This window comes from Macaca fascicularis, chromosome X (genome assembly GCF_037993035.2).
Source record: "Macaca fascicularis isolate 582-1 chromosome X, T2T-MFA8v1.1".
Classification (NCBI taxonomy): Eukaryota; Metazoa; Chordata; class Mammalia; order Primates; family Cercopithecidae; genus Macaca; species Macaca fascicularis.
Window position 1 is genome coordinate 75,378,241 of NC_088395.1, and position 144,179 is coordinate 75,522,419.

Below are 144,179 nucleotides of genomic sequence, written 5' to 3' on the forward strand. Positions count from 1 at the left end.
AATTTCTTCATAATGTTACTGTGAAAACTAAATGAGAGTGCTTAGAATTCAAAGAGTACACAAAAATGCCCAATAAATCTTAGCAATTGTTATAAATCATAATCATCATCATCATCATCATCATCATCATCATCATCTCTGTATCCTCAGCGCCAAGCACAGAGTGCTAATCAGTAAGGTCTACTGAATGAACACATGGGTGAAAGTAAAAGGCCTGGATATAAGATCCTGTGACCTATTAGCAGAAGGCGCTAGATGCTAATGTGTATAGCTCTGCATTGAAAATACACATGCCTTGGAAAATCATGTTCCCTCAGGAGGAAGTTTCTGCCCTTGAGGAGCTGCGTAAAATACCATATTTCTCTCTAGGAGAATAAGCTGTTGTTTGGAGATTGTTACACAAATGTTTGTCTCGTAGGAGCACTTCTATGCTTCTATTCTCTACAGTAATGATTGGAAATGGAAATCAAGACTTACGCCTTTCACAAGTCCCTGCCTTCCTGTGGAATGCTAAAAACTTTATTTTCTTTCCACCAAGCTTAGCTGTTTCCCTCTGTTATAGTGGAATGCATTAATTAAAAGATTGGCAAATGCTCAGAGACCAGGAAAAAAATGATGAAATACAAACACCAAGTTCTGTCCAAGTTTACTTTTCTGATTCTTCACTATTACTCCTGTGATGGTTAATTTTAGGTGTCAACTTGACTGGATTATGGAATACCTAGAAACCTAGTAAAGCACTATTTTTGGATGTTTCTGTAGGAGATCAGGGCATGCGTCTGATGGACTAGGTGGGGAAGATCCACTCTCAATGTGAGCGGGCACCAGCCAGTCTGCTGGGGGCCTGCAGAGAGCAAAAACAGAAAAGGCAGATATGATGAATTACCCGCTGGAGCTAGGATACAGTCTTCCTCTTTTGTCCTTGGACATCAGAATTCCAGGTTCTCCAGCCTTTGAACTCTAGACTTACACCAGCGCTTCCTCCACAACACTGGGGTTCTCAGGCCTTCAACCTCAGACTGAGAGTTACACCTCAGCTTCCCTTGTTCTAAGGCCTTCAGATTTGGACTGAACCATGAACGTTACCAGCATTCTAGGGTCTCCAGCTTGCAGACCTTGCAGACCCTGCAGGCAGCCTGTTGTGGGACTTCTGAGCCTCCGTAACTGCATGAGCCAATTCTCCTGATATATATATATATATCCTATATATATATGATATATATATATATCCTATTGGTTCTGTCTGTCTGGAGAACCCTGACTAATATACCCTTAAACACACTCAGTAATCAAGGGTTCATTGCGTTCATGGTACTCACTAAAATGAGCATAAAATAAACAGGTAGAGATTGAAATAAAAGGAGATGAGAAAGGTACTTTTCTAGCGCAATGAGATGTATTATTCTCATCTGAAATCACTTATGATTTTTATTGGAACAAGGCACCCAGCAAATTGCCTGGCATAGAGTAGATGTCAAATAAATATTTGTCAAATGGATGAATGGATATTATTGAATGAAAAGTAGAATGTAAATAGATACATAAATCATTTTTAACAAAATAAATGAGGAAGAATTCTTCTAATCTTTTCCTGCCTACCATGTCCCTGGCTCAATGTGGAAAAGTGACTGATTTGGCCCTGCATGGGAACCCTGCCTGAACTGTGGAGTAAGTACCATTTATAGTCACCTCTCTTAGACTCTTGAACCACCCAAGTGGTTAGCTGAGTCAACCTTTTCCTCATCTGCATCTAGTGACAGGAAACTCACTACCTTATTGGCATCCATGCTATGATTCTTGGATGCTCTAAAAATATATGACTGCTGCATCAATTACTAGCAAGTAATTGCTAGTAATTGTGCTAGGACACAAGCCTCTCTATTATCCAGACTCAGGTACTCTCCAGTGTATCACAACTGACACCCTTAGAATATATAGCTGTATTTTATTCAAAGGTGGTGGGAAAATAACTTTCCTAGGAAGCAGGAAACCTGGATCCAACTCTGAGCTCTGCCACTGACTTGCTGTGTGAATTTGAGTATTCTCCTTCCTTATTTGGGCCTCAGTTTCCTTTTTTTACTCAATGAGGGGGGTTTCAAACGGGATGCTCTGCAAGACCTCCAGTTCAGACATTCCAGGCCAGGACTCTCTAATGAGGTCTAATTAAGATCTTCTAATGCAGTGGTTCTCAAATTGTGGTCCAAGAATCCCTGGAAAGCCTGGGCGACATAATGAGACCCCCATCTCTAAATATATTTATATAAAAAAATACATTAAATATATGCGATATTAGTGCACCTGTAGTCCCAGTTACTTAACAGGCTGAGGTGAAAGAGTTCGAGGCTACAATAAGCTATGATCGTGCCGCTGCACTCCAGCTTGGGTGACAGAGACCCTGTCCAAAAAGAAAAAAAAAAAAAAAAAGAAAAGAATCCCTGAAGGTCCCTGAGAATCTTTCCAAAGGTCAAGGAGATCTTTTCAAACTAACATATCCGCAGGAGGCAGAATTTTCTTCATATACTTCAATACATAGCAGAAGCAGCTATGAGAATCCAGCTGCTTCTGAATCCAGCCAAATTATCAAAGAGAATAACAACAAATGTAAAACCTCCCCACTCTTCTCGGTAAATTTATTTTTGTTTTGTAAAATATTGTTATACTTCATAAAATATTAAAAATATATTCTAAAATATATTATTTATATTAACATGTTTAATTTTTAAGCATGACTTTGACAATGAACAAATCAATCAAGCAATATTCCTTAAATGTTTCCATCTTAATTTCTAATATAGTGAATATGGATAGATGTAACCCACATAAATAAAAACTCCATGAAATCCTTCATAACTTTTAATAGTGTACAGTGGTCCTGTTCTTGTAGGTCTGACTTCCTTTCTCATTCCATATAGTTTTCTGTCTGGTCCCCCAATGGTCACAGATGTGCTCTGCTCAATATCTGGCACAGGAATGGACACAGTAACTTTGGGAGAAAGGCCATTCTTCCTTCCTCATGGGCCTCAGCCATACCGGGCCTGGCCTGTCTTCTCCTTCACCTGGGTTCCTTGGCATAGACCGGTGACTTGGGCCTTAAACAAGGCACCCCCTTGTGGGCAGTGCCAGTTCCCGAGTGGAGAAATCAAGCAGCTGATCAGGCGAGGTTGATGTGCTAGCCTCCCCGCTTGCCTGCGCACAGTTGCCCAGCCCCTCCGGGTTCCAGCTTCCCTGAATGCTACACTCTCCATACCTGCCACCCAAAGAAAGCAGATTTCATGACTGCTATGCCAGTTGTCAGGCCTTGGGTGTGAGGCAAGGGAGAACCTGCCAGATTCAGAGTCCCCATGGGGGTATGTGGGGAGAAGGGAGATGAGGAGGGAGAACTTGTGTTAACTGAGAGAACCACTTCACATCAGGTCCTGCATGTTCCTTCTTTCTTTGTTTGAGACGGAGTTTTGCTCTTGCCGCCCAGGCTGGAGTGCAATGGTGCAATCTCAGCTCACTTCAACCTCCGCCTCCTGGGTTCAAACGATTCTCCCGCCTTAACCTCCTGAGTAGCTGGGATTACAGGCATCCACCACCACGCCCAGCTAATTTTTTGTATTTTTAGTAGAGACAGGGTTTCACCATATTAGGCTGGTCTCGAACTCCTGACCTCAGGTGATCTGCCCATCTCGGCATCCCAAAGTGCTAGGATTACAGGCATGAGCCACCGCACCTGGCCTGTTCCTTCTTTCTTAATGACAAACCTGGGAGGTGAGCATAGATCTTTATCCTTATTCTCCTGTTATAGCCATGAAAACCGAAGGTTCCAGAGGTAATGTGACTTGGCTAAGGTGGTTACACAACCAAAAAAGTAGCTGGGCTTGGATCTAAATTCACATCTAATAATGTCAAATCAATGCTCCTTCTGCTTTACCAGAAGCAGGGAGAGCCAGGAGCATTCAGGAGAAGACGAGAGAGGAAAGGAGCTAACATTTATTGAATACCTACTATGTGTCAAGCATATGTTATCTCATTAACTCCTAACAGCAGTCCCCTTATGTAAGCAGTGACTCTCAGTTTACAGATGAGGGAACAGGCTTAGGGAAGGGAAGTGGCTTTTGTAAGGGTACACTGCTAGGAGGTAGCAGAACCAGGATTCAAATCTAAGTCTGTCTGGCTCCAAAGCCTCTGCTTCTTTAATAATACCAAAGGAGATTTATTTTTATTTGTTAATTGTTTATGAAGACAAACCATTTCTTAGCCCACATATTCATATTTCATAGTTCAGGAACACAGGTCAGTGACAAACTTCTGTAATTCAACCCAAAGAAATTCTTTATATTCCAAATCACTTTGTACCAGCCTTCCTCATCTCCTCAAAATCTTTTATGGAATCATAATTTCTGCAAAAATTTGCGCATGCCTTCTTCCTTGGTTTGGTCAGAGCAAACACAGAGAGCTGCAACCCTCAGGGAAGCGATAAATGCTCCAATAATATGAAACCCATGCATCTGAGGTTTCATCAAAGCACTGGAAGCCACGGTAGTTATTATCCTTGATAGATATGTCAACCTTAACACCAACATCCTTCCTGGCCGATGGAGAATGAGCCACAAATAACATTTATTGAGAACTTACTTTATGCCAGACACTATACTACATGCTTTAATTCATTCTGTTTAAACCTCCCAAAGGAGGTAGGTACTATTATTATTGCCCATTTTACGCATGGGAACACTAAGGCAGTAACAGGCCCAAGGTCACCAGTTAAAGAGCAACAACTAGTATTTGAATCCAGGCAGTCAACTTCCGAGTTCATGGCTTAAAACCACCTCAAGACTAAACTGTTGTGAGAGACCCAGAACTGAAACTGAAGTCTCCTGGTTTCTTAGCTTAATGTGGTGTGCTGTGCACTAATGCCTCCTGAATGAATGCCCAAGGGCGTGGCTGACACATCTCCCAGGGGCCGGAATGGAAAGAAGGAGGTGAACTCCAGAGAGCGAAAGACTATGAGGCCATCCTAGGAGGGCAGGCAGCTTTTACTGTAATAGTTGCTTCCCAGTTCTCCATCCTCAGGCCTCTGGCTGCAGGGCAGGAGGGCATATGCTCAGAGAAAAGTCTCTGAGCTCTGACTCCTCCCGTTATTCCGCCCCCACATGCAGAGGGCTTCCCCCTTATAAGCCTGTGCTCAGCTGGAGGTGGGTGGGAAGCCACTTATCTTGGCTCTTGCTGACTATCTTCCCGACACAGCCCAACAAAACTCACATCTGAGACACCCTTGAGGTCGGTGCTAGAGAGAGGGTGAGGTCAGTGATTGTAGCCTCCTTGGTATAAACCAGGAAACTGAGGGCCACAGAGTAAGTTGTAAACAGAGCTGGGGGGACCCTCACAGAGCCTCTGGACAAACCTCCAGACAAAGCCACTGATGAAGAAAGGCCTCGAAGGCAGGCAGAGGCTTGCTTAAAGCAGCCTAGGACCTTCCAGGGACCCAGGACCTGGCTGTTTGCCTGACTAACTTGGGTCTCTGAAACAGAAGTGAGGCCAGGGAGAGTAAGTTATTCTGGGCCTCATGATGACATGTGCCTCCAGAGATCCAAGCCTGGCCTTTTGCCATGGGGTCCCTGGGAGCCTTCTGGCCACCAGCCATGGCACCCTGCCTTCTGATGCCTGGGGAGGGGCTGAGAGAGGGGGAGGGTCAGTGCTTCCTAATGGCTTCCTGCCCAGAAAGCCTCTAGAACTTCCTACTGCTAACTTTCTTTCCTCTAAAAGAACCGACTTGAGGGCATCCAGAGGGTTCAAGTTTAGATTCCAGGCTAAACTTCTAGGCTTAGAGGGTCCTGAGCATGGGACTGGATAAAGGAGGGAAGCCATCATCTCTTCAGAAGATGTTTAGAAAAGGGCATACACCCAGTCTATCTGAGCTGGGAGAGAGCTGTTATGTCCTGAGGCAAGGGGATGGATGAAATGGCATTTTAGGGCTCCGATTCTCTTTGGGGCAAGACCTGACTTCCTATGGACTCCCAGGAGCAGCAGGGGAGTTCTGACAAGAACTGTGGTTGTCCAGAGTGAAGTTTCTTTGAGACTTGCCCTGTACCTAACCCCGAACAGATTTGAGACTTAGAGACCTCTAACCAGGCATCTCATTGTACAGCTGGGAAAACTGAGACCCAGGAGGAAGGGGCCTCTCCGAGATGCCACAGTGAGTCAAGAGTCCTCACTTTAGAGGGCTGGAGAATGATCCACTGAGGCAGGGCCAGGGCTCCTGTCTGAGAGGGGCTCCTGAGGCTGCAAGCTTTTCCCCTTCCGTGGACTGCATTCACACCTTGTTCGGTCCTGCTGGGGTCGGGGCTCTCCTTCCTTGCCCCCTTTCCTTGGCATTCTTTCCACAGGCCCTGTGTGGTCTGGGCTCTACCGAGAGGTCCCCAAGGAGAGCTGGCGCGTTAGTCAGCCAAGAAGCAAGCAGGCAGGCAATGCCAGCATGCAGGTGGCGGGGCTGGCAGGGGAGCCGGCAGGAGGGCCGGACACCCGGAGCCGGGGAACTGTAATGTTCAGGGAATTTCAGTTGGCATTGCTGTCCCGTTCCAGCCAACTGGCTAACGGTGCCGAGTTTGAATCAGTGACCCGCCTCCTGGTCCCTCCTCCTTAGCCAGCCTCTCTCTCTCCCTCCCTTTTTCCCTCCCTCAGTGGCCCTCCAGGAGGCGGGAGGCGCCCGCTGTCAAGGCAGCTGAGCCCCGGCAACCGCTGCTCTCCGCTTCTCCCCTCGCGGGGCCGCCTCATGGAGCGCAGGGCCCGGGCTGGCTCTCGCTGAGTCCCGGGCCTCTTTTAGCCTCATCCCCAGAGTGGGAGGGGACCGTGCCCGGCACAGCCCTGCCGGCCCTAGCAGCTCCCCACACGCCACCATGCCTCTGCTGGACGTTTTCTGGTCTTGCTTCAGGAAGGTGAAGGTAAGTGACTGCCCAGCCCCAGCCCATCCCGCTGCTCAGGGGGGAAGGAGGCAGATGCGGACCATTGCGCGCCAGCTGGTAAAACGGACCAGATGGGCTTCTGAGACTACCTGAGGCTCTCAGAGTTAAAAGGGATTGGGTTCAAGTCTCACCTTTGTTACTTAACCAGTTCTGTGACCTTCTGTTGCATTCCCATAAAAACAAGTCGGCTAGTTGGTTCTTTTTCATAAAACTTGCCTCTGTTGCTTCCTGGATCTTGCCACAAAGGCAAGATGCTTAACCTCTCTGAACCTCAGTTTCCTCTCAGCTTTAGAATGAGGACCATAGTAACACCAACCTTATGGGGTAATGAGGTTGGTGTTATTGTTTACATAGTAAATGTATGCAAATCCAGGAGATAATGTGTGTAAGGTTCCTAGTAGGATGCCTGGTGAGGAGCATCCACACAAGCAATGGTATCTATTATTATTATTATTATTATTATTAATTTCTATCCACATATATCAAAGCACATACTCTGTGCTAGGCACCATTGGAGCTACACAAAGACAAAAAAGGGCTGGACACAGTGGCTTACGTCTATAATCCCAGCATTCTGGGAGGCCGAGGTGGGAGGATCACTTGAGGCCAGGGGTTCGAGAGCAGCTTAGGCAACATAGGGAGACTGCCATCTCCATTTTTTAAAAGAAAGCAAAGAAGGACATGGCTTTTGTCCTCAAAGAGAATATAAGAAAAGTGACAAATATTTACCAGGCACCTACTATATGCCAGACATTGTGCTAAATAGTCAGTTTGTCAGTAAATATTTGTTGAGTGTCTACTATATCCTGGCCATGGGGGATACATGAGCACAGCCGAACTCACAAGGGTGTGTAAAGCATGATTCCACTTTCAAGAACCAAGAAACTAATATTTATTTAGTATCCACTATGTACCAGACCTAGGCACTTTTCATTCATTCATGTGGTGGTGATCTTCAGCACAACCCATTGCTTTCCTGCTTTTATAGATAGGGAAAGAACACTGTGAATAGTTAAGAAATATTTACAAGGTTGCTCAGATATGACCGGCAGAGCTGGGATCTGAGCTCCTAAGTCCATGCCTTTCTTGACACTGTGTGGTTTCCCACAGTACAACCCAGGAGGAAGACTTTCAAACGACTAGCCTGACTGACTGTAAGACAGGATGAAAGAATGCTGGGACCTTTGGGAAGGAAAGATCCATTCCACCGGGAGGGACTTGGAGAGATTTCACAGGAGGTCACATTTGGGCTGAGTCTGAGGCTTAAAGGAAGAGAAGAGTTTGTCAGTCCAAAAGTGGGGGAAGGGCATTCCAGGCATGCCTGGCAGAGGGAAGTTCGTGAGCTAGAGTTTGGAGGCAGTCAAATGGTAGTGGGCTGGGGGAAGGGCTTCTTTCGTGATGTGGCTCAAATGTAGGGTTAGAGGGAATAGGAGCTTGAGAAGGGGAAGCAGGGACTACTTCCAAAAGGGTTTGGAATTGATCTGTGGATTCATGGTCCTCACCTAGTGGGGGTCCCGAATGAGATTTTTCAACCATCTGTGGTGGAATGAGAGAAAAGTAGGGATAATGTCGTGCAGTGTTCATAAAACTAAATTAATTCCACTCAAAGGACTATTCTTTATTTGGAGACTGTTGTGTCCTTCCTGTGGGGGTGGGGATTCAAATGATCTTTCTCCTACAAAATATGAGTGAGAAATTTTTTAAATGTCTGCCCTCAGCAAAATTACAAAGTTTGCAACATGCTGATTGTTTCCCTATTTATTTATTTAAGAACGTTTTCCTCATCCATGAAATCTGAAACTCTGGTGACTACTGTTTTGGGGAATAAGGGGCTGATTTCAGTACAATAGGGATATAATTAAGTGGACGGTTTTAGAAAAAGCACTCCAGCAGTAGTGGGCAGGGATGGTGCGGAAAGGCCCAAGCGGAGGTGCAGAGGCCAGGAAGGAGGCAGCTGCAGTGGAAATGAGGATGGGAGAGGAAGAAATGATGGAGAGCTGGATGGAACCAGAACGACGGGGGAAGGGAAAATTAAAGCGCCTTTGAGGTTTGATGCCTGAGAGGCACCTCTGTCCCCTACCCCGGTTGACTGTTCTAGATGCTTGGCATGGATTTAAATCTCTTTGCACTCATTCCCCCAGCTTCTCAGATACCCAGCAAACATGTCCTAACCCCTGTCAGCCTCTTAGAAACTGTTGGGCTAGGTTTAGGGCGGTGGCTCATGCCTATAATTCTAGAATTTTGGGAGGCCAATGAGAGAGGACTGATTGAGGCCAGGAGTTCCAGACCAGCCTGGACAATATAGTGAGACCCTTTATGAAAAATAAAAAAATTAGCTGGGCATGGTGATGCATGATGGACACCTGTAGTCCCAGTTACTTGGGAGACTGAATTGGGAGGATTGCTTGAGCCCAGGAGTTCAAGGCTGCAGTGTGCTATGATTGCACCACTACACTCCAGCTTGGACTACAGAGTGAGATCCTAACTCAGAAGGAGGAGGAGGAGGAATAGTAATTATAGGTATGGTGTCACACCTGTAATCCCAGCACTTTGGGATGCTGAGGCAGGTGGATCACTTCAGTTCGGGAGTTCAAGACCAGCCTGGGCAACATAGTAAGACTCTGTCTCTAGAAAAAAAATTTAAAATTAGTCAGGCATGGTGATGCATGCCTGTTTTCTCAGCTACTTGTGGGCTGAGGCAGGAGGATAACTGCAGTGAGCCATGATCGCACCACTGCATTCCAGCCTGGCCATTAGACTGAGACTATGTCTCAAACAAAACAAAATAAAACTGGTGGGCTAGGACAGCCCCAAGAGAAGGTTGAGGATCTCTATCCCGGGTCCCAGACATTTGCACACATTCACTCATGTGCCTGTCCACAGAGGACATACACGTGCATTTGTGCACATTCAGCCCCACACACATATGCACAGGCACACCATTCAAGTGTGCGTACACACATACACACATAGAGACGAACACACATATACCGTGGCACAAACAGGCAAATGCACATGTACACACAAACAGTGCACATTCCTAGCATGATGTAGACTCACACACATATGCATGCATGCATATACAGAGGTAGGCACACAGGCACATCAGATACATACCCTCCTACGCACAAGCTTGGGGGACACACAGAGACACAGCCAGGCACGTCTCCAAAAAGCCTGTAGACATACAAAAGCATGCACACGGCGTGAAGGCCCATGTGCATGCGCATGCATACACACAGGTCTGTGGTTGCGCATGTCCTTGGCAGATGTGAATCAACACACGGCTGGATCTCAGGGCTAAGAGGCAGCCTGCCAGATCCACACACACACTTGGACTGCGTGCTCCCTTTTCCAATGCTGCTGCTTCAAGGCCCCAGTCAGAAAGGCAGGCTCTCTGGGCTCGGGAGCTCAGTCAAGGGCACAGGCTGCTGTGAGCCACCTTCCCTCTCTGAGCCAGGCCCCCTGAATGTGGGAGACTGAGGGGTTTGAGGGGTGGGGAATGCCCAGGACAGATCCTGTCAGAGCTGAAAGGGCCCTCTCAGATCATCTTATTCAAACTTCTCATGGTCCTGATAGGGAAACCAAGCCCCTTGCCTCCCCCACCATATGGAGCCCCCCATCAGCTGAAGAGGTATGAGGAAGGGTGAAGCAGACAAACAGGTTTCAATTCCACCCCACACCCACAGGCACACATACTAGCTGTGTGCCTTTGAGCAAGTCTTCTCCGAGCCTCAATTTCCTTGTTTGCAGAATGACACTAATCAGTGCCTGCCTCATAGAAATGCCACGAACATTTGGTGGGTGGGTTGTGTCTTTTTTTTTTTTTTTTTTAACTGAGTCTCGCTCTGTTGCCCAGGCTGGAGTGCAGTAGTGTGATGACTGCTCATTGCAACCTCCACCTCCCGGGTTCAAGCAATTCTCCCACCTCAGCCTCCCGAGTAGCTGGAATTACAGGCGCCCGCCATCACCTCCAGCTAATTTTTTTTTTTTTTTTTTTTTTTTTTTTTTTTTTTTGTATTTTTAGTAGAGACGGGGTTTCACCATGTCGGCCAGGCTGGTGTCAAGCTCCTAACCCTAAGTGATCAGCCCGCCTCGGCTTCCCACAGTGCTGGGATTACGGGCCTAAGTCACCACGCCCAGCAAAGTTGTGTCTTTAAAGTGCCTGACATGGAGTAGGTGGTCAATACACATGATTTGTTGGAAGCTGCTTCCGAAACTGTGTAGTGGAGGCATCACAGCAAAGAACGAGGGTTATTCCATATTTGAAAATTCCAGGGTTAGGGTCTCAGGTCTCGTCTGCTCCTTTGCCACAACTCGTCCTCAGCCCTTTACTTTGACTCTGCCTAGGTCTAGGAACAGAAGTGATCCATTTGGGAGATGAGGACTGACACCTCAGAAGCCAGGGATGGTGGGAAGGTGGCAAGAGGCCAGGTCAAGGCTCAGGATTGCTTTGAGCTGCTCTTGTGTTAGGGGCAGCCAAGGGACAAGACATTTAAGTGTGAGATGAATCCAGTATAAATAGTCCAATATGTGTCTTCTGTGTCTTTCCCTTGAGGCCACTCAGGGCCCAGAAGGTATCCATGGCCGCTTGGTACAACCAAGCATGCATATGAGTCAGTTGCTCACCCGCTCCCCCCCAACACACACACACACCCCACACTCACACTCCACACACACACAGCACACACACCAAATACACACCATACACACACACCATACACATGCCGCTCCCCCCAACACACACACACACCCCACACTCACACTCCACACACACACAGCACACACACCAAATACACACCATACACACACACCATACACATGCCACACACCCCCCACACACCACATCCCACACACACACCCCACACACCACACATACACCACACACACACACCCCACACACCACACACACACCACACACAGCACACACACGCCACACACACACACCCCCCACACCCCACACACACAGCACACACACCAAACACACACCACACACACACCATACGCACCACACACACACACCCCACACACCACACACACACCACACACCACACACACACCACACACACACCATACACACACCCCACACACCACACACACCCCACACACACCCCACACACCACACACACCCCACACACCACACACACACCACACACACATCACACACACCCCACACTCCACACACACAGCACACACACCAAACACACACCACACACACACCATACTCACCACACCCCCCACACACACCCCACACACCACACACATACCCCACACACACACCCCCACACTCCACACACAGCACACACACCAAACACACACCATGCACACACACACCATACACACACCTCACACACCACACACACCCCACACACCACACACGCCCCACACACACATCACACACACACCACACACACACCACACAGACACACCACACACACACACCACACCACCCACACACACCCCATACATCACACACACACCACACACACACACGCCACACACCACACACACCCCACACACACATCACACACCCCACACACACACCCCACACACACACCACACACACACACCCCACACACCACACACACCCCACACACACCACACACACCACACACACACACCACACACACACACCACACCACCCACACACACCACACACACCCCACACACACACACCCCACACACCACACACACACCACACACACCACACACACACACCACACACACACACCCCACACACCACACACACCCCACACACACCACACACACCACACACACACACCACACACACACACCACACCACCCACACACACCACACACACACACCACACACACACACCCCACACACCACACACACCCCACACACACACACACCACACACACCACACACACACACCACACCACCCACACACACACCCCATACATCACACACACACCACACACACACACGCCACACACCACACACACCCCCCACACACATCACACACCACACACACACACCACACACACACCCCACACACCACACACACCCCACACACACATCACACACCACACACATCACACACACACACCACACACACACCACACACACACACACCACCCACACACACCCCATACATCACACACACACCACTCACACACACGCCACGCACCACACACACCACACAAACACCGCACACACACCACACCACACACACACACACCCCACATACCCCACACACACAGCACACACCACACACGCACCACACACACACCCCACACCACACACAAACACCCCACACCACACACACACACCACACACACACCACACACACCACAAACACACACCACACACACACACACCACACCACACACACACCACACACACACCACAAACACACACCACACACACCACAAACACACACCACACACACACACACACCACACCACACACACACCACACACACACCACAAACACACACCACACACACCACACCACACCACACACACACCACACACACACCACAAACACACACCACACACACACACCACAAACACACACACACACCACAAACACACACCACACACACACACACCACACACACACCACACACACACCACACACACACACCACACCACACACACACCACACACACACACACCACACCACACACACACCACACACACACCACACACACACACCACACCACACACACACCACACACACACACACACCACACCACACACACACCACAAACACACACCACACACACCACAAACACACACCACACACACACACACCACACCACACACACACCACACACACACCACAAACACACACCACACACACACACCACACCACACCACACACACACCACACACACACCACAAACACACACCACACACACACACCACAAACACACACACACACCACAAACACACACCACACACACACACCACACACACACCACACACACACCACACACACACACCACACCACACACACACCACACACACACACACCACACCACACACACACCACACACACACCACACACACACACCACACCACACACACACCACACACACCACAAACACACACCACACACACACACCACACACCACACACACACCACACACACACACACCACACCACACACACACCACACACACACCACACCCACACACCACACCACACACACACACCACACACACCACACACACACACCACACCACACACACACACCACACACACCACACACACACACCACACACACACACCATACACACCACACACACACACCACACCACACACACACACCACACACACCACACACACACACACACAGCACACACACACCACATACATACAGAACCATTTCTTTGATATGTCCTTTGCCCCCTTCCAGCACTTAGCATGGTGTTATGCACATAAGGGGTGCCAGGAACACAATTCCTCCCTCATGTTACTTGGCTTCAGGTGGGCATATCAGGTCCTAGAGGGCACTGACTTGGGAGGTGGGAAATCTACCTGGAGCACCATCTCAACCATGACCTCTGGATGACCTTGAGAGGGTCAATTCTCTCTCCTGTCCCTCAGTTCCCTCCTCTTATAACATAGGTAGATAATCACACAATATCAGAGATGAAAAGGCCCTTGGAGGTCATCTATTCCTCCTTCTGTGTTCCTCTCTCCAAACTACCAGTGAGGAAACTGAGGCCCAGAGAGGGAGAAATATGGCCAAGGTCTCAGAGGGCGTCAGGACACAGCAGGATTCCAATGTGGTCTGTGTAATATACCATAATCTCCCTACTCATTCTGTGACAAAATCCAAACACAACTTGTCTCTGGTAAAATCTAAAAGCAGTAGTAGGGGGGATGTCTCTACACATGCCACACACACGCATGCAAACACATATGTGTTAACAACCCTGCCGCACCTACCCATAAAGCTTCTATGGGAGTTAAAGCAAATCATGGACAGACAGTCGTGTGGACTGGGAAGGCTCATAGAGGTGAACCTCCCAGTCGTGGGCCAACGTGGGACCCCATGCTTTTCCCTAGGCACCATACTTACATACTTAGGTCTCACACATGAGTGTGTATGTGCACAAGGGCTTTCCTGAGCTCGCCCAGGCACACATTCTCAAGCACCATCTCCTGTGAATGCTTTCGTCCAAGTATGCATGAGACTTCCATGTGGCTGCTCTTATACCTGGCTTCCCAGGCACCTGTTCATATGAGTGTGAGCTTTCACGACCCCCTGTGCAGGCTCACATTCATGTACACACACACACACACTTGCAAGTGAGGTGAGCATGCATCCTCCTTATGTGTGCTTGCCCACATCCCAGCCCCTCTCTGCCCCTAGGCCAGCTCTCAGCTTCCCAATCTGCCTAGGAGCAGCCTGGCAGGATATGGGGTGAACGTGTGACGATGATAGGGTGATTCAGCAATTTCACTCCCAGCCTCCAGGATGTCTCTCCTTTTTCATTCCTTTGCCCTTGTCATCCCAAGCAAATCCAATTTGCCACATGCAGTGTATATTTGTTGTGGAAGGGGCAGGGGGAGTATAGAGAATTCAGGGGTGCACATGAATGTATACAAACTCCTGGGGCTGGAAAAGGGACCTCAGAGACTCCTCGATGCCATCACTACAGAGTTGCCTCTATCACATCTTACCAAAAGAATGGCCAGACACTTGCACACCTCCAGTGATGTGGAGCTCACCACTTCCTCAGGTAGTCTCTTTTATCTCAGGACACTGTTGCAGATCCCTTCATCAGTCTGATGTATGTGCGTGCGTGTGTGTGTGTGTGTGTCTGTGAATGGAAGTAGTAATGTACATGGGTACATATGAGACAGTATGTACAGCCAGCCATGTCTTAACTACTTGTTCCAAAGAAATAAATTATGACATAAGACTCTCAGGTCGTGGAAAAACCACTTAGAGGGGGAAAGGCAAGGGCCTATACTGCACAGAAGGAAGGTTCACTCGGAGGACCCTCTTGGCAGAGTTCCACAGCCCACTCAAATAACGTGTCAGTTGGGTGATAGGTATTGGCCCCGTATACGTGCGAAAAATTCAGACTGTGGATTGTCCCTGACATGGTTAACTGTAAGATGCCTAGATACTGGACATATGCTGTGTATCTTTGAGGCACAGGCCCATGGACTAGAGCAAAATAATAGGTTGTGGTAAGGTTATTGGCATAGATGGAGCTCAAGAGATTTGTGAGGTGGTTTCTGGGTGATCTAGGAAGCTTTCTGGGAGCAGTTTTTGGGACCAGAGTAGAAGGCAACTTAGTGTTGCCAAAGGAGTACTGGACACAGAGTGAGACTGACCTGGATATTACGTCCACCTCTGCCACATCTAGGCTGAGTGCTCCTGGGCATGTCACCTCTCCTCAGTGGATAAGACTTAATGGAGTTGCCAGCGAGATGATGTCTATAAAAGCCTGTTACAAGGTAGATGCTCCATTGAATCTGAATCTGAAGGAATGACCTTTGGAAGAAAAGGGCAAAGAGTGTTTTCAAGGCAGAATGAGGTTGGAGACATGTGAGGGAAGAGTCACAGATCCAAGGGACTTGTCCTCAGTGGAGGTGTTGGGAGTGAATGGAAATGGGAGGAGAGGGAAGAACAAGAGACTTTGAAATTTGTGTGTGGGACTTTGAACTTTGTGTTCTTGATGCAGTGAAAAGACCAAAACATCTACATGGAGTCAAGCCCTTCACCTATCTGAGCCATGACTTGCTAGCTGTGTTGACCATGAGAAAGTTACTTCACCTTTCTGAGCCTTAGTTTCTTGCTCCCTAAAATGTAGATAATAGTAGTACCAACCTTACAGGGTTATTCGGAGGCTTAAATCAGTTAATATGTATAAAGCTCTTAGAAAAGGGGCACATAGTAAGCATTGACCATTTTTATTATTTGTACACTGGGAAGAATGATAACTCCTACCTTATAGGGCTATAGTAAGGATCAAATGAGATAATGATCCCAAAGCCTGTTGAAATGTTTATTTGTTGTTATCTTGGACAAAATGTGAGGGGGTTTCTTAGGCTGAGAATAACCTTAAGTAATTCATTCCTTCACTAGTTCAACCAAGCAATATTTATTCAGGGCCTACTATGTGCCAGACACTGTGTTAGATCTTAAGGAGATAGGTAATGGTGAGCAAAACTGCTGTAGGTCTTCATCTCATGCAGCTTACTGTCTAGTGGATATGAGTTTTTCACACTCAACCCCAAAGTGCCCTGTTGGTGGGCATGATTGATTTAGTACAGAAAATTTCAGTATATGAAACTGTTCAATGCGTTAACAGTTCTAGTTAATCTAGTACCTGTGATTGGAGATGCCACCTAATCCTTAAGGCAAAGGGATAGCCATGCTGAAGTCTGAGTAACTCCTGTAACAGCAAAGTCTGGAACGATCTTAGGCTCAGCCTGGGAATGGGGATGGGGACCCGCTGCCAAATTTGCCTGATCCGAAGCTCCTAACCCTTGCCCCATCATCACAACTGGTGTGTTTTCCTCGAGTCATGTGAGATTGGATAATATTTGTTCTTGGGAGTGGGAGAAATAGGGGCGAGCATTGGGAAGGTGAGATGGGAGCAGGAGGCAAGGCTTCAACTCTGACTTAAGTCTCTTTGGATACAGATTCTTACCTTGCTTTTAGTTTCTTTGATGCCAAAAGGCGTACAAGTGGGAGATCCCGGCGGGGTGGAGGATATACCTCCTATGGCTATGGTGGAGGTTGGGGGAAGCAAAAAGGAGTGGAAGGGGCTGCAGATTGGCAATACCAGACTTCTCTTTCATCCCCAAAGACTAGAGGAAGTTAGAACTAATACTAGCTAATATTTGCACTTGATCGTAGCCAAGAGGTCGGGAAGCGATACTAGCTAATATTTGTAGAGCACATACTATGTGGTGTACACTGTTCCAAACCCTCCGCATATATTAACTCATTTCACCATCACAATAATCCTGCAAGGCAAGCTATCATTTTCATCATCCTCATTTTACTGAAACACAGAAAGGTTTAGAAATTTATCCAAGATTACACAGCTATTAAGTGGTGAATTGGGGATTTTTAACCCAGGTAATCTAGTTCCAAAGTCCACTATGTTCATGTAATCTGTGCTGCGTTCCTCCACTTGTAAAATGAGGAGGCTGGATTGGTTTATCTCTGAGAGTCTTTCCAGCTCTGACAGTCTCATTATATTTCACATATACTTCTATGAACTTCCAGGCCAAATGAAAAAAAAAAATTCTGCTCCCAAATGTCAGTGATTTCCACTAAAGTCCCTCAGGAGAAAAGCGGGGAGCCCAGGCTCAGGGAAAAGAGCCGACACTGGAGCTTGGTCTTCCCAGCAGCCTCCAGGGCCTGAGAACAGCTGGGGGCCTGGGAAGCTCTGGGAGCCAGGGCCTGGCCTGCATTTCCAAGTCACTGGTAACAATAACAAGGAGCAGCAGCTCAGGCAGCCTCTGCTGGGATTTGGGGTCAGAGGTTTCACAGTGGGTGGGGAACAGAGCTCCTCAACTCCATGCCTCTGGGCAACCCTTGAGCTGTTGCTGCTGCTGCTGCTGTCAGGGCCCTTAGAGTCCAGGTCAATCAGTAGTTCCAAGGCTGAGGCTGCCAAGGGGCAGAGGAAAGGAAGTCCTGCACTTGGGGAACGGGAGTTGAGGCCCTGGATATGGATGAGGCTGACTTTCCCTGGCCCTTTCTTCTACCTTGGGTTGGGTGCCTTCTGGGAGCTGGAGAGAAGAATGTAGTACGATGATATAACGTTGTAGATGGAAATAGGACACTGATCTAGCAGCCCAGGTTCTGCCTCTTCTTCTCTTCTCTAAGCCTCAGTTTCCTTACCTACAACATGGAGAGAATATTCCCCATTTCATAATTGATTGTGATGATGACCTATGTGAAAAGGCCTGCCACACAGTGGGTGCTCAGTAAATATGAGTTGAATGTAAAAATAGTTGATTGATTGCTCTAAGTGACGCTGGGCCCATAGGTTGGACCCTGTTTGTTCATCTATAAAATGAGGAAAAATTTTTACCTGCCATTCCCTTCATTCCCTGGCTGAGGAGAGCCTAGAATTGGGGACATCCTGTGGAAGTGAAAGGACAGTAGAAAACACAGATGCGACTACCCTGAGGTTGAGGAAGTGGGTTGTTTAGGCAATTTCCTCATTCCTCCTATTCCGGCCCCTGCTCCCATCCCTGGTCAGACTAGTTCAGACTCTGGAAAAGAAGCTCCATCCCACACTGGAATCCCCATGTCTCTCTCCTCCAGCCGCTTCCTACACCCACCCTATAGGGCGCCTCTCCCGGAAAGACTCCCAAGTTCTGGGCAGGAAGGAGGGTCCCTGTTGGCTGGTGGGAAAGTCAAGTCTTTGGGATATTACATTCCTGAGATTATCCAGAGAACCCCTGGGGGTTGCAGCTGCTGCTGACTCTCCTCCCTGGCCCTACTCTTGGCCTCTGTGGACGTGTGGACAGTAGGGCCCAAGGCAGGAGAAAGATTGGAGGAAAGGCTCAAAGGCAAAGAGTCAGGCCTGGAGCAGCCCTGCAGGCCAGGTGAGGAGTCAGGATGGGGCAGCAGGAAAGGATGTCCTGGCAGCACTGGCAGGAAGGAATTAAGGGGAAAAGCATCCAAGGCAGTAGGAATTTTTGCCAAGGGGTGACTTATAAAACCATCAGCATTCCTGAGGCTATAGGTTGGGGGCCCTTTTGGGGGGTGGATGAGTAGGTATTAAATCACAGTCATCCTGGGGGGTAGAGATGGAAAATCAGGCTTTCTGAGAGGCCTTCTGTGAGGCCCACATACTCCAAGCCAGTGTGGGACAGCTTGCACCCTCGGAGGGAGACAGACGGGAGACAGGCGCTCTGGGGGTTCCTCAGGAGGCTGTCCCAGACTCTGAGTTCTATAAAAGCCTTTTAGAATTTATTCCTTCCATTGCTCTTTCCCAACTGGGAATGTTCCTCATTCTCTTCTTTGTGATGGCAGACTAAGAATCGTCAGTCACCCCCCTCTCATTAGGTAACAAGTCTGAAGCCCAGCAAAGAATTGGTCAAATGTACAGGGTCAAGCCCAGAATACCTGTGTCAGTCAGTCCTTCTTGAAACCAGCTCTCCTCTGCCCTTTTCGGGGACAAGATTGGCATCCTTCAGGGCTGTAGCACTCCATCCCCAGCAGACCTCACATCCTGAACATGAGCACATGTCTCCAGGTCATTGACATGGGGTTTAAAAGTGGCACCATGACACCAGTACTCCCACTTAGGACCTGGAGGTAGGCTCAATTGAGCTCCAACCCACATACCATCCTCCATCTCTACTCAGCTGTCTCTGAACTGTGAGCTGCTCTAAGAAACCAGCCTGGGTCTAATCGACCCCTGTGTCTTGTCACAGTCTGGCTCAACACAGCCCCTATTCTAGGCCTAGCCTAGAGAAAGTTTGCCAAGTGCATAGAACACACATGAACTCTCATGCACGTACAAGTGGCCAAAGCCACTCTACCCACCTTCCAGCTGAGAGACCCCCGAGAGAGGAGTCAGCTCCAGAGTGCTCAGGAGAGCCTGCTTTCCACAGTGGCCATGGTCTGTGCTGGCAAAACTCAGGATAGGCCTGGGGGTGGTGAGAGCCCACTATGGAAGAAGGGAGGGCCAGGCTGTGAATAGGGCTCTGTGTAGCCAGGCTGAGAAGGCTGGGGGAGGCTGGAATGTGAAGAACGTGCTCTCATGACTGTGGCCCTAGGCCTGAGTCTATGGCACAGGGCTGGCTAGGAGTGACGGGTGGGGGTGTTGGAGGTGGTTAGGGAAGGAAGGGAGAGGTGGAGCAGAGAAACCAGGCAAGACAAGGACAAAAAGTCTCTCCAGACACACCTCAGATACCAGGGCAAGGGCTGGTCCTAGAGCCTGGAGGCTGAGCGAAAAGGATGCTGGGAAGAGTGAGCTCCATCCCAGCCACTTGTGGCTGAGGATGGCCCAGTTCTGGACAAAGCTTGTCCATAGCCTTTGCAGCTTGTCTCCAAACTACCCCTCTCAGACCTCCCTACTTCTCATCCAGCAACCATCTTTCTGTTTTTATTCTCCTTTTGGCTCTGGTTTTCTCCTTTGCACTCTTTCAATGTGTTTCCCTTTTCTCTGAAAAAACTCATGATCTGCCTTTTTTTTTTTTTTTTTTTTTTTTAGCTGGCAACTGTATCTCCCACTAGACTGAGAGCTCCTCCAGGGCAGGAATCACATCTGCTTTTGTTCATGTTTGCATCTGCAGGTCTACCCCAGTGCCTAGTGGACTGCTCAGAGCAGATGCTCCACAGACCTTTTTGAATCCAACAGATCTAAGGGAAAATTCATTACAACAGAAAGATTCCCCCCGTATACCCACCAAATCACTTTTTCCTCTGTTCCTGACCTCAGTTAATAGCATCACCATCCACCCAGTTGCCAGGCCAGAAACATTGGGGTCATCCTTGACTCCTCTCTTATCCTCCCACATCCTTTCATTTACTTTGGTTCTACCATGTAAATTGTCCATATATTGGTCCCCTTCTTCCTATCCTAAAGACCACTGCCCCACCCAGAACCTTACCATTAACTCTCGTCTCCCTTTCTTTTCCTTTCTTTCTTTCTTTTTTCTTTTTTTTTTTTCTTTTTTAGACGGAGTTTCACTCTTGTTGCCCAGGCTGGAGTGCCATGGCGCGATCTCAGCTCATTGTAACCTCTGCCTCCCAGGTTCAAGTGATTCTCCTGCCTCAGCCTCCTGAGTAGCTGGGATTACAGGCATGTGCCACCACACCTGGCTAATTTTTTGTATCTTTAGTAGAGACAGGGTTTTTCTATGTTGGTCAGGCTGGTCTCGAACTCCTGACCTCAGGTGATCTGCCTGTCTTGGCATAAGTGCTGGGATTACAGACGTGAGCCACCGTGCCAGGTGTCTGGTCTCCCTTTCTCTGGTTTTGCCTGAGCCCCACATTCCCAATCCATCTTTCACTCAACAGTTAGAGTAACATTCTGAAACATAAATCTGACTACATTACCTCTCTGTTTAGGCCCCCTCAATGGCTCCCCATTGGGCTCTAGATAAAGTCCCAAGTTCTTAAGATGACCTACAAGGCCCTTCACAATCTGGCCCCTAAACTGCTGCTTCAGATTCATTTCCCACTCTCTGTCTGGCACTCTGCTCTCCAGCTAGACCAAGGTCCTAAATGTGACAGTTCCGGGAAATTAGGAGATAAACTGATGGGTAGGACAAACCACAGGCTTTGATACCTCCTCATCCTTTTCTAGTCTCCCCCTTCTACCTGCCAGGCTCTTTGCCCCCTTGTCTTCTTGATGAACAACTGCTTAGCTTTCAAGACCTGTTCTAAACGCTACTTCCTTCATGAGGATCCTTATAACAATGTGCCCCCACTCCCAGCAACAACTTACTCCCTCTGCTCAGTTCCATAAAGCTTTATACTTTCCAATAGCACTCACATTGAATTGTGATGATTTGTGCATGTAATCGACTTCCCCTCTGAGCTGTGATTTCCTCAAGGGCAGGGAATATGTCTGATCTATATGAATCCCTGAGTACCTAGCACAGGGCTTAGCCCTGAGGAGGTACCTAGTGAATGAGTGAATAAATAAATGAATATATGAATGAATGACCCACTAGATGAGAAGATTGTCACCACTAATCCTGGTCTTCTTCTAGAGTGGCTGTCTTTGTAACTGTTGGATTTTTGGCTTCTGGGTTCAGAAACTCCAAATCAGAGGGATATGTTCTACAACAAGGAAACAAAAAGGGCCTTCACTTTGTAGCAGAACTCTTTGATGCAAAAGTTCATAAGCTATCTTCCCCTGTAAGTCTTTCAGCTACCAAAATAGCATCAAGATTAAGGTCAAAAGCAGAGTGGGACTCATGGGCCTGATCCAATCCAGGTTATTCTGGACCTCAGAGAGAAAAAAATAGAATGCCATAAATTTGGGAGCCCTATTGACCTCAAGCATAGACTGTTGGTTCTGACACTTACCTTGACCTTGAGCAAATCATTTCACTTCTAGGCCCCATTTGCCTTATGTGTCTCATGAGGATAATAAAATCTACCATGCAGGATGGTTGTAATGGCCAAAGTAGGTCACTAATTTGTAACCTATAAATCCCTAAATTTAAGGCCTAGTTATTTCCTGAACTATCTGTAATTCTGCTACAACTATGATGGGTTGGGCTGGTAGGGTGGAGAAGTAGGAGATTTAATATGACTAGAGCATAGAGTACAGTCTGTCCCACCCATCAGTTCATCTCTTAATTTCCAAGAACTGTCACATTTAAGACCTCACAGGGGCCTGCTTTGTCCTTCTCTTCTACCCTCTCATCCTTTCTCATTTTTCTTTCCTCCCCCTTTGTCCACCACTAAGAATTATATTGACTTGCTTAATCATAGTTCCACTTTGTAGCTTTGTAGCAAACTTTCATATCTGTCGCTACTGGTCTTTCTCCTCTAGTCACGCCGATCTCATTCTAGAACTTTTTGTCTCCTTCACACTGACATCCCTCGAGGGTCTTGCCAGTGAACACTTGGGAGGACATCCCCCATCCCTCCTCTCTCCTGTGGCCCATTGTGGGCTACAAGGGTGGATCAGACCTTTAGTCATTTTAGGGTAATCTAAGGCTGAGACAAATCTTTTAGGATTAGGAAGCATTGTGGTCAAGTGTCTGCAGCTGGTATGGCAGTCATTGTGCAGAGGGTAAGAGATAGACACATACTATGGCAACTATTTTCCTGGTAACCACTTGGTTGGTTTAGAGGCTGGCTGTGTAAAAGGAGAACAGGCAAGAAGACCCTTCTACCTCTAAGAGGTACCCTTCTTTCCTTCCTTCTTTCTTTTCTCTCCTCCTTAACTATTGAATGAATGTCTCTACAACTACCATTTTAGCCCAAGCCACTGACATTGTTTGCCTCAACTGCTGCAAAAGCCTCCTAACAGATTTCCCCACTTCCACCCAGGCTCTACAGTCCACTTCCTACCCAACAGTCAGAGTGACCTTTTGAAGGTAGAAATCAGATCTTGCCATTCTCCTGCTCTATATCCCCCAATGGCTGCCTATTATAATTTGAATCAAAGTCCAAATCCTTGCCCAGGCCTTCAAAGCCTCTCATAATTTGGCCTTCGTTTCTCTCTTCACCATCTTCCTGAAATGCTCTTCACCTAGCTCTTCACACTGCTGATAACTTCTTGCCATCTGGATCTCTGCTCAAAGTTGAGCTCCTTAGAGAGACCCGTCTGGTCACCTCTGTATTCCCCCTACTCAATCACTCTCTACCTCATCCTGTCTTTAAAAGTTTCTCCTTCTTGGTTCTTAGTGATGCCTGAAATTTCTTATTTCTTTGTTTACTTATTTATTGTTTGTCTCTTCCTACTAAGAGTTCAGCCGCATGAGGATCTCATCTGCCTAGATCACTGCTATATCCTTAGCATCTAGCATAGTGCGCCAAAGGGCATTGGTACTGTATAAATATTTGTTGAATGCATGAATTTAGAGTGCTTAATCTTTTTAAAAAGTGTCTTTATGTATGTTAATTTGTCACAAAGCCTGTGAAGGGGGGATTATTGCTCTCCTAGTCTTATAAATGCAGACACTGAGGCTAAAGAGGTTACGAGTGATGTTCAATGTCACATAATCAGTAAGCAGGGGAAGGTGGCCCTGAACTTGGGCTCTCCAATTCTAAATACTGCCCTTGCCACCAACACACCCTGCTTCTAGCTTTGTTGATGCTATACCAAGGATGGTATGTGCCAAGCAAAAGTTAACTCATTCTTTGATAATCTTTCTTATCAGGCCTTGGAACAGTACTGTGAGCTGTGGCAGAGTGTCTCCAATCCCCTGACCTGGGGGCCTTCTCCATTCAGGGAGAGTGAAGTGAACCGGCGGGATCAGCAGTGGGGTAGCAGAAAGTACAGTTGTATGGAGTAGGCATCCAGGAGTCTGTGTCTGGGCTCCACTTTGTTCCTTACTTCATTTTCCTTTTCTTTGGACCTCCATGTGTCTTTCCATAAAATGGGTGGATCGAGCTTGCTAACTTTAAGATCCCTTTCAGTTCGGATATTGCATCTCAGCAATGCCTTAACCTCTTCTCTGTTTCTTTTGCAGTGTTTCCCATTGCTGCAGGTGAAGAAGAATGCTGGTAAGTACACGAGGGGGGCATCACAAGTGGCATACAAAGAGACTGAGCTTCTCAGTAGTCCTCATGGGGCAGCCGATCAGGTCCCTGGGCAGCAGAGCCAACAGCTGAGATGCAAAAGCCGGAGACATCCTCTCTGTCTCCCTCCACTGGGCATTTGCTGTCTTCCTCGGGCCCTGCTTTTTGGCTCATGTGCAGAGCCTCTTTATTTCTCAGCTGGAGGTTTTGCTCTTGTCAGAGAGCCAGGGGAGGACTTCCCTCCAGAGCTTTCAGCAAGTGGCAGCCACCCATATACTTCTCTTGTTCTCAAATGCCTTATTTCCACTGGGAAATGTATTAGGGGTGGGAGATGCCTCAGAAGAGAAAACAGGTAAGTGGAGGGTAAAGGAAGGAGACTTGGCATTTGGGGTTCAGTGTCTGTTATACTCCCAGCACTTGCTTTATCTAGAAGGCTTCCAACAGGAGGTAGGCTTTGGAGTTCATTAGACTGAGGGGATATATGTAGCTTTTTCCTTTTGCTCTCTCACAAGTTTCTTTGCGCCCAACTTCCTATCTGCCTGGTGCCTCTGGTGTCCTACTTGGGTGTGGATAAGTGAACGGCATACTGGGAGCAACTACCTTCCATTGAGAAGGACACAGTTTTCTAGAGAGGGATAACAGCTTTGTGGAGGAAGAGAAAGAAGGCTACTGGCCAGGGAAGAGTTTGGTGCTGGAGCCTGAACTCCTGTATCAGCTGGGCTTTGCTGAGGTCATCAAGGCCATCCTCCTGGCTCTAGCCTGACTTCAGTCATTCCCATTGGCTCCAATTTTTCATCAGGATGAGCTCATGACTTGAATGAGCATAGCTGCTGGTGACAGGATTGGGGCTGCCAAAACAGAAAGGCATCAGTTAACAAGTGTCATGCTAAGGGTCTGTGCAAGCCATCATGGGAAGACGTTGGAAGAGAAAACCAGAACCCTTACTAATAAGGACCTTCCAAAGTATTTGGAGCTGGTTTGGGCAAATCACACCAGGATAGAGAGAGGGGATTCTAGTGACTTCCCAAGGACGTTTCCATCTTATGACTCTGAGTTTTTGGGTGGTGGCTGCTACAAAACAAGAACTGATAGGGTGGGGGGTTTATTTGCATTGCCATGACAGCAGATAAGAGAGGATTTATTTTGAAACAGGAACACTGCTTTGATCAGCATACAACATACATCTGCTTCTCCACTTCCCCACCCTGCCTTTCCCCCTCATCATCATTCCAAGGCTTCTTGCTGGGCAGTTTCTGCTTTGCAACAGAGACTTCTGGGGGCACAAGGTCTGTGCACTGCCCATACTAGGGGAAGGGCACACTTCTCCATTTCAGAGACACCAGCTGCAAAGGCTAAAAAGAAACCCCTCAGGCCCTGAAATAGTGACCCCCTCAGACGAATGCACTCACAGCTGCCAAGTTACCTCTTTAGAATGTCTGTGCCAGGCAGAGGTGCCAGCACTGAGCTCTGGGAGGGTGGGCACCAAGTGGCTGAGTGGTCTGTGGCTTCCAGAGGAGACAGGAGTATCTTTTAGGGGGTGGGGTCAGGCAGAGGAGGTTGCCATCTACGAAGTTGAGATGGGACTGGTCTTTCTGCTATTTCTTAGGTTAAAGTTTGAAAATGTCTATTTAAAGGCAAATGGGAACACGTTGTCTCAGGCTGATTCAAAAACAATCTGGCATAAATTATGAGTTTATGTGGATGTGGAAATGGTAGCAGCAAGGCACTGGGAATCAAGGCACCTGGATTTTAGCCCAAATTTCATTATAGATTCACTGTGTGAGCCCAGGAAAGTAGCTTCCTCTGTCTGGACTGGTGTCCACATCTACAAAATGGAGCTTATTGCATGGGACTCTCGTATGGATCACAATAGACAGCACATTAAAAATGTCAAAGTGCTGAACAAATGTGATTGATTGTTTCTGAAATTTAGGTCGTGGGGTGAGCAGAATGCTTCATTGTTTTGTTACGTATTATTTGAGACATAGGTAATATCTTCACAGGTTTCAAAATTCAAGAGGTACAAAAATACAAAGTCTCTTCTCACCCCAAGTCCCCAGCCACCGAGCAAGCCTCTTAGAGGTGATCAGTGTTAGCAGCTTCTTGGCCCTCGATGAGTTTAGAAGGTCTGAATCAAGTGAGCTGTGTTAGATGGGACTGCAATGGGAGCTGGCACTGCCTGACTGGCCTGGGGGTGGGGCTGAGGGGAGCTGCAGAAAAGGTCATGGAGCAGGAATCCTGGGGCAGGAAATATGGGCTGGTAGAATCAGCATTCTTTTGGGACCCAGTCTTGACTGTGCCACTCATGGTGGAATGATACCAAGTAAGGGCCTTCCCCTCTCTGAACCTCAATGTTCTCATCTATACATTGAGCCTGTCCCATTCTCCTATGCCATTTCTCCCAAGTGCCACCAGAGCAGAACAGAAGTGGTAGAGGAGAGGACTAGCCAGGGACTTCTTAGTGACAAAAAAGCCAAAATACTGACTCCAGGCTGAGAGTTGTATATAATTTCTTTCTTTCTTTCTTTCTTTCTTTCTTTCTTTCTTTCTTTCTTTCTTTCTTTCTTTCTTTCTTTCTTTCTTTCTTTTCTTTCTTTCTTTCTTTCTTTCTTCTTTCTCTTTCTTTTCTTTCTTTCTTCTCTCTTTCTTTCTTTATCTTTCTTTCTTTCTTCTTCTCTTTCTCCTTCCTTCCTACCTACCCTTCCTTCCTTCCTTCCTTCCTTCCTTCCTTCCTTCCTTCTTTCCTTCCTTCCTCCTCCATCTTTTCTTTCTTTCTTTCTTTCTTTCTTTCTTTCTTTCTTTCTTTCTTTCTTTCTTTCTTTCTTTCTTTCTTTCTTTCGCCTTCCTTCCTTCCTTCTTTTCTTTTTCTTTTTTTCTTTGAGACAGGGTCTCTGTCACTCAGGCTGAAGTGCAGTGGTGCAACATAGCTCACTGCAACCTTTATCTCCTGGGCTTAAGGAATCCTCTCACTTCAGCCTCCTCAATAGCTGGGACTACAGGGCTGCATCGCCATGCCCAGCTCATCTTCCTTCTATTAGGATGAATCAAGCAAAGATTTATCTGACACATCATTGCTTTTGTTCTAGTGATCCCACTGATAGAGGAAACCTTGTAAGGGCTGTCATAGGATCACTTGGTACCACCTTATAGGAGAGCATTAGGAATATCCAACTGGCTTCAACACATGTGGTGCTGCCCAGGCCCAAGAGAATGACTTTCAAAGGTGAATTACCTTTGAAGTCCCTGCTATGACAGTCCAAGAAGCCACTAGTACAGTGTTTCCCAAATGTCACTTATTTGTGAGCCAACTTCAGAATTTTTGCCATCACATCATCCATGCCATTAAGTACTTAATATTTTTCTTTAAATCAACCTGATTTTAAATAATAACCTCACCCTAAGCCATAAAATCTATAAAATTAGGTTTTGAGGCACTAGTTACATTTTTCCTGATATGTAGTAAATTAAATATATATCTATCACGATGCAGATGCCAATGTACCACCCCAAATCATCCTATGTCAACATATATATCAAACACTGAGAAACACAGAGCTAGCGGTAGTAAAACCAGCAGCTCAGGAGGAGGTTCAGGCCTTAGGGACTCACTCTAAGATGTGCTACATGCTCTCAGGCTCCCATCTTCACTTCATATTTCTTTTAGGCCTTCACACCCTGTTGCTTGAGCGCAAATTGCCCCTAAGATGGAAAGGTCCTGGAGCCTAAAAGGAACCCGTTTCCTCCAAATAAAACCCACAATTCAAAACTGCCTCTTAAGTGCTGAAGTGAGAATACTTGACTGGGGCCCGAAGCTCTAGGTTCCAGTTTTGGCTGTGACCTTTGCCAGCTGTGTGTCCTTGGGCCTGTCCCTTTCCCTCTCTGGGCCTTAGTGACTCTAACTATAAACTGAATAGCTTGCTTTAAATGACCTCTAAGGTATCTTGCTGCTCTGAAATTCAATGGCTCCTTGACTTACAAACCCCATACTCCGCGGAGTTCATTAGCTCGCTTCCCAGCAGCCCACAGAGGTGAGGAGGCTGCTGACCTTCCCTCCCACCGCCTTTGCGCCAAATCTTCCCCAAGGTCCCCTGCTCCCAGTGCACAAAGCTCCTTTTGTTGCCTGGAGCCATTTGAGGCTTCACTCCAGGCTCCTGCTGAAGTGGCTGAGGTGGCCTGGTGGGGTAATAGTTTGCCTGTAACAAGAGCCCCTGCTCGCAACCCAACTGGCTCCAGTCTGGCTGCAGGCTTGGCCTCAGCATCAGACTCATCCATCAGCTGCCCCAGACCCCTCCCCCAAGCTCTGAGGGAGCGGGGAGACAGATTTGAACAGTAGAAAATAGAAACAAATACATTTATTTAACATGCTATTGGGTGTCTGTCACCTCCAAGGCTCAGAAGGGCAGTAGAAAAAAATACTAAGCATATGAAAGTCATCAGAATAATAATAATTCAATCCACATCCTTTCTTTTGAAAATGACCAAATCATTTTGATAACTAAGTCTTGACAGATCTGGTCATTTAACATTTGTTATTTTACAAAGAACAGTTGCAGGGCATGGCTTATCTAACATTTGACAGATATTTTACCCAGCAACTTGGAATAGTATAAAGATCTACTTAGTTAGGGAGCATCTGGAATTTATTATCATTTGAGACAGGAAATCTTTTAACCATGATCTACAGTGAATTCAGCCAAGGTAAAAATGCTGGACTGTGACTTGAGAGACCTAGGATCTAGTCTCATGTCCATCATTAACTCCTTCTGTGACCTTGAGTTAGTCACCTCTGCTCCCTGGGCCTCAGTTTCCTCGTCTGCAAAATGAGAATGTTGAACTAGAAGGTCTCAAGATTTTGATTTTGCGCCCCGGCCCCCTCTCTTCCAGAAGTCAGGCTGAAAGGAAAGGGAGGTGGGGGTAGGGTCAGTGGAAAGGGCAATTTCAAGATGTTCTTTGGCATGGGGGAAGGGTTTCCAGGCCTGTGGAGGAGTGTAAGGGCTTCCTTTGTGGCCCAAGGGGCTGGGAAGCCCAGGTTCTCAGTTGCTTCAAGAGTGCAAGACAGAATTAGGTCTAGGGTTAGAGAGGCAGGTCAGGTATATCTCTCGAGGTATAGCCTAGATGACCATTTTCACAGTGTAGGCCACTCCAAATCAGGGGCTGGAGAGGGCGTGGGAACTTCAGGTGGAAAGACAGTTCTGAAAAGGACCTGGGAAGTGTTATTGGACTCTTCCACCAGAAGGTCCTGTGGATCCTTCAAACTCAACACTAAAGATCATAGTTCTTTATAATTTCTCTGGAAACCTCCTCTTTCTCCGGAATCTGCTTTCTTGGTTAAAGCAGCCCCATGCACCCAGCCACTCGAGCAAGAATCACGGGCGTTACCTGGACTCCATCTTTCTAATTTGCTGCCATTTAGTTGTGTGCATGGGACCTCTTCATAAGGCTTCCTAAATCTACCCCTTTTTTTTGTCACTCACACTAACATAGCCCTCCATCTGGGCCCTAGCAACTCTGGCCTTGATGGTTGCGACCACTACCTAACTGGTCTTCCTGCCACCATGCTCGCCCGTCCAGTTCACCCTCCATACTGCTGCCAAAGTTCTCTCTTTAAAAGAAAAACGTAGGTATCCTCAAAAATCTTTGGTTGTTTCCTACCTTTGGTCAAAGTCCAACTTCTTTGCTCTGACATTCAAGGTCTCTCAAGCTTAGGCAGCCTATCTTTCTGGCTTCCTCTCCCACCTCGTTCCTATATTTCTGAGCTCCATGGGACAACTCGCTATTTCCTAGACAGACAGTGAATTCTCGTATTGGACTCTCCCCTGAGTGTGTTGTTGCCAGCCCCCTTCTTGGCCTGTCTAACCATGCTCTGGCCTCCCTTCCCATCTTGTGCGTAGCTATTATATTATAAAACATCACACTGTTCTGCATTGGCCTCTTTTCTTTCCTGTCTCTCCCATAGACCATGAGCTCTTGGTGTACAATGGCTACATCTGACTGACCCCTGGATTCCCAGAACTAAGCATAAGGTCTCACATAAACAATGAGTCTGCCAAGAACTGGCTTTTATTTTTGATGGCATAGCAAAAGAACTTCTGGTAATCAGACTGGTGACTTCTTCCTTTCAGCAGACTTTCTTCCCTATCATTTCAGCTCTGAACTAGCTATTACAGATCAACATAGAGCCCCACTGGCTCCAGATGACAAAACCTCTTGAGACAGGGCCTTGAGGATCCAGTGGTTCCAGCCAATGGTGCAGATCCATGTAAAACACATTTTCACCAAACTCTCGAAATTTGGAGGTCGCCCACATCTCAAGGCAGGAAGGACACTTAAGGACTATATTAACCTGTGCTTTTGAAACTGAGTACTAAGGAACCCTAGTGTCCCCAGAGATTCCTTAGGGGACATGAGAGAAAGACAGAGTTATGGGATATCTCATTCCTGCTCCATTCAACTTAATCTATTTCACTTTTCGAAGGTTCCATGAACATTTCATTTGGAGACTGTAGTTGACTGCATTAAAGTTTCATTTGGAGACTGTAGTTGGCTGCATTAAATGTTGGCAATCATAGCTCAAATCTGGTGTTCAATTTTCCCTTTTTTACCTTTCCTGCTACATGCCCAACTTGGGCTTTGACCAAACTCTTCAGGTATGGTGAAGCATCCTTTTTCATTCTATACTGTTAAAAGTTCTTTATATTGAGCCAGAATCTGCCTTACAACAACTTCCACCCAGTAGCCCTATTTTCACCCCTTGAAGTCCCTTGGAAGTAGTGTGTTCCTTCTTCCTTAAGGCCAATCTGCTGGCATTTAGAATCTCCCAAAATCTAAGGTAGGAGGGATCTTATAGCTCATACAGTCCAATGTTCTCGTTGCAGTTGGGGAATGAAGCCCAGATAAGCTAAGTGATCTGCACAACAGCATAGAGCTAGTTGGCAGCAAAACTGAGACTAGAACCCAAGACTCTACTCATCTATAATGTGCTCCCCAGAATCTGTCCTTTCCTAGCTCCTAAAATCATTTCTCAGAGTCCTGGTCACTCTTCCCTACACGTACTCCTGACTGACAGTGACCAATGACTGAACATCAGCAGCTGAGTTTGTGAAAGCTCCATGGCTCCCAAGCCTTGGTCTGCCTGGGGAGAGGGCAGAGGCAAAGCAGAACAAACTGGTGTCAGAAGCAGAGCCATTCCCTCACCACAGCCTGAAAGTCATTCTCCTCATCCTCCTCTTCTTTCCATAAAACTAACTTCCATTCCAACAGCCCTCCCTCAATGGCAGGGCAGCCAAGGGGCAGCTTTCAGAGGCCCCTTCTGACCTGTTTGCTAAAGGGTTCCTGCTGTGTGACCTTCCACATCCCAAGCCCAGAAACAGGAAGAGTTAGTTTGGTTTGCGTTTTGAGAAGAAAAATGAAAACATAGGAAGTAGGGCTCCTGAGAACAGAGGCTTCCAACTCTGTGTCCATTTGTCCCTGGAGCAGGATATTTCAGGGAATACATTCCACAGGGGAAGGGAACAGCCTCCCTTACTAAAAACAAAACACAAAACCCTTCAAGGTTTGGAAAAAGAAAAAGGCCAAAAGGAGACTCTTAAGGAGGGGAGGGGGTAATTGTTTTATAATCCCCAGCCCTTCACCCCCTTGGCCACTTGGAGCTGTCATACTTTGATCTCACTACCGTTATCAGCACATCTGGCCCCCAGAGATGTCCTGCTCCCTTTAACTTATGGCCCAAGAAAGAGTCTCCTTTCTTGTTTCCCTGAGGATGGCCAAAGTAGGCCAGCACTCAGAGCCTTCAATTAAAACCAAGAAAAAACAGACAGAAATTAATTACACAATGCGCAAACAGCAGAACAACATTCAGGCCTTACCAAGTACGTGCTTTTTGTTTTAAGAAGCCCAGCAAAAGCAGAGAAGTGCTTTGTCAGTCCCCAAATATCTCCCAGGATAACCACTTCATTGCCCCAGATGCACTGCAGTAAGTTTGCCTGACCTTCTCCCGTCTCAGCTGTCAGTCACTGGGAGGCAGGTGCCATCTTGTTTCCCTACCACTGTTGCTAGAAGGACCAATACAACAGGTCTTTTACCAACAACAACAACAACAAAACAACCTTCCAGGACCCCTACGGTTCTTTTCAGTTCTAGTTTCTGGGCTGAGGAACATGGCTAGTTCACAGATAGTTGCCAGGGTAAAAGTGTGGATCATTTTGTGGTGCCAAAGAAACATATAGCCCTGCAAGGAAACCAGCTCTGCCTACAATCTGGAGCTTCTACAGGTACACATGTACATGTGTCACATGTGTAGTGTGCAAACACACACATAGTCTATTTGCCAAAATTTTAGTTTCATGAAATAACAAGGCCTTCACCATACGCAAACATACCATTGTCTCCCCTGAGGTTATGGGTAAGCAAAACCTCTTTCTAGAGGATGGTTCCAAGAGCATCTGCCTGGAATGGCTTGTTTTTTCTATAAGATCTGGGGGCGAAATTTTCATATTAAAACAAGCATATAATTGTTGTGGAATAGCATAAAAAGTTCACACGAATTAGCTGGGCACGATGGCTCACACCTGTAATCCCAGCACTTTGGGAGGCCAAGGCGAGTGGATCACCTGAGGTCAGGAGTTCAAGACCAGCCTGACCAACATGGTGAAACCCCGTCTCTACTAAAAAAACAAAAATTAGCTAGGTGTGGTGGCGGGCACCTGTAATCCCAGCTACTCGGGAAGCTGAGGCAGGAGAATCGCTTGAACACAGAGGCGGAGGGTGCAGTGAGCCAAGACTGCACCATTGCACTCCAGCCTGGGCAACAAGAGCAAAACTCCATCTCAAAAACAAAACAAAACAAAACAAAACATTCACATGAATTCATAAGATAAAGGTGGAGACTTGAAAAAAAAATCTCACTTGTGGTTGGCTGTGTGAGATTCTCCTCCAGCTCCTCGGGCCTGTGTGGGGAATAAATTCTTTGTGTTCATTGGAGGTACTTTGGGGATGCAAAAGTCTGAGAGTCGCAAAGTAAAACAGTAGGCTCCTTGAGGGTAGAAATGTCTCATTTTTCTCTGTATCCTGACGTCTGAAACAGAGCCAGCCACAAACAGAGTGCTTGGGAACTATTTGCTCCATCCATTCATCCATCTATCCATCCTTACCAAGAAACAAGCTAAAAAGGTAGCCTTAGAATGGTGGAAAGAACACAGTTTCTGGAAAATTCATAAACCTCTGGGTCTGAATTCTGACTTTGTCACTTATTAGCTGTGTCATCACATCTCTAAGCCTCAGTTGTCTCAGGGTTTTTTTTGTGTGTGTGTGTGGTTTTTTTTTTTGAGACGGAGTCTTGCTCTGTTGACCAGGCTGGAGTGCAGTGGTGCAATCTTGGCTCCCTGCAACCTCCACCTCCTGAGTGCAGTAGATTCTCCCACCTTAGCCTCCCAAATAGCTAGGATTACAGGCGTGCACCACCATGCCCGGCTATTTTTTTTTTTTTTTTTGAGATGGAGTTTCACTCTTGTTGCCCAGGCTGGAGTGCAATAATGCGATCTCGGCTCACTGTAATCTCCGCCTCCCAGGTTCAAGCGATTCTCCTGCCTCAGCCTCCCAAGTAGTTAGGATTACATGCATGCACCACCATGCCTGGCTAATTTTTGTATTTTTAGTTAAGACAGGGTTTCGCCATGTTGGTCAGGCTGATCTTGAACTCCTGACCTCAGGTGATCCACCTGCCTAGGCCTCCCAAAGTGCTGGGATTATAGGCATGAGCCACTGCTCCCAGCCTAATTTTTGTATTTTTAGTAGAGACAGGGTTTTGCCATGTTGGCCAGGCTGGTCTCGAACTCCTAACCTCAGGTGATCCACCTGCCTAGGCCTCCCAAAGTGCTGGGATTGCAGGCATGAGCCACTGTGCCTGGCCCTAGTTTTCTCAGTTTTAAAATAAGAATCCAAATACCCAACTCCTGGGTTGTTGTGGAACCTTAAGTGTGATAACGGGAGTCGGAGTGCTCTATAAGATCCCAGACAGTACAGAAATTACAGTTATTTCATGACTATCAAATTACCACCATGACTAGCCCAGGCAGTAGGGTGATGGGAGGGGAAGATGTTTTCTACAGCCAGAAGTCTGATTTGAGATTAAGAAAGCAGGAACTGAGACCTCAGGAATGAGCCCCCGGGCCTCTGGGATGGAGAGGGCAGATGTTGAATCCTGGCTTCAGCTCCACCCCCACTCCAGGAAGGCAGTATGCAGGCCAGAGGGGAACTTGGGGTGGAGTGATGGAAGGATCAGATGTGCCTCATACACTTCAGGTCTCCAAAGACCAGATGTGCTTTTCTTCTCGTGTCTGCCAATGAGCCCCTTTGAGGCCCAGTTTGCAGCAAGGGTCATTCATCACTGGGGCTGAAATACAACCAGGCATAATGTGTTGACTTGGCTGCTAACAGACTCTGCGTCCTTGGGTAAGCCCCTTTTCCTCTCTGGGCCCCAATTACCCTATCATTAAAATGAAGGGATTGGATTGGGTTGTCCCTCAGGTCCTTTGAGCTCCTACACATTATGTTTAAGACTTTTTCTGGCCTTGATTTTCTAAAAATGTGAACAATGTGATTTGCCAAAAATATAATTGGTCTGATCATCTGATAGGTGGACACTGAATCATGGATGGGTGAAAAAGTTCAAAGCAATTGTGGGGCAGGGGATAGGCCTGGCTGGGGCTCTCTTCTGTTTTTAAGTCTGCTGGTTCCTGTGGCTCCTTCTGTACGTGTCTGTGTCTGGCCAAACTGGCCCAGCTCGGCTGGACATCTCAGAGCAAGCCAAGGTTGTAGCCCAGGTAGACGGCTTATGGATACAGCAGGTGTTTCCTAAGCCCCGGGATCTGGCTCAGGTACCTCACAATATAAAATGAGGCAAGGAAAGAAAACAGGAAATCCTACCCACTATATGCAACTAATTGTTCAGGAAGAATTCCTTCTAGGCAAGCCTGTTGTCTCAGAAGTCAGCAACAGCTGCTGGGTTGGAATGGCTAACTTGTGCGGTCTCTGAGATCCTCAGGCTCCCTCCAAACCCCATCTCAATCTATTTAGACCTCTGCCATTCTCTGAAGCTCAGCTCAAATACTGTTCCCTCCCTCTTTCAAATCCCCATCATACTGTGTATGTCTTACAGCATGAATCATCCTTGTATTTTGAGCTATTTCCTTTCACATATGGATTAAAAGTAAAATACATGTTCTGAGTGAAAATTCCAACCCATAATCTTTCATTCTCACTTTCCAGAGTTAGCCACTCTGAAAAGGTTGTTGTTTTTTTGTTTGTTTGTTTGTTTTAGCTTTCCAGAAATCTTCTATTGCCAAAGGTATTGAAAATGTGAGGTTGGGCGTGGTGACTTATGCCTGTAATCCCAGCAATTTGGGAGGCCAAGGTGAGAGGATCATTTGTGTCCAGGAGTTTGAGACCAGCCTGTGTAACATAGGGAGACCCCGTTCCTACCAAAAAAAAAAAAAAAAATTAGCCAGGTGTGGTGGTACATGCCTGTAGTCCCAGGTACTCAGGAAGCTGCAGTGGGAGGATGGCTTGAGCCCGGGAGGTTGAGGCTGCAGTGGGCCGTGATTGTGGCACTGCACTCCAGCCTGGGTGACAGAGTGAGACTCTGTCTCAAAAAAAATAATAAAAAAAAAATGTTTTGAACAGAGCGTTGGTTCTGGAGTCTAAGCACTTAGATTTAAGTCTCAGCTTTCCGCTTGCTGGTCAGATCAGCTTCAGCAAATTCTATCACCCCTTTAACCCTCAGTTGTCTACTCTGTAAATGGGATAAACATGTCCTCTCCTCCTGTCTCACAGGGTTGGTATAAGGGCCAAATGAGAAAAGAGATTGAAGGCACCTTGGAAACTGTAAGGTGGGCCCTATTTATCTCTATGCTTGTCACTGCAACTTGACTGTAAGCACCTTTGAAACAGAAACTTGGCCCCTCGGGGGCAGTGTCCCCATTGCCTTTTGTTCCAGTTTGTCCAGAATGGGAAGGTGGTGATGCCAGGAGTATGGAACTGAATCCCCAGGGTCGTGCTACACCTGGAGGTGCTGATGCTCTGCTCCTGCCCTGGTTCTGGGCACACACCTCCTTGACCTTCCTTTGAAGCCAAACCCAGCTGAGAGGACCATTTTTCTAAAGTTACTTGGCTTGCAAAATACTGCTCCTCCACCAAGTGGGCATTGGCCCAGCCTCACTGCCCCAGTGTGCTTTAATTACTTTGAAAATTCTGCAACTCTTGTTTCACCCCCTCTACCTCCTTCAGCTCCTAGTTCCTCAGATTCTGGCTGCAAGTAACGATTTCAAAGTTCCCCGTGCCCCCTACCCACCCCGCAATGTATTATACATATATAGAGAGAGAGGAAGTAGAAAGATGTGGCCAAGAAAATTCAATATTCTCAATGGATCAGATGTAAAAGTGTTGGAAATTACAGCTGGAAAGCTCCACAGATAGCATTTAGTCCAACCTCCATCACTCCCCTTCAACCTTTGACAGACGGGAAACTGAGACCCAGAAAAGGGAAGGGACTTATGCAGGGCGTCTGTGGCTCTGACCTCCAACTAAAGGTAGGAAAGGCAAGACTCTGCAGTTTGCCAATGCACTGCTGAAAAGGTTAAAGTCAAGGAAACTAGCCTGGGGAAGGTGGGTGGGGTCCAAGAAGAGATGAGTGTGGCCAGAGAAGAGAGGATCAATCAGGAGAAACAGTCGGGACCAGCTGCAAAATTCCCCTGGAAAGTGGAAATAGAAGAAGTATGAGGGTTGTGGTTTAACAAGTTATTATGAATCTCACTGAGCAAAGAGAGGGAATAGAGAGGAAGAGAAAAGTAGAGGAGGCTGAAAGAGGAGTAAAAAGGGAAGGAGGAAAGCCAAACCAGACGAATGGAGATTGAGAGTGATAGGGTCAGTGAGTGCTTAAACGCAGCAAATCAGTAGAGTCCTGTCCCATGTGGGGCATCCAGCTACCTTATAAGTTACCACAAGCTCTGCTGCCTGGTTTCTTCTTCTAGGCTCCGAGCACATGAGCCAGTCCTTACTTTCTTAGCAAACTCAGCCCTTTTTCACTGTCCACTGTTTGGAGAGGCAGTTCCAGACGGTAGGCTTTTTACATCAGTAGAGTTGGCACATCAACACAAGGGCACCGTGCAGCCCGGCCTGGCCGCCAGAGCAGGCTCTAGATCGCCCACTCCACAGTCATAACCTGATTTTAGTCACACAGTCATACTGTGAGTTGAACTCAGCCCATTTTCAGATGAGAGGTACAATAATTTTCATATGAAAACAACAGCAATAAGAATAAACCTAGATATATATTGGCAAATAATACATGTACCGATTAAGAATGAGAGCGCTAGAGCCAAATAGCCTGTATTCAGATCCCCATTGTGCCCCTCATTAGTTGTGTGATCTTGGACAGGTTGCCAAATTTCTCTGTGCAGGTTTGAAAGGATCAAATGAGTTGATCCAAGTATATAGCCTTTGAACAATGCCTGGCACATAGTCAGTGCTCAATAAATGGTGGCTATTCTTGTCATTGTCATTAGTATGTGCCAGATGCTGTTCTAAGTGTTTTACCTGTATTATGTTATGCAGTCACCACTCAGAAGGTAACTGAGGCTCAGGTGCAAGAAGAATATATCTGGTTCATTGGCTTTTAAAACTTCATTAAATGCAGACTTCTACCTCCAAAATTAAATCCTATGTGACACCCCAATATATAAAACAAATAAAAACAGCATGGCTCTGATTGAAGCAAGGTGGGGTAGAAGTGGGGCCTGGAGACTCCTGGCTCAGTGTTCCCTGTTCTCCCCTCCCCCAGCCTCCCTATGATAGGCTTTGAGGCTCTTCCCCAGCCACTGATCTAGTCCATCTAACCTTTTTATGCTCAGATAAAGATATTGTAACTCTGAGAGGGCAAATAACATGCCCAAGGTTAAACAACAAGTCGAAGGCAGAGTAGGGTACCAGGCATGAAGGGACAATCACTTGGTCAAAGAGAACAGTCCCCTTGGTTAAATTAGAACACAGAACATCCTGAGCTTGGGCAAAGAAGAGCTAGGAAAGGAGAGTGAGCAGGAGGGAAGGGAGGTCCCCGATGTGAGCAGCCCCACTGACTATTCATATGCTGCTGAGGCCACCCCAGACATCAAGATAAGACAAAGCCCTATCCACATGGGGCCTCTCACTGCACAGGGTTTGGGGTTCTGTTGTGACAAGGCATGTAGCCTACTCTCCCTTAGGTGTCCGTTCTGTGGGATGCAGCTGACTGGGGCCAAATCCCACCGTCCAGGCCTTCTGATTGGGCTCCTGGCCTGAGCTGGCATTATCACAACTCTCCTTCTCCTCCAGGGTTCTGGGATGGCAGCCTGACTTCCAACCCATTGTTGTTGGCGTGGGGGAGGTAAAATGGGGAGACTTGACGCTCCACCCTTTTCACAGCTTCCATGTATGTGTGCCCCTATCTGTTCAAGGCACGCCACTGCCAACGCTGTTTATCTAAGAACCTGTGCGTCGCCAACTTTTGTTTCCAGGACTTTGGCACGGGTTACCTGGGGACACCGCCCTGAGGAGAAATTATAGGATAAATTTTTCCAGAGAACTTCTTCGGGAACTCAGGACTTCTCTGGAATCCCTTCTTCTGACTTGATCCTGTGAGCTACTCAGGTTCCGAGCAAGCCTTGGAAGACAATCTGCAGGGCCGAGAAGGGGAGGGGCAAATGCTGGAGGACAAAGCTCAAATGCAAGGCCCTGAGTTCCTTGCTTCTGTTTGGATGGGCTTCAGGATCTCCATCTGTCCCATGTGGGGCGGGCATGGATCAAGATGCTCTCTGAGGAGCCACCAGCTCCAGGCTGGGCTTGCGTGGAAGCCCTGACCACTCGGTGCTCTCTCAGGCACTGGCCTAGAATCCGAGAGGGACACACCAAGTGATGGAAACAAACAGGGCCCCCTGGCTAGTCACAAGAGGGCAAGGATGAGGACACAGGAGGCAGAGTACTGACCTCCAAGCTGCAAAATGCTCCTCTGACACCAAAGTAGCTTTTCTTTCTGGCAAGGCCAGTTTGCATGAATGGACAGAGCCCTGGAATCCTGAGCCAGACTGCAAGGCATGTGTTACCGTGTGTTGGTGCTATGCCCTGCCAGGTGACAGGAAGAGGAAAAGGGGCTTATGCAAGTTCTGACTGAGGGGAAGGTGTGTGTACTAAGGCCAGGAAGTGGGGGTGGGGACAGTTGTGGGTGGGTACTGTGACTACTTCCCAGATAAAGGCAAAAGGACTTAGTGAGCATCAAATCTGAGCGGCCTACGTGATACAAGGGCAAGAAGAAAGCAGCGAGGCAGGGTGAAGGGGTAAGTGGTGACTTTTCTGTTGACAAACACTTCTTTCCACCTAACAGTTCAGGGAGCTAGGTGTTACTGTCACCATTTAACAGGTGAGGAAACTGAGGCTCAGAGGAGTTCTATGACATGTCATCTAGAAAGTGTTGAAGCTGATGTTCACATTGAAGGCTGCTTTGAGAGTTGCAGTTCTTAGGGGCCCCTTCTGTGAAGCTGGTAAAATGTGCACACATGTACACTGTTTCTGCCATCCAGCAACCTAAGAGTTGGCCGCAAAGGGCTAGGAATTATTCTTCCCATTTTACTAACGCCCTGAAAAGGTGAATGATTGGGCCATAGTCATCCATAGCAAGGTAGAGACAGGCAAAAGGCTGAGACTGGGGGCCCTCTGTTGGAAAGCTGCTGTACACTGCTAGAAGTAGCACTCCCACTGTGGTTCCGCCTGTGTCTGGTCATTTTTCACTTACGAAGTGCTCTAAGATCCGTTATCTTGAAGTTTACAGGGCAGAAAAAATAATCTTCCATTTTCTAGGTGAAGAAACTGAGCATCAGTTACTTGCCAAAGGTTACACAGCTACTGAATGGCAGACTCAGGACTTGAGACCAGAGTTGTGTCCAAACTCCCCTTTACTTTTCTGCCAAGTGCATGTGGCCAGCAACGGAAGGACAGAGTAAGTTCACTGAAACATAATGTTTGAGACCAAAAGCAACAAACCCCAACTCCCTGGGGGAGATATCTAAGCCCTTCTCTCTTTTCCATATGAACCTCTGAATTGCAGAGGCAGGCTTGCGGCCTTTGAGGGGGAAACAGAGAAGCCAGTGAGCTCAGTTCTCCAGAGCAGACCCCAAGAGTTGCTGTTGCTGGCTTTCGTCGCTAACTAGATGCCTCATCGGCCCAATGGTTTTGTGGTCAGGGTGCCAGGGTTGGTCCAGCCACACCAATGGTGGGACTGGGGGAGGTCTTCTCTCTCTTCCCCTCTCATCACCTGTGGTTGCATTTCATGCTTGGTCATTGAATCATTTTTATGCTCCTTTCCTCAGTAACATGGGGGAAAGAAAACCTCAAATCTCTCAGCCACCATTTGGTCTGGTCAAGGTTGCTCCTGGGCTTTCCACTCACCCACCCACCTACTCACTCACCCTTCAATTTTTTTTTTTTTTTTTTCCAAACAGAGTCTTGCTCTGTCACCCAGGCTGGAGTGCAGTGGCATGATCTCGGCTCACTGCAACATTCGCCTCCCAGGTTCAAGCGATTCTCCTGCGTCAGACTCCCGAGTAGCTGGGATTACAGGCACATGCCACCACGCCCGGCTAATTTTTGTATTTTTAGTAGAGACGGGGTTTCACCATGTTGGCCAGTCTGGTCTCAAACTCCTGACCTCAAGTGATCCACCCATCTCAGCTTCCCAAAGTGCCGGGATTACAGGGGTGAGGCACTGCGCCCAGTGCATTCAATCTTTTAATGAATATCCTCTCAAGTACTAACGCTGTGCCAAATCCCTTCCTGAGCAATGGATATGCCATTAATAATAAAATACAGCCCCTGGCTGACAGAATTCAAACCCTTATTGGGCAGGAAGACATAGATAATTAAACTCAATATAGAATGATTGCTGATGTAACTGAGCTGTGGAGTCACCCAGAAAGGGAACAGCTTATGCTATTCATAGGAGATACTGTACTAAAAGGGTATGTTGGACTTTACCAAGTACAGGAGATACGGCAAATAATTTAATCTCTTCGTGTCTTCGTTTCCTCATCTGTAAAATGGGATAATAGTACCTACAGGGTTTCTGTAAGGACTTTATGAGTTAAAATGTGCAAAAAGCTTAGAATAGTGTCAGGCACATTGAAAGCACCATATAAATGTTTGTGAAATATGTAAAGGAAATAAGGATGAGCATTCTTGTGAGAGAGAAGCACACATGTAACACATTTGGTGGGTTAAGGAGGTGTGTTCTGGGAATGCCACCTGCGTTAACCAGGCAGGCTTGTGTGGTGCTTTGAATGCCAATCTCAGAAGTGTGGACTTGTCCCTGTAGATGATGGACAGCCATTTCTAAAGCTAGATCTTTGCCACAGAGGGTGGCAGAGGACTCCTGTGTGAAATGCTAGTGCTGTATCCACCAGCTCAACAGGTGCTAGGCCCAAGAGACTGCCACCAGCCAGGAAACAGTCAGTTGCCAAATCTGAATGCTGGACCAGCCCTGTGCATGGCCCAGTCCCAGGCTTAGCACTGATATGGGGAAAGGGGCAGTAGGGAGCCCCCTTGTCTCTGCCCTCAAGGAGCTGATCTTCTAATTGGAATCAGGCCTGCTTCTGCCAAGAATCAAATCAATCATCCTGGTGGGAAGTGGTGGAGGTAGGTAGGTAAGAGAAACTCTCATGTGACCTGAGAGGCAGTGTGTATAGTGGTTACTAGCTAAAGCTGACAGTTCAAACTGTATGACCTTGGGCAAATTATTTAACCTCTCTATGCTACAGTTTTCCCATTGAAAATGGTAGCAGTAATAATTCAGCCTATCATAGAGTTATATACAATGATTAAATCATATGTAGAAAGTGCTTAGAATGCTGGCTCACATGACAAACACTCCATAAACCTTAGCTATTCTCAGTGACTAAGGGCCTATCTTTTACTGAACCAGGTGCCTGCTACCCCTGGGGTGCAAGGCCATGGCCTGGAGGCATATGAAGGTACTAGACTGGTATGTGCCCTCTTCCTGGAGTGTACATTTTCCTCAAAGGCTTAAGGAAGAAAAAGATGAATTTTAATATGAAAATAAGGATGCATACGAGAGTTAACTGAAAATTCAAGTGGATGTTTAAGATAAGAGTTGGACTTCAAAGACGTTCCCACTTGGAGCCAACACTTCAGGTTTACATCATCAGCCCCCCAAGGTTTCACCACATTCTTCCCTCGCAGCCCTTAAGGGTACTTGAATACAAAAGTTACAGTAACACAAACACTTGTGAATTCAAGTAACTCTCAAGGGGGTCAATCATTCTCTGGGGGTAAGGATGATTATTACCATTATATATGGGTGAAGATGGAGGTTCAAGGTCCCAATCCTGCCACTGCCACTTATGAGCAATTTGGATTACCTTTGCTGCTCCTGAGTTTCTCCATCTGTAAACTGGGGTGATGATGATGATATATATACTTCAGAGCATTGTGGTAAGAATTATATAAGCACTTAGAACAATGTCTGGTATAGCTTGTGCTCAATCCACATCAGCTTTTATTCGATCCATTCCTGCATCCCCTCTCACAGCACCATTGTCAACTCTGTGTCATATTATGTCCATTATCTGGAGGAGAAACTTGAAGCTGTGAAGGTTTAGTAAGGTGCCCCCTCTCCTCCTCTTTGCTAACAGCAGGCACTCCTGCCTGGAGTGGGGAGGAGGCAGGAATAAATAACCTCGAAGTTCCTTCCCAGCTCCAGGGCTCTGTGATTCAAGTGAATCTTCGGAGCTCTGGCTGGAGCTGAAGCAGCAGAACTCAGGAAATAGGAGCAGAACTGGACAGGGCGGGAGATGCCTTAGCAGGGTGGGAAGTGACTGCTGCCGCCCTTCCTTCTAGGCTGCCGCCGCCGCTGCCTGGGGCTGTGTCCCACACTCCCGCCCAACCGGAGAGCAAAAGGGAAACTCCTCTGCCTGGAGGAAGCTGACTGAGGCCTCCTTTTTCGTGGGCAGAGCGGGGGGCGGGGAGGTGGGGCTGCCCCTGTGACAGGCGCAGTGCCACGAGTCAACAGAGTGGCAGCAGAAAGTTGGACCCAGAGAGGGGCATCCCGGTGACTGTTTGTCCTGCCTGGGCTAGTCCAGAATGGGGACTGCTGATAGGCCAGAGGGTGCTGGGAGAGAGAAATGGGCTTCCCATTGATTTATGGTCATTTGAAGGAAAAAGAAAAATAATTCCGTGAAGTAGAAATGACCTAGTGGAAGGAGGAGCAGAGTCAGATATGCCTTGGTTCTGAAACAACTCACTGTGCGACCTTGGACAAGTCTTCTTCCCACATGAAGAATGCATTCATTCAGACAGTAAATATTTTGTGAACACCTACTATATGCCACCATTGCCCTGGGGAAAAGGGATGCACGACATGAAGATCAACATGTTAACCGCTAATTTCCTTCCAGCTCTGACACTGAGTTCATGAAAAGTGGGTGCAAATATCATGCAAATAAGCACAAATCAACTGGAAACTGCACTTCCTTTTTCTAGCTTATCCCTCACAAATGGATTAGCTTAGCTCTAGATTCCAGGAACAAGGTATGGAGACAGTAGAGGGGAGGGGCTGTGACCTTCACCCATGTACCCCTTTATCGTTCACAATGCACATTCATTATTCCCATCGTGTCATAGGAATATTACCCTCATTTTACAGATGAGGAAACTGAGACTCAGAGAGGAGAAATCACCCAGGTTATGCCACAGTTAGTGCAGAGGCCCTATTAGAATCTTGGTCCCTTTACTGGCCACCAACAGAAGTAGAATGGAAATGACCTGGTCTGAGAGCTGTTGGTAACTTTTGGCCTTATCTCCATTGTAAACAAATTTAGACAGGACCCCCCACCATCCCCAAGTCAGGTAATGCAAGTTTGCTTGCTGTAGTGGGGATTACCTATTAGAGAAAAGGTTATGTACCTTAGAGTCCTGGTCCAGGCTTTTTTTGTGGTACATGCCCGGAGGCTAAACTCTTTGAGAACAAAAGCTAATCTTTCTTGACGGAGACTATACTCCATGCCAGACACCATGATCAATCCTTCAGATCCTTACAACAGTCCTGCAACACAGAGATAACTGCCCCAGCCTAGATGAAGGCCAAGTCATTTGCATTCTTGGGCCTTAGTTTTCCATCTGTAACATAAGGGAGTCTATAAGGACTGTTTCCACTTCAGGATATTCTTGGTACTAGAAAGATTTCAAAGTGTCGTTGGTGGAATCCAGCTGGTCAGTTGCTCAGGCCAGCCAGTCAGAAAACGGGGTTGCGGGGAGGAGTGAAAAGCAGGGGGCGGTAGGGGACGCCGAGGAGTGAGTCAGTCTGCCAAGATGGCCAGAGCCATTGTTTCCTTCTCCATCTGGCTGTTGCACAAGGCCTTCCTCCACGTCACATGGTTGGTGAGATTTGGGGGCAGACAGGAGGTGGAGGGGCTGACCCCATAACTAGGAAGACACCCGCACTATCTTGCACTGAGGTATGAGAACAGAAAGGGGAGTAATCAGTGGAGAGACAACTCTCAAATGGGGGCCAAGTTGGAAAAAGGCTGGAAAGAAGGTGACTCCAACCTGGAAGAAGGCGTCCAATGGTGATGGGGAGGCGGAACCGCTGAGTAGATGACTGGAGGCTAGAGAAGGGGGAGTTCCTGCTCAAGGTGGGGGCGTGGAACTTTCTAGTCGCGACTGAGGGGGCGGGGAAACACAGCCATCATCCGCTCAGCCCCTCCCTCCCCGGGCTCCCCGCGGGTTCGCTCAGTTCTGGCGCAAAACTACTCGAGGCGCCAGCGCTCCGGTTCGCCAGCTCGCTCTTGGGCTGCTGAGTCGCCTGTCGCCGCGCGGCGCCCGCGGACACATGGCCCAGGCGCGGGGTTGGGGTCCGGTGTTGCGGCTCCCGAAGCCATGGACGTGGACTCAGTGGGGTGTGAAGGGCACCCAGTGGGACGCGCCGCGCTGGAATCCAGGTGAACTGAGAGCCAGGCAGCCCCGGGCGGGGAGGTCAGGGCTGCGCTGCGCTTCGCGGAGAGCTTCCCGCACTGGCTCTTCGAAGCTCCATGCTCCCCTCTGCCTTCTTGTTTGGTTCCAGCCCGGTTTTCATCGTTGAGTCCTATGTCCGTTTGTCTAAAACCTCACTCCTGGCCGGTAGTGCCCCCTTTTGAGGCTTTCCACCCCGCACGCCTTCTTTCTTCTAACTCTTAGGCAGCTCTTGCCCCGCCCTATGGGTGCCCCATCCTCTTATCCCAGTAGTCTATCAGGTTTCGTCCCCACCCGCCTCTGTCTACATCCTCTGCTCAAAAAGAACACCACTTTGGTTACTAACACATGGTAGGCGTTTAGTAAACAGTATGTCCCTTTACATCCATTCCTCCCGCACCTTTGTCTCTGCCTTTGGTATCTGCCTGTTCCCCCTCCTGTCTTCCTGTCCCACTATATGTCTAACCCTCAGCCTATATTTTTTCCTTGTCATTGAGTTGTCCGTCTGTCCTTTCATCTCTTATTTATTTATTTATTTATTTATTTATTTATTTATTTATTTATTTATTTTTGATCTCCAGATCCTTAAGTGTTATCACCTACACAGTACCTCCCTACATCCCCCTATCACTCCAAAGGCCCCTTAGGTTCCTACTCTGTACCCCAGGTGCAGGACACAGCCCAGAAACCCTGGCAGCACCTTTATAACCAACTCGCATTGCCTGAGAGCTCCATCCCAAGGAATGGGACTCTGAGGGATCTCCCAAAGTCTCCGGCACTTTGTCTTTTTAAAATTGAAAAAAAAAAGTTTTGGGGTACTTATATTTCCAGGCTCTGCCCACTACTTCTGAGTAATTCTCATACTCACTGTCTCTCTCTTGAGATTCGAACGTCTGAACTCAAGCAACCCTCCTCAGTCTCCAAAGTAGCTGGGATTATCGCATACAGCTCTAATTTACTCTTGATTCCACTCAAAGGGCAGGGAGGAAATAGCGAACTGGGTTGGGTTTCTCATAGATTTAACATGGAATTGAGCACGCTGAAACACAGGACCCTTGGAGATTCTGAGAACAGACTCTCTGATTGTACTTATGTGGACACAGAGAGCCAGAGAGGGCAAGACTCTCAGCCAGGTCACACAGCTCCTCCATGGTAGAAACAAAGTAGAAGCCAGAGTGACAGCTGCCTGGCCCTGACCCAGGAGCCTTGGGTGTCGGGGGCTAGGACCGTTTCCTTGGGGGCCTGTTGGTATAGAGTCATCAGGTCCCATCCACCCTGGGAGCCTGGCTGCCCATCCCTCCCTGTCCTCTGGGAACTGACCTGGCTACCCACCTGCCTGGGATGGGTGTTCTGTGTCAGGGGCTGCCATTGCCTCCCCCACTGACATGGGAGCTCCAGGAAGGCAGGGACCCAGACTGTGGGCCTCCCCGCCCCACTCTCTGACCCTGTCCCTTGCCCAGTGCCTAGCACAGACAAGGTCTGGGTAACCATGTTACGGGAATGGCTGATGCATGTGTATGGGGAAGTTCCAGCCCTGGCTGAGGGCAAATCAGAACTCTTGCTTAGTAAGTGTGTGTGTGTATGGAGGGGAAGGGGGGGAGTTGCGCTTTGAGGAAAGGCCTTTTGAGAGGGTAGATGGGCTCCAAGGCCAAGCTGAGCCCAGAGCCCTTTGCTGAGTGGCCCTCAACCATCCAAACACATCCCATGCCCTCTCCGATGTCATCCTGCGGCCTCTGAGGGCTGCCCTTCACTGTCAGGAGACAGGGGTGTGGTTTGCCAGGGGCATGCTAAGCCAGCCTGAATTGACATTGTCAAGCCCTAGAGACCCCTCTTCACAGGGCTGGGCCAGGCCAGGCTGGGGGCAGGGTGTATAAAAGCCACACACCTCTCCACAAGCAGCCCTCCAGCTTCTAGGGCGCCAGGTCTGGTGGCAGTGTGGGGTCAGGCCTTGGCGGGGGCTGACGATGGAGCCTGTGAGTGGGAAGGAAGAGTCTCTCTTTCTGCTTCCCCGGATCCTCCTCCCCTTCCCAGGTATTTTCCTTGGGAGCTGCAGCCCTGGAGGGACACTTGAAAGGATCCCAGGCAAGGAGGCAGGGTCCTGAGGGCTGTTCAAGGACTCTGGTTACCCATAGCCCCAGAGTGAGCTGGGAGCAATGCTGGGGGCAGAGACCAGGGCTCCAGGAGTGGGATGGCTTAGCCTCAGCCCTCCCTTTTCCTGCCTTTCCCCTCAGGCTCCCCACCCTTCCTTTTTCTCACTTTCCTCCCCTGGCCCCAGGTACCCCCCATCCTCAGAGGACTCTCATGCCACCCCCACCCCTATGCTCTGCAGAAGCCCTGTGCATGCTGGACTTGCAGATGCCCCACCCCCATGGGAACACACAGAGGAGCTCATAGAGGCAGAGCATTCTGGAAGGGACCCTAGAACCAGGGCCCACCCCGTTTTTTTCCAGATGAGGAAAGTGGGCCTAGCCAGGGAGGAGCAAGCTCCAGGGCTGAGGACTGAGACTAAGCTGGGCGGAGAGGAGTGCTCCTGTCCTCGCCTGCTGTGTGTGGGGTGTGGGGTTGTGTCAGAGGCGGTCTTGTCTTTGCTCATCTCCCCTCTGCACGTTGTGACCTTCTTCTAGAGGGCAGGAATGCGGTGGGGCACTGGGGTGGGCATCCTGCTCTGAGCGTCTGTGCCACCACGGTCACCAAGTGCTCTGTCCAGGGTGACCCCACCTATTTGTTAGGGCTGGGCAGGCAGACTTCCCGGAGGCGTATGGGGGGTGCTCCATCTGCCTGTAGCAGAAAACCTCTGGTCCCTTGGAGACAGGCCAGTAAGGTCAGTCTGGAGGCCCATCCTGGGTGTGAAATGGGACCTGTGGCACTGTCATGGCCCAGGGGGTCTACCGAGTGGATGCTGGCGCCCAGCCTTCCATCAGACTGGCACACTGCCTGGTGTTGGTTGAGGGGAGATGACAGGCCCCTCATGTCTGGGAGAGAGCCAGGCCTGGGTTATCCAACTCCACCTGCCCGGTCTAAGTGCCTGGAGGCAGTCATGAGCCGCCCCGCACCTCTGTGTCTGAGCTTAGGGAGGGCGAGGGCAGAGAGGTTAAGTGACCCTTGAATCTCACCTGGTCTCGGCCTGGCTTGGCCTGTGCTCCAGAGTCCCTCACTGCCAGCCCAGGGCTCTGAGCTCAGCACAGAGCTCCTCCTTCCAGGGTGCTCCGGGGTGAGGGTGGAGGCAACCGTGAGAGTCCCCTAGGCTGTGGGCTGCGAAGGGGTGCTCCTTCCAGGATGTAGCTTTCTGTCTCCCATCCACACTCGGCAATGTATAGACAGTGAGGTGTCTGTGTGGCCCTCACCTTTTCAAACCCTTCCCCACCACTGTATGCCCTCTGTCCACATCTGCCCCTGCTTGGGCTATCTTCTTAGTGTAAATCTCCCTCCTATGGCTACAGCTCCTCAGGAAGGTTTTTTTGTTTTGTTTGTTTTGTTTTATTTGTTTGTTTGTTTTAATGAACCATGAGTATCCTATGTTGTGGGACCTGATCAATAGCCCCCTTTCATGAGGCTGGCCGGGGGCCCCGAGCCACCAGGGAGCAGGCTTCGGTGAGGCATGCAGGAATGCGCGTACAAGTGTCAGAGCCTGTGTGTGAGGCCACCCGTGCTGATGTGCTGGGTGGGGCTGGTCTGAGTGTAATTCATTTTCCCCTCACTGCTCCAACCCCTTTTCTAAAAACTTCCCAGCTGAATTCCCTGAAGTGATTGGCTGCCGTTTCTTTAGCTCCTATGGAAAAGAGTAGTAGAAGAGTCCATCTGGTTCCTTCTGGATATTAACCGAGCCATTCCAGAGTGGGGGCATGGGTCTGCTGGCAACAGCTTGAGCAACTCCCATTCCCAGGCAGGGAGGGGGTGGGGACTGCTGGGAGTCCTTAGGTAGGCCCTTATTGGGACCCAAGCGTCTCAGAGTGAGGCTCAGGGGAATGGTATATGGAACTGCTCTTTGCCATAGCCTAGGATAAAAGGGCTGATAGGTCCCCCAAAGGTTAGCTCTATAGCACCTTCAGTGCCATCCTGCCACCTGCCACAGTCCTTTACGGTATACTTTCACATTTATTGTCTCTACTCTACCCTGTGGGTATTATACTCTAGTCTTGTTATTTATAGGTGAAAAAAATGATGGCTGGAGTAGCACAATGACTCGTCTTGGGTGGCATAACAAGAAAGTGGTAGAACTGGGGCCAGCATTTAGCTCTACTACTTCCTAACCCAGGGTTCATTCTACTATTGCTCAGTGCTTCTCACCATATCTGACGCTTATAAGCACTTACTACGTGCCAGCCATCATTCTAAGTGTTTATTTAGCCTAGTGGATCTGCTCTGCAGCGATTTAAGGTCAGTGTTGTGATGATCATCTACACTTTCCAGATGAGGAAACTGAGGCAGAGTCACACAGCTAGTATGTAGCAGAGGCCATTTGTACCCAGGCCATCTGGCTCCAGAGTCCATTATACTCCCTCTTGTGGGACTTACGTAGTCTGTGGTGGTGGTAGAATGAGGAAAGCCCCATGCCTCAGGCATAGAAACACACACACAAAAACACACACACAGATACTTTTTTTTGCCAGTCCTTGACCTGCTTCAAGCACTCTACATTCCCCTGCCTGATGACTGAGCTGGCATCCAAGGTAGCAGCAGTAATGGTACTGTAGGACACACAGGCAAGAGTGAGGTCTTGAGGAAAAGGGGAAGTCAAGAACCTAAAGCTTCCAGTTACCTCCACAGTCACTCAGGTCGCAACCTAGAAATGGGCCGGTGAAAAGGTACTCTTTTTCTCATCCATTCCAGGCATGATTAATCCTTGCAAGACTCAGGGACAGGGAGCAGGGGTTGGCAGGGGTATTGAGGGGGATGAGCTATCTTTGCCCTGCTGAACAGGCTGAGCTCTCCTGGCCAGAATAAAAGAGGGAAATCAAAAAAGACCAAAAGAAATAGCCCTGATATCGCTTGGGCCATTTCAAAATGTCACAGTGTGTGTGGCAAATATTATGATTGTAGCTTTCCCTGACAGTTGTGTTCACTGTCATTCGACAAGCATTTTTATTGAGCATCTACTCTATGCCAGGCACTGCAAAATTCTCCTTCTAAGTATTTATAGCAGTGCCCCATTGTTTGGTAGTTTTTGTGCTATACTCCCCTCCTTTTTTGTTTCCTGGTTTGATGGCTTTAAAAAAAAACAGCTGGTGTCTCAGAACCCATGATATCTGATTCAGTTAAATGTATCTACTAAAAGATAAGTTGACTTTGCTTATTAGTCATATGATTGTCATTTATTTTTGGTTGTGCTTTGAATATCTTTCAACATTTGTTCATTCATTAGCAAACAATAGTGAGGAAAGTACTGTAAGCACTGTGCTTGGTGCCTTGGAGTGGATGGAATTGACTTTGACAGGGTTTCTTGCCCTTAGGAAAATGATAAAATCATTGCAGGACCCCACTTTTTGTCCTTTTTAGCACTGTGCACAGGCCAGATGCCTTTGGCTGCAACTCAGAGCCTTAAGGATGCTTATAATTGTTAAAGCCTAGCCTCAGGAAGGAGGTCATATCCCTTCCCACCCACCAGAAGGATTTCGTTTCTGGGACTAACTTCTGGTGTACAGGCCTCATCCACAGATCCACAGGGACTTGGCTCACCTTGAACAAATTGCTAGAGGATACGAGCGGCAGTCCTGCCATCAAGAGGAAAAGAGGGATACATGGGATACAGTGGTGGTAGTATCACTTTATCATTGCTCCTCTGACTCTCATCAGGGCCAGCAGGGAAGGAATGTGGGAGAATTTCAGTTTGGCCTAGTGAACTGAAGGCTAGACAGCAGAGGGGCACTTGGAGCTGGGTTAGGTCTGGCTCTGTCTTTGCCTGGGTGACCTTGATAAAGTTGCTGCCCTCAGAGACAGATATTTTTGCTCTCATCTGTATTGGATACTCTAACAAGCAAGTTAGATGGACGCAGTTCCTGCCTTCTAGGAATGGTATGGAGAAAATAACCAGTGTACACGTATTGACCCTGCCATGGATTTTCTGGGTAAATCATTTGAGACCAGGAGTGTGAGACCAGCCTGGGCAACATAGCAAGACCTCAGCTCTACAAAAAAAAATTTAAAAATTATCTGAGCATGGTGGCACGCACCTGTTATCCTAGCTACTCAGGAAGTTTAGGCAGGAGATTTTCTTGACCCCAGGAGTTCCAGGCTGGGTAGCTTTAAGTGAGTTATCTCTGCTCAGTTTCTGTCTTTGTAAATGTGAGGGATAGCAGTTGAACTGCATGAGGTCCTGGATACTCTCAGTCCTGACTAATAGGAATCCTCAATTCAACAGTGAAATCAAGGTTGTGAACTTGTGTTGGACCCTTGTGATGAAAGGCCAGAGAGAAATCAAAGCTGAAGGCTCTTGTTTCTTACTGAATTTGAATGGGCTTTCTGGTGGTGCTTACTATCAGAACTCCTGGAAGCCCTCCCCTGCCACGATTAATGTTCATGCCCCAAGTTTTCCATGCATTTCTCTGCGGAGTAGAGTTTGGACTTGGGGTAGGGGACAGAAGCCTGGGGTATTGGAGAAGTTGCAGAGCCACTGGGGCCTGAGCAAGGTAGGAATGGCAGCTTCCTGCTCAAATTCCTAATCATCGGGTTTTCCGCTACCAGCTGGAGATTTCACCGAAGTTAAGTCTTCTGGACATCCCATAAACTATCGAGCAAGTCACTGAATTCTCCCAGGCACATGGCATATGTGTTTAAATCCCCCAAACAGTGCCAGACTCATTCATAACTCAATAAATATTAGCCTATATGCCTGGCCAAGTCGCTCCTTGAGCCTCAGTCGTTGGGCTTGCACCTCCTCCCTGGCAGCGGTGTGACCCCAGGGAAAGGCAGCGGCGAGGGCATTGGAGGACCGGTAGGCAGTGACCCGCCCACCCAGATTTGGGCGACTTTCTGGCGAGTCCGGTGGGCCAGACTGCGCCCCCATTGGCCGAGGGGAGGTGGGCGGGGCGTCTCTACAGCCCTGCTCGCCCACGCTCCCTCCCCACCTGCGCTGAGTGGACTCGGGTTGACAACGGCTTAAGCAGCCGCGGCAGCTGCTCTTCTGGCTGGCACCGTTACCCCTGCCCGACCCCAGGCCCCGCGTGTGCCCCGGACGGAGCAGTCCCTCCTGGACTCGCCTCCTGCCGGTTTGCTCTGTGTCAGCTCCCGAACCCAAAGGGGTGGACGCGGCCTCCAGGTAGGAGTAGAGGCGACGGCAGAGGGAGATCCGGACAAACTAGGGCGCCTGGGCTCCCTCTCCCCGCCTTGCCTCTCTGGCGCGCTCCGGCTCGGCCCCTCTCCTAGCGGTTCCGCCGGGCGGCGTACGCAGGACACAGGGAGGAAGCGAGCTGAACCACCTCCGCCCCTGGGATTGGGGGGTCAGAATCGCCGAAATTGGGGGACCCCCGAGCGCGCCAGCCGAGCGTCTTCCAGCGAAGCCTCGCGAGTGGGGCGGTGGAAGGCAGCTGTCCGCCTGTTACCGCCGGGCCCGTGGGTCTCGCAGCAGTCGCTTTGGGGCTTTGGAGGAGGGTTGCAGCTGGGCGGGGGCGGCAGGACTTCAGGCCCTGTGGCCGGGTCGCGCCGGGTCGCCTGCCCTCTCCTTTCTCTGCTTTCCGGGGCATTTCCAGGAAGCCCCCGTCCGGCTGTATGGGTTTTCCCGTCGGCCACTGCCTCATTGCTTTCCCTTCTGAGAAACGCCCAGGACTTCTTGGTATTAAGGTAGCTGCGGGGACCAAGCGAAAACGTTTGGACACGTCTCATCTTCATAGGTCTCATTTTCCCATAAAGTCCAAACTGGGTTTGGATTAGAGGAAAGGCTTTTCAGTGGAATTTTTGGGATTTCCAAATTAGGTAGTGTGGGGTTCACGTTCCTCCTGACACTTGTAAAAGTTGCTTGCTGAATTACGACTCAGAAAACTGGGGTTCAGCCAGTCCATGTGACCTTAGGCGAGTCATACTACTGTGTGGGCCATAATCTTTTAAGCCACACCTCGGGTGGCAGCTTGATTTCAGTATCTAAAGGGCCCGGTCTCTTTCACCCTGACATTTGGTTACTTGGTACCTGGGGTCAGGCTCCTAATTGGCAGGTAAAAAGTTGTCTCTGAGACGCTCCGGGTGGCAGCAGCTATGCACACGGGGAGCTTTGTGGTGAGTATGCAGCTAAGCCAGCTGGAAAACTAGAGTGTGTGTGGAGGGGTGGGCGACAGCAGCCAGACCAAGGTAGGGAGAGGTGGGAGTTTTCTTCCAGAGCCTGGGGCCACAGAGGTTGGGGTCCTCAGAGATTGGGCTGGCTTGGAGCCTATGCTTACCCCCAAGTCCCAGGGCCCTGGCTTCTCTCCCAGTCAGAGCCTAAGCGGGGAGGAGGAGTTAATGAATCACACTCAGGGCTATTTTCAAACCCTGACTCCTCGGGTGCGACCTGCTCCCTCCCCACTCCTCGGTTTGCCGCCCCGTCTCCTCCCCCCACCCCCGCACACCTGTATTATTGCCCTCTGAGTTTTCCTCTCATTTTCATCCTCCTGGAATGAAAGGGGGACAAATCTTGTCTGCGGATGGGATGGGAAGGTGGGCAGCCCAAAGGCGTGGAGAAGGCGGCTGCAGGTGATTTCTGGGTGGCTTTCACAGCGGGAAGAGTGTGATGGGAAGGGTGGTGTTTCGCTATGAGAGTATAGGGGTCGGTAGTGAAACTCTTTCACTCTAAAGGTACAGCTGCCATCTAGCTGGACATTCTGGGCTGGTTTTCATTTTAGGGACGTGACTTTTTGTTAATGTGCTGGACTTTGGATTTTGGATTTCTGCTCCCTAGACCTCTATATTTAGTGCTAGGAAACACCACACTGGACACTGCCTCTCCTGTTTTTGAAGTATGCTAAACCTCTCTGTGCATCTACAGCTCCCCTCTCCCACCTGGAGAGGAGAGGCTGCCTAGAGATGATATCTGGAGGTGTTTAGAGCAAGAAGAGGGGCTGAACTGAAGGTGTGCAAAGCAAAGGGGCTGTGTGCCCTATGTGCTTGCTTGAGACAGGGTTTGCAGTGAGTCATGTGGGGAGGATGGCAGAGCCTTCCTTATTCAAACACAATACCTCCTGAGTTCCAGCAGAGAAGCAAAGAAGTGGCACCAAGAAGGCTTGAATGTTGTCCCTCTCTGTCCTCTTGAAGTTTTAAAATTCCATTATTGGGACTACAGATTGGAGAGGGAGCAGAGGACCCCTATGTCCAGGTTTAGAGGATAGCAACAGGGACACAAAGGCAAGAAGGTCCCAAAGGGAGGAGGGGATGGAGTCTCCAATTGGGAAGCTGTCACAGCTGCAGCTGCTTTGCTGCTAGGAGACTCCTGGAGTTCCTTATTTGAGCCATGGAAAGTTCAGGTTCAACAGATGGCAGGTTTATCACATGCAGGCTGTGCCCTCACCTCTTTTCTGGCTAGAAGAAAGAGTTGCCTCTGCCATGAAAAGAAGAGAACGACCTTTTCCCTCAGGCTCCCAGTTTGGGTAGGATCAGGTGTGATGGCCATGAGCTTTAGGAAAGCTGTTCAGCAGATAAAATAGGGACAGCAGATTTCAAAGATGCAAGGGCTTTAGGGTGGGAAGTATGAGCTCTCGGAGATCTAGGTGAGTTTTCCGTTGTTCCCCACCCCACAACAGGGTAGTTGAGCACTGGGCTGGGCACACAGTTGCTGGTGTCAACTGTTTATTAAGGGGTCTTGGTTTTGTGTGTGCACACTTGTGCATGGGCATGCATTCGGGAAGGGTCCTGGTAGATAGGAATCAGTGGACTGGAGGCCACAGCCTGGGCCCTTGTCACAAGTCTGAAGTGCTGTGTTTGTGGGTGGAGTTTCCTTTTCCCCAGTCCTGCAGGTTGGTAACTTGCATGCTAAACAGTTGCTGTTCCTGTTTACATCGACCACACACAGGAATTTTAGAACTGAATGTTAAGTTCCCTAGGAGTCCAGGGTGGCATGGAGCAAAGAACAGGGGATTGGGAGTTGGACATGGGGAGCTTTAACTCCAGGCTCTGCTGCCCCCTCAAATTCTCCGACTCTGGGTTTCTCCTCATTTTTTCCACTTCACTGGATTAAACTAGGGGATCCATGGCTAAGTGCTTTGTAAACTACCACGTGCTGTATAAATTATTAGTCATTAGGTTTCAGCTTGGTGCTAGGTCTTGTGGAGGACACGGAGTTAAAACCCCCAGCTCCAGGGAATCTACCATCTAGTTTGGGGGTTAGTGGCATAAATAATACATGCCACTAATTATTTATGTATTAAATAATAATACCTTGGTGATGGCTTTTAAAAAAGTATTAGGAATAATTTCAAACATATATAAAAATAGAGACAATTAGTGTCCTAAGACCCCGTGTACCCATCACCCAGTTTCAACAGCCATTAGCCCACGGCCAATCCTGCCCTGTCCGCACTCCTATCTACATCATGCCCTTGTCATTTTGAAACAAATCCCAGATACCTTATCAGTTCATGTATACATATTTCAATACGTATTTCTAAAAGATAAGGATTCATAAAAACAGCCATTATCACACCTAAAATAATTTCTTAATATTACCAAATAACCGGTAAGTGTTCATATTTCCAATTGTTGAGAAGGACTTATTTGCCCTGGGCGTCCATTCTGCCCTGGGAATCCATTCCAGGGAGTGATTGCTTTTGCCTGAGGGGAAGGTGACAGATCGAGGCAGTGACATTTGAGCTGAACCTTGGACGAGAGGCCCAGGAAAGGTCCCAGTCCAGATGTTAGCCGCCTCTAGGGCTCCAGATCTGGAGGCTGACCCATGGAGGCTTCTTGCGGAGACTTCCTGCCTTTGTTTCTCTAGCAGTAAATGACATTCTCACTCTCACACTTGCTTCCCCAGTCCAGGGCACCCAGGAGTTTGGGGTCCGCAGGTCTAGGAGAATTCTGGGAGGCTGCTCTCCACCTAGGCCCCTCCCCTGTGCCTGACCCCCGAGGCCAGTTCAGAGCAAAACAGGATGTATTCAGGATGAACGTCTTTCCCAGCTTGTCATCTAATCACCAAGGCCCAGCTTGGAGCTTCCTCTCTCATTCATGATAAAAACCCTCACTGTCTCTCTTTTCCCTTCCGCCCCAGTAAGGGTGTGCTGACTTCCTCCATATCCGGGCCAGCCCTCTACCCTCATGCGGGGCTGAGGGAGAGATTCCCTCAGTGCAGGCCTCTGCCCCCACCCACCTCACCGCAGCCTGTCGGAGAAAGAGAGAGAAAGACCCCAGGAATGTTCTCCCTGACTGCAGGTTCCTGCTCTTGGGCTGTCCTTGGGAAAAGAGCGGCCTCCTTCCAACAAGCCTGGGGTCCTGCCACTGCTTGGTTAATCATTGAGCCACATAATAACCACCTTGGAAAGTCATCTTTAGGGGATGGTCATTAACTAACTCCCTGTCCACCCCAGGCCTTAAAGAGACCGTGTCCTGAACCCTCACCTTCCCCCAAGGGAACATTGACAAACATTCAGTCACGGGACCTTCTGGGGCCAGTTAAAAGTCTGCCCCTTCGTCCTTTACTTGGGCAAACAGAAGCAATTATTCACAGCATTTGAAGGACATGGGTTCAGCTTGGATGGTATTGAGAAGGGAAGGGGAGTGAATTGATGGGGATTTGGATGGGCAGTGGGGTCCAGGATCAGAGTTAAAAAGGGGTAGGGGTGTTTCTAGGAGTAGTTGATGCCCTCATCTCAATTTGAAAGTCTAAAAGAGCAAGAAATGCCCACCCAAAGGGTCTGCCGATGCTGGGGATGGAGTTAGGCTGTCTGAATGTGTGTCTGTTTTCAGTACAGCTGTGGGTCCCTCCACACCAGGCTGCAGTGGGAATGGGGACAGCCAACCACATGGTTGCTGCTGAGAGGCCGAGGGGCTCTGTAAGTGGAGGAGGATGCCTTCCTCTGGGAGCCTGTATCTAGACAAGCAGTGGTACCTGGGAAGGGTTGGGCCAGGACCCAGACCCAGACCCAATTTAGAAAGCTCCAGACCACATGCAGTTTTCTGCAGTTTCAGTAGGAAGAGAAGGAACCACCCTGTGGGCCTGCTACAGAGTTAGGAAACGGCTTCTGGTTCTGCCCCCTTTATAGCTTTCTCTCAGTGAGTGATTTTTGCTTTCTCTGGGCCTCAGTTTCCACGACTATAAAGTGGGTAGGGCAGGTGGCAGGCAGACTCAGTGGTCTGTCAGCCTTCCTTTCAGCTATGCAAGTATGCCTCCCCACTCGAGACCCTTTTCTTGTCTTCTGGGCAATGGTGAGCTGGCTTCAAATTCATCCAGGCCCAGACACTGAATGTTCTCAGCCAGCTGGGTCAGTTTGAGCTGGCCAAGCCCTGAATTGCCACAGCTTGGGTTCTCCTTGTGCATGGGCTTTTCTGCAGTTTGCTCTCTGGCCCCTCCCCAAGCCTGTGTCTGTCCCAAGCGGCCAGCCACTCTCTGACCCATTCAGCACAAGTTAATGAGTGAACTGCTCCCCCTCGGTCATACCAGCCCACGGTGCTCCTGGGATCCCAGGTCCCTGTGGGAAGCAGCCAAGGGCCTAGCCAGCTCCAGTCACCTTTATGCTCTCTCCCACAACCCCTCTAGAGGTAGGTATGCAGGCAGAGCTCAGGGGAGAAGGACCTTTAGAGGGTACTAGGTCCAACTTTCCTTCTGAAACTTGGGGCTTCCCGACAGGTACTCGTGCAGTTCCTGCTCATTCATGTTCAATACGTGGGAATGTGGTATGTTTCAAGCAAGTTGCTTTCGTCTTTGGAATGTCTGAAAGCTTTTCTCATGTTGAACTTAACTGTGCCTCCCTGAGGCTTCTAACCCTGGGTCCCGACTGTGTCCCTTGGGACCACCTGGACCCTGTCTGCTTTCTCTGACCTTCAGGAGTCTGAGGACGGAACCCAAGTGCACCTGTGTCTTCTCTAGGCCAAACAGCCTTCAAGCATCTGTGCTGCTCCTCAGACCTGGAGCAGCACCCTTCCCAGCCTCATCATTGTCCTCTGTCCTCCCTGCCTGCTACTGTTTATGGCCCCCTTAACATGTGGAGACAGGAAATGGGGCACTGGAAACCCCTCACTCCCCTTAGTTTATTTATAGTCTGAACTTGTTCAGATGACTTCTCCATAATCCTTTTCTAGTTACCCCAGCGGGTAGACTCCTAACTCCTAGAATCTTGGGTGCAAATACCTTAGACAATGCTGATTTGTTTATTGTTCAGGTCCAGCCAGCTCTCATGATTGGAGAGCCCTTGGAAGGTAGGGCCTTCTAATTGGTGCCCCCGTAGTGGAGGACAAGCCTGGTGTTAGTAGGTGTTCCCCTTGATTAGTTGAATACTATGTAATATGTGGGGGGCTTCCAGCGTACCCTGCTTTCCTGCCACTCGGTTTTATCTTTGGAGTTGGTGAGGGGTGGAGGGAAGGGGATATTTTAGGGAGTACTGAAGCCGGAAATGAGTATGAGCCATGCCCACAGTGGGGCCTAGAAGAGTGAATCAGACAGGGAGAAATACCAACTTAGCCATTCCTTCCCCTAGCAATTGATGATGACGACTATGAGTCCTCCCATTTCTTCAGTTTTCAAGGCACTTTCACTTCCATGATCCCATTGTGTTCTTTGAGCAGCCCTGTAAAGTAGATGGTATGATTTCCCCAGAGTGATCTGTGGTGGTCTCCACCTGAGGCCCAGGGAAGGGAGAAACAGTCTCCAGTGAGGGAGGATTTGGAGCCCAGGTCTCCTGACCCTCAGCCCTCCCTGTTTTCCCCAAACCACACCCAGCAGCCATGGCAGCCGGGGCTGACTCGGCAGCTTCCCCACCACAGAGGAACTCCTGCCCTGGCTGCAACTCTGTTCCTGTGAGAGAGTGAGCTCCAGGGGAGGTGGCCTAGGATTTCCTGTCCTTTATCTGGGCTGGCCAAAGGCTGGCCTGTCTGAGGTGTGAGATAGGCACCTGCAGCCAGCCTTTCTGCTCCAGGCTGAGGTCAAGTCAGGCTGTGGCAGAGGCTGTTGAGCTTGTGGGAAGAGCTTGTCCCCAAACATCTGTCCTGAGCAGTGCCCACACCAGCAGGGCGTTCTAAATGGGAAAAACAAAGAGGAGAATGTGGAAAAGGGGTCAGAGTGGAGCAGAAGTAAAATACATCCTGAGCTGTACACAAGCTCTCATGTTCACAGTGCTGGGAGACTTTGGGCAAATTACTTAACTTCTCTGAGCCTTCATTTTGTCAGCTCTGAAATGGAGATATGTACCCACCTCATGGGGTTGTTGAATATTAAATCCAACAATATAAATAAAATTATTGCCATGATTGTTGCTTGGTAGTACCTTCTGCAGTCCTGTCATTTTGCTGTTTTTCACTGACCTGGGGTTGTGCAGTCCTCAAACCTGCCACCTCCTGGGCATTCGGTCTGGACTTTGCAGTCATTTCAGAGTCCACCTTACCCAGAAAAGCCCCTTTGACCATGCCCACCCACAGGGCTCCCTTCCTCTGGCCTTCTTTAGTGGCATTCACGACACTGCAACAGTTTTCAAGGCAGTGTCAATAATTTAGAAGAGTTCACTATTATTATTGGTGTCACCAATTTTATTATTATTGGTGACACCAATAATAATAGTGAACTCTTCTAAATTATTGACACATTTTAACTTCTTTAGCATTCATGGCAATTCTGTAAGGTAGGTACTGCTATCTTTGTCTCTATTTTACTTGTGAAGCAACTGAGGTAAGTAGAGGTTAGATAAACTTGCCCAAGGTCACATATCCAGGGAGTGATGAAGCTGGGATCAGGACCCAGCTGGTCTGACTCTACCTCCTGACATCTTTAATGACTGGGCCATGCCTCTCTCCAGATGCCTGGCCAGGAGGCAAGAGCTGAAGTTCGGGTCTCCTTCCCCTCCTGAGTGCTCATCACACCCACCAGTGATTAGTCACTTCTGGACAGGCAGTCCCCAGGTCCTTGCCTGTCTGCTCTGTGCACTTCCCCTCACCCTCCATCACCAAGGTGGACAGATGAATAGGAGGGAGGACATGGAGGAGTGGGTATTTATGCTCTAAAACAGAGCCGCATTGGGTTGGGGAGGGTGTATAGGAGGGAGTTGGGCGGTGGGGGTGGCAGTGTGGTTCTGACATCAGCACCAGGCCTGCCTGATTAGCACCTTCTAGTACTGGGGGTGGAGAGCAGGGTGCTGGGTGGCATCGGGGAAGAAGAGACATTTGAATATGCCCTCTTGACAACCAAGCTGCATTATTTAGAAGGCGTGGGTGGTTGGGGCAGGCAGGAGGCTGGCTGGATTAGCTCCTATGATCACTAGCTGGCGTGTCCCATGCTAGAATTGGGTGGGAGGAGGTTGTCCGGAAGCTCTAGCCCTCCCCGAAGTGCTTCCATCTCAGGGTCCTGGGGGCTGCAACCTTCCTTCCCTCAGGCTGTACTAGCTGTCAGCTCCATTGCTTCGGGGCTTATGGCCCTTTATCTTGCTTCCAAAGCAAGCTCCAGAGAGTGCTACGAAGGCCAGTCCATGTGAGCCTCTGTCTCCTGAGAAGGATGGGCCTGGCAGCAGCTCTGGCCAAGTGCTGCAGGAGAGTTCAACTTTTTTTCTCTTTTCAGACCTTAGTACCCAGCGTAGGGCTTGGCACCAAGTAGGTGCTTGGGTATTATTAGTTGAATAAATTCACAGTTCATGGGGAGTGGATTCTAAGGGGAGAGCCGAGGGAGGGAACAGGTCAGCAGGAGGGCTGTGGGTGTTTAGGTAGGCTTCTGGCCCAATCTGTAGTCCAACAGAAGCTACTTGACCTAGTGTAGCCTCAGTTCCCCATTTGTACCATAGGCATTACCTGCTTTGGATGAGTTCTTGCGGGGACCAAATGACATACAGGATGATCAAGTGCTTTCCCGGCTGATGGGAAGTTAAATTCAGGCTAACCACTCATACTGCAAAAACCCTGGTAAATGATTTTGTGTCTGCTGTGTGCCAGGCCCCAGCCTAGACAATTTCTTTTCTTTAATGAGGAAGATTCTAACTTGGTAGCTCTGACTCTAGAGCCAAACTGCTTGGATTTGCATCCTGGCTCACCACTTCTTAGTTGCTGACCTTGGGCAAGTTACTCCCTATCTCTGGGTCTCAGTTTCCTCCTCTGTAAAATAGAGATATTATTGGAGCACTTAGCTCACAGGTTTGTTGTGAAGATTCGGTAACATAATACACATTAAAAAAAAAAAACCTAAAGAAATGCCTGGGACATAATAATGGCTCAGTACAAAGTCCGTGGCCCAGGGCACGTAGTTAGTACTGTATAACTATTAGTGTCTGCTATATTTTATTAATAATTACATTCTGTATCACAAATATTGCTGTGAGTAAGAAGTATAGAGCCAGGACCAGGGGCGGTGGTGGCTCACACCTATAATCCAGCAATTTGGAAGGCTGAGGCAGAAGGATTGCCTGAGCCAAGGAGTTTGAGACCAGCCTGGGAAATATAGGGAGACACCTATCTCTACAAAAAATAAAAAAATACAAAAATTAGTTGGGCGTCATGGTGTGTGCCTGTAGTCCCAGCTACTCTGGAGGCTGAGGTGGGAGGATTGCTTGAGCCCAGGAGGTCGAGGCTGCAGTGAGCTGTGATCATGCTACTACACTACAGCCCTGGTGACAGAGTGAGACCTCATTTTAAAAAAAGAAAAGGAAGAGGTACAGAGCCGTGACTAATAGGCTACGTCTTCAGGTGACTAGCCTGTTAACTCCTCTCACTGTACCCTGTAACCTCTATGCCCATAGGCCTTACAGAGCTGTAAGACCACCGTTTGGGGTTCTCCTTCCCTTGGCCCTGCCATGACCTGAGCATGCACATCGTCACCCTTGCCCCCAGAGCCATAGGCTCCGCCCCTTGCTATGTGCTCAGCATCACAGCCCTCCCTCTGACTCTCCTTGGGGCTGGGGGAGGCGTTGTGTCTGCTCCCTTCCCAGGGAGGCCACTTGTCTCAGGCCCATTTCCTTTCTATCAGAGACAATTTTCTGTGGATCTCAGGGTGGGGCCAGGCTCCTTCAAGGCATTTCCTGTCCAGGAGTTTATATTTGGCCTGAGCAAAAGGAAAGGGAAGTAGGCAAGGGGGTGGGATGCAGACGTGATGGCACAGGGTCAAAACAGACAAGCGCCAAGACTTTCCAGGCCAAGAGAGGGAGGCAGGAGGTAGGCACGCCCCTTCTCTCAGGTGAACGTGGATTCCCTCCCCTGAGCTCGGCGGAGTGAAGTGCTCCTTCAGGTCATAATGCCTCCACCATCGAGCAGAGTTCATTTTCTGTTCTCACATCTCTGAGCCTTCATTCCTGGCTATGTGGTTTCTGTCCTAGGGCAAGGCTTTGAGGTAAAGAGGTGCTCAATTCCATTTCTAGTGCTGTGGTGATACCAGACAAGGGAGCAGAGTCAGAGGCCTGTATTCTGTGTAGTGGGAAGTAGGGCTTCCTGTCTGTGTGTTGCCAGAACATTCGGTAGCCCTTAACACACTTCAGTGGCAACACAAAGACCAAAAGTACCCAGTGCAGAGAAGTCCCCAGTTGAATGGGGGATAGACTCACATGCTGCTGAGATGATCATGGAAATGTGTTAGGGGACTGCTTAATTGAACTGAGCCACTGGGTGTTAGGGGGTTGGTGAGAGGTCAGGGGAGGCTTCGTGGGAGGGGGTGTTTGATGTCCAGCTTGATGAATAAATAGTAGTTTAAAGCTTCAAATCAGGCTGTGTCTAGATTGTGCAGAGTCTTGAGTGCCAGGGAGCAGTCAAGGCTATCTGCCCCAGGCTGTGGAAGCTCTTTAGGTTGTAGAGTAGGGGAGCGGCCAGGTTAGAACTGGGCTCTTAGAAGAAGCAGCTGGCAGGATGGCCCCTTGAAAGGAGAAGCTAGAGGCTGGGAACTTGGAGGGCTGAAATAATCCAGGCAGAAGAACCTAGAGCACAGTTGGGCAGGAAAAAAGCCCAACCATTTGATGGAAAAGTTGGTAGAACTTGGTGACTAAATACATGTGGCGAGAAGAGAGCAAGAATGACTTGAGGTTTAAGCCTAGGCAGTGGGCACACTGGGAGGCAGAAACATACGGAGAGCTGGTTTGTGGGGAAAGATGGGTTTGGTGTGTGTTACACTGAGGATCCTCGCTTGGGTCCTCAGAAAAGAATGTGAAGGAAGAAAGCTCCCCCCACTAAGACAGCCACTACCCATCACACACACCTCTGCTGCAGCTCTAGATTTTGGGAAATGGTCATTAGGAGATGGGGAAACTGAGGTTCAGACAGAGGTAATGGCTTGCCTGAGGTTATGCAAGATGCTAGTGGAGCTAAGGCCAGAAGGTAGTTCACCTGACCGTTAGTTCAATACTTTCCACTCAAAGCAAAGTGGAGAGCAGTCACCACTGACCTGATATCTGCCCCAGACCGGTTAGGCTGGCATCATTTACCTCTAGGCCAGGGACTGGAGATGACGGAGTAGCACATGGCTCATTAAAACAAGTCTCTCTTTCCTAGGCACCATGACCTTGTCAGAGCACCTGGGACTGGGTTGGGGGCAGGAGGCCCTTGGGGGCAAGAAAACTAATGGAGCAACTGCAGCAGAGCAGGTGGCAGCTTTGACCTTCCTTGTCATAGGGAAACCCAGTGCCGGGGAGGAATGTCAGCTGCCTACTTTGGTCCTGCCATACCAAGCTCAAGCCCAGGAGCCTACAGGCTGGGCTGCCTCTGGACCCAAAATCTCCAGCAGCCTCAGTGGGCCTGAGGTCTGGTTTAACCTCAGGGTGCTCATGATTCTCCCTCATTTATAACTGCACACAGGAGCTAAGGCCACTGCTTTGCGGAGAGGAGTGGGGAACCACAATTGGGGGTTTCTTGTGTAACTTCCATTTTTAAATAAAATGCCAAACCAGAATTGCCGCCTCTTCCTGGCCGATCCTGCAAGGTGTCCACAATGTGCAAAGGCTAGGGACCGCCACTGAATGTTGCACCCATTCTTCACTTCAGCCCCTAGGACATCCTGGCGGGAGGGTGGGCTGCCCAGAGGGGCCCGAGGCCCCAGATAAGGCAGAGGCCAACCCTCAGGGTCTCATGCTTCGGATCTGGGGTCAACCTTTCTTTGTCTGGGGCTGTCTGGTGCAGTGTATGATGTTTAGCAGCATCCCTGGCCTCTACTGAGTAGATGCTAGTAGCATTTCCCCCTTAACCCCCGCCAGTCGAGATGACCAAAAATGCCTCCAGACGTTGCCAAATGTCCCCTGGGGTAAAAATTGTCCCTGGTTGAGAATCCCTGTGGTAGAGACTATAAATTTTTTCTGGGGTGTGCAGTGTTGCGAGAGGGATGTTATATAGAAGGTAGAACCACACTCCTGAACTTACCACTGGCCAGCTAAAAGATTCAGTGACTTGTTTTTCCTGCCATCCTGTCCTAGGGGCCCCTCCTGGGCTGTTTGCTTTAGTGGTGCCTCATTTGTGACAGGGAGGCTCCAGAAGTGTTGCTTGTATGGGCCCAGAACTTGGCATCCAGCTGTAGCCCCAACCGAGACCGAGACTGGCATCTGAACAGGTGCAGCAGGGTGCTGAGTTCTGCCCGGTGACCTAACAAGCCAGAGGCCAGCCAGGGTCCAGCACTGCCAACCTAGGCTGGGTGAAATACAGAGGCCCTTCCTGTGGTGCCCCTCCTGTGAGGTTTGGAATGTGGGATGAGAGCTATTTTGGTCCTGTCTCCTTTCCTCCCTGTGCCGCCTCCTGTAAGAATCAAGTTAGAGTTGTGATTTCAGTGAAGAGCAGCAGGAGCAGAGAGAGGCGCCAGTGAACTGGACCACCCCATAGATAGGGCATTGCAAACCCCCTTGCATGTCTGCTTCAAGGTCAGGAGGGAAAGTCTTGGTGGCCCTGTAATCCCTGACAGCTCTTAGTACAGGTCCCTCTCCCACTGTCCCCCAGGGAGAGAGGTGGCAGAGCCAGTCAGCCACTCATTGCAGCACTTCTGCTAGGGGCACTGCCAACCTAGAGGGTAGCTTTGTGCAAATTCAAATGAAACAGCGCCCCTGAGGGATGCAGCCCTGTGCCAGGGCTCAAGGCTTGGTGGGCAAGCTTATTTTGGCCTGGGTCCCTTAGTGTTTCCTTAAGGGAGGGTATAAGGAGCTGCTCAGAGCAGTTGGGGCCACATGCTGAGGATGGTAGCTTCTGAGGTACAAGCCCTCTGCCAAAAGGCCAGCACCTTCTCCTTGAGAGAGGTCCCCCTCTAGGGTTGGAGAGCAGGCAAAGGAAATGCGCCTTGTAGCAACCAAAGGAAATGGGCCTTGTAGCAACCAAAAGAAATGATCTGAGAAGCGGTTTGCCGGGTCCTAGCGTTTCTGAGCAGCAGTAGCAGGGCCTGCAGTGGTAGGCGACCCCCTGCCTGCCTCCTAGCCCTGCCTTGAGGGACCAGCCTCACAGAGCCTGCCTTGGGAACTGGGGTTGTCACGTAGATAGTGGCATCCCAGGTCTTTCTCCACCACTCAGGACACTGGCTTTTCCTCCTGCACTCAGTGAAGGTGGGAAAGACCGACATGGAGACAGATCCTGTTTTGGAGGCCCCTGTCCTCTGGTGAGCGCCATGGAGGCGATGCTTTTCCAAACAGGAAGCTAAGTCAGGTAAAGGAGGCCACCGCATGTTTAAAGTCACCTTAGGGAGCAGGTCAGCTAACTGAATGACCTTCACAAACACCCACTGCCTGCCTTCCCTCAGTCATCATAGGCATTCACATTGATGCTGGTCACTCTCTCCTGCTCCTGCACTCAGGTCTAGAGAGAACGTGGGCCTGTGAGCAGAACAGGCCTGTGACTCGGCTCTGGGTAGAATTTTCCAGGGACCTATACCTGTGGCTTTCTAGCAGGCCTTTTCTGTTTAGGGTGGTGGTCTTTATCACAGGCTGTACTTTAGAAGCACCGGGAGAGCTCTCAAAAATAAGCAAACAAAAATGAACCCTATCCCCAGAGTGTTTAATTTAACTAGTCATGGGTGGGGCCTATTAGTAAAAGCTCCCCAGGAGATTTTAACGTGCAGCCAGATTTGAGAGGTGAGGGAGGAATGGGACGGGACACCCAACAGCTCCAGCAGTAATAAGGGATGCTTTCATCTGTGTCCCTGTGACATCCATCCATTACTTGTCTTGAGCCTGTGTCTTCCTGCCTGGTCCCCATGCCTGATATTGTCTTTATGGTTAGGCATGAGTAGGCTGAACCCAGGGCCGGGGCAGCTGTCTTATAACCCACTGAGTGACCAGAAGATACAAGGACTGGGGTTGCCTAGTAGTGGTGTGAAGAGGGGATACCCAGCCCGAGAGTGGGGTTGGTGACACTGGCTGGCTGAGGCCTTACTTCCTGTAGTCTAGATTAGATGCCTGTTGCCTTCTCTCTTCCTCCTGGCTCTTTTCTCTCACCTCTTTGCAACTGGTACACAATCTGAACTGTGTCTTAAAGACTAGATGGGTACAAAGTGCAGCTCATCTTAATAAAAATAGCCTTCGTTAATGAGAACTTTTATATAGCCACTTTCAAAACCAGCAAAAGCCTGATCAAATCTATAAGGTAACCACAGTGGTAGACAGGAAAGTCGTTAGTCCCCACTGTATAAATTTGGAAACCAAAGCTTAGAGAATGACATGAGTTGTTTCAGATGACTCAGTGGCCAGCATGGAAGCTGGCTTGATTGGAAAAAAGCTCGTTTTCCAACTTAGTGATCATCTGCGGGCATTATTGCATCTCCCAGTGAGAAATGTTGCTGCCTCTTTCCTGGGTGCATAAGCCCTATGCTTGAGTGTTTCTCAAGACCAGAAGGTCTGCTTTTTTCCTGGTTGCATCCTTCTCAGCATAGAAAACTGCTCTGTGCTGTCTCTGGGAACGTGGCCTGTGTAAATGTAGGTGCGGATACCATCATTGACCTCAGAAAGCATGTGCTGCTGCTCAGCCTTTCCTACTTTGACGCTCCCTCCAGGAGACCTGTGGGTTTGGCTCTGAGGCCTGATTGGACTCTGGAGCTTTCTAGTATGCCCTCTCCCCTGACTCTCCCAGCCTGGATCTGGGAGATCTGGGCCCCTCCCCCAGGGAGAGTCTGGGCATAAGTCTCAGTGGAATCCAGTTTGTGCCAGCTGACTGCTGTTACTGACCTACCCTGGCACATCACCTAAGCTTTGGCCAGAGCATACACCGCATGCAGAATATAGCCTTTAGAACTGCTGGTAGCCATGCCTTGGAATCTGCACATCTGGATATAGAGGTAAGGCAAGGGACCACAAACATTCCTACCTCACCTCAGCCTGCCCGTTGTCACTCTCCCCGCCAGATACATAAGCCAATCCTCAGTCTGGGCCACCTGGCTTCAGCCCCAGGTGAATTGACTCTACTAGGGGTGGAGGTGGGGTCGCTCCTGGCCTCAGCCTGGGCAGGCTGAGACGAGTGGGAGGGACAAGGCAGAGCAGCGCAGTTCAGCCCTTAATCACCAAGACATATGTCCCTGACTGATCCATCTGGGAGGGAGCCTCAGGGCCTCCCAGCCCTCCATGAGATGGTGTATTGTGGGGAGCCAATGTCCCTGACATCCTGTTTGGTAATAACCCATTACATTCTCTAGATTCCTGTTAAGGAGAGGTGGTGGGGAATTCAGTCTGGAGCCCTACTCCAAACTTCTTTGCTCCTTTGTCTTTGGAGCAATTGCAACCTCTTTGAAACTTCTGCCTCCTTACCTCACTTCCCCCAACCATTTGGCCTCAATTCTGACAGTGGTCTGGGCAAAGCCATTGTCCAGACCCACAAGGGAATGCAGTAGCTGGGCTTCTTTCTCTAATTTCCTCTTTTTCTTTGGGACCTTTCAGAGTCAGAGTTGGGGTGGAACACATTTGTTGAGTGCTTGGTATTATGTGCCAGGGGCTTTCGCTTTCTCCAGTCTTTTATTTAATGCTGTCAGTAGCTATAAGATGTGGATGCTGACTGGGTGTGGTGGCTCACACCTGTAATCCTAGCACTTTGGGAGGCTGAGACAGGGAGACAGGAGGATCACTGGAGGCCAGGAGATGGAGACCAGCCTGGGCAATGTAGTGAGACCCCATCTCTACAAAAAATAAAAAGAAAAGTAGCCGGGTGTGGTGTGGTGGCTGCTGTTGTAGTCCTAGCTAGTCAGGAGGCTGAGATGGGAGGATCACACAAACCCAGGAGTTTGAGCCTGCAGTGAGCTGTGATAGCACCACTGCAGTCCAGCTTGGGTGACAGAGTGAGACCCTGTCTCAAAAAGAAAAAAAAAAATCCAAAAACATGAAAAATAAATAAAATAAAAATTGAAAAAAGATGTGGATGCCGTGGCTCCTGTTTTACAGAGGAGGAAATGGAAACCTGGAGAGGTTATACAACTTGCCCAAAGTCGAAGAGCTAGTGACTGACAGCATCAGGATTTGAACCCTGGGTTGTGACTCCACTAGACCGGAAGGAGCAGGAAAACAGCCTGGGGGGCTGGGGTTGGTTCCTGAGTCTGAGCTCCTTGCTTGGCTGGCATGAGGGCAGGTGGCATAATGCAATGGCCAAGAGCGCTGAACATGGAGTGAAAAGATCAGGGTTATAGTCTCACCTGTGATACTTTACCCTGTATGACCTTGGAAAAGTCTCTTGGACCTCAGTAGGCTTTATACTGTAACTTTTTAAAAAATACCAATGTGGAGAGTCCTACCACAGATCAGTTAAGCCAGCCTTCTGGGCACTGGTATTTTTAAAAATAACACTTCCTAGCTGATTCTTATGTGCATCCAGGGGTGAGAATCACTGAGCAATGTGATTCAGACCAAGACTTTTCAAACTTTAATGTGTTTGCCTGAGGGTCTTCTTAAATAAAGTGGTTCTGGGTGTGGGGCTTGGGATTCTGCATTTCTAACAAGCTCCCCTGTGATGTTGATACTGCTAGTCTGGGACTACACTTTGAGTAGCGAGGGGCTACAGGGCTCTAGGTAGTCATGAAAGAACTTGGCATTGGCCTGAGTGAGATGGTCCTCTTCTGCCAACCCCCAGCTAGGGCCGATGCCTAGCATCAGGGGAGGGAGGTGCCTCTCCTATCCTCTCCATTAGCCATGAGTAACTGAGGGCTGCAGTGGGATTTTAAGGGTGTGTTCCTGGCATGCAGGCCTACCCTAGAGATTTGCTCCCTTTCCTGGGGTGGCCATACATGTGACCCTTTAGGGGCCGCTGTCTGCTCCTGTGCCCCCCTCTCTGGAAGTCCTAACCTGGTCCATCTTCTGGTACCTCCCTTTTGTCCTAATAACAGGAAAGCAGAGCTGGCTGCCAGGATAGGTGCTGAGATGGGGAAAGGGTCTCATCCCAGGGGCATGACAGGAACAGGGACAGGGAAGTGGCTGTGGCAGCCAGCTCAGCTGTCCTAGCAGCAGAACCATGTTCCTCAAAGGCTCCCTGGGCAGCTGTGCAGTCCCTTTGGACTGGTCTTACATCACCTAGACTACCACTGGCCTGGAGCACAGGATCCTTTTTCAGGCTTGCATTGCCCCCTGCCAGACAGGTGGAGGTACTGCTAGCAGGGCTCTGTCAGACACTTTTCAGGGACCCCTCAGAGGTCCTGGCGATTCCTAGATCTGTATCTTAGGTTAGGAAGTTGCAGTAACATAAAACATACATACACACACACACAAGGAGAGAAAGAGATGAGAGAGAGAGACAGAGAGAGAGGCGGGTGCATGCACAGACTGAGGTGCCTGTGGGTATATACAGGTGCACAGTCCCACAGTGATCCTCATGAGTTGTGGACATGAGCACATTTGGCTACAGCTACGTGTAGAGACAGATGCTGTGGTGGACACTGACCTGTTGCATGCACTCACAGAAATGCACAGATGTTCATCCTTGCCCTTACCCCCATTTGCCCCCAAAACCTGCAGGGGCTCCAGGGGCTGCAGAGCCCTCTCTTCTTTCCCTCGAATCCTCATCAGTATGTGACCCTTGAGGAACCCATTACTTTTTCTGACTGACTTCTAACTTCCCTCACTCTTCCCTCCACTGTCTACTCACCTAGCATCTCTGAAATACTGTTTTGTCCTTCATCTTATCTGTCCCAGCCACTAGGATTTCATCCTGGGTTTCCTTGTGAGTGAGCACTGGGAAGAGAGAGCTCTTCCTGTCTTGGAAAAACCTCACCAGCCTCCTTAGAGTCCTCTGGTCAGGGGGGCCAGGTGAGACTGTGGCCACAGGTGCTGAGGAAGTGGAGGACGTGTTGAGGGCAGGACTCCGTGGCCGGATCAGCTCTGCTAAAACCAGCTGACTTCCCCCACCATCCCTGCGATGCCAGGTCCCATGGCCCCAGCCCCACTCATCTTGGCATCACCTGGGTGGAAAGCAAATAACCGCCTGGGCAGGCGCAGGGCTTTACTGCTGGTATTTGGCCTACCCTGACTAGAAGTGCCTCCTCTGTGGCTTCAGTCCAGCTGCACATCTCCGCTGGCGCTGGCAGGGGTGCCCAGCTCTGTGCCAGAACTCCCAGAGCAGAGGTGACAGGCTGACCTAGCCATGTTCTTCCCCCAAGACCCCAACAGGCCAGTACTGTGTCTTCATGACACTCAGCACTGCACTATGACACAAATAGGCCAAGAGAGCTGGGGCAGTACTGGGAAGCTCCCTGAGGAGGGAGGACTGGAATGAGCATGGGGATGCTGCTGTCAGACTCAGCTGAGATTCCAACCCTGGCACTGCTGCTTTGTCCACTGTGAGACCGTAGGCTGAGCCTGTTTGTATGTCTGTAAAATGGGGATAGCAAAGCCATCACCGGTTATTGTGTGTGTGAAATGAGATTTGGCTGTCAAAGTGCTGAAGAATGCTACATGTGATGATGAGAAACAGAATGATAGGAATGGTTGAGCATTCCTATTTCCTGCCTGGACTAGGCTGGTCTACCCAGGGCCTTGGAAGGGGGTAGGTTCCTCAGAAAGGCTTGGGGGGTGGACACAGCTGTGACTTCTTATCCCAGCAGGCCTCCTTGACCCCAGATGATCCTGGTTCCTGGGCAGGGGGTGGGAGAGTGGGAGGGGTTTGGAAGAGGCAGGGAATGAGACTCAAGAAAGCCAGGGCCAGGATGCCCAGACAGTAGGGTTTGGGGAGCAGAGGGCCTCCTGGTTGGCTATGACTTGGAGCAAATGTGCTAGGACCTCTGGCCTTCTCTTCCCATTTCTGGATCACCAGAATGAGATATGCCTGCCTGCTGGGGTTGGGCAGCATACACCTAGGGCTCTGGCATCAGCACCCTCCTAACCCCATTTCTTTGCCTGTTTCTTTCCCTTGTTCTGTTTTAGAAGCCGAGGCCAAAAGAGCATGTGAGTGGCTTCGAGCAACAGGATTCCCTCAGTATGTGCAGCTTTTTGAAGGTAAGGCCACTCAATTGTTTACCCTCCCCCGTTACATACTTCCCCTAGCCCTCAGTTTTTTGTCTGTTAAATGGGGCAAGTCAGATTCTCTCTCCAACTACACACAAGCAGTGTCTCCTGGCCTTGCTCCGATTTTTTTCTGACTTTGCTCCTGCAGTTGTACCTTTCTCTCCCGCATCATCTCTACGAGATTGCTCTCACAACTGCCGCAAACTCTGCTGTTGCCCATGCCTTTAAGGTACCTTGTCTTGACCAGGGTCACCACGTGGTACCAATCCTGAGGATGCCATGTCGGTACACACGGTGTGAAGAATGCCGCCTGGAGTTGTACACCCTGGTGGCCCAGCCTTGGCCTCACTTGCCCCACAGTGATGGCCTCATTTCTCTGTTTTCCTTCATTTCTCTTTTGTGTTTTTCTAGAGTTCTTCATATTTTCTGTTTCCCTTCCCCTTTTCTGCCCACACCCCTACTGCACCCTGGCTTCACATCCACCTCGCCTGGTCAACTTGCCTGGTCAGTTCACCAGTGACGTCCATGTGGTCACACTCAGTGGTCACTTCCCAGTCCTCATCTTGCTCCATTTCTCAGCAGCATTCAGTGCCACTGGCCACTTCTTCCTTTGGCTTCTGGAACACCCCCCTCTCCTGGCTGCCTTTCTGACTGGGTTCTGTCTCCTTAGCTGACTCTGCTTCCTCTAAGTGATATCTAAAGGTTAGGATATCCCAGGGCTCGGTCCGGGGCCCTCTTCTCTCTCAACATTTCTTTCTCATGAGATCTTTCTCTAAATACCATCCATATCCTGATGACTTCCAAATGTCCAGACCTCATCCCCAAGCTCCAGATTCATATATTCACAGCTGCCAATTCAATCTCTCTACTCTGATGTCTGATGGGTGTCTCAGATTAAACAGGTCTAAAACCAACTCCTGATGGTACCACCATTTACCCACTTACTCAAGCGCCATACCCAGGAGTCATCCTTAATTTAATTCCTCCTTGTTCCCATCTCCTATGTTTAACCTTTCAGCAAGACCTTTTCCCTCCAGAACGTATCTTGAATCAATCCACTTCTTACTACCTCCACTGCCACAGCCTGGTGTGACCCAGTGTCACGGCTCACCTGGGCTAGTACAGCAGCTTCCTGTGCTCTTGCACTCTCATCTCTACACTGCAGCTGGAGGGCTCTTGTTGGCCATAGGCCTGACTGTCAGTCCTGCTCCAAGCCCTCCGATGGCCTTCCAGCACACTCAGAATGAAATACACACAGACGCTCTGTTCTGGCCTGTCACACTGCATTCTCCAACCTCCATTGATTACTCTTACCTTTGTTCACAGGGCTCCTCTCTACACTTGCTCACACCAAGCTTTTTCCCTCTTCAGAGCCTTGATGCTGATGTTCCTCCTGCCTGGAACTCTCTTTGCAGTTTCCTTGCACAGCTGGCTGCTTCTCATCTTTCAAGACTCAGCTCAGATGTCACTGCTTCAGAAAGCTCTCTGCTGACCACCTCTCTACAAGCAGCCGCCACCCCTACCGGCCTCCCTTTACACTATCATGCTGGCTGATGTCTTCCATGACATTTGTAACTGCACCATCTTGGTTTTAAGTATCGTTGCTTATCTGTTTCCTTTAAGAGCGTAAACTCCATGAAGGCAGGAACCATTTTTGTTGTGTTCACTGTTGTATGCTGTATGGTTTGCTCAAGTGCCTAGCACAAAGTAGATGCTCAATTGGATACTCATTAGTTGAATGAGTAAAGGAACAAATGGGCTTGCTTCACCAGTAAGGTAGAGAGCTGTGAGACTTCTTAGATTCTCTCTTCCATTCCCCCAACTCCTTTCTTTCCCCTCTCCCCTCCCTAAGTCCCAGGGAGTGGGCTCCTACTGCTCTGGGACACAGGGGGATGCAAGGTATTGTTTGGCTACTGTGCTGTCCTGTCCCTTCTGTCCTTGCTCCTGCCCTACTCCCCCAGGTTCACCTTGGGCCAAGGAGAAGTTTCCCTGCCTGAGCAGCCCAGGATTCAAAGGGGAATGGGGGAACCCATATTGGGCTCTTGGCAGTCACCTGGGGTCTTGGGCCTGCTATCTCCCATAGACCTGCCTCACTGACTGACAGAATTCTTGGGTCCAGCTCAGCCCTCTAGGCCTCTCCCAGACCTTTCCCCTGAACTCCCTGGGCACCCTCCTTTATTCCTGACGTTTTCCCCTTCTGCTTTGCCTCTTGTCTTCCTGCTCCCCCTCCTTCCTGGCCGTTCCCCTCCAGCTCAAGGGCTGCTGAGGCTGAGTTTGTGATATACTACTGGACTCATCTTTGCTTCTCTCTGCCATACAGAAGGTTTGTTTCCCCTGGATATTGGCTCTGTGAAGAAAAACCACGGTTTTCTGGACGAGGACTCTTTGGGGGCCCTGTGTAGGTAGGTGGGCTGAGGGTCAGGCCTGGGAAACCAAAGGCCCGGCTTGAAGCTTCCTGGTGGGAAAAAAACATCCCTTGTACCCTCTAACAGAGGAGGAGCCCAGCTTACTAACAAAGCTTATCTTCTGCGGTCACATTGCTCATTCTGTTCTTTGTGTTTGTGACACCCTCAACCACCCAGTCACTCTAGCTAGAAGGCCAAGATCTGGCCTTGTTTCTTTTCTCCTAAAGTTATAGCCTCCAAATATTCCTCTGCTTCAGTCCCTCTCTACTTACAAGAGCTTGGCCCTTGTTTGAGGCCAAACCATGGCTTCTCCTTGGATCGATCACAAGGCTTCAGCCTAACTGGCTTTAGTCTTGATAACCCATCTCTCCCCTCCCCTCTCCCCCTTCCCTCACCCCACTCCCAGATCCATCTAGATCCACCAGCCTCAGCATTGTAACAGCTCCAAATGGTGGTTCTTTCTGCTTAAAATTTGTCACTGCCTAAGGATAAAAATGCAGACTTTTTAGCATACAACCCAAAGCCCTTTGCAAGCTGGTTCATTAGCCTTAGCCCCACTGGTCTCATGCCCACTGATCTGTTTGCTGACTATATACCTACAATGTCCTGTGTAAGCTTGGGTAAGTGTCCCTGTTTCTCTCACTCTCAAAATCCCATTTGCGTCCTCCAGGACGCCTTCTCTGACTGCATCCCTCCTTCATGGAGGTTGCTTGTCTCTCCCTGTGTTTGTCTGCTGTGCCTTCTGTCTGCTCTGTCTTTGAACATGTCCCATTTCTGTAGGGTTTATTTCCACTCTCTGTAAGCTCCTGGAGGGCAGAGGCCATAATCTTGCCAGCATTGTCTCTGGTTCTTAAACCTTAGGAATATTGGAGTCTGCGAGAAGTTTTGATGGCTTGGGCATGTGAAGTGGTGGGTTCATCTTGGTAGGCTCTGCCAGGCTTTGGGGATGTCCACCTTGGGTGGACACTTCCACTTTATTACAGGAGGCTGATGACCTTGAACAATTGTGCCTCGATGAAACTGGAGGTTCATTTTCAAAGCAAGCAGGTGAGTCATGGCAAAGAACGGGTCTGTGGTCTTGTGGCGCCATAAGGAAACCCAGGGCGTATGTAAACCATTTGTAAAACTAGCTCTAGTATCCCAGGAGTCTGAGATGTCCAGAGCAGTACCTTTCCCCAGCTAGGGGTAGAGATGGAGGAGATCTATGACCCCATTCTTTCCTGGGAACTCACTTTCTTGCTTTTTTTTTTCTGGGGCTTTCTATACCAGAGACCTGTAGTCAGGTGGGGCAGCCAAGTTACCAAAGCCCTGGGCTGTGAGACAGGAGGCCCATGGGGCCTGGTCTCAGCTCTGCCACTGATTGCTGAGGGATCTCAGGGAAACCTCTTCCCTTCTGGGCCTCAGTTTCCCCATTTTGCAAAGAAGGAGATGAACTAGAAAATCTCAAATTCCGTCCACCTCTGTTGTGATTCTAATCTAAGACTGCAGCCCAGAGCTTGGGAAGGTCTGTCACTGACTTAATGTATGTCATTGACCTTGGGCAAGTGGCTTCTGGTTTGTGGGTTTGTTCCCTATCTGTAAAATTGGAAGGGGGGTTAGATTAGTTACTTGACCATTACCATTACCATACATCTGGGCTCTGTCTGTGACTCCTGGCTTCCTCTGGCACTCCCAGAGCTAGCTCTACCCACCTAGGCCATGTTCTCAGCCAGAAAGCAGGGCCCTTCATCTCAGAGTCCCCCAAGAGTTTGGAAGCAGAGAGTGGAGTACAAGCAAGGACTTGTGGCCTGGGCTTCTCTGACCTGACCCTGCAGTGCCTTTCCCAGAATGAAGACTCAGAAGAGGAAGAGCAGTGTACCATCAGTAGCCACTGGGCCTTCCAGCAGGAAAGTAAGTGCTGGTCTCCTATGGGGTCCTCTGATCTGTTGGCCCCACCGAGCCCTGGCCTGCCAGTGACCTCAAGCTGTGAGAGCGTTCTCACCGAGCTTAGTGCCACCTCTCTGCCAGTCATCACCGTGAGCCTACCACCCGAGCCAGCAGACTTGCCCTTGCCAGGCTGTGCCCCCAGCTTGAGTGACCGGCCCTTCCTCAGCCCCACCCAGGGCCAGGAGGGTCCCCAGGACAAAGCCAAGAAGCGCCATCGTAACCGTAGCTTCCTCAAGCACCTTGAGTCTCTGAGGCGGAAGGAAAAGAGTGGCAGCCAGCAAGCAGAGCCCGAACGTAGTCCAGCCGCCTCAGAGAAGGTCTCCAAAGCCTCATCTTTCCGCAGTTGTCGTGGCTTCCTCTCAGCCGGATTTTACAGGGCCAAGAACTGGGCCGCCACCTCAGCCGGTGGCAGTGGTGCCAACACTCGGAAGGCCTGGGAGGCTTGGCCAGTGGCCTTGTTCCGGCATCCTCAGCGGATACACCGGGGTGATTGCCTGGTGCATGTGCCTGGGGACCACAAACCGGGCACATTCCCTCGCTCCCTGTCCATTGAGAGCCTGTGTCCTGAGGACGGACACCGCCTGGCAGACTGGCAGTCAGGTAGGCGGTGGGGCTGTGAGGGGCGCCGGGGCTCCTGTGGCTCAACGGGCAGCCATGCCAGCACGTATGACAACTTACCTGAGCTGTACCCAGCTGAGCCTGTAATGGTTGGGGTCGAGGCTGAAGATGAAGATGATGAGGACAGTGGGGGCAGCTATGCTCACCTAGACGACATCCTCCAGCACGTGTGGGGGCTACAGCAACGAGTAGAGCTGTGGTCTCGGGCCATGTACTCAGACCTGGGGCCTGGAGATGAGGAAGAGGAGGAGGCCACTTCATCAGTACAAATAGCCACAGTTGAGGTCAAATGCCAAGCTGAGGCTCTCAGCCAGATGGAGGTTCTGGCCCACGGAGAGTCCCCAGCCTGGGCCCAGGCTGAAGTCCAGCCAGCAGTCCTGGCTCCGGCTCAGGCTTCAGCTGAGGCTGAGCCACTGGCACAGGAAGAGACTGAGGCCCTGGCCCCGGCCCCAGCCCAGGACAGTGAGCAGGAGGCACATTCAGGCGGGGAACCCACCTTTGCCTCTAGCCTGTCTGTGGAGGAAGGACACTCCATTTCTGATACTGTGGCCTCCTCCAGCGAACTTGACAGTAGTGGGAACTCCATGAATGAGGCTGAGGCTGCGGGGCCCCTGGCTGGACTCCAGGCATCAATGCCCCGTGAACGGCGCGATTCAGGTGTTGGGGCCTCACTTACCAGACCCTGCAGGTGAGAGTTTGGGTTGGGATGGGGCGGACGCAGGGACTCCTGTTCTCTGTCTCTGAAGCTGATTTCTCAGTCATGAGGCCCAGGGCTAAGTGCTTGGGGGCTGCGTTATCCCCTCACAGCCAGCTCAGGAGAATAGAGTACAGGAGTTGGGAATCCAGAAAGTTAGGTCCAGAATCTGCCTCTGCTGTGGCCTTGAGGAAATGATGCTCTCCTCATTGGACCTCAGTTTCCTCATCTGTAAAGTGAGGGAGGGTGCTAGAGGAGATGGTCTCTGGTCCCCAGGTTTGCCCATTCAGAGTTTCTTGGAGCAGCCCCTCCACGGTAGTTTTGGAATGGGCAGGGGGCTTCACTGCTTATTGGCACTAGATGGGCCTGAGCTCTGTGCCATCCTCCCCAAGAACTTCCTGGCCCCTAAGAAGCTGAGTCCAAGCTTTTTCCACCCTGGGGCCTCAGCAGCAGCCCTGAAAGTGGTCCCAACTCCCTGCATGTTTTCTTTGGAGAGAAAAAAGGGGACCAGAATAACACACACCTTTTCTAAGGTTTAGCCAAACCTGCTCCTCTGGGCCTCTCCACCCCTCTCACCGCCCCCCACCAGGAAGCTCCGTTGGCATAGCTTCCAGAACTCCCATCGGCCCAGCCTCAACTCAGAGTCGCTGGAGATCAACCGGCAGTTTGCAGGCCAGATCAACCTCCTGCACAAGGGCTCACTGCTGCGGCTTACTGCCTTCATGGAGAAGTACACTGTGCCCCACAAGCAGGGCTGGGTCTGGTGAGTGGCTTCTGGGCCACGGAGGGTGGGACACTGCCGACTCAGGTCCACGGCCCCAGGCAGGGTCAGCCCAGGAGGTGGGTGCAGGCAGGCAGGGCCCACAGGCCAGGGGAGCAGTGTGATATGCCAGGAGGCTGGAGGGGCTTGGTAAGGCTGGGTATGGGGCAGAGGACCTGAAGTCCTCCAGCTGTGTCTTCTCCATCCCAACCTCCGTACTGCAACTAGTGAGATTGTCCTAAAATGCAGGTGTGGTTGTCATTCTCCAGATAAACACTTTTCTCTGGCTTCCCATTGTCCAGATTCCCTCCCACCATGACTGCTTCCTGTTCTGGTCCCGCTCCATCCTTCTGGCTCTTTAGCCTACCCCTCCTAAGCAACCCCACCTTACAGACCAGTGGGACCAGTCATCCTTCCGTGAACGTGCTATGATCCTTTTCCTGCCTCTTTGCCTTTGTTTGTGCTGTGCTCTCTGCCTGTAATGCATTTTCCCCATTTCTCCTCTGGGACAATGCCTTCCTATCCCTCAAGAGCCTGCTGAGTTACCACATAGCCTTCCCTAACTCACTAGGTACAGTTCCCCTCCCTCAATGGGTCTTCCCCTAAGTTCTTGGCCTCCTACTGGCCACATGAGTTGTTACTGCCTATTGACACAGTTATCTCCTTGGCCAGACTGAGAGCTCTCTGTGTTCCTCTGTGACTCCCTGGGGCTGCGCCCAAAGCAGGTGCTCAATGAGTGTTGACTCTGGGACAGTGGTGTGTGCCTTACCCTCTTCACCCCACCTGATCCTCTAAGACTGCAGGCAGAGTCTCCAAACTGTGTTCTCCCTATCTGATCACTTGTCATTCTCCCAAACAGGTCAATGCCCAAGTTCATGAGGAGAAACAAGACCCCAGACTACCGGGGACAGCACGTATTTGGGGTGCCACCCCTCATCCATGTGCAGCGCACGGGCCAGCCACTGCCACAGAGCATTCAGCAAGCCATGCGCTACTTGCGCAGCCAGTGCCTGGACCAAGTGAGCCCTTGTGGGGCAGCCTGTGGGGAGATGGTGCAGGGGTGGGGTGCTGGTGGGCATTGGGCCGAAGGCTGAGGAGCTGGGGAGAGGAACTGCTCTGGCCTTCCCCCTCACTTGGGCTGGTCCACCAGAGGGCTTTGCTGTTCTCAGCAAGGACCAGCAAGGATGAAACTCCTTTCTACTCCTTAGGCCCAGCTCTGTGCTACCTTCTTTCCGGCCCGGGCTCCATAGTCCTTATCTTCTGGGAGCCTGAATTTGCCTAGATCCACCTTTTCCTACTCATCTCCACAAAAGCATCTTTTCTTTTTTGTCCTGAAGCTGTAAAATTCCTTCTCTTTGGTTTTCCCATTTGTCTCCTACCCTGCCCCTCAGGAGGCCTGATAGGCTTTGAAGTCTCTGGGGTGGCCTAAGCTCCTGACACCCAGTCCAGGACTGGCCTCACATTCTCCCTCCTACTCACGCATGTCTTCTTCCCTCCCTCCCTCCCTTGCATGGACCAGGTAGGCATCTTCCGCAAGTCTGGGGTCAAGTCCAGGATCCAGAACCTGCGCCAAATGAATGAGACCTCGCCTGACAACGTCTGCTATGAGGGCCAGTCAGCCTACGACGTGGCTGACCTGCTAAAGCAGTATTTCCGGGACCTGCCTGAGCCCATCTTCACCAGCAAGCTCACCACCACTTTCCTCCAGATCTACCAGCGTGAGTCACCCACTCCTATCCCCAACAACCTGCCCCATTCTCAGCCTCCCTGAATCCCAGGCCTTGTGGAAGATAAGCCTGGTGCAGGCAAATGTAGCTGGACCTGTGAGCTGATTGGAACAGTTACTGTCTGGAGTTGAAAAGGCCCTTGCAGAGAGACCATTCTGCTTCCCCAAACCCATTATATGGAAGGGTAGACTGAGGCCCTGAGGGGAGAAAGGGAAACTACCTAAGGTTACACTGTACGTTAGTAATAAAGCTAGATCAAGCACCCAGAGACCTCACAGAACTGAACTTTTCCCTTCCCTCTCGCCGCTCCCCTCGGGACTTCTGTGCCTTTTGCCCCCTTGGAAGCAGGAGGCTGGCTGCTAAGGCCTCTGGGGAAGTAAGGAAGGCTCTTCTTCCATTGCTTCCTCACAGTCCTCCCCAAGGATCAGTGGTTGGCAGCAGCACAAGCCGCCACCTTGCTGCTCCCCGATGAGAACCGAGAGGTGCTACAGACTCTGCTCTACTTCTTAAGTGACATTGCCTCTGCCGAGGAAAACCAGATGACAGCAGGCAACCTGGCAGTGTGCCTGGCGCCCTCCATCTTCCACCTCAATGTCTCTAAGAAGGAGAGCCCCTCTCCCAGGTGAAATGGGGCACGGCATGTCAGGGCCGGGCCAGGTCCAGACAATTTGGGCCCCATTGGACTTTTGGCTTTTGATGACTGGCACTGCTGTGTCTCGTCCTCACCGCAAGGAGTGAGCCTGACTCCTCAGGGACCCTGGGCTGGTGGGATCTGTGGAGCAGGGCCTTCCAAAAGGCAGCAGGTTGCTTTGTGGCCGAGTTTGGCAAAGTGGCTTCCTGGCAGCTACAAGGCAGCCTGTCTGTCATCTTGTCTTGTGCCCTTGTGCCATCTCTCCTCTCACCACCTCCTGCCCCATCTAGGATCAAGAGCAAACGCAGCCTCGTTGGTAGGCCAGGCCCTAGGGACCTGAGTGACAACATGGCAGCCACCCAGGGCCTGTCGCACATGATCAGTGACTGCAAGAAACTTTTCCAGGTGAGTAACCCCAGGCCATGGTGCCTACTTACCAGACCTGGGGGAAGCATCAGGCCTGACCTCAGTGCCCCAAGTCAGGGATAGGACCCAATTTGACACATACCCCTCAAGCTTATACCCCCAACTCTTCCTCCACAATGGTTCTCATCTACCTTGCTGTGGTAGCTGCACCTCTCTACTGCCCTTAACGTGAACCTGACAGACCCCATGGGGTCTCCTGCTCTCTGGAGCTGCAGCCCAGTGTGTGTGTGCCCTCTCAGGTGCCCCAGGACATGGTGCTGCAGCTGTGCAGTTCCTACAGTGCAGCTGAGCTCAGCCCTCCCGGCCCAGCCCTGGCTGAGCTGCGTCAGGCCCAAGCTGCAGGGGTAAGCCTGAGCCTCTACATGGAGGAGAGCATCCAGGACCTGCTGCGTGATGCTGCTGAGCGCTTCAAGGGCTGGATGAGCGTGCCAGGGCCCCAGCACACGGAACTGGCTTGCAGGAAGGTGAGTACCACACCATGGGTGGCTGCTGTGGGGCTGGGAGAGCATGGTGCAGGCAAGGGGAGTCAGGGAACCCAAAGGAAGGAGCCGGGGAGGAGCTGTCCCCCAAGTCTCACTGTGCCTCGGCCTTGTCCTTGGAGAATGTCAGAGAGTCAAGAAAGTACCTTAAGGAATCAAGAACCAAATGAGACCGAGGGAACTCTCTCAGGAACCACCTGCCAGAATGACCTTCCAAAAGCCCCATTCCAGATACGATGCTGCTTTGATAGCCTCAACTCCCATCTCTCCCTGCCCCGCAGTCCAGCTGAATCCTTGCATTTTGCACCTTCGTGCCGTCCTGCTGCCTGGACTGCCCTGACCCTGAGCATTACATTTTCCGAGGCACCTTTAGCGACAATGCAATGTGTTCCTCCTCCATTCAGAACCTTCTGTCATGCCCCAGGATGGAGGGGATTTCTCTCTGTTCCCCTCTGGGCACTGGTCATGCTCTTTCTTGGACGTGGATTCTGAGTAAGATTGCAAGCCTGAAGTGTCCTGTGTAAAAAACGGTCATAACAAAACCTCCTATGTAGGATCAGGGTGAGTGCCTGGTACATACAAAAGGCTCTGTAAGTGGCAGCTTTTGTTGTGCATGTGTTTTACTGCCTGTGCTAGATGGCGAGCTCCTTGACAATCACCATCTTCCTGCACCTCCACGCACTGTGCCCATCATGGTAGGGCCTGAGAGGCCTCTGGGAATGTGTGCCCCATCATCTCTTTATGCTGTCTAACAGACTGAAAAGCAGACATCCAGAAAAGAGAGAGAGAGGGCAGGAAGCATGGGAGCACTGTCTCAGTCTGGCCAGGGTTAGCAGAGGAGCTCTGCAGCCTACCCTATTAAACCTCAGGCGCTGCGGTTTGAGGCCCGGACTTGGGGCTGGAGTCAGAGTTCTCCAGCCCTGACAGCTACCCCCATCCCCACTCCTGTGGCTCACAGGCACCGGACGGGCACCCCCTGCGGCTGTGGAAGGCGTCCACAGAGGTGGCAGCCCCCCCAGCTGTGGTGCTGCATCGTGTTCTCCGGGAGCGGGCCCTCTGGGATGAGGATCTGCTGCGGGCCCAGGTGCTGGAAGCCCTGATGCCGGGTGTGGAGCTGTACCACTATGTCACCGACAGCATGGCACCCCATCCCTGCCGCGACTTTGTGGTGCTTCGGTGAGGGGCCGCAGCTGCTACCCTGCTGTGCTTGGGGGGCCCGAGAAGTGGGGTGGAAACCAGCAGTAGGAATCTGAGCCTATGTGTCCTTTCTCCAATAGGATGTGGCGCTCTGACCTGCCTCGTGGGGGTTGCCTGCTTGTCTCCCAGTCCCTGGATCCTGAGCAACCTGTGCCAGAGTCGGGTGTGCGGGCCCTCATGCTCACGTCCCAGTACCTCATGGAGCCTTGTGGCTTGGGCCGCTCTCGGCTCACACACATCTGCCGGGCTGACCTCAGGTACCAGGCCTGGGACAGCCTGCTCGACCCCCTTGGCCTTGACCCGTTCCCCTGCCTCTGCCCCTCCTTTTTGCCCCATGCTGTTGATCCCTGGGGCTGGGACAAGTCCTTTCTTCCTTCTCCCTGGTGAGGGTTCCAGGGAAAAACACATTGCTCATGCCTGGTTTCTTCTACTTCCCTAGGGGCCGTTCTCCTGATTGGTACAACAAAGTCTTTGGGCACCTGTGTGCCATGGAAGTGGCAAAGATCCGGGACTCCTTCCCCACCCTGCAGGCAGTGGGCCCTGAGACAAAACTGTGAGCCTTGGGCTGGTCCCAGGGTGGCACCACTCAGGCCCCCTGGGCACCAAAGGAGTGAGGGGGAATAAGAGCAGAGCAGCCCCCTGGGTGCTGCTGTCAGGAGCAGAGCCAGGCCCAGGTGGCTCCAGCTGCCTGTCCTGTCCCCTTTCCTAAAGCTCCTCTGCACGTAGAGGGGAGAAAAAGAGAATTTAGGCAACTCTACTCCCCCTTCACCCCCAACCCTGTATTCTACTCTCCCGAAAAGAGAAGAGAATCACATGAGTAGCAAGACTACTGCCGCCAGCCACCTGCCTGTGAGGCCGCCACTTGGTCTGAAGCCTCCACAGCTCCCCACCTGCAGGGGCAAAGAGGTCGACAACAGTGTGTGATCCCAGCTCTCTGCCAGACTGAGAGGGCAAGCCGTCTTGTTTCCTGCAAGGGTGCTTTTGAGATTGGACAGGAGGTTCTGGTCCTGCCTTTGGGGCCAACACTGGCCCTGAAGTGTCTTTTTCAGAGGAATTGGACTGGAGTGAATGGGCACAGGGGTGGAGCGCAGGGCAGCCCCAATCACCATGAGCTGTTTCATTTGTGTAAATATGATGCTGAATTTTAAGAGGCTGAGTTAAGAGTGGGCACTGACAGGCCCCTAATAAGCGACATGACGATTTGGCATAGATTGGGATGTGAGGGTGGAGAAGCTTCCTTTCTCAAGTCTCAAGATGCCAATGAAACCAGTTTTCCCTGACTTGGGTTTCACACTTTATCTGCCACCCCATGGGGTCCTGTGTAGCCTTTGTCCACACACTGCCACTGCCCAGGCCAAGCAAAAGCAGAGTGTGGTTAAGAGACAAGGGTCTGTGTCATCGTCTCTTTTGCTTATGGTAGTGGGCTAACATAACAGCCCCTTTCTCAAGCAGAGACCTGGCCCGTGGGCCAGACAGATGGAAGGGCCTATCTTAGCCAGCTGGAGCTTAAGCCAAACCTGTTCTGTCCCACTGGCCAGCCATCTTTGCTCACATGGAAATTCAAATGCCATTCAAAGGCCACTGGTGCTTTATTTTTCAATCTGCTGAGTAAACTGAAATGAGATGGGTCCCAACCACCACTGTAATTTTCAAGCCTATTTTATTTGTACCTGTAAATACTGTACAGTTTATATATATATATATATATATATATATATATATATATGTGTGTGTGTGTGTGTGTGTATATGTGTTTATATAGATACACACACACGTGTGTATATATACACATATATATACACACACACACACACACGCATTTGCACAGACACACATATATATCAATTCTCATGAGTGTATTATAATCTCTGGTGGGGGCAAGGGTCTGGAAGGCCTGAGGGGCATTTCAGATGAGAATGGAGAGGTAGCGAGCCAGGTGCAGCAGGATCCCTCAGATCAATAAAGCATTACCAGAGATGCACTTTGACTGTGGCTGTCTTTGCTGACAATGGGCTAGGGACTGGGGACTGGGGTTGTGACTGAGGCTTCAGTGTTAGGGCTCAGAGCATTGAGCATTCACCCCACCCTCTGCTGAGTCCCAGCTTACTGGCAACAGGTCTTGGGTGAGTCCACAGGAAGAACGGGGAGGGCCTCAGCTCTTCTCTTTGGAGAGGGATTTGTGGCCAGGCATGGTGGGGTGGGGTGGCGGGTGCGCGGAGAAGGGGTGGAAAGTTAGCCAGAACTTGAGCAGAAGCTGCAAACCCCATCTCATGACCTGGCCACAAGCATGAATGACCTCAGGCATCCTAGGGAGAGATGAGCCTGGCTAAGCGGCCATTCCTTCCCCTTCTAAACAGCTTGAATGAAGAGTGAAGTCCCAGCCCCAGGAGGCTTAGGGGGCCCTGTGCCACCCGTAAGCCAACCTAAGAGGTCTGAGTGCCTCAAGGCAGCCTCTGGTATGGCTCCAGTGACCAGCAAAGCCCAGGGGCCTAGAGAAACTCTTTCGTCTTGACTTTCCCAAAGGAAGGGGCTTTCCTCTGCCATATTACATGGCCATAAAATCCCAGGCTCCGAAGAGCAGGTAGAGAGAAAGTCCAGGCTTTGGACTTTTGCATCCCTGAAGTGCTCTCAGTAGCCTGGGCAAGCAAGCCCTGCTCTCTGGGTACCTCAACCTCCTCATGGGTCAAACGAGGCCAGTCATACCTTGCCACAAGCCTGTCTCGGTAAGTGTTCAGGTTGCACCACCCAAGTCTGCACTCCGACCCGGCCTGAACAGTGAGGTGCCTGTCCAGTCCCACTGCTCTGTCACCTTCTTCATTCTGTCTTGGGCTCAGTTGTCCCTACATGCCTTGGCCTTTCTTCACTGCTGCCACCTAGGGGTCTTGGCTAGCCCTGGAAGTGAGTGAGGTAGAGCAGAGGACCCAGTCAGCCCCCTGCCTTTGGGAAAACTAAATGGAGGCCCCTTGTGTCTGAGTATGGGCTGGGAGATCACTCCGGCAGTGCTGGGCTTAAGGGATACCAGCGTGATGCTCTGGCCAGTAGTTCTTGAGGAAGGCATCGGGGCCTTCTGGCCCAGGCACTGCCCACCTTCTCTTGGAAGGAGGTTGGTGGTAGGGTACAGAGGATGAGACTCAGCACTCAGATGATGGTTGCTAGGAGACGGATAAAGAGGAGGGATCCTCTTGGAAGGGCCAGAGAGTTCCCCCAACCTTGCACCTCTGGACTCTGCTACCCTGACCCAGTCGCCCAGTGTCTGGCAGTGTGGAAGGGGTAGCTCCAAGTAGGAGAGCTTCTGTTGGGCCTTAGCATCCTCATGTGTAAAGCAGGGCTCCCATCCCTCATCTCTGCCTACTCCACCGTGCCTCTAGATGTAGGAATGAGTTTCATGATGAGGCTGCCCAGGCCTCTCGTTCCCACCCACAAAGCAAGCACCACCCCTGGCCATTTCTAGCCCTGAGTCGTGTACCTCTGCCAACCCTGAGTAGGCTTCATTTCCCTGGTGCCAGAGAATGTGCCTTCAAATTCCCAGTCCCACTGCCCGTAGTCTCTACTCTTGTGCTTTCCCTGACCCACTGTCTCAAAGAAACCAGGTCTCAGGGGAATCCTGCATAGAAATCGAACAATCTGCCTATGAGCTTTGATTATTGTTTCCTAGTCTCCAGCGCCCTGTTGCCAGAGTGACTGAGGGTAGTGGTCAGACCCAGGCTCAAATCTAGCTATATCATTTCCTGGCTGTGTGACCTTAAGTGGCACATTTAACATTTCTGATTTCTTTTCCCTCTCTGAAAATAAGGGTAAGAATCATTTATATTTTGTAAGGTTGTTGTCAAGGTTAAATGAGCCAAGAGTCGTGAAAGTGGTTGCACAGTACCTTGGACATAGCAGACATCAAAATATGGTAACCCCCTGCCTGCCCTGTGTCTTTCCTGCCAGTCAGACTCCATAGGGAGAACTTGGTCCCCTCATCTGGGATCTCCAGCTCCAAGATGGGGAGGAGTGGGTGGGCTTTTCTCCCATCAGGAGAAAGATGAGCAGCCAGCATCTGCCTGTTGTCAGTGAAGACAATGAAGAAACATGTTGCAATGGAGACTTCATGAGGGGATGGCACCATGCAAGTGGGCCCCAGTAGTGTGGATGGAGCAGAACATACTGGTAAAGACAAAGATGATGGCAAGGACTGCCAGGAGCTTTACACCTGTATGTAACAAAGCTTCTGAGCTCCTTGCTCAAGGCCTGGGGGTGTGGAGATGGGTGGAAGAAAGCCCAAGGCAGTCTGACATAGAGCTACACAGGGGATAGGGTTGGGGCTATGGAGATCTAGGGAACTTCAATAGCTTATGGCCTTCACCCAGTGATGGAGAGGAGTCAGCAGTCAGGGCTATCAACAACGAAGGCAAACAGTAGAACTCAGAGACGGGCATGGGGGCTCCATTGCATGAAGCTGCAGCCAATAGGGAAAAAAGTCTCAGAAAGTGGCTTGGGGCTGGCAACCAATGCAATGCTTTCTGGGGAGAGAGTCACTTGTGAGCCAATCAGTAGCATGGTCTGAATATTAGCTACCCACCAGGTGCCAAGGAGGGAACCAAATCAACACTTTTCCCTTCATCTAGGGCCAGATGAACTGGTCAGGAAGCTGGCAGCTTGGCCCCTGCCCATTATGTCCCCATCCTCACTCAAGAAACAGAATGGAATAGCTCGGGGCAGCTGAACTTGCATGTGCATCAAGGTGGAGAGGAAAGCAGATGCCATTGTTGCCATGGCAGTTGACCAAGGGGTCACAGCACCAATGGAACAGAATAGAGAATGCAGAAACAAATCCACACATCTACAATGAACTCATTTTTGACAAAGGTGCCAAGGACATACACTTGGGAAAAGACAGTCTCTTCAATAAATGCTACTGTGAAAACTGGATCTCCACATGCGGAATGAAATGAGACCCCTATCTCTCTCCATATACAAAAGTCAAATCAAAATGGATTAAAGATGAAAATCTAAGGTCTCAAACTGTGAAACTACTACAAGAAAACATTGGGGAAATTCTCCAGGACATTGGTCTGGGCAAAGATTTCTTCAGTAATAACCCACAAGCCCAGGTAACCAAAGCAAAAATGGACAAATGGGATAACATCAAGTTAAAAAGCTTCTGCACAGCAAACGAAACAATCAACAAAGTGAAAACACAACCGACAGAATGGGAGAAAATATTTGCAAACTACCCATCTGATAAGGGAGTAATAAATAGAGTCTACAAGGAGCCGAAACAAATCTATAGGAAAAAAATCTAATCAAAATGGGCAAAAGATTTGAATATACATTTCTCAAAAGAAGACATAAAAACGGCAAACAGGCGTATGAAAAAGTGCTCAACATCACTGATCATCAGAGAAACGCAAATCAAAACTAGAATGAGATACCATCTCACCCCGATTAAAATGGCTTATATATAAAAGACAGGCAATAACAAATGCTGGTGATGATGTGGAGAAAAGGGAACCCTCGTACACTGTTGGTGGGAACGTAATTAAGTACAACCACTATGGAGGGCAGTTTGGAGGTTCCTCAAAAAACTAAAAATAGAGCTACCATATGATTCCGCAATCCCCCTGCTAGGTATATACCCAAAAGAAAGGAAATCAGTATATTGAAGAGATATATGGACTCCCGTAATTGCTGCAACACTATTAACAACAGCTAAGATTTGGAAGTAACCTAAGTGTCCGTCAACAGATGAATAGATAAAGAAAATGTGGTACCTATACACAATGGAGTACTACTCAGCCATAAAAAAGAATGAGATCCAGTCACTTACAACAACGTGGATGGGACTGGAGATCATTACGTTAACTGAAATAAGCAAGGCACAAAAAGACAAACATCACATGTTCTCACTTATTTGTGGGATCTAAAAATCAAAACAATTGAACTCATGGATATAGGGAGTAGAAAGATGGTTACTGTTACCAGAGGCTGGAAAGGGTAGTAAGGGGGTGGGTGGGTGGAGGTAGAGATGGCTAATGGGTACCAAAAAAAAAAAAAAAAAATAGAAAGAGTGAATAAGACCTCTGTTTGGTAGCACAACATGGTGACTATAGTCAATAACAACTAAATTGTACATTTAAAAATAACTAAAAGAGTATAACTGGATTGTTTGTAACACAAAGGATCAAAACTTGAGGTGATGGATACCCCATTTATCCTCATGCAATTACTATGCCATGCATGCCTGTATCGAAACATCTCAATTACTCCATAAATATATATACCTACTATGTACCTACAAAAGTTTTTTAAAAAATTTAAAGAATGTTTTTGTTTGTTTTATTGATGGGATCACTTAAAACCTGGGGTCGGTGGGGAGAGAGCAAAATTCAAAGGCGCCCTTGGGAATTCATTACATGAAACAATCAGAATTTGTTATCTGGGGCAGTTGCAGGCACCGGACATAAAAACCTGCTTTCCTTTAGGCATTTGAAAATTAAAAAAAAAAAAAAAAAAAAAAAAATTGGCTTGCAGACCACTACCTTTGCCACATCTCAGGAATCAGGAAGCCCAGGTTAGGAATCATCACATCAGGAGAGTATAGGATGGGCTCTGGAGCCAGACTGCCTGGATTCAAACTCAGCACCATTACTTACTATCTCTGTGACTCTGTCATCTTCTCAAGGAGTCATGTAGCTAGTAATCCAAGTGACCATATAGCTAGTTACCCAGTCTGCCTCGTACCAGAGTGTGTGCTCATAACTCCTCCAGTGGGCTTCAAACTTCAGTGAGCATCAGCATCACCCTGGTGGACTGTCAAAACATGGGCTGCTAGGCCCCACACCCAGAGTTTCTGATTCAACCGGTCTGGGGAGAAACCTGAGAATTTGCATTTCTAACAAGATGTCAGGTGATGGTGATGCTGCTGGTTCAGGCACCACACTTTGAAAACCAGTGATCTATAAAGTGAGGAGGTTAATTATGATGACATAAGTTTCATTCAACTGAATTCAAATCAGAAGATGTTTGAACTCCCCCTCAGTCCCTGCAGACCAAGGACTCAGGGCTCAAAGGCATTACCACTTTCTATTATAGCTGCAGGGCTTACTTATACTCACTGAACTTCAGTTTTCTTATCTTTAAAATGGGAATGATACTACCTTATGAGGAGGTTATGAGTAGTCAACTTGATTGTTTCTAGCATTTGGTGGGTACTTTCAAAGTGGCAAATCACCTGCTATTTGTCTTGTTAGTAATACTGCACATCTTCTTTTGTTACGCAGTACAGCGCCCACTGCTACGTTTAGGCAGAGATGATCTCGGGAAGAAGGGTCTGTGGAAGAGGACAGAAAGGTTGCCTGTTCTGCCATACCTTCCTCTGGCTCCAAGCTATATCACTACTTGGTCTCTGACTTTAAGGCTCTTCCCCTCTGAGACTCTCCTTTCAAGATCTTCCACTGCTCAGACCCTGATGGCTTGTGTTTCATTTTAACAATGTTGTCCATTCTCTTCGTGAAAACTATGGGAATCTCAAACTGAAATTCCTACAGGAACCAGGCAGTTAGCACAGATAAGCAAAGCATACTGGGTAAAGACCATAATGATTGCAGAGTTCATACCCCATCCAAAGAGGGCAGCAGCTATTCCCTTCTCATCTGTTATGGATAGGTGGGAATGTGGGTCCAGATGTGGATAGCTACATCTTCTGATTTTTCCAGGGAATCTAGAAATCCAGATTTGGTTTTGGGAATTTTTTTTTTTTTTTTTTTGAGGTAGGGTCTGGCTCTGTCACCCAGGCCAGAGTGCAGTGGTATGATCTCGATTCACTGCAACCTTTGCCTCCTGGGCTCAGGTGATCCTCCCACCTCAGCCTCCTGTAGCTAGGACTACAGGCTCACACCACCACACCCAGCTAATTTTTGTATTTTTTGTAGAAATGGGATTTCACCATGTTTCCCAGGCTAGCTTCGAATTCCTGAGCTCAAGCAATCTTCTCACCTTGGCCTCTCAAAGTGCTGGGACTATAGGCATGAACGACCACGTTTGCCCAAATCCAGATTTTTATGTGAAATCTACCCTTTTAAAATATTGGTGGCCAGGTGTGATGGCTCACGCCTGTAATCTCAACACTTTGGGAGGCTGAAGTGGGAAGATTGCTCGAGACCAGGAGTTCGAGACCAGACTGGGCAACACAGTGAGACTCCGTCTCCACAAAAAATAAAAAAATTAGCCGGGTATGGTGGCATGTGCCTGTAGTCCCAGCTACTCAGGAGGCTGAGGCAAGAAGATCGCTTGAGCCTGGGAGTAGGATCACACTACTACACTCCAGCCTGGACAAGAGAGAGAGATTCTGTCTCTGAAAAAAAAAAAAAAAAAAAGATAAAAAGTAAAATGTTGGTGAAAAAATTTTAACATAACATGCAGCAGGCTCAACAGGCACACATGAATAGCCCACTGGTTTGCACCCTCTACTCTAGAACGTTTTCAAAATGTGACTTTCCCTCCAGGGTTATGGCCAGGGATCCCGTCCCTTTTGGGCTCAGTCCCTACATAGGCCAGCCCCTCCCACCCCACCCAGTGCTGCCCCTGCCATCACAGCATAGGCACTGAAGACCATGGCATGGGAGCTGTGCTCAGACGCAAAGCAGGTGTGCATGCACACCTGAGAAAGGTTCCCAGGTAGGTGGCTGTATTAGTCTGCTTTCACACTGCTATAATGATGTACCTGAGACTGGGTAATTTATAAAGAAAAGAGGTTTAATTGACTCACAGTTCCGCATGGCTAGAGAGGCCTCAGGAAACTTACAATCATGGCAGAAGAGGAAAATGCATCTACAATCACGGCAGAAGGGGAAGACGCATGTCTTACATGGCAGGTGAGAGAGAATGAGCAAGAGCAGGGAAACCTGCCTTATAAAACCATCATATCTCGTGAGAATTCACTCACTATCATGAGAACAGCATGGGGGAAACTGCCTCCATGATCCAATCACCTCCCACCAGGTCTCTCCCCAAACACCTGGGGATTACAATTCAGGATGAGATTTGGGTGGGGACACAAAGTCTAACTATATCAGTGGCACAGGCAATAACCCAGACACAGATGTGAAGCAGCAGGTTCTCAAAGGAGGAGATGCTGTCTATGTTGGGCTTGCTGTTGTGCACAGTTTTGGAAGCACTAGAAGAAATTGTTGGAATAAAGAAAGCCCTTGTGAAAGCTGGCGCTAGAGCGTGGAGGGGAAGCGTCAACCCCAAAACAGCCAGGTCCTGGCAGGGCCCACAAGGGGGCACTGCTGTTCTGTGTGGGAAGGTGGGCCACAGGCAACAGGAAGCTGCTGGGACTCAACCCCAGCATCTGCTCCCGCCTCCAAGTCTTCTCAGTGTTCTCCGGTTTCTGCCCCTTTTCCTTCACACGGTTTTCCAGATCTTGTTCCTTCCCCCGTTCCCTCAGTTTCCCCATCCCTCAGATCTTGCCATTCTCCACTACAGAGCCCTAAAAATTCTGTCTCCTTTCCTCCTCCCACTGGTCCCTTAGGGTTGGAGAATTTCTCTCCAAGTTGAGATTCACTATCTAGTTCATCTCCTGATTGAACAAATGAAGACGGGGATGTGACCAGGCACAGTGGCTCACTCCTGTAATCCCAGAGCTTTGGGAGACAAGAGGCTCGCTTGAGCCTAGGAGTTTGAGACCAACCTGGGCAACAAAACGAGACCCCATCTCTACAAAACATAAAATAAATTAACAGGCATGGTGGCGGGCACCTGTAGTCCTAGCTACTAAGGTTAAGGCTGCAGTGAGCCATGATTGCACCACTGTACTCTGGCCTGTGTGACAGAATGAGACCCTGTCTCAAAGAAAAAAAAAAAAAAAAGGAAAAGAAAGAAGGAAAGAAGGAAAGAAAGAAGGAAAGAAGGAAAGAAAGAAGAAAAGAAAAGAAAATAGACATAGACCATCAGTGAGAACTGCCCAAGGTCACTAGGAGGGAAGAGGCAGTTCTAAGATGGAATCCAGGTCTGTTGAGATCCAAGGGTGTCCTTTCTAATGGGCCAGTTATTGGTTCAACAAATATTTACTGAGTGTTTATTATGTGCTAGGCACTATTATAGATACCAGGGATAGAGCAGTGAACAAAATAAATAAGAATCCCTACCCTCATTGAGCTGGCATTCTAGAGGGATGAGCAAACGTAATTCAATGACATAGTGTGTTTCAAGGTGACAAGTGCTTTAGAAAAAAATTAAGCAGGGAAGGGGGATTGGGAGTGCTCTCCGTCATTTTAATAGGGTGATTATAGAGAAAGTGATATTTGACACAGGTGAAGTAGGTGAAGACATGAGCTGTGTGAAGACAGAATATGTCAGGCCTTGGAAGGCCAGATGTAAAGAAAATCATCCTAGTGAACAGAAACCGAGAGGCAGTGCTCAACTGCCAGGAAGAAGTCAGCCTCAATAAAACTAGCATAGGCCAAGGGTAGTGGCTCATGCCTGTAATCACAACGATTTGGGAGACTGGGGCAGCAAGATCACCAGAGTCCAGGAGTTTGAGACCAGCCTGGGCAACACAGTGAGACCCTGTCTCTACAAAAAAAAAAAAAAAAATTAATTAGCTACATGTGGTGCACACACCCATAGTCCTAGCTGGGTGGCTGAGGTGAGAAGATTGTTTGAGTCCAGGAGTTCGAGGATGCAGTGAGCTATAACTGTCCCATTGCACTCCAGTCTGTTGCTATTTTATTTTATTTTTATTTTTATTTTTATTTTTGAGACAGAGTGTTGCTCTGTCACCCAGGCTTGAGTGCAGTGGCACGATCTCAGCTCGCTAAGACCTCAGCTCCCCGGCTTCAAATGATTCTCCTGCCTCAGCCTCCTGAGTAACTGGGATTACAGGCATGTGCCACTGTGCCCGGCTAATTTTTGTATTTTTAGTAGAGACGGGGTTTTGCCATGTTGGCCAGGCTGGTCTAGAACTCCTGACCTTAGGTGATTCCCCTGCCTTAGCCTCCCAAAGTGCTAGGATTACAGGCATGAGCCACCACGCCTGGCTAGCCTGTTTCTATTTTTAATAAAAAAGCTGGAGCAGTTTACACAGGTGCATGACATGGATGAAACCTTCATGTCCTTCCAACACACTCAGTGCGAGTTATGCGAATACAGCTGCAAATGGATTGGCTTATCTGACTCCAAAGTTTGCTATAATATGTAATCCAGCTCCTGGTCTTCTGGGAAGTGTGATGAGGTCCCATGGATGGGATGGAAATAGGGAAGGCAGGTTAGGGGACAGAAGACTGGATGTAGAAGTCATAGCCAGAGCAATCAGGCAAGAGAAAGAAATAAAGAGCATCCAAATTGGAAAAGAGGAAGTCAAACTATCTTTGTTTGCTGATAATATGATTTTATACCTAGAACACCCTAAAGACTCTTCCAAAAGACTCCTAGAGTTGATAAATGAATTCAGTAAACTCTCAGGTTACAAAATCAATGTATACAAACCAGTAGCACTGCTATACACCAACAATGACCAAGCTGAGAGTCAAATTAAGAACTAAAACTACAGAAAATACCTAGAAATATATGAACCAATGAAGTGAAAGATATCTATAAGGAGAACTACAAAACACGGCTGAAAGAAATCATAGATGACAAAAACAAATGGAGATACAGTCTATGCTCCTGGATTGGAAGAATCAATATAGTGAAAATGACTATGCTGTCCAAAGCAATCTACAGATTGTAATTCCTATCAAAATAAAATACTAACATTATTTTTCACAGAATAGAAAAAACTATCCTAAAATTTATATGGGATCAGAAAAGAGTCCAAATAGCCAACGCAATGCTAAACAAACAGAATAAATCTGGAGGTATCAGAATACTACACTTCAAATTATGCTACAAGGCTATAGTAACAAAAACAGCATGGTACTGGCATAAAAGCAGTTACATAGATCAATGGAATAGAACAAGAAAAAAGAAATAAAGCCAAATACTTACAACCAACTAATCTTTGACTAAGCATACAAAAACATAAATTGGGGAAAGGACATCATATTCAATAAATGTAGCTGGGAAAACTGGCAAGCCACATGTAGAAGAATGAAGGCGGATCCTTATCTCCCATCTTATAAAAATAATCAACTCAAGATGGATCAAGGATTTAAATCTGACCTGAAACCATAAATATTCTAGAAGAAAACCTAGGAAAAACTCTTCTTGACATTAACTTAGGCAAATAATTTGTGATGAAGACCCCAAATGCAAATGTAACAATAACAAAAATAAATAAATGAGACCTATTAAACTACAAAGTTTCTGCACAGCAAAAGAAATAATCATTAGAGTAAACAGACAACCCACAGAATGGGAGAGAAAATATTTGCAAACTGTGTATCTGACAAAGGACTAGTATCCCAAATCTACAAGAAACTCAACCAAATAAGCAAGAAAAAAAATCCAGACTAATAAAGAAGAAAAGAGAGAAGAATCAAATCGACGCAATTAAAAATGATAAAGGGGATATCACCACCGACCCCACAGAAATACAAACTACCATCAGAGAATACTATAAACACCTCTACGCAAATAAACTGGAAAATCTAGAAGAAATGGATAATTTCCTGGACACTTACACTCTTCCAAGACTAAACCAGGAAGAAGTTGAATCCCTGAATAGACCAATAGCAGGCTCTGAAATTGAGGCAACAATTAATAGCCTACCAACCAAAAAAAGTCCAGGACCAGATGGATTCACAGCTGAATTCTACCAGAGGTACAAGGAGGAGTTGGTACCATTCCTTCTGAAACTATTCCAATCAATAGAAAAAGAGGGAATCCTCCCTAACTCATTTTATGAGGCCAACATCATCCTGATACCAAAGCCTGGCAGAGACACAACAAAAAAAGAGAATTTTAGACCAATATCCCTGATGAACATCGATGCAAAAATCCTCAATAAAATACTGGCAAACCGGATTCAGCAACACATCAAAAAGCTTATCCACCATGATCAAGTGGGCTTCATCCCTGGGATGCAAGGCTGGTTCAACATTCGCAAATCAATAAACGTAATCCAGCATATAAACAGAACCAAAGACAAGAACCACATGATTATCTCAATAGATGCAGAAAAGGCTTTTGACAAAATTCAACAGCCCTTCATGCTAAAAACGCTCAATAAATTTGGTATTGATGGAACGTACCTCAAAATAATAAGAGCTATTTATGACAAACCCACAGCCAATATCATACTGAATGGGCAAAAACTGGAAAAATTCCCTTTGAAAACTGGCACAAGACAGGGATGCCCTCTCTCACCACTCCTATTCAACATAGTGTTGGAAGTTCTGGCTAGGGCAATCAGGCAAGAGAAAGAAATCAAGGGTATTCAGTTAGGAAAAGAAGAAGTCAAATTGTCCCTGTTTGCAGATGACATGATTGTATATTTAGAAAACCCCATTGTCTCAGCCCAAAATCTCCTTAAGCTGATAAGCAACTTCAGCAAAGTCTCAGGATAAAAAATTAATGTGCAAAAATCAGAAGCATTCTTATACACCAGTAGCAGACAAACAGAGAGCCAAATCAGGAATGAACTTCCATTCACAATTGCTTCAAAGAGAATCAAATACCTAGGAATCCAACTTACAAGGGATGTAAAGGACCTCTTCAAGGAGAACTACAAACCACTGCTCAGTGAAATAAAAGAGGACACAAACAAATGGAAGAACATACCATGCTCATGGATAGGAAGAATCAATATCGTGAAAATGGCCATACTGCCCAAGGTAATTTATAGATTCAATGCCATCCCCATCAAGCTACCAATGAGTTTCTTCACAGAATTGGAAAAAACTGCTTTAAAGTTCATATGGAACCAAAAAAGAGCCTGCATCTCCAAGACAATCCTAAGTCAAAAGAACAAAGCTGGAGGCATCACGCTACCTGACTTCAAACTATACTACAAGGCTACAGTAACCAAAACAGCATGGTACTGGTATCAAAACAGAGATATAGACCAATGGAACAGAATAGAGTCCTCAGAAATAATACCACACATCTACAGCCATCTGATCTTTGACAACCTGAGAGAAACAAGAAATGGGGAAAGGATTCCCTATTTAATAAATGGTGCTGGGAAAATTGGCTAGCCGTAAGTAGAAAGCTGAAACTGGATCCTTTCCTTACTCCTTATACGAAAATTAATTCAAGATGGATTAGAGACTTAAATGTTAGACCTAATACCATAAAAATCCTAGAGGAAAACCTAGGTAGTACCATTCAGGACATAGGCATGGGCAAAGACTTCATGTCTAAAACACCAAAAGCAACGGCAGCAAAAGCCAAAATTGACAAATGGGATCTCATTAAACTAAAGAGCTTCTGCACAGCAAAAGACACTACCATCAGAGTGAACAGGCAACCCACAGAATGGGAGAAAATTTTTGCAATCTACTCATCTGACAAAGGGCTAATATCCAGAACCTACAAAGAACTCAAACAAATTTACAAGAAAAAAACAAACAACCCCATCAAAAAGTGGGCAAAGGATATGAACAGACATTTCTCAAAAGAAGACATTCATACAGCCAACAGACACATGAAAAAATGCTCATCATCACTGGCCATCAGAGAAATGCAAATCAAAACCACAATGAGATACCATCTCACACCAGTTAGAATGGCAATCATTAAAAAGTCAGGAGACAACAGGTGCTGGAGAGGATGTGGAGAAAGAGGAACACTTTTACACTGTTGGTGGGATTGTAAACTAGTTCAACCATTATGGAAAACAGTATGGCGATTCCTCAAGGATCTAGAACTAGATGTACCATATGACCCAGCCATCCCATTACTGGGTATATACCCAAAGGATTATAAATTATGCTGCTATAAAGACACATGCACATGTATGTTTATTGCAGCACTATTCACAATAGCAAAGACTTGGAATCAACCCAAATGTCCATCAGTGACAGATTGGATTAAGAAAATGTGGCACATATACACCATGGAATACTATGCAGCCATCAAAAAGGATGAGTTTGAGTCTTTTGTAGGGACTTGGATGCAGCTGGAATCCATCATTCTTAGCAAACTATCACAAGAACAGAAAATCAAACACCGCATGTTCTCACTCATAGGTGGGAACTGAACAACGAGATCACTTGGACTCAGGAAGGGGAACATCACACACCGGGGCCTATCATGGGGAGGGGGGCGGGGGGAGGGATTGCATTGGGAGTTATACCTGATGTAAATGACGAGTTGATGGGTGCAGCACAGCAACATGGCACAAGTATACATATGTAACAAATCTGCACATTATGCACATGTACCCTACAACTTAAAGTATAATAATAATAAATAAATTAAAAAAAAATGTGGGCAAAGGACATAAATAAAGATTTCTCAAAAAAAAACAAAAAAGATATACAAATGGCCAACAAACATATTTAAAAAGTCTATGTTACTAATAATCAGGGAAATGCAAATTCAAACCACAGTGAGATACCACCTTACTCCTTACTCCTGCAAGAACGGCCATTACTGAAAAGACAAAAAAACAATAGATGTTGGAGTGGCTGTGGTGAAAAAGAAACATTTATACACTGCTGGTGGGAAGGTACATTAGTACAACCTCTGTAGAAAACAGTATGGAGATTTCTCAAAGAACTAATAGTAGATCTACCATTCCATCCAGCAATTCCACTACTGGGTATCTACCCAAAGGAAAAGAAGTCATTATAACAAAAAGACATCTGCACATGTATGTATATCACAGCACAATTCACAATTGCAAAGATATGGAACCAACGTAAATGCCCACCAACCAATGAATAGATAAAGAAAAATAAAAGAAAAAAATATATATATATATAATGGAATACTATGCAGCCATAAAAAGGAATGAAATAAATTCTTTTGTGGCAACTTGGATAGAACTGGAGGCCATTATTCTAAGTGAAGTAACTCAGGAATGGAAAACCAAATGCCACATGTTCTCACTTATAAGTGGGAGCTAAGCTATGATATGCAAAGGCATACAGATTGGTAAAATAGACATTGAAGACTCAGAGATAGGGAGAGTGGGATGAGTGAGCAATGAAAAACCACCTATTGGGTACAATGTACACCACTTGGGTGATCAGTGCACTAAAACCCTAGATTTCACCACTATAAAATTCATCCATGTAACAAAAAAAAATGTGTATTCCTAAAGCTATTGAAATAAAAAATATTTTTTTAAAAAGAGTGGGTGTTCAAAGAAAAGCATGGCTTAGGGTGTGCACTCCCACTTTGGGTGTGTAACTATGTATATCATTTTATGCTTGGCATCCAAGGTTCCATCTACCCTCTTGTCCCCCAGACCCCCACAGCCTCAGCCTCCACCATACTGGACATACCTACCTCTTCCCCAGCCCTGAGACATCCCAGTGGCCTCTTTGCACCCTAACTAATGAATTGTTTTTCACTTTACTTCCTCCTTGAGAATTTAGCCCCATGGCCATATCTTCTTTCTTGAACCCTTCCTTCCTCCACGCTCCAAGACCTTGTCTCAATTCTTTGATCACAACCCCATTGGTCTTCTTTCCTTGCCTCCTGTCACTTCTCTTCTCCTTCAGCCTTGCCCCAACCTCAGGAATTCCTCAAAGTTCTTCTTTATTGTTCTCCTCCCTGCTTCACCTTGGTCATTAAGGACTTTGTTGATAGTCATTGTTTCAGTTTTACGCCTCTGTGCTGATGCCTCCCACATCATTACCCAGAGTCTCCATCTCTTTGAGCTCAGGCCAGTATTTCCCACTACATGAGTGGGCAGTTCCATCTGGAGGCCCCACATGCATACCAAGCTCAACAGACCCAAGCCAAGCTCATCCCACACACAATTTGCTCCCCTGCTCTGTCTCTGTTGGTGGTGCCCTTATCTCTCCAGCTGCTCAGCTGAGATCCCCAAATCAACCATAACTCCTCACTCCCTCTTGCCTTCCCCTACAACCTATGCATGCATGCTTCCATCCATTTTTCCATTCCACAAGTAATTATTGCATGTTTTCTATATGTCGGACTCTGTGTTGAGATGCTGAGAATACAGGGGTGAACAAGACAGACAAGGCTCCTACCTTTTTTTCAAGTCCCCTCTAGTAGATGGATGAGTTGGGGAGGTATGTGATAAATAAACACACATACAAGCTACCTTCCACTATTCCCAGAGCTCCGAAGGCAACAAAGCAGGATGAAGTAGTGGTGACTGAGTGGTTATTCAATCAGGTGGTCAGGGAGGCCTTCTCTGAGTAACATTTGAGCTAAGGCCTGAATGAGAAGAAGACATCAGCTATGCAAAGATCTAAATAGTGAGCATGTGCAATGGCACTGGAGTGGGAACATGATTAGTATTTTCAAGGGTGAGCAGTCAGTGTGCTTGAAGTGCAGGGAACAAGTGAAGAGCAGTAGGAGACGGGGTGGAAGAGGTAGGTAGGACCAGACCATGTAGGCCCTGATGAGGAACTGGTCAAGTCCTGTCTACTCCATCTCTGCAGCATCTCCTCTACCCAGCCTCTGCCCCAGTGTCTCCAGCACCCTAGTTCCCATTTCATTCCTTTCCACTCGGATGTCAGGGAGAGGCCCTCACCTCCTTTCTCTCTTTTCCTGCTCATTTCCAGCTATACTGGTACCAGGTGAATCTCTCTAATGATAAGTATCATTGTATGTCTTTCTGCTTAAAGCCCATCAATGTCCCCACCTCCCCCAACTGGCTACTAAATTGTGGCGTTCAGGACCCCATTATGTGGCCTTGGCCTATCCACCAAGTTTCTCTTCTTCATATTCCTTCTCCAGCCATGTCCTGAATATGCTCCTTTAGGTCCCTCTGCCAGGAGTGGAGGTAGGACGGCTCTTGGGCTCAGAGAACCCTGGTTCCATGTCCCAGCTCTGCCAGTTCTTGTCTATGGGGCTGTGGGCAAATTATTTAATCTTTAGGGGCCTCAGTTTCCCCATACATAAAATGAGGCTCAGAGAGATGTGTGGATTACTTAGCAATGTAGGTTATTTATTGCAAAGTGCTATCACCCTACCCAGGGCTTACTATATTTTAAACCCCCACTGGTCTGGCAACACTCAACTCAAATATGCCCCCACCATGAAATCATTCATCCTGAAAGCTTCCAGCAAGATATCATTTGTCTCTCTGAGTTATCATTGTGCTTGGCATCTCTTTCAAGGCCTCCATTTTGTTTATGCCTCATCTTAGGTTCCTTTGGGTAGCAATCACATTACCAGCATTTCCATTACTCTGTGAGCATCTGGGGTCACGACCCTCACAGGGTTCATCTCTGAGCCCTTCTTAGTGCTCAGCTCAGGGAGGTAGGGAGGCCTAATGAAAAGCAACTGGAGTCACACAGAGGTGGGTTCAAATCCTGGCTCTGCCACTTCTTAGCAGTATGATCTTGAGCAAACCACTTCAATCTTGGAGTCCCAGTGTTTTCATCTGTAAAATGGGTGCAGGGTTGGTGACATGGTTTGGCTCTGTCCCCACAGAAATGTCATCTTGAATTGTAGTTTCCATAATCCCCATGTATGATGAGAGGAACCTGGTGGGAGGTAATTAAATCATGGGGGTAGTTTCCCCCATGCTATTCTCATGATAGTCAATAAGTTCTCACGAGATCTGATGGTTTTCTAATGGGTTTCCCCCTTCGCTCAGTCCTCATTCTTCTCCCTGCTGCCATGTGAAGAAGGACGTGTTTGCTTCCCCTTCTGTCATAATTGTAAGTTTCCTGAGGCCTCCCTAGCTATGCTGAACTGTGAGTCAATTAAACCTTTTTCTTTTATAAATTACCCAGTCTCAGGTATGTCTTTGTTAGCAGCATGAAAACAGACTAATACAGGTGCCTACCTTGCTAGAGTGTTGAGAAGATCCTGTAAAATGTGTGTTATGCATTTATCACAGTGCCCAGTAGAGTCATAGGCATAATGTGAGTGTTTAATCACTGTTCATCATGTTGGATCATTTTCTCCAGGGCCCCACTTGGCATGCTCTCCTTTCCCTTCTTCGGGTTAATTCACATCTTTCAAGCCTCAACCACCCTTCCCTAACTAACCACCCCCCTGCCCAGAGCTCCTGAAGCATTTTTTTTTAAGAGACAAAGCTTCCCCCTGTTGCCCAGGCTGGAGTGCAGTGGCACGATCATAGCTCACGCAGCCTCAAGCTCCTGGGCTCAAGAGTTCCTCCTGAGTGGCTAGGACTATAGGTGTGCACCACCCATGCTCGGCTAGTTAAAAAAAACAAAAAAAACAAAAAAAAACAAAAAAAAAAACTGTGTGTAGAAACAGGGTCTTGCTATGTTGCCCAGATTTGTCTTGAACTCTTGGGCTCAAGCTATCCTCCCACCTTGGGCTCCCAAAGCAATGAAATTACATGTTTGAGCCACTGTGCCTGACCTTGTGAAGCACTTTTTCAAGTGGATTTTTGTCACATCAAACTAACCTCAAATATATAAGCCAGTCTCTAGGCCTAAGCTATGACATTAAGGACAGAGCCAGGTGAGAGTCATCGCTTTGGCCCCAGTGTACATCACAGGGTCTGGTCTACAAGAGCCACTTCTTAGGGAGGTCAAGGAGTGCACACTGTATGCAATTAAATATTTGTGTGTAGGAGCAGGGAGACATGAGAGGACATGAGGCAGAGGTTGTAGAGATGGAAAGGGGCACTGGAACTCCAAGGAAACTGGGGAAGGGTGGGTGAGGACGACATCAAAAACCCTTCCGTTCCCTGGGGACGAGGGATTGAGCATAGATACTGAGTGTACACTGTAAACCAGGCACCATGCCATGTACTTTCCCAGACAAGATGTCATTTGAACCTCAAAAATCCCCCATAAAGTGTTAGCACCACTTTTTCCTCGATGGAGATCTGAGAGCCCAAGAGGCAAAGGACTGGGACTTCAACCCAGACTCCCAAGCCTGTCTTCTTTCCACAGCAGCCCAATGCAAAGGGAGAGGCGACTCTTACCTCCTGCTGGTGGTAGGAGTAGAGGAGAGAGTCTGGAGGGAAGCAGGAGTGGTAGGTGTGAGAGCTGTTGAACAAACGAGGAAATGCTTTTGAATAAGGGCTCTGGAGGAAAGCTGGCTGAAGAGAAGTGAGAGCTGGAGGCAGGAAGTGGGGCAGGGCTGCTAGGATCCACAACAGTCCATAGAGGCTGCTTTCATCCACCTCACCCCACCCTGATGGCCTGCTGGGAGTCAGTCTTCTCTGCCCTGCCTCTGGGGTTCTGGCCATGGTCAGGAATTGCCCTAGGGTAGCCCTGGGTTGCTGCAGCACCTGTAAAACAGGCCGATGGTGATAAGCCTGGGACTGAGCAGAAATCAGGGCTGCATATGAATTTTCTTAAGCCCTAAGTACTTTTGCTTTAGTGGGCCCCTTCCTGCATAAACGGTATTAAAATTGTATTATATGACTGCATTGATATAATGACAAAAGTTGTCTAGACTGTACCAATCATCGTATATTTTTATTATATTCATTTTTTCTTCTTCCAATATTAAAATAAATTAAAATTAAAACACTTCTGTGAGCCCTAGGTGTTGGGCCTACTATGCCTAATGATGATAAATCAGCCCTGGCAGAGGCCAGCACAGAGACTGCAAAAGAGTGAAAACTTTCCTGCCCAGGGGAGAGAGGCACTAAGGCCTGGGCAGCTGGAAGTCTGTCTCTCCACTCAGCACAGCTCACACTTGTGACCACAGCAATACTTGCTGCCTCCCTTGATGGAGTGAGTATAGAGACTCCTCATTTCTCAACTCCACCGCAGCCAAACCTTCTAGTCCAGAGAGGCAAGTGGGTTCCTGCTAGACCCTCTAACTGGCTCTTATGACCTTGGACAAGCTTATCACTGTCAAATGAGAGCCATTTATGGCACAGGGCTACTGACTGGGAAAGCATGGAGCAAGGCCTCAGGTGGCTCTAGGGAGAGAGAGCCCCAAGGCTCCCAGACTCCTTTCTTCTCAGGGGAAGAAGAAGAGTTGAGCCCAGCCTGAGGCTGGCCTCTTTCAATCAGCACCCCCCGGGTGGGGGTGGAGAGATAGGCAGCTGAATCTGTGGCTCCACTTTGTCCATAGAGTGGAACACATTGTCCAGGCCACAGAAAAACACCAGAATAAATAACCGCTGCTTGTGTAGGCGCAGGAAATTGCCATGTCCTGGCTTGTGACAACTTTATGACGAGGGGAAGCAGAGGAGGTAGAGATGGGGAATGAGATAGGGGGTAAGAGGGCAAGGTGCTAAGGAGGGAGGCAGGGCGCTGGGCCCAGGAAAAGGAGGAGGAATCACAAACAAAAACTCTCCAAAGTGGTTGATACAGTTCTCCCACCTGTTTTCTCATTAGATACTCACAAAACCTTGCAGGTGGGTAGACTTTTGAATTCCCCATTTAGAGGTGCAGAAACAGGCTCCAAGAGGTGAAGGAAGGATCTTGCTTAATGTTATACTCAGCTAGTTAGCGATGAAGCTAGATTTAAGCAAATTAGGTCTGTGTGACTTGAAAGTATTGGGTGGGTGGGAAAAGACCAGTCAGTGAGGTGATGGTGGCGAGGTCAGAGGTGAGTGAGATGAGAGTGCCTTTTCTCACGGTTTCACCCATCTTGGGAGCCAGGTCAGTCTCTGCACTGCCTCCAAAAAAGTGCACTTGATTTATTTCCAAAAGACCCTGGGGTGGGTATCAGCATAATAGCTAACATTTATTTAGTGCCTACAATATACCAATCACTGCTTACCAACATTACATGCCTTTCCTCCTCTAATGCAGGGGTCCCCTACCCCCAGGCCACAGACCAGTAGGGGTCCATGCCCTGTTAGGAACTGGGCCACACAGCAGGAGGTGAGCAGCGAGTGAGCATTACCGACCTAGCTCTGCCTCCTGTCAGATCAGTGGCGGCATTAGATTCCCATAGGAGCACGAACCCTATTGTGAACTATGCATGCGAGGGATCTAGGTTGCATGTTCGTTATGTGAATCTAATGCTGATGATCTTCTGAAGTGGATCAGTTTCATCTCGAAACCACCCCTCTTTCTCCCACCTCCAGGCCTCATCTGTGGAAAAATGATCTTCCAAGAAACTTGTCCCTAGTGCCAAAAGGGTTTGGGGACCACTGCTCTAACACTTACTGTGCACTTATTATACCGGGCATAGATTGAGTGCCTTATATTCGTCAGCTTGTTTCCTTTTGCAACAACCCTGTTATTTATTTATTTATTTTTTTTTGAGACGGAGTCTCGCTGTGTCACCCAGGCTGGAGTGCAGTGGCCGGATCTCGGCTCACTGCAAGCTCCGCCTCCCGGGTTTACGCCATTCTCCTGCCTCAGCCTCCGAGTAGCTGGGACTACAGGCGCCCGCCACCACGCCCGGCTAGTTTTTTGTATTTTTAGTAGAGACGGGGTTTCACCATGTTAGCCAGGATGGTCTCGATCTCCTGACTTCGTGATCCACCCGCCTCGGCCTCCCAAAGTACTGGGATTACAGGCTTGAGCCACCGCGCCCGGCCACAACCCTGTTATTAACACAGTCATGTACCACATATCAACATTTCAGTCAATGATGGACCTCATATGTGACGGTGGTCCCATAAGATTACAATACCATATTTATACTGTACCTTTTCTATGTTTAGATACACAAATACTTACCACTGTGTTACAGTTGCCTGTAGTATTCAGTACACATGCTGTGTAGGTTTGTAGCCTAGGAGCAACAGGCTATACCACAGGGCCTAGATATATAGTAAGCTATCTAGGTTTGTGTATGTATACTCCCTGTTGTTCACATGATGACAAAATCGCCTAATGACACGTTTCTCAGAACGTATCCCTGTGGTTAAGTGACACGTGATTGTATTTCCATTTTATGGATGAGAAAAACTGAAACCCATAGAGATGAGGGGACCTACCTTCACAGAGCTAGCAAATGAGGGAGGCTGCATTTGAAGCTTGGTCTGGCAGACTCCAAAGACCAAAGAAAGATTGGGATTGGGCAGGATGCTGGGCATTGGAACCAGCGGGATAAACTCAACAGAGTTAGAGGAACTGAAAATGGAGCATAGTCAGAGACACAGCAACAAAAGACTGAACTTAGTCTTCATCCAGAGGTTGTTGAGAAGTGGTTTTCCATGTCCATGGAGGAAAGAGAAAAGGTAGGTTTAGGGAGCCGCTGGAGAAATTGATGTAAACATTAGGAAGAACTTCCTTATTCTATGGATCACTAAAGCACTAACTTATCTGGCAGCATCTTGCTTGAACGCAAGGGGCTGTCTAAAATAACTCCCATAAGGCCAGGAGGTAGCACCAAAATTTGGAGAGAACATGCAAAGACTCAAATTCCCTGGCAAACAGCAGTGCTGAGCTCCTCTTCTAGGGAACAGTCCATGGGTACAGGTGCCCAGGTTTAAAAACCCTGGTCTAACTCAAATCCTGCCAGTTGCAGTTGAAATTAACTGGCCAAGACCAATAGGACCAAGGTCCCTCAAGCCAGGGATCGAAGGTGAGAAGGCAAAGGAAGAAGAAACAAGGAATATAAGGAACTATGTACACTACAGCCATATCCACAGAGCTCTGAAGGAGAGGCCCTCACTGCCAGTTCAGCTTGGGCATCTGGATGCAGACAGACAAGGCAGGCATGTGGCTGAGAGCATTGTTCAGCAGGCACTCAGAGGGTGGCAAGCAAGCAGGTAGGACTGAGCTCCCTCCAGGGGTTCAACATTATGCCAGCCATGCCAATGAGGCAAAATATCGAAGAATCATTTCTCACTGCCACATGGCCCTTTACACCCAACCAAGCATCGCTCTGTTTATTGGCTTACATGGGCTTCCCGAATGCTCCATGAGAGGCAGGATGAAGGTTCTTCTCTCTTCTCTAAGGCACTAGGAAAAATACTTATCTGAGAATCAGGAGCCATGGGATCTTGTCTCAACTCTATTGCTTGTGAACTCTAAGAGCAAAATCCCCCACCCTGCTCTTCCCCAAAGTCCATCAGTGGAAGTGGAGACATGGTTTAGGGAGTGGAACTAGTGCCGTTGTCCACATCCCACATCAGTCCCAGGGGGTGGACTTGGGGACTTCTTGGCCCCTGTTGTCTGGGAGGAAAGCCCTGTCCCTGTCCTGTGTGCAAGTAGGCCTATGCATACACACACCTACCCATAGACATGTGCACCATATATGCATGCCCATGTGTGCACAGAGGAGCACATACGGAGACAGGCATAGAGCTCAGATCCTTTGCTCCCTGGCTGGAGCAAATGTGAGGAGAAGAGAAGAGAGGACAGAGTCAAGAAATCACAGAAAGTACAAGGAATTCAGACCCCGGTAAGGGGTCCAGCAGATGAGATTATTGTTGTCCAGCACCCTGTGAGAAGACTACTCAGCAAAGAGGGAACAGCAGGTGGGAACTACCCAGGCAAGAGCCGTAGCTCTGTGATGGGGAGTGACCAGAGGTATGGTCTCCAATCTGCTTTTTCCCAGACTCTTGCCCTCATCCTGGACAGCCTTCAGGAAGGTGTCACAGAGTTGCCCCAACAATGGGGCCAAAAAGTTTGTGAACATCCAAGGTAAAGTCTCTTTTCAAGGATGGGCCTTGCCAGCCCTTCAATCTTACATTATTCTCATTTATTCAAATACAAAGGTTGACTCCCAGCAACTGCTGTGTGAATTGGTCTCATTGTTTTACCATTCACTGAGTAATCAGGCTGCATGACCAAGGTTAAAAGTCATATAAGTACCCCCGACAGAAGAGACCAGTGCATGAGTCAAGGTGGTGAGAACAGACAACATGTTCATCAAGCTCTAGTGGCACAGTGTTTACCTACAGCAAGACAGAGAGTGTGTGCACAAGATCCAGGCTCTGGATTAGCACCTCATACAAGGGCTTCAGGTTGAAAAGAGTGCCCCCTTGCCCTTCCACCCTTTCCACCATATGAAGATGTGGGCTGGTTCCTCCCCTTGGGAGGATGCAGCAACGAGGCACCATCTTGGAAGCAGAGAGCAGCCCTCGCCAGACACCAGTCTTGCTGGCACTTGATCTTGTATTGCTCAGCCTCCAAAACTGTGAGAAATAAATTTTTATTATTTATACATTCCCCAGTCTGTAGTATTTTGTTATGGCAACACAATTGGACTAAGATGCTCAGAGTCCCTTTCTTGACTCCCCTTCATCTCCACTGCACCCCCAGAGGGAAAGAAGTCACTCACAGCCACTCAATGCAGGAAAGGTCTTGAAAGAGCTGTGGAGTCAGTGAGCAGATGGAGTTGTGGAAGCTGCGGGAGCAGAAAGGCCCAAAAGGAAAGAGCAGAGTTAAGGGCATGGACAGGGCTGGGCCTGGAGTTTACCCGGGCAGTGGGTGCTCTGGAGATTCCAGGAGGGCTGGCTTGAGTGGAAAAGCAACCTCTGAAGAGTGAATTTAACTTAGGAGAGAAACACACGGTAAATTCCCAGTTAGTCATGAAAGGCACAGACCTCTTTCTCTGGTGAGTCCTTCTGTGAAACATTTGTTTTTGTAAAAGTTCCCTTTGCCTTAAAGTGTCTGCTCCTTGGTGAGCAGGTCTATGCAAACCTAAGCCCAAAGGCCAAGGAAGCTAAGAGGCTGATAAATTCAGTTTTTCAGAAATAAATATTTAATAGAGACTGAAGAACAGAAGCTATGTCTCAGACAGCTGTGAGTTGAGATGCTAGATGCCCCGCCCATACACATTCCTTGTTGTTACTGTTGCCCCCTCAGCCTCAGGGCTCATAAACCATAGGAAAATGGTAAGCGTGCTTCAAATGGATATGTAGGACAATTGCTTCAGGGCAGGATTTATGGCAAGTACAATAACATCAGGGTTGTTTTGACTTAAGCGAAGATTTGGTAAGTACATGCTCTTACATCAGGAACAGAAGATAAAATAGAAATGTCAGAGGCATTCCTGGAACTGGGGTTAGTGAGAAGTCAACATGGTGGATTAGACTCCTAGATGAAGTTGCTTTAGCCTCTACAGTGTCCTACTGCCTTCTCACAAGAACAACTCCCCCAAAGGGGCCAGCCAACTCACTGGTGCCCAGGATCGCCAGGCCAGCAGGTGAGAGGGTGGAGATAGTTCTGGCAACATATTCTCTTGCTGGAGACACAACTCACAGTCATGGTCCTTAGAGCAACAGTGGGGACTAACGCCTTCGCCATCTTTGTTAAGGAAGGACTTGGTAAGATCTGGGGTAGAGAGAGATGATAGATGTCACTCCAGGCCTGACCAGTGATCTCTGGGACTGGACACAAGTGTAACTCTTGGATACAGGGTCATTTACAACTGGGAGCTGAACAACCCCCAACCAGACCTGATACCCAGTGGCCAACAGGCATGGGTTCCAAAGAAAATACCAAGGTCACCTCAAACTCTAGTTCTTTCTGGGCTGGGTGCTCATTCTATCAATGGCTATTGGTTCTTTGGTAAATGGGCCCCATCTGTCCTACTCCCCAGCCAAAAAGCTGAGCACTTCCAAGTTTATCTATCCTCCAAACCCTCAGCCTCATCTCTACGCCCCAACCACCAGCCCCAGGCTCCTTCCAGAAAACCTAGCCCTCACGGCTTTCTCAGTTCCCACAAGCCCTCTAAAGCCTTGGAAGTGATGGAATGGATTGAATTGTCTAAAGGAAGCTATGAGCACAGAAGGGTGCTGAGGCACCTCATAGTGTCCCATACTCTCTGGCCTCAGAGAAGCCCAGGACCCAAGAAAAGAACCAGGTCTCCCAAAGCTGTCCTAGGCCCCACTGACTCTCCCAAGTTCCAGACTTTCTACCTGGGCCCGCCAGAGACCTCATTTCCTGCTTTCCAGCAAAACACATTGGGCTTCTCCAAGTCAAGTGGGACCTGCACTGGGGGTCTGCAAAGAGGAGGGGGCAGTTAATTAACTTTGGAGGAACTTGGTCAGTTTTTTCCTTGCTGTGAAGCTTGGGTCTGATCATCTGTGGTGTCTAACAGTAAGTGGCAACTGCATCCTTCCAGTTGCACAAGCCAAAGGCCTTGGAGCCATCCTTGACTTCTATTTTTCCTTCATACCACACATCCTACCTGGATTCTGTTGGTTCACCCTTCAAAATACACCCAGAACCTTACCAATCCTTCCACTTCCATTGCTCCTATCTTAGTCCTTGCTAATATCATCTCTCACCTGGATGATTGCAGTGGCCTCTTGACTGACCTCCCTGCTTCCATGCTGGCCTCTCGCAATCCGTGCTGAAAATAGGGGTCAGAAAAATCCTCAGCTCAAAACTTTTCAATGGCTTCTGGTTTCACTTAAGTTCTTATGACTGTCTCCAAGGCCCTACCCAACTTCGCCCCTTGCCACCTCTTTGACTACATCTCCTACCACTCTCCTCCCTCATACTGTCAACTTTGGCCACACTAGCTGTTCTTGGGACATGCCAGGCATATTCCTGCCTCAGGGTCTTTGCACTGCCTATCTCCTCATGTAGTTGCACAGCTTGCTCCCTAATCTCTTTAAGGTTCTTAATCAAAAGTCAGTGAGGCTTTTTCCCTGACCATCTATTTAGAATGGCAGCATATACTCCCATCCCTGGCCCTGCATTCCCTATGCCATCTTCCTACTTTATCACCCTCTGGCCTACTATGTAATGTATGTATTTTTTTTTAAAATTATACTTTAAGTTCTAGGGTACATGTGCATAACGTGCAGGTTTATTACATATGTATACTTGTGCCATGTTGGTGTGCTGCACCCATCAACTCGTCAGCACCCATCAACTCGTCATTTACATCAGGTATAACTCCCAGTGCAATCCCTCCCCCCTCCCCCCTCCCCGTGATAGGCCCCAGTGTGTGATGTTCCCCTTCCCGAGTCCAAGTGATCTCATTGTTCAGTTCCCACCTATGAGTGAGAACATGCGGTGTTTGGTTTTCTGTTCTTGTGATAGTTTGCTGAGAACGATGGTTTCCAGCTGCATCCATGTCCCTACAAAGGACACAAACTCATCCTTTTTTATGGCTGCATAGTATTCCATGGTGTATATGTGCCACATTTTCTTAATCCAATCTGTCACTGATGGACATTTGGGTTGATTCCAAGTCTTTGCTATTGTGAATAGTGCCACAATAAACATACATGTGCATGTGTCTTTATAGCAGCATGATTTATAATCCTTTGGGTATATACCCAGTAATGGGATGGCTGGGTCATATGGTACTTCTAGTTCTAGATCCTTGAGGAATCGCCATACTGTTTTCCATAATGGTTGAACTAGTTTACAATCCCACCAACAGTGTAAAAGTGTTCCTATTTCTCCACATCCTTTCCAGCATCTGTTGTTTCCTGACTTTTTAATGATTGCCATTCTAACTGGTGTGAGATGGTATCTCATTGTGGTTTTGATTTGCATTTCTCTGATGACCAGTGATCATGAGCATGTTTTCATGTGTCTGTTGGCTGTATGAATGTCCTCTTTTGAGAAATGTCTGTTCATATCCTTTGCCCACTTTTTGATGGGGTTGTTTGTTTTTTTCTTGTAAATTTGTTTGAGTTCTTTGTAGGTTCTGGATATTAGCCCTTTGTCAGATGAGTAGATTGCAAAAATTTTCTCCCATTCTGTAGGTTGCCTGTTCACTGTGATGGTAGTTTCTTTTGCTGTGCAGAAGCTCTTTAGTTTAATTAGATCCCATTTGTCAATTTTGGCTTTTGTTGCTGTTGCTTTTGGTGTTTTAGACATGAAGTCCTTGCCCATGCCTATGTCCTGAATGGTGTTACCTAGGTTTTCTTCTAGGGTTTTTATGGTATTAGGTCTAACATTTAAGTCTCTAATCCATCTTGAATTAATTTTCGTATAAGGAGTAAGGAAAGGATCCAGTTTCAGCTTTCTACTTATGGCTAGCCAATTTTCCCAGCACCATTTATTAAATAGGGAATCCTTTCCCCATTTCTTGTTTCTCTCAGGTTTATCAAAGATCAGATGGCTGTAGATGTGTGGTATTATTTCTGAGGACTCTATTCTATTCCATTAGTCTATATCTCTGTTTTGGTACCAGTACCATGCTGTTTTGGTTACTGTAGCCTTGTAGTATAGTTTGAAGTCAGGTAGTGTGATGCCTCCAGCTTTGTTCTTTTGACTTAGGATTGTCTTGGCAATGCGGGCTCTTTTTTGGTTCCATATGAACTTTAAATCAGTTTTTTCCAATTCTGTGAAGAAACTCATTGGTAGCTTGATGGGGATGGCATTGAATCTATAAATTACCTTGGGCAGTATGGTCATTTTCTCGATATTGATTCTTCCTATCCATGAGCATGGTATGTTCTTCCATTTGTTTATGTCCTCTTTTATTTCACTGAGCAGTGGTTTGTAGTTCTCCTTGAAGAGGTCCTTTACATCCCTTGTAAGTTGGATTCCTAAGTATTTTCTTCTCTTTGAAGCAATTGTGAATGGAAGTTCATTCATGATTTGGCTCTCTGTTTGTCTGTTACTGGTGTATAAGAATGCTTGTGATTTTTGCACATTAATTTTTTATCCTGAGACTTTGCTGAAGTTGCTTATCAGCTTAAGGAGATTTTGGGCTGAGACAATGGGGTTTTCTAAATATACAATCATGTCATCTGCAAACAGGGACAATTTGACTTCTTCTTTTCCTAACTGAATACCCTTGATTTCTTTCTCTTGCCTGATTGCCCTAGCCAGAACTTCCAACACTATGTTGAATAGGAGTGGTGAGAGAGGGCATCCCTGTCTTGTGCCAGTTTTCAAAGGGAATTTTTCCAGTTTTTGCCCATTCAGTATGATATTGGCTGTGGGTTTGTCACAAATAGCTCTTATTATTTTGAGATATGTTCCATCAATACCGAATTTATTGAGAGTTTTTAGCATGAAGGGCTGTTGAATTTTGTCAAAGGCCTTTTCTGCATCTATTGAGATAATCATGTGGTTTTTGTCTTTGGTTCTGTTTATATGCTGGATTATGTTTATTGATTTGCATATGTTGAACCAGCCTTCCATCCCAGGGATGAAGCCCACTTGATCATGGTGGATAAGCTTTTTGATGTGCTGCTGGATCCGGTTTACCAGTATTTTATTGAGGATTTTTGCATCAATGTTCATCAGGGATATTGGTCTAAAATTCTCTTTTTTTGTTGTGTCTCTGCCAGGCTTCGGTATCAGGATGATGTTGGCCTCATAAAATGAGTTAGGGAGGATTCCCTCTTTTTCTATTGATTGGAATAGTTTCAGAAGGAATGGTACCAGCTCCTCCTTGTACCTCTGGTAGAATTCAACTGTGAATCCATCTGGTCCTGGGCTTTTTTTGGTTGGTAGGCTATTAATTATTGCCTCAATTTCAGAGCCTGCTATTGGTCTATTCAGGGATTCAACTACTTCCTGGTTTAGTCTTGGGAGAGTGTAAGTGTCCAGGAAATTATCCATTACTTCTAGATTTTCTAGTTTATTTGCATAGAGGTGTTTATAGTATTCTCTGGTGGTAGTTTGCATTTCTGTGGGGTCGGTGATGATATCCCCTTTACCATTTTTTATTGCGTCTATTTGATTCTTCTCTCTTTTCTTCTTTATTAGTCTTGCTAGTGGTCTATCAATTTTGTTGATCTTTTCAAAAATCCAACTCCTGGATTCATTGATTTTTTGGAGGGTTTTTTGTTTCTCTATCTCCTTCAGTTCTGCTCTGATCTTAGTTATTTCTTGCCTTCTGCTAGCTTTTGAATGTGTTTGCTCTTGCTTCTCTAGTTCTTTTAATTGTGATGTTAGAGTGTCAATTTTAGATCTTTCCTGCTTTCTCTTGTGGACATTTAGTGCTATAAATTTCCCTCTACACACTGCTTTAAATGTGTCCCAGAGATTCTGGTATGTTGTATCTTTGTTCTCATTGGTTTCAAAGAACATCTTTATTTCTGCCTTCATTTCATTATGTACCCAGTAGTCATTCAGGAGCAGGTTGTTCAGTTTCCATGTAGTTGAGCGGTTTTGAATGAGTTTCTTAGTCCTGAGTTCTAGTTTGATTGCACTGTGGTCTGAGAGACAGTTTGTTATAATTTCTGTTCTTGTACATTTGCTGAGGAGTGCTTTACTTCCAATTATGTGGTCAATTTTGGAATAAGTGTGATGTGGTTCTGAGAAGAATGTATATTCTGTTGATTTGGGGTGGAGAGTTCTGTAGATGTCTATTAGGTCTGCTTGCTGCAGAGATGAGTTCAATTCCTGGATATCCTTGTTAACTTTCTGTCTCATTGATCTGTCTAATGTTGACAGTGGTGTGTTGAAGTCTCCCATTATTATTGTATGGGAGTCTAAGTCTCTTTGTAAGTCTCTAAGGACTTGCTTTATGAATCTGGGTGCTCCTGTATTGGGTGCATATATATATATATATTTAGGATAGTTAGCTCTTCCTGTTGAATTGATCCCTTTACCATTATGTAATGGCCTTCTTTGTCTCTTTTGATCTTTGATGGTTTAAAGTCTGTTTTATCAGAGACTAGTATTGCAACCCTTGCTTTTTTTTTTTTTTGTTCTCCATTTGCTTGGTAGATCTTCCTCCATCCCTTTATTTTGAGCCTATGTATGTCTCTGCATGTGTGATGAGTCTCCTGAATACAGCAGACTGATGGGTCTTGACTCTTTATCCAGTTTGCCAGTCTGTGTCTTTTATTGGAGCATTTAACCCATTTACATTTAAGGTTAATATTGTTATGTGTGAACTTGATCCTGCCATTATGATATTAACTGGTTATTTTGCTCATTAGTTGATGCAGTTTCTTCCTAGCCTCGATGGTCTTTACATTTTGGCATGTTTTTGCAATGGCTGGTACCAGTTGTTCCTTTCCATATTTAGTGCTTCCTTCAGGGTCTCTTGTAAGGCAGGCCTGGTGGTGACAAAATCTCTAAGCATTTGCTTATCTGTAAAGGATTTTATTTCTCCTTCACTTATGAAACTTAGTTTGGCTGGATATGAAATTCTGGGTTTAAAATTCTTTTCTTTAAGAATGTTGAATATTGGCCCCCACTCTCTTCTGGCTTGGAGAGTTTCTGCCGAGAGATCTGCTGTTAGTCTGATGAGCTTCCCTTTGTGGGTAACCCGACCTTTCTCTCTGGCTGCCCTTAAGATTTTTTCCTTCATTTCAACTTTGGTGAATCTGGCAATTATGTGTCTTGGAGTTGCTCTTCTCGAGGAGTATCTTTGTGGCGTTCTCTGTATTTCCTGAATTTGAATGTTGGCCTGCCCTACTAGGTTGGGGAAGTTCTCCTGGATGATATCCTGAAGAGTGTTTTCCAACTTGGTTCCATTTTCCCCCTCACTTTCAGGCACCCCAATCAGACATAGATTTGGTCTTTTTATGTAATCCCATACTTCTTGCAGGCTTTGTTTATTTCTTTTTCTTCTTTTTTCTTTAGATTTCTCTTCTCGCTTCATTTCATTCATTTGATCCTCAATCGCTGATACTCTTTCTTCCAGTTGATCGAGCCAGTTACTGAAGCTTGTGCATTTGTCACGTATTTCTCGTGTCATGGTTTTCATCTCTGTCCATTCGTTTATAGCCTTCTCTGCATTAATTATTCTGGTTATCAATTCTTCCACTCTTTCTTCAAGATTTTTAGTTTCTTTGCACAGGGTACGTAATTCCTCCTTTAGCTCTGAGAAGTTTGATGGACTGAAGCCTTCTTCTCTCATCTCGTCAAAGTCATTCTCCGTCCAGCTTTGATCCGTTGCTGGCAACGAGCTGCATTCCTTTGGAGGGGGAGATGTGCTCTTATTTTTTGAATTTCCAGCTTTTCTGCCCTGCTTTTTCCCCATCTTTGTGGTTTTATCTGCCTCTGGTCTTTGATGATGGTGACGTACTGATGGGGTTTTGGTGTGGGTGTCCTTCCTGCTTGTTTGTTTTCCTTCTAATAGTCAGGACCCTCAGCTGTAGGTCTGTGGGAGATTGCTTGAGGTCCACTCCAGACCCTGTTTGCCTGGGTGTCAGCAGCAGAGGCTGCAGAAGATAGAATACTGCTGAACAGCGAGTGTACCTGTCTGATTCTTGCTTTGGAAGCTTCCTCTCAGGGGTGTACTCCACCCTGTGAGGTGTGGGGTGTGGGTCTGCCCCTAGTGGAGGATGTCTCCCAGTTAGGCTACTCAGGGTCAGGGACCCACTTGAGCAGGCAGTCTGTCCGTTCTCAGATCTCAACGTCCGTGTTGGGAGATCCACTGCTCTCTTGAAAGCTGTCAGACAGAGTCGCTTGTGTCTGCAGAGGTTTCTGCTGCTTTTTGTTGTTGTTGTTGTTGTTTAGCTGTGCCCTGTCCCCAGAGGTGGAGTCTACAGAGACTGGCAGGCCTCCTTGAGCTGATGTGAGCTCCACCCAGTTTGATCTTCCCAGGGCTTTGTTTACCTACTTAAGCCTCAGCAATGGCGGGCGCCCCTCCCCCAGCCTCGCTGCTGCCTTGCGGTTAGATCGCAGACTGCTGTGCTAGCAATGAGGAAGGCTCCGTGGGCGTGGGACCTTCCTGGCCAGGTGTGGGATATAATTTCCTGGTGTGCCCGTTTGCTTAAAGCGCAGTATTGGGGTGGGAGTTACCCGATTTTCCAGGTGTTGTGTGTCTCAGTTCCCCTGGCTAGGAAAAGGGATTCCCTTCCCCCTTGGGCTTCCCAGGTGAGGCGATGCCTCGCCCTGCTTCAGCTCTCGCTGGTCAGGCTGCAACAGCTGACCAGCACCGATTGTCTGGCACTCCCCAGTGAGATGAACCCAGTACCTCAGTTGAAAATGCAGAAATCACCTGTCTTCTGTGTCACTCGTGCTGGGAGCTGGAGACTGGAGCTGTTCCTATTTGGCCATCTTGCTCCGCCCTCAATGTATGTATTTATGATCATTATCTGCATCTCCTGCATTAGACCAGAAGCCCCACGAGTGCAGGGATTCATGACAAGTTTAGTCTCTGCTGTATCTCCAGCATCTAAAACACAGTGGGTAACACCTAGTACACACTCAGTGAATAAACGTTGAATGAGTCAGCTGGGAAAGCCTGCCAATCATTCTGGGAAACTCTACCCCCTCTTCAGTTAGGCTGGTGCCGAGGTGGAGGAATCTCCAACATAGGCCACGAGTCCAACAGGGCAAGGGGCTGTCCCCAACTGAGGAAGGGTCTGGCAATTCATAGGTGTCAGTGTTTGTTCAATAAACAGACACTAGGGCGAGGTGGTAGACACATATAAGGTGACCAAATACTGGCTTCTCCTTAGTGGTCCAATGTTTGCATTTCAAATGAGTCCCCTGAAGATGCAGTGCTTCAACCCCAAAGATGAAACTGCGTTGATGAAAATTCAGGGCATGCAACAGGCTCTGATAGCTACTCTTTCGGAACGAGTAGGGCTTTAAGGACCACTTGAGTCACACTCCAGCCCCCAAGCTCACCCTCCCTACCCCAAGTTCCTTTATTCAACAAATATTTATTGAGCACTTATTATATGCCAGGTTCAATGCTAAGTGCCAGGATTTTTCCCTCAAAGAAGCCCATCCAAACCTTACCCTTGGCCTTTCTCTCTAGTTTCTTTCTTTTCTCGATTTCCCAACTCTGAGCATCAGAGGGAAGAAGAAAACAGATTCAGAGAAACAAGAGGTGCATCATCCAGGTGGAGGCTGACCAGGGCTAGGACACCCCAGCACCCTCCTGTGGACATGGGTGAGTCCCCAGGACTTTACCTCCCAGTTTGACTCCATGGGCAGGGCCCAGTGGAGTATAATAGAACCCTGACACTCCACATGCTGCATGAGGGCCACAGGAGGGCCACCTGGCTTGGAGGTTGGGCCATCTGAGCGTTTTAGCACATTGTTTCTATCAAATTAGGGAGCACTTCTGAATGGGAAGCTGGCCTGGCCCAGTGTGTCTGCCTCACTGTTGTGTGTGGGCTACAGCCTGTATGCCAACAATCCAAGAGCTCAGCCATTCCTACTGAAGCTATATAGAGTATCTTGCATAATATACAGCTGTTCAATTTCAAGTTCATAGCTCGACACTTAGAACCTAGGCCATTCTAAGAGATACCTGACAAAAGCCTCCATATACTTACTTTTCTCTTTCACTCCTTCTTTCTATATCCCTCTCTTTCTTAAGTTCTTTTTCTCCTTCTTTCTTTCCTACTCTTTCTTTTCCATCTCTCCATCTAGCATTCACTAAGAACTGACAGGCCCAGTCCTGGGCTCTGGGTCCAAAGCTGAATAAAATCCAGACTCTGCTTATAAGGAGCCCAAAATCTCACATAGAAGACAAATACTGAAATAGTTTCAATACACGGTGTTAACTAACAAGTCAGAGATAGGCACAGAGTGCGAGAGGAACACACACTTGAGTCCAGCCTGGAAAGTAAGGGATTGGTAGTGAGTGGGGGAAGCCAGGGTAGGCTTCCTGGAGGAGGCACAGTCTAAAAGTCCTGAAAGGGGCCGGAGATAGTGGCTCTTGTCTGTAATCCCAGCAGTTTGGGAGACTGAGGGAGGAGGATTGCTTGAGCTCAGGACTTTGAGAACAGCCTGGGCAACAGAGCAATACCCTGTCTCTACCAAAAAATACAAAAATCAGCCAGGCATGGTAGCATGTGCCTGTGGTCCCCACTACTAGGGACACTGAGGTGGAAGGATCAATTGAGTCTGGAGTTCAAGGCTGCAGTGAGCTATGATCACACCATAGCCCTCCAACCTGGGCAACAGAGTTAGACTATGTCTCAAAAAATAAAAATAAGTTAAAAAAAAAAGTATCGAAAGGTCAGTAGTAATGAACCAGGCAGTGGGGAGAAGCAGGGCAGGCATTCCTGTTGAAGGGACTGCATGAGGGAAGATGAAGAACTGGAGGTATATGGCGGTACCAGGTCCTAAAGGGTCGCATATGGCATATCAAGTCAGTGTTTCCCAAACAGGGTCTTGCTGAAGGCTAATGTTCTAGGAGAAAGAGAAGATGCAGGAGGGTCTGGTGTCAAAGAACTGGGGCAACAGGTTTACGATCGACCTCCTTCTTGGCGAACCCCAGTGCACATTAGCATAGTAAAGATGCTAATATGTCCTGAAATCAAGACACCTGTTTTACTTTGTTGAGCCCAGCACTACCCTAACTTATTCGCCCTGCGAACTCTTTGTCACCAGATCCCAGTGATCATCCCAGGCCACATAGTTTGAGAAATGTTGCTATAAACACTAGGGACCCAGCAGAAGGATTTAGGCAGGGACTGACGCAGTCGGGACTGTTTCGCATGCTGTGTGGGTTGTGGACTGGAGAGGGAGAGAGAAACAGCAGGGAGATGGGGAAAGAGATTACTGCCATTGTCCAGGCAGGAGAAATGAGAGTCCTGCCCATAGCAAGGGTGCCGCAAGGATGGGTGGCATGGCATTGGAGCCTGTCTCGTCTTTGAATTGGGCTCAGTCAATGCACCCTGAAGCCTGCCCATATTCCAGAACTGAGCCCCCTTTGACAGGCCAGTTTCACCCTAGGTTGGTCCCTGCACTCTCCTAGCCCAGATCTGTTCCAGCTTCCCAGTCCCTGCTTCTCCAACCTGACCATGATGCCAGTACTGGCACCTGAGGAGGTTGGGTTTCTGCCCTCTCTCCACCCTGAAATCTGGAAAGGCTGGGGTTCCACGAAGCCCACAGTCCTCAATTCATTTCTCACTAATGGATGTGCAGCCTGGGCAGACCTGCTCCCAGGCTTCCTTCTCTTTTATGAAACATTTTATGACTTCTCACTAGAGAGACTTCATTAGAAAGGCTAGCTAGACTGATGGAAGCAGTGAAATGGAATAGGGAGAAGTCTGGGCTAGAGGAAGGTGCAAATAGCAGCTCTTCTCCCATGGATCAGCCTCATTTCCTCATCTGGGTAAAGTGTGGGGTCAAGGTCACAGGTGGAACTCCCCCTGCCAAGCCATTTCTGTGGGCAATGCTGGTGGGCACCTTTCCTCACATAGGCACATGCAATGTAGACTGAACAAAGGCCGCAGGCCTACAGAGACCTGGGCTGGCCAAAATGCTCATAAAAGGGAGCATGTAGCTAGTGGCCCTCGTATATTCACTTAGAGGCATGCTCACACACACGGGTACATGACATTTTGATCTGGCAACTTTGATGCATCCATTTGGACACCAGGAACATTTTGTTCTGATTGCTTTAATGGGGTGGTTTTGACACGAAGAGATTTTTATAGGCCTAAAATTAAACCATTAAACTTTCAGCTTTGAAAAAATAAGTATTACTATCTAGGGCTATTTGAAAAGGACAGCTTCACTTCCCCACTTAACCTCACTCTATTGGTGACCCTGGATGTGATGGAGATTGATGGAGGAGTTTAGGAGTGAGGGGGGCTGTTCAGGGCTGTCACAGGAGCCCATCATCTGATAATAAGAACACGATGATTTTACACTGGAGCACAGTCATCTGGGCATAGTTTGTGCAATGACTCCAGCAGAATGGTCCTAAAAATGTTCTCAGTGTTGTGCATGGAGACCCGGGGCACAAAGGCATGTATCCAGACCATGGCACAAAGACACACAGGTGCACGTGTACAGCTGTGCAGGAGTCTCTAGCATACATCCCTTCCCTGTCTCATTTAGTGGCTGTGTAACCCTGGCTGTTGGGGTATCCTGGTGACCCAGCCTCTGCTGCAATCTGGCTGTGTAGTAGGCCCACCAGTCACAGAGCAAGGGCAAAGGCCTCCTGGCATTTACAGCCCTGCAAAATTCAGGATGAGGTTGCGCGCATAGATTCAATCCTGTAATCCCAACGCTTTGGGAGGCTGAAATGGGAAGATTATTTGAGCCCAGGAGTTCAAGACCAGCCTAGGCAACATAGCAAGACCTTGTTTCTACAAAACGATAAATAAATAAAAATTAGCCGGGCACAGTGGCACACACATGTGATCCCAGCTACTTGGGAGGCTGAGGTGGGAGGATCACTTAAGCCCAGAAGATCACTTGAGACCAGGAGGTTGAGGCTGCAGTGAGCCGTGATCCTGCCACTGCATTCCAGCCAGGGTGACACCCTATCTCAAAAACAAACAAACAAACAAACAAAAAACAAGAGATGGGATGAACTGCTTGTCTGGGAGTTGGGGGTACTGATCTTGCAAGAGATTCCTAGAGTTGGGCGCGAAAGATTGCTGGAGACCTGGGCCTGCGCCCAGCCACTGACCACCCAGGGCTGAGTCACATGGGGCAGTCAGCCCCACAAGCAGGGGCAACCGGGTGTATGTGGGGCTAGATGGTAGGCTGGCACTGTCCTCTGCATGGCCCTGGGAGTGTCTTTGTCTTCAGGAACTTGCCATGTAATGGAAGAAGGCAGCTTGACTGGGACAGGAAGGGATGGAGCCTGGTCCTCCAGCTCCGTTCTGTGGTCAGCCTACCCTGAAGATGCCATCTGCTGGCAGCTGTAGAGGAGAAGGAGATGGGAGGGCAGTGGTCTCCAGGCTGAAATGAAGTGTTGGCCCAGACAGCTCCCCAGGCTGGGCCTTCTTAACCGACCCCTTTGAGAGGGGATGGGGCTAGGGGTGCACATTCCTCCCTCATTCAGACCAGGCCCTGCCAGTTTATGTGGAGAGGGGACTTCTTGCCAGAGCTCAAAAGTCTTTGCACAAGACCCTTCCACAGCTCCTCTCGTTTTTCCTGGGTCATGGGCTCCCACAAGCCAGGCTGGCTCTGCAGCTGGAGGAGATTGGCCTGGCACAGGGCACTGTCTCTCATTTACACTCCATTTCCCCCAACACACACACACACACACACACACACACACACCACTGATTCAACCAGAACCTTCTTCTGTTCTCAAGGGAGTGTGTCACTACCCCCGGCCTCCCATGCCTGTGGGAACTCTGCTGAGGGGAGGCTGACCACTGTGCTTCTCAGTCTTCTTTTCTCAGAGGCTTTGATAGCTTTTTCTACCCAGCCGTCTGCCACTTCCCAGGAGCTTCTGCAGGGTCCGGGTACTCTCAGAACTGTCACATTGCCTGAGACCCAAGGGACCTTTCTGAGGCTCTGGGCAGAGCAGCCAAGAGGATCTCCCCAGTGCTGCTGCTAGGGTGGGAGAGACGTAACCCTAAGAGGTTGCAGGAGAGCACAGACCCTAAGGTCAGAGAGGAAGGCTCCCAGATTCTGCCCCCCGGCTGCCAATGACCAGTAAGCCACCTCTAGGGGCCATTTAGTGTCTCCTCCGATGGTTGGGCTCAAAAAAAACCCAAACCTTCTGTCTCCAGGCAGATGAGCTTGTGTCATTTGTCTTTCACAACTCTGTCAGGAAGTTCTTCCTGATGTGTTATCCAGATTGCTCATGTTATCAATTGAACATTTAGGAAGTATTGCTCAGTACTGGATCTGCCTTCACCCATACTCCAGTGCAAACTAGTCTAGCTCTTCTTGGGAAGCTCTGCTTCCCGAGGGGAGATGGTATTTCAGGCTGCTAGGTAAACACAGAACTAAAAGTGAGTATCTCTACGGAGCTCCCTAGATGGCACTGAGAATGGATTTAAAGTAAGATGCAGCAAGGGAGAAAAATAATAATGATTACAATGACACCAGGTTGTATCATCTAGTAGATATGGGTTCAGCCTCTAGAGGTCAGCTCTTTGGGTCTGAATCCTGTCTCTGTCACTTAGTGCATGATTTGTGGCAAATTACCTAACCTCTCATGCCTCGATTTCCTCATCTGTAAAATGGGGATGTCAATAATACCATTCACATCATAGGGAAATTGTGAGGATTAAATGAGTTAATATGTAGTTAACAATTAGAACACTGCCTGGTACATAGTGAGAGCTTTCTCTCTCTCTCTCTCTCTCTCTCTCTCTCTGTGTGTGTGTGTGTGTGTGTGTGTGTGTGTGTGTGTGTGTGTGTGTTGGTTTTATCGTGGTCTTTTTTTTTCAGGCTGGATCTAAGCTCTATTGACCAGGCTGGAGTGCAGTGGTGTCATCATAATTCCTTGTAGCCTTGAGCTCGTGGGCTCAAGCCATCTTTCCACCTCAGCCTCCCAAGTTGCTAGGACTACAAGTAGGCCACTATGCTTGGATAAGTTTTTTAAAAACTTTTTTGTAGAGACAAGGTCTTGCTCTCTGGCCCAGGTTGGTCTTGAACCTCTGACCTCAAGTGATCCTCCTTGCCTCGGCGTCCCAAAGTGCTGGGACTATAGGCATGAGCCACTGCACCTGGCCCACTTTCTGTGTTTAATAAATAAAAAAGAATAGCTATTTTATATCAAGTATTTACTAGACCCCTGGTGCTTTGCATATATTATTTCATTTAATACAACTGCCCTCTGAGGTTGGTACTATACTTATCCCTATTTTATAGACAATGGAGCTGAGGCCTAGAGAGGTTCAAGAATTTGTCCAAGATCACTCACGTATGAACTGGCAGAACAGGGTTTCAGGTGCAGGCAGTCTGGCCGCAGAGCCCCAATATTTAATCTTTAGGTCATGCTGCCATGTGAGATGGCTGTGCAAATCTCAAGGGCCATTTCCTCTCTCTGTCTTGGGACCAAGGTCAAAGTTGGCCCTTCAAAGGCTGCCTCAGGTCTTAGGAATAAAATCTCACATTCACCTGCCCCTGCCCCTGTGCTGCATTTTCTGTCACTATACTCCCTTACATTATTTGTTCCAGCCAGATTTGACTTCTTGCAGTTCCTGGAATGTTTCATGATGTCATTGTCTTCCTAGACTCTGAATACGCAGGTCCCTCTGCCTGGAATGTCTTTTCCTTTCCTTTTTGGTTGGTTAGCTCTTATCCTCCTTCAGATCTCAAGGCAGACCTCAATTCCTCCAGGAAACTTTCCTTGATCTTCCTCCCCAGTCTCAGTCTGTAGTCGGTGCCCCTGTGCTTTCCTCACATAGCACTGACATCACTGCATTTTCATCACTGATTTTTGTGGCTGTCTTCTCAACTGACTATGTATCATTGGGAGGTAGGAACCACAATTTCTTCCTCCCAGAGTTTCCAGCATTTAGCCAGGGCCTGGCCCCAGAGGGGTTCAGCCCATGCTTGTTGAGTGAATGACTGGGAATATCAGCTAAGCAGGGCAGAAATGTGGCCCTGGAAAAAGGGGTGCATGCAACCATCCCACCTGGGCCACCCACTGAGGGCAGGAGAGAACATTAGGGAAGACTTTGGCACCCTGGCATTGGGAAGGCCATCAGAAACCAGAAGCAGAAAAGATCTTGTGCTGTGAAAGGAGAGAAGGATGAAGATTGGGGAAAGAAGTAGCAGGGAAGAGAGGGACAAAGGAGAGAAAGAAAGGACAGAAACGCAAGGACATCTCTCTCTGCTACTGAATACATACACTGTGGGTATGAGTGGTGGGATTATTGAGTTGCATTCAATCTGGGAAAGAAGAGAAAAGGGGAGAGAGATAGAGGGGAAGAGAAGGAGAAGAACAGAGTGTTAGAAATACCTTCAAGGCTCATGGGAGCCAGATCTTGCTGAATGTTAAACAGCCTGTTTAACATTCTCTTTAATAAGAAATAGCCAGATAAGAAATCTTGGCAAATAGAAGCTAAGAACAACCTTGCACAAAGGACTATCAACAAATAGGCTGCCTGAAATATTCTGCATTCACAGGTTTGCAAGTCAAAAGACTGAACTGCCTGGCTCTTTCTGAATAGCAGGGCTGAGCAAATGTGCTTTCTGAAGAGGGGGAGAGAGAGGGAGAGAGAGAGAGAGAGAGAGAGAGAGAGAGAGAGAGAGAGAGGGAGGGAGGGAGAGAGAGAGAGGGAGAGAGGGGGAGAGAGAGAGGGAGGGGGGAGAGAGAGGGAGGGGGGAGAGAGAGAGAGAGAGAGAAGAGAGAGAGAGAGAGAGAGAGAGAGAGAGAGAGAGAGAGAGAATTTGGAAAACAGGATCAGAGCTGCTTGCTTGCCAAACCCAAAGCTAAACAATCTTCTGGCAGCTGAAGCTTAAAGAGATCTGGGCCCAAGTCCCTGGGAGATGGTTCTATGAAAGGCATCTTGGAATCTACTGTGGAAATGGCTCTGCCCTTTCTGTGATTCAATGTCTCTTAGGTTCCTAGAATGGTCAAATTCTTCTTGACCACCCTCTACTATATCCACAAGACAATCCCTGAGTGGGGAATGTCCCAGCCCAAGGCCACTCACTGAGATAGTAATAGAGGAAGAGCCAGGTTCCAGCATCTGGCTTCAAGGCTCCAAGGCTTCTTTTGTTCTACTAGGAAAAAACAATTTCTCCCTTGATTAAAAGGTGAGTATGGAGAGGTGGAAACTTTCCTTTATTATGAGTCTACCGTTATCTTACAGCTGGCTGCATTGACAACCCAGCAAGATTTCAGGGCAGGTATTGTTATTTCTTTCTTTATGGACGGACCAACCTACTGAAGCTAGTGATGTACAGTAAATGACTTGCCCAGACCTCAGAAGGGTGGCAGAGCCAGGATCTGAATCCAAGTCTCCTGATTCTAAATCCTGAGACTGCCAAGGTGGAAGGAACTCTATGTCTTGGAAGAAATAAGTGTCCTCGAAGTGTATTACTCAGGATTCTTCAGAAAAACTGAACCAACAGGATGCACATACAGAAAGAAAGAGATTTATTATAAGGAATTGGTTCATATGATTATGGAGGCTGAGAAGTCTCAAGATCTGCAGTTGGCAAGCTGGAGGCCCAGGAGAGCTCATATGTAGTTCTAGTCCAAGTACAAAGGCTTGAGAAATAGAAGAGCCCATGGTGTAAGCTCCAGTTTAAAAGCCAACAGACTTGAGCCCTGAGAAGAGCTGAGTTTTCAGTTCAAGTCCCAAAGCAGAATAAAATTGTCACCACTCAAGCCTGGCTGCTGTTACTGCAGAAGGATCAGCATTTTGTTGGCTCATTAGCCTAAAATGTGTCGCATGCCCACTCTGAAGTCAATCACAGGCCAGGGGTTGTTCTAAGCCTACTCCTCTGCAGTAGGCTTAGAACAATCAGAACCTACCTTTGAAGCACATGACCACGCAGAGGAGGGTGGGTACCTCAACAAAATTGGGGTTCCAATAGGAAAGTGAAAGTCATGAAGTGAGGGATTCCCTAGTTTTCCTAGTGTGAATTGAATATAAGCCAGTTGATTAACTAAAGGACACTATTTGCACTTCGTGCTGGTATTGGTTATCAAGCTAAGCTCTGAACGTATAGAAAATGTGTTCTTGTGCAGCAGAGACTAGATCTGAGCAGATGGCTACTCAGGTGGCATGCCTCATGTAGAGATGGGCAGCTGTGATCTCTCATGATTTTTTTAAAGGTGAAATTCACATAACATATAATTAACCATTTTCAAGTGTATAATTGAGTGGCATTTAGTGCATTTACAATGTTGTACAACCACCACCTTTCTCCAGTTTCAAAATTTTTCCATCACCCCAGAAGAACACCCTATGTCCATTAAGCAGTCACTCCCCATTCCCTTCTCCCCCAATTCCCTGGAAGCCACTAATCTGTTTTCTGTCCCTAGAATTTGCCTATTCTGAATATTTTATATAAACGGAATCATATAATATATGGCTCTTTGTGTTTGGTTACTTTCACTTAATATTTTTGAGGTTCATCCAGGTTATAGTGTGTATCAGTACTTCATGCCCCTTTTATGATTCAATAATATTTCACTGTATGGTTATACCACTAGTTTATTCATTCATCCATTGATAGACATTTGAGTTGTTTCCACCTTTTGTTTATTGTGAATGGTGCTGCTATGAACAAGTACTTGTTTGAGTACCTGTTTTAATTCTTTATTGCACATACCTAGGAATGAAATTGCTGGCTCATATGGTAATTCTATGTTTAACTTTTTTTTTTTTTTGAGACAGAGTCTCACTCTGTCACCCAAGCTGGAGTGCATTGGCACGATCTCGGCTCACTGCAACCTCTTCCTCCCAGGTTCAAGCGATTCTCCTGCCACAGCCTCCTGAGTAGCTGGGATTAAAGGCACCGGCCACCACTCCTGGATAATTTTTGTATTTTTAATAGAGATGGAGTTTCACCATGTTGGCCAGGCTGGTCTCAAACTCCTGACCTCAAGTGATCTGCCCACCTTGGCCTCCCAAAGTGCTGGGTTTACAGGTGTGAGCCACCTCACTTGGCTTTGTTTAACTTTTTGAGGTCCCACCAAAGTGTTTTCCACAGTGGCTATACCATTTTACATTCCCACAAGCCACGTACAAGCATTCCTGTTTCTCCACATCCTTGTCAACACTTGTTATTTTCCTTTTTTATTATTATAGCCATCCTAGCGGGTGTGGAGTTGTATCTCTCAATGTGGCTTTGAGTTGCATTTCCTTAATGATCTATTATGTTGAACACCTTTTCATGTGCTTATTGGGTATTTGTATAGCTTCTTTAGAGAAATGTCTATTGAAGTCCTTTGCTTAGTTTTGAATTGGTTTGACTTTTTGTTGTTGAATTATAAGAGTTCTTTATATATGTTCTGGATGCTAAATCTTTATCAAATATATGACTCACAATTATTTTCTCATTCTGTAGGTTGTCTGTTTACTTACACAATGGTGCGCTTTGATGTACAAAAGTTAATTTGGATGAAGGGCAATTTATATATTTTTCTTTTTAAGATGGAGTCTCGCTCTGTCAGCCAGGCTGGAGTGCAGTGGCGTGATCTTGGCTCACTGCAACCTCCACCTTCCAAGTTCAAGTGATTCTCCTGCCTCAGCCTCCTGAGTAGCTGGGATTACAGGAGCGCGCCACCATGCCTGGCTGATTTTTGTATTTTTAGTAGAGACGGAAATTCTCTTTGTTGGTCAGCCTGATCTCGAACTCCTGACCTTGTGATCTGCCTGCTTCAGCCTCCCAAAGTGCTGGGATTACAGGCGTGAGCCACTGCGCCTGGCCTATAGTTTTCTTTTGTTGCTCGTGCTTTCTTGTGCCAAATCTAAGAATTGTTTGCCAAATCTGAGCTCATGAAGATATGCCCCTATGTGTTCGCCTAATAGTTTTAGCTCTTTTTTTTTAAAATTGAAATAGAGTCTTGCTCTGTCACCCAGGCTGGAATGCAGTGGTGCAATTTCAGCTCACTACAGCCTGGACCTCCTGGGCTCATCCTCCTGAGTAGCTGGGACTACAGGTGCGTGCCACCATGCCCGGTAATGTGTTTTGTTTTGTTTTGTTTTGTTTGTAGAGATGGGGCCTCACTATGTTGCTCAGGCTGGCCTCAAACTGCTGGCCTCAAACTGCTGGCCTCAAGTGATCCTCCTGCCTTGGCCTTCCAAAATGTTGGGATTATAGGTGTGAGCCACCAAATAATATAGATCTTATATTTGGGCTGTTGAACCATTTTGAGTTAATATTTGCATCTGCAGTGAAGTAGAAGGCAAAGTTTTTTTTGCATGTGGTTATCCAGTTTTCCTGGCATCATTTGTTGAAGAGTTTCCTATGATTTGTTTTGATGGTTTAGAGACTCATTGATCTTGGTCTGATTTTCTGTGCTGCTCACGTTTTAGCTGTGTGATCTCAGATAAAGCCCTTTACCTCTTTGAGTTGCAGTTGCCTCATCTACAAGATGGAGACAATAACAATATATCTGGAAGGGTTGTTGTGAGGATTCTGGGAGGCTAGATAGACATGAAAGGGTTGTCTTCTCTCTTTTCCGTTAGCCACAAAATAGTAACTCCTCTTAGCTTATGCAAAGCCCAAAAACAAACGTAAGGGAACATTATCATAATCATTATTTTTTATATTCTGTCTATGTCTCACTCCTTCCTGGAGTTAGGGAGGCAAATTAGATGCATTGATCTAAAAGGCCACCTGCTCCCCGCACCCCCCGCCCCCGCCATGTTGGAGGAATTATTAACAATGGAGATAATTAATTGCATCCTGATAAAGATAAGCCCTTACGATTGGTCTAAGAACCTTAGAAACGCTGGTCTTCAAAGAAACCCTGCTTCTCTAATACTCCCTGGTCCCAAAGCCCCCAAATTCTCCATCTTTCAGGACACACAAATGGCCCATTGGCCCACACAGAGCAACGAGCTCTTGCTTTCTTTCCTGTTTTCTCTCCCTACTCTTTTCTTATTTTCTTTGGTCTAAGTAACGTTTGAGTGTTTCTCTTGGACTTTTGTAAAGTACTTTGCTACGACTTATCTCAAGTGTTTCTCATAATAAGCTTTGGAGCTCTATATGGCAATTCCCCTCCCTTCAACCACACACAATCTAACTGCTCAAGACTCCATGGTTCTGGAAAAGGGAAGTGACCTACCCAAGCTCACAGTGCTAGCAAGTAGGGGGATAAGACTGAGGACCTCTTGACTCCAAGCCTAGTGTTCTCTACACTTCAACAAGAGGCCAGATCCTCTCCCTACCCCAGGGTCCTCTCCTGCCCACTCATAGGCTTAGCAGCCATAGTCCCTATGCCATGGAATTTAGGGCTGAAAGGGGGTTTGTTCACAGACCATCTAGGGTAGTGACTCCCAACTCTGCCTATGCATTGGAATCACCTGGAAAACTTTAAAAATACCAATGTCTGGGTCCCACCTCCAGAGACTCTGATGTCATTGGTCTGGGCTGTGGCCTGGGTTTCTAGGGATTTCAAAGCTCCACAGGTAATTCTAATATGCAGCCAGGGTTGTGGACTTTTGATCCAGCATTTCCCAAGCATTGCTGATGATACGGATCCCCTGAGATACTTGTTAAACATACCTGCTTCTGGGTTCCATTTCAGAAGCTCCAGGGACAGGCCTGGGATGCTGTGCATTTCACAGCACCCTCAGAGATGTTTGAGAATCAAAGGACTTTCCTAATCTGCATCTTCTGTCAATTTCACAATAGCCCTGGGAGGGAACAGGGAACAACTTACCAGCTCCACTTGACAACTGAGGCTCTGGAAGCTTAGCAATTTGTTCACAGATGCCCAGTGAATACTGTAGCCAGAGTCAGAACTTGACTGCAACACATCACAGGAGGGGCATCTCCACGCACCCTGAATTCTTATGGAGTTCAGCCTGGGGTGCTTCAGGACAAGTTTGATTTTTTCCCTAACTCTTGCCTTGCTTCAGTCTCTAGTACAGCAAAGTTTCTCCCAGAGAAACACTAGTCTTCAAGGAAATCCTGGTTCTCTAATACCCTCACCAAATTCCCCCTTCTTCAGGACATACAAATGGCCTATTGGTCCACACAGTAGTGAACTCTTTCTTTCCTCTTTTCTCTTTCTCCCTCTTTCTTTCCTTTCTTTCTTCTCCTTCCCTCCTTCTCTTCCTTCCTTCCTTTTTTCTTCCCACCCGTCCAGGCCATCTAAGTAGACTGGAAATGGAGAAGTAGAGGTTTGGGGTGAGGGAGGCCCGATCTGGTGAAAATGATGCTCAGTTTCAAGAAGCCTGAATTCTAGGCCTCAGACAGACATGGCCCAAGCTCCTGTTCTGTCACTGACTGTGCGAGACTGAGGCAAGTCTCTTCTCTCTTCTGAGCCTCAGTTTTCTTTCATCTGTAACATGAAAACATTGGAACACATCTGTGGTTTCTATACCTAAATAATAATAATAATAATAATAATAATAATAATAATAATAAAAATCCTACGTTAAACTGAAAGCTAACAGAAAAAAATATCTGAAACAAAAAGCAGACCAGCTTAGGGTGGGGTGTCAGCTCAACCAGCCTGCCCCTCAACAGCTGCCTCTGAAGTATATCCTTCTAACCCTGGAGCTCCACATATTCATTTACTCAAAAAATTTTTGAAAGACTTCTATGGCTAGCCTTCAAGTTGATGCTTGGCAGTTCTCTGTGGCAGAGGATATTAAAGGGATGTGTTATAGCTTCAGTCACTGGGACTTGTACCTCTGGCTCTGTGTCTCTGATGTCCCCCTATGGGGCCACACCCCAGTACCCACACAGCACCTTGAGCCTGGCCCCTTTCTCTTCCCTCATCCTCGTCCCTGATTCCCAACCCACCTCCACACCCAATTTCTTGCTTATCTGCCCAATACTGTCTTTTCCAAGACAGGAAGGAAAAAGCTAGATTGTGGGAGGGGGCAAACCCCTATCTCAACCCTATTCTCCTGTGTTTTGGCTCAAGTCATGGGTGGGAGGGTTTCAGTTGCTAAAAAAGGGGGAGAGGACAGTGTCCCCCATGCCTGAGGCTTCATCTACACTTGTTTGTTGAAGCTTTAAGTATCTGCCTGTTGCCCAATAAACTTCCCAGCATGGAATCCAGGGCAAACTGCTCTGTGAGGGGCCCCTAGCCATAGCTCCTCCACCCACAGCATGCACCACACACACATGCAAACACACACGGCTTGTTCAGAGGCTCATGGCTGGGAGTAAGAGGAGTGGGAGAAGGAGGAGGAGGAAGAGGAAGAAGAGGAAAAGGGAGTGACCCAGCTGCTGTGAACTCTACTCCTAAGTCCAGTCAGAAAGAGGCCTGTCCCTGGCCCTTCTGAGGTGGAGCCCAAAAACCGGTAGGTTTAACAAGTGTCCCAGGGAATTGGCATTATTAGTGATGTTTGGGAAACACTGGATCAGAGGCCCTTGGCCTTGGCTGCACATTAGAATTTCCTGAGGAACTTTGAAATCCCCAGATGTCCAAGCCGCAGCCCAGATCCCTCAGACACCAGAGTTTCAGGGGGTGGGACCCAGGCATCACAGTACTTTTAAAGTTTTCCAGCTGATTCCAATCGATAGGCAGAGTTGAGGGTCACTACCATAGATGGTCTGTGAACAAACCTCTTTCCAGTCCTAAATTTCCATGGCATATAGACTATGACTGTCAAGGCAGCAGGTAGGCAGGGAGAGGACAATGGGGGGTGAGAGGAGCCCACCTCTTAGGGAAGGTGGCATGGAAGTAGAGAAAGCATGGAAGTGTTTGGTCACCTGCCAAGAGGATGGAGAAGGAGAAGTCCCATATCCAGCTGGAAGGCCAAGAGCTACAGGAGCCAATGACCTGGATAAGGTCCCCATGGGAACTAAAGGCTGGTGTAGAAGCCTCATGGTCCTTGGCTCTGGGCTCCTTCCCTTGGAGCTCTCAACCCTTCATGGAAGTCACACTCTGACAGTAATTCCCATTCCACTTCTCAAGCAGACAGGGATGCGACAGAGGGAGGAGGCCTGCTGAGGTTAACCTCTTCCTAAACACCACATGTACTAATTCCACTACCAAAAGCATCCATAGCTTCCCTTCACCTTCAAAACAAAGCCCGTACTTTTCAGACTGGAATGACAGGCCCTTTGCCATCTGGTTTCTGCCCATCTTTCCAGCCTCTTCTGTCACCATCTCTCCCTCCCCACTGTTGGCAGAGCTCATGGTGTGTTCTGCCTGGGATGCCCTTCTACCCCAGGCACTGCCTGGAAAGCACTAACTCTTCTTTTGAGAGCAGGACAAACGTCACCTCCTCTGGGCAGCTTTCTCTGATGCCCACCTCCCTTACTTCAGGTAGAGCTGATTAGGCACTTCTTCCTGGCTGCTTCCCCAATCTCACCTTCAGCACTCCATGCATCAGTGTCTTGTCAAGCCATATGGGACCCCCAAGACAAAAGGAAAAGTCAGTAATACCCATCCTGCCTTTATGTACAATTCTGATATATAGTTTATTATGGATTTTCTACATTTATTCTGATGTTTTAATAGTGCATTAAAATATTCTTTACCTTAATTACTGAGGTTTTTGGTGCCCCCTTAAATTTTTGCCCAAGGAAAAGGCCTCACCCTAGTCTAGGCCCTGTAATATTCTGTCTCCCTTAGCACCATGGCTGCCTCCTTCACTCACTTCATTCATGTTTCAGCTCAAACATCACTGCAACCGAGAAACAGACTCACAGGTCGGCTAACTACAGCAAAGGCTGTTGCTGTGATTTAGTATAGAAAAGGGCAATCTTTTCAGTAAGTGGTAGGAGCAATTGGCTGCCTGCATGGGAAAAACAATGACCCTTATCTTCTGCCTTGCATCACATACAAACATTAATTTCAGTTGGATCATAGACCTAAATATGAAAGGTAAAACACCTTTTAGGAAATAAAAAGCCAGGAGGATGCATTCATGACCTTCAGGTGGGCAAAGATTTTTTAAACAGGATGTAAAAGCACTAACCATAAAGGAAAGGATTGATAAATTAGACTCTACTAAATTTAAGAACTTCTCTTTATCAAAATGAATTAAGAGAATAAAAAGGTAACTGCACTCGGCAAAAATATTTGAGATATAGATATCCAAAAAAGAGCACTGCCTGCCTGTCTGGGTTGCGGAAGTGATGGCTGCCAACTGAGCTTGCTGCTTTCTTGTTACTGCTTGGGCTTCCTGGCTACCTACCCAATGGTGAGGGCGGCCCGGCTGTGTATGGTCACTCGGATAGCCCCTGTCTCCCACCACGAATCTCCGGCCCCTAGCAGCATGGAGCAGATAGCGGCGGCAGCAGAAGCAGGCAAGGAGGGAGATGGTAGGAGGGCTGTAGGCCCGTGTGGTGGGCTGTAGCATGGGGTATACAAAACTAGGATATGCCAGAAATATAGAACCACAGTTGATCATCCTTTCCTGTATCACTACTAAGGAGTCAGCAAAAGTGGCTGATCAATCTCAAAGGAGGGTGATGAAAGGTGTTGATGACCAAGACTTCTTCATTGGTGATGAAGCAGTAGAAAAAACCTACATATGCAACAAAGTGGTCAATCCACCATGGTATAGTTGAAGTTGGACTTGACGAAAAGATTTATGGAGGAAGTGATCCTAAATATTTAAGGGCGGAAACTGAAGACCATTGTTTTATTTTGTCTGAACCTCGACTTAATACTCCAGAAAACAGGGAATATACTGCTGAAGTAATATTTTAGTCCTTCAATGTTCCAGGCTTGTACATTGCTGTGCATGCTGTTCTTGCTTTAGCTGCATCTTGGACCTCCAGACAAGTAGGAGGACAGACATTTACTGCTACAGTAATAAACAGTGGAGATGGTGTCACTCATGTCATTGCTATGGCTGAAGGGTATTTGATTGGCAGCTGTATTAAACACATTCCAGTCCCAGGACGAGATGTAACACATTTTATTCCGCAACTGCTGAGAGGCTGAGAAGTAGAAATCCTTCGAAAACAATCCCTGGAAACTGCTAAGACAATAAAGGAGCACTATAGTTATGTCTGCCCAGATTTAGTAAAAGAATTTAACAAGTATGATGCTGATAGGTCAAAATGGATTAAGCAGTATACCAGAATCAATGCTATCTCAAAGAAAGAATTTTCCATTGGTGTTTTTTTCTGAGAGATTTTTGGGGTTTGAAATCTTCTATTCATCCAGAGTTTGCCAATCCAGACTTTACATAACCTATCTCAGAAGTTGTAGATGAAGTAATTCAGAATTGTCCTATTGATGTCAGATGGCCTGTCTATAAGAATATGGTCCTCTCTGTAGGTTCAACCATGTTCAGCGACTTTGGATATCACTTGCAAAGAGATTTGAAAAGAACCGTATGTAGTTGCCTGGCTTAAATTAAGTAAGGAATTGAGTGGCAGTAGATTGAAGCCAAAATCTATTGATGTACAAGTCATTACACACCATATGCAGCCATATGCAGTTTGGTTTGGAGGATCAATGCTGACTTCCACACCAGAGTTCTACCAAGTATGCCACACTAAAAATGATTATGAAGAAATTGGACCTAGCATTTGCTGTCACAATCCGGTGTTTGGAGTCATGTCATAAAAATGACTTCATAGTTATTGGGGTTAGGGAGGTGGAGAAAAGATAACCTTTCTCATTACGTTTTGTCTGGATGGCTGGTTTTGAGGTTTTAAACATGACTTGAAATAGTAAGACAAAACATGATTATACAGGAATATTTTAATAAGTGTATCAACATGCAAATGTAGAAGAGAATGAAAGTGATTCTATTTTTTTTAGATTGAATATTTGAATCTTATGTGCAACAAAAGAAGTGGGTTTTAGTCCTTTCTATGCCCTGGTATTTTGTATGTTAATGAATTATCCAAGATTTGATGGGATTTATCAGTATGTATTATCAGTGTGTAGATAGCTCTATAATGATTTAACTGTACACTTCTAAGTGTGCAATGCAAGAGCTTGTTTATATTTCATACTTTTTATACTTTGAGGATAAAAAGTCAAAGAAAAATTGTGTTTGAGAGAAAAATCATGAACAAGTAAAGGATAAATTTAAAAAATAGCCCCATGAGACTTGACATACACACTAATGGGATTCCAGTTATTGTGGAGTCCTTCCATACCCCTCCACTCCTTCTCCCCAAAAGGTTTTCTTTGCAAGTCCTTTTGAAACTAAGAGCTAATATCTTGGATTAACTGATGCCTGCTGCTGCTTTCTGATTACTCACATTCTGTTTCTTACTTTTAAAAAAACAGTAAAGACAAGAGTGTTGAACCAGTATTGCAGTTCTGTAGTGTCATTTCTTTCTTTTTTTTTTTTTTTTTTTTTGAGACGGAGTCTCGCTCTGTCGCCCAGGCTGGAGTGCAGTGGCGCGATCTCGGCTCACTGCAAGCTCCGCCTCCCGGGTTCACGCCGTTCTCCTGCCTCAGCCTCCCGAGTAGCTGGGACTACAGGCGCCCACAACCACGCCCGGCTAATTTTTTTTTTTTGTATTTTTAGTAGAGACGGGGTTTCACCGTGGTCTCGATCTCCTGACCTTGTGATCCGCCCACCTCGGCCTCCCAAAGTGCTGGGATTACAGGCGTGAGCCACCGCGCCCGGCTGTAGTGTCATTTCTTATAAAACAACAAGAACAACAATAATTTGATTACCAAAATTGGCATATTTAAAGCCTAATAACATTCTAATAAAGGCACAAATTTCTTTTTAATGCTTGTTTCAAGTTCTTTCATCTCTTTATAAGTTAACTAATAAGTCTATTTTCTTCAGACCTCTGCAATAGTTCTTTAAAATCACAGCAGTTAGTTAGCAAGCTGACTTTTTTATGTGCTCTATACAAATACTTGTGAACTTTTAATATGCTGAGTGCTTTCACTTTGACAACTGGATCTCCATTTGATATTTTCATTTGTATAACTCATTTGCAGTCTGAGGATTTTTAGTGCCTGTCCCTGAAGATATAATTGAAAGTTAATTTTCTTTTTCTTTTTTCTTTCTTTTCTTTTTTTTTTTTTTTTTTTTTTTTTTTTTTTTTTTTGAGACTGAGTCTTGCTCTGTCGCCTAGGATAGAGTACGGTGGTGCAATCTCAGCTCACTGCAACCTCCGCCTCCTGGGTTCAAGCGGCTCTCCTGCCTCAGCCTCTCAAGAAACTGAGATTACAGGCATCCGCCACCATGCCTGGCTAATTTTTATGTTTTTAGTAGAGACAAGATTTCTCCATGTTGGCCAGGCTGGTCTTGAACTGCTGACCTCCACTGATCCGCCCGCCTTGGCCTCCCAAAGTGCTGGGATTACAGGTGTGAGCCACTGCACCCAGCCTGAAAGTTGATTTTCTTTGCATTTTAAAATATCTGGATCATGAAGAAAGAGTGATAAAAATAAATTAAAACTGAAAAAGGAACTCATATCCAGAATATATAAAGAACTCCTACAAATCAATGTTTATAGCAGCTTTATTCATAATAGCCAAAAATGGTATCGACCCTCACATCCATCAAAAGGAGAATGAATAAACAAACATGGAATATCCATGGAGAAATACACAACAATAATAATGAACTGACATGCACAACCACATGTTTGAATCTCACTGACATTATGTTTAGTGAAGAAAAGCCAGATAATGGCAAAAGTAATTGAGGGTGAGAGCAATAAGTATAGTGGTGACCTCTCAGGTGGAGACTGGGAAAGAGGAAATTTCCTGGTGCTGAAAATGTTCTAAATTGTAATTTGGCTGGTGCTTATACACTGTCTATAAATGTAACAAGTAATTGAGCTGTACTCTTCATATTAGTGCACTTTTTTGTATGTAAATCATACCTCAAAAATAAAAAGGATAGACTAGGAATGGTGGCTTACACCTGTAATCACAGCACTTTGGGAGGCTGAGGCAGGAGGATTGCTTGTGCTGCAGGAGTTCAAGACCAGCCCAAGCAACATAGTAAGACCTTGTCTCTATAAAAATAAAAATAAAACAAAATAGCTGGGAGTAGTAGTGCATGCCTGTAGTCCCTGCTACTCAGAAGGCTGAGGCAGGAGGAAGACCTGAGTCCAGGAGGTCCAGGCTTCAATGAGCCATGATCACACCACTTCATTCCAGCCAGGGAGACTGAACAAGACCTGTCCGGAAAAAAAAAAAAAAAAAAAAAAGCAGCTCTTCATGAGGCTGTCTCTGATCATTCTGTTAAAAATAGCAACCCAATCTAAACATCATGTTATACACCATAAATATATAAACATATACAATAAAAATATATAGACACAAAGTCTTGCTCTGTTGCCCAGGCTGGAGTGCAGTGGCATGATCATGGCTCACTGCAGCCTTGACCTCCCAGACTCAATCCATTCTCCTGCCTCAGCCTCCTGCATAGGTGGGACTACAAGCACACACCACCATGGCCAGCTAATTTTTGTATTTTTTGTAGAAATGGGATCTCACTATGTTGCAGAGGCTGGTCCTCAACTCTTGGACTCAAGTGATCCTCCTGCCTCAGCCTTTGAAAGTACTGAGATTACAGGCATCAGCTACCAGGCCCAGCCCAATTTTAAAAATAAATAAATGCAATTAATAAATGCAAAATAAATAGATGCAAATTAAGTAAAAATAAATAAATGCAAAATAAATAAATAAACCCTCACCACTCTCAGCTTACTACCTTGCTTTGTTTTTCTTCAAAGCATTTATTGCAACTTAAAAAAAAAAAGTTTTTTAGAGATGGGGGGAGCTCACTTTGTTCTCCAGATTGGTCTCGACCTCCTTGACTCAATCTTCCTGCCTCAGCCTCCTGAGTAGCTGGGATTATAGGCAGGAGTTACTGTGCCTGACTAGTTCTTGCAACCTAATGTACTGTTTATTTATTTATTAGTTTATCTTCTGTCTCCCTGCACTAGACTCTAAGCCCACCAGGGCAGGAACTCTGCCTCACACGTGGTAAAGCTTGCTCCTTCTTGGTTGAGGAGCTCCCACCATGCTGTATTGTGTTCTGGGAGTGTGACATTAAAAGGTACAGCAGCAAGTACACAAGCTCTGGAACCACACCACCTGGGTTCTGGTTCCACTTGGGTTGCCTAGCAGCTGATGGGCCTCTGGCAAGTTTCTTCACCTTGCTGTGTCTCAGTCTCCCCATCTTCAGTATGGACAAAATCTCGATTCCTACCTTACTGCAACCCAGATCAAGGAGCTGCACACTGCCAGCCCCCTCAGATGGAGCTCCAGACTCAGATGGCCTGGGACCCATGCCTGCACTCTGCTCCCTGTGCTCCTCCCCAAATCCACTTCAGAGAAGGCCTCGTGGGTCCCTCAACCCTCTGAAAGGGATGGGTGTGTTGTGTAGAAGACAGTTTGCCATGACTTCTAAAGCACATACATCAGGCATTGACTGTGCCCTCTGTTCGTATGAAGGTGTGTTAAATTCCTGGTTTCCCTTGATGCTGGCAGCATCTCCTCTTTCTCCAAAATGCTATATGCCCATGTAGAAAGGCCTGTCCCTTTTGCCTTCAGAAAGTTTGCTGAAAACTCACAGGGCCAGGTGCAGTGGCTCATGCTTGTATTCCCAGCACTTTGGGAGGTCGAAGCAGACAGACTGCTTGAGCCCAGGAGTTTGAGACCTGCCTGGGCAACATAGTGAGATACTGTCTCTACAAAAAATTAGCAGGGTGTGGTGGTGTGTGCCTGTAGTTCCAGCTACTTGAGAGGCTGAGGTGGGAGGATCACCTGAGCCCAGGAGGTGGAGGTTGTAGTGAGCCGTAATCATGCCACTGCACTCCAGCCTAAACAATAAGGCAAGACCCTGGAAAAAAAAAAAAAAAGGAAGTCGCTTCCAAGATGGCCAAATAGGAACAGCTCCAGTCTGCAGCTCCCAGTGATATTGATGCAGAAGATGGGTGATTTCTGCATTTCCAACTGAGCTCTGAAGAGAGCAGTGATTCTCTCAGCATGGCATTCAAGCTCCAAGAATGGACAGACTGCCTCCTCAAGCAGGTCCCTGATTCCCATGTAGCCTGCCTGGGAGACACCTCCCAGTAGGGGCCAGCAGACACCTCAAACAGGTGGGTGCCCTTCTGGGACGAAGCTTCCAGAGGAAGGATCAGGCAGCAATATTTGCTGTTCTGCAGCTTCCAATGGTGATACCCAGGCAAAGAGGGTCTGGAGTGGACCTCCAGCAAACTGCAACAGACATGCAGCTGAGGGGCCTGACTGTTAGAAGGAAAACTAACAAACAGAAAGGAATAGCATCAACATCAACAAAAAGGACATCCACACCAAAACCCCATCTGTAGGTCACCAACATCAAAGAACAGAGGTAGATAAAACCACAAAGATAGGGAGAAACCAGAGCAGAAAAGAGGAAAATTCCAAAAACCAGAGCACCTCTTCTCCTCCAAAGGATCACAGCTCCTTGCCATCAAGGGAACAAAACTGGCTGGAGAGTGAGTTTGATGAGTTCACAGAAGTAGGCTTCGGAAGGTCAGTAATAACAAACTTCTCCGAGCTAAAGGAGCATGTTCTAACCCATTGCAAGGAAACTAAAAACCTTGAAAAAAAGGTTAGACGAATGGCTAACTTGAATAAATGGTGTAGAGAATATCTTAAATGACCTGACGGAGCTGAAAACAACAACACAAGAACTTTGTGACACATGCACAAGCTTCAGTAGCCGATTAAATCAAGTGGAAGAAAGAATATCAGTGATTGAAGATCAAATTAATGAAATAAAGCAAGAAGACAAGACTAGAGAAAAAAGCATGAAAAGAAACAAACAAAGCCTCCAAGAAATATGGGACTATGTGAAAAGACCAAATACACGATTGACCGATGTACCGGAAAGTGATGGGGAGAATGGAACCAAGTTAGAAAATACTCTTCAGAATATTATCCAGGAGAATTTCCCTAAGCTAGCAAGGCAAGCCAACATTCAAATTTAGGAAATACAGAGAACACCACAAAGATATTCCTCAAGATGAGCAACCCCAAGACACATAACTGTCCACATTAACCAAGTTTGAAGTGAAGGAAAAAATGTTAAGGGCAGCCAGAGAGAGAGGTCAGGTTACCCACAAAGGGAAGTCCATCAGACTAACAGAGGATCTCTTGGCAGAAACCCTACAAGCCAGAAGAGAGTGGGGTCCAATATTCAACATTCTTAGACTAAAGAATTTTCAACCAAGAATCTCATATCCAGCCAAACTAAGCTTCATAAGTGAAGGAGAAATAAAATCCTTTACAGACAAGCAAATGCTGAGAGATTTTGTCATCACCAGGCCTACCTTACAAGAGCTCCTGAAGGAAGCACTAAACATGGAAAGGAACAACTGGTACCAGTCACTGCAAAAACATGCCAAATGGTAAAGACCATCAATGTTATGAAGAAACTGCATCAATTAACAGGCAAAATAACCATCTAACATCAAAATCACAGGATCAAATTCAAACATAACAATATTAACCTTAAATGTAAATGGGCTAAATGCCCCAATTAAAATACACAGACTGGCAAATCGGATAAACAGTCAAGGCCCATCGGTGTGCTGTATTCAGGAGACCTATCTCATGTGCAAAGATGCACATAGGCTCAAAATAAAGGGATGGAGGAAGATCTACCAAGCAAATGGAAAGAAAGAAAAAAAAAAAAAAAAAGCAGGGGTTGCAATCCTAGTCTCTGATTAAACAGACTTTAAACCAACAAAGATCAAAAGAGACAAAGAAGGCCACTGCATAATGGTAAAGGGATCAATACAACAAGAAGAGCTAACTATCCTAAATATATATGCACCCAATACAGAAGCATTCAAATTCATAAAGCAAGTCCTTAGAGACCTACAAAGAGACTTAGACTCCCACACAACAATAATGGGAGACTTTACCACCCCACTGTCAATAACACACAGATCAACAAGACAGAAGGTTAACAAGTATATCCAGGACTCGAACTCAGCTCTGGACCAAGCAGACCTAATAGACCTCTACAGAACTCTACACCCCAAATCAACAGAATATGCATTCTTCTCAGCACCACATCACACTTATTCTAAATTTGACCACATAATTGTAAGTAAAACACTCCTCAGCAAATGTAAAAGAATAGAAATCACAACAAACTGTCTCTCAGATCACAGCACAATCAAATTAGAACTCAGGATTAAGAAACTCACTCAAAACCGCTCAACTACATGGAAACTGAACAACGTGCTCCTGAATGACTACTGGGTAAATAACTAAATGAAGGCAGAAATAAAGCTATTCTTTGAAACCAATGAGAACAAAGACAAAACATAGCAGAATCTCTGGGACACATTTAAAGCAGTGTGTAGAGGGAAATTTATGGCACTAAATGCCCATGACAGAAAGCAGGAAAGATCTGAAATCAACACCCTAACATCACAATTAAAAGAACTAAATAAGCAAAATATTCAAAAGCTAGCAGAAGGCAAGAAATAACTAAGATCAGAGCAGAACTGAAGGAGATAGAGACACAAAAAATGCTTCAAAAAAACCAATGAATCCAGGAGTTGTTTTTTTGAAAATATCAACAAAATAGATAGACTGATAGCAAGACTATAAAGAAGAAAAGAGAGAAGAATCAAATAGATGCAATAAAAAATGATAAAGGGGATTTCACCACCAACCCCACAGAAATAGAAACTACCATCAGACAATACTATAAACACCTCTATGCAAATAAACTAGAAAATCTAGAAGAAATGGATAAATTCCTGGACATATACTCCCACCCAAGACTAAACCAGGAAGAAGTTGAATCTCTGAATAGACCAATAACAAGTTCTGAAATTGAGGTAATATTTAATAGTCTACCACCCAAAAAAAGTCCAGGACCAGATGGATTCACAGCTGAATTCTACCAGAGGTACAAAGAGAAGCTGGTACCATTCCTTCTGAAACTATTTCAATCATTAGAAAAAGAGGGAATCCTCCCTAACTCATTTTATGAGGCCAACATCATCCTAATTCCAAAGCCTGGGAGAGACACAACAAAAAAAGAGGATTTTAGACCAATATCCCTGATGAACATCGATGTGAAAATCTTCAATAAAATACTGGCAAACCAAATCCAGCAGCACACCAAAAAGCTTATCCACCACCATCAAGTCAGCTTCATCTCTGGGATGCAAAGCTGGTTCAACATATGCTAATCAACAAACGTAATCCATCACATAAACAGAGTCAATGACAAAAACCACATGATTATCTCCATAGATGCAGAAAAGGCCTTCGACAAAATGCAACAGCCCTTCGTGCTAAAAACTCTCAATAAACTAGGTATTGAAGGAACTTATCTCAAAATAAATAATAAGAGCTATTTATGACAAACCCACAGTCAGTATCATACTGACTGGGCAAAAACAGGAAGCATTCCCTTTGAAAACTGCCACAAGACAAGGATGCCCTCTCTCACCACCCCTATTCAACATAGTGTTGGAAGTTCTGGTTAGGGCAATCAGACAAGAGAAAGAAATAAAGAGCATTCAATTAGGAAAAGAGAAAGTCAAATTGTCTCTGTTTGGAGATGACATGATTGTGTATTTAGAAAACCCCATCATCTCAGCCCCAAGTCTTCTTAAGCTGATAAGCAACTTCAGCAAAGTCTCAGGATACAAAATCAATGTGCAAAAATCACAAGCATTCCTTCACCCCAATAATAGACAAACAGAGAGGCAAATCATGAGTGAACTCCCATTCACAATTACTACAAAGAGAATAAAATACCTAGGAATCCAACTTACAAGGGATGTGAAGGACCTCTTCAAGGAGACTTGCAAACCACTGCTCAATGAACTAAAAGAGGACACAAACAAATGGAAGAACATTCCATGCTTATGGATAGAAAGAATCAATATCACGAAAATGGCCATACTGCCCAAGGTAATTTATAGATTCAATGCTATCCTCATCAAGCTACTGCTGACTTTCTCCACAGAATTGGAAAAAACAACTTTGAAGTTCACACGGAAACAATAAAGAGCCTGCATTGCCAAAAAGAACAAAGCTGGAGGCATCACACTACCTGACTTTAAACTATCCTACAAGGCTACAGTAACCAAAACAGCATGGTACTGGTACCAAAACAAATATATAGACCTATGGAACAGAACAGAGTCCTAAGAAATAACACCACACATCTGCAATCATCTGATCTTTGACAAACCTGACAAAAACAAGAAATGGGGAAAGGATTCCCTATTTAATAAATGGTGCTGGGAAAACTGGCTAGCCATATGTGGAAAGCTGAAACTGTATCCCTTCCTTACACCGTATATAAAAATGAACTCAAGATGGATTAAAGACTTAAATGTAAGACCTAACACCATAAAAACCCTGGAAGAAAATCTAGGCAATACCATTCAGGACATAGGCATGGGCAAAGATTTCATGACTAAAACACCAAAAGCAATTGCAGCAAAAGCCAAAATAGTCAAATGGGACATAATTAAACTAAAGAGCTTCTGCGCAGCAAAAGAAACTATCATCAGAGTGAACAGGCAACCTACAGAATGGGAGAAAATTTTTTGCAATCTACCTATCTGACAAAGGGCTAATATCCAGAATCTACAAAGAAGTTAAACAAATTTACAAGAAAAAAACAACCCCATCAAAAAGTGGGCAAAGGATATGAACAGACACTTCTCAAAAGGAGAAATTTATGCAGCCAACAGACATATGAAAAAATGCTTACCATCACTG

At 47.6% G+C, this 144,179-nt stretch overlaps 1 protein-coding gene and 1 pseudogene across 32 annotated transcripts; both read left to right on the top strand.

Annotated features, from left to right (window-relative positions):
- Positions 1 to 6,664: 6,664 nt before the first annotated feature.
- On the top strand, positions 6,665 to 85,443 carry STARD8 (StAR related lipid transfer domain containing 8). 32 transcript variants are annotated; one of them, XM_074029254.1, is made up of 15 exons: positions 6,665 to 6,926; positions 25,071 to 25,104; positions 72,519 to 72,590; positions 74,851 to 75,001; positions 75,988 to 76,051; positions 76,819 to 78,236; positions 78,832 to 79,005; positions 79,862 to 80,021; positions 80,522 to 80,720; positions 81,141 to 81,351; positions 81,651 to 81,765; positions 82,026 to 82,250; positions 83,224 to 83,441; positions 83,543 to 83,719; positions 83,902 to 85,443. In XM_074029254.1, the coding sequence occupies exons 5-15, from the start codon at positions 75,995 to 75,997 to the stop codon at positions 84,017 to 84,019; spliced, it is 3,072 nt and encodes a 1,023-aa protein (XP_073885355.1). In that variant the 5' UTR covers positions 6,665 to 6,926; positions 25,071 to 25,104; positions 72,519 to 72,590; positions 74,851 to 75,001; positions 75,988 to 75,994; the 3' UTR covers positions 84,020 to 85,443. The 32 variants fall into 32 exon arrangements, 29 of the variants coding, with proteins under 29 accessions (XP_073885355.1, XP_073885361.1, XP_005593877.3 ...); XM_074029260.1 differs by having other exon boundaries at positions 74,920 to 75,001; positions 76,680 to 78,236; XM_005593820.5 differs by having other exon boundaries at positions 74,920 to 75,001.
- Positions 85,444 to 133,798: 48,355 nt separating this feature from the next.
- Positions 133,799 to 135,059, top strand: LOC102115625 (actin-related protein 3 pseudogene; annotated as a pseudogene).
- Positions 135,060 to 144,179: the final 9,120 nt, after the last annotated feature.

Bases quoted from the DNA above. Each gene is read 5' to 3' on its own strand.
- STARD8 (XM_005593818.5), top strand. From the start codon at position 46,043: ATGGCCCAGGCGCGGGGTTGGGGTCCGGTGTTGCGGCTCCCGAAGCCA. The intron at 76,052-76,818 runs GTGAGTCATGGC...CTGACCCTGCAG, and splicing joins TTCATTTTCAAAGCAAGCAG to TGCCTTTCCCAGAATGAAGA. The intron at 80,022-80,521 runs GTGAGCCCTTGT...TGCATGGACCAG, and splicing joins GCAGCCAGTGCCTGGACCAA to GTAGGCATCTTCCGCAAGTC.